General features: G+C 49.9%; 1 protein-coding gene and 2 long non-coding RNA genes across 3 annotated transcripts; 2 read left to right on the top strand and 1 right to left on the bottom strand.

Annotated features, from left to right (window-relative positions):
- Positions 1-13,422: 13,422 nt before the first annotated feature.
- On the bottom strand, positions 13,423-14,846 carry LOC149995116 (uncharacterized). The gene is made up of 3 exons (XR_016507788.1): positions 14,650-14,846; positions 14,306-14,503; positions 13,423-13,598 (listed from the first exon to the last, which is right to left on the bottom strand). It is a non-coding gene; the product is annotated as an uncharacterized LOC149995116 (long non-coding RNA).
- Positions 14,847-64,166: 49,320 nt separating this feature from the next.
- LOC149995115 (myosin-14-like) lies at positions 64,167-127,385 on the top strand. Its single transcript, XM_090259124.1, has 20 exons — positions 64,167-64,262; positions 65,074-65,192; positions 66,404-66,556; positions 66,843-67,016; positions 67,344-67,517; positions 69,105-69,219; positions 73,040-73,227; positions 76,096-76,217; positions 78,593-78,662; positions 78,798-78,958; positions 79,925-80,033; positions 80,907-81,038; positions 81,852-82,058; positions 83,475-83,612; positions 85,535-85,658; positions 86,220-86,391; positions 87,980-88,192; positions 88,721-88,865; positions 123,365-123,473; positions 127,330-127,385. Exons 1-20 carry the CDS (start codon positions 64,169-64,171, stop codon positions 127,383-127,385), a joined length of 2,775 nt encoding a protein of 924 aa, XP_090115250.1. The 5' UTR covers positions 64,167-64,168.
- A 726-nt stretch (positions 127,386-128,111) lies between these two features.
- LOC149995114 (uncharacterized) lies at positions 128,112-130,785 on the top strand. Its single transcript, XR_016507736.1, has 3 exons — positions 128,112-128,416; positions 129,120-129,246; positions 129,968-130,785. It is a non-coding gene; the product is annotated as an uncharacterized LOC149995114 (long non-coding RNA).
- Positions 130,786-143,163: the final 12,378 nt, after the last annotated feature.

Raw genomic sequence — 143,163 nt, 5'->3', positions numbered from 1 at the left:
TGCATAAATTGATAAGGAATATATGGTGTATATCTATGCAATGGAATATTATTCAGCTACAAGAAGGAAGAAAATACTGACATTTGCAACAGCATGGATGAACCCTCAAGGACATTACGCTAAGTGAGATGAGCCAGACAGAGAAAGAAAAATACCGAGTGGCGTCACTAATATGTGGGATCTAAAAACGTCAAACTTGTTGCAACAGAAAGTAGAACAGTGGTTCCCAGGGCCTGGGGGATGGGAAGATTGGGGAGATGTTGGTCAAAGGGCGCAGATTTGTGTGTAGAAGACGAATAGGTTCCGGACACCTAAGGCACAGCATAGTGATGATAATCAATAATATTGTATTATATACTTCAAAGTTGCTAGGAGACTAGATCTTAAATGTTAAATGTTCTCACGACAAGAAAGAAATGATAATTATGTGATGAGATAGAAATGTTAGCTAATGCTGTAGTGGTAATCATATTACAATATAGAAATAGAGCAATGTACACCTTAAACTTATATAATGTTGCATATCAATTATATCTCTAGATAAGGATCCATATTAATACAATTCTATTCCATAAATGTTTAGTGGACACCTACTATGTGCTTGACATTGTATTAAGTAGTACGGGGACCATAAAGATGGGCAAGACCCCAAGCATGTCCATCTGTAACAGGTGTGCCCCCTCCCCGTTAACTGAGGCTCAGGGGAACATGACTTCTAAAGAAGCGTGCCCCATTGAAGCTCATCCTCCAGGTCTCCATGGGCTCACCCAGTTTTTAGCTGCTTCTTGACCTTCACTTAAACCCCATCCTCTTCCTTGGCCTCCGAGGAAAACTTGACACAGTAAATGTGCACCAGCTAAGCATTCGTAAACAAGTTCGGTGCTCTACTGAGGGTTTGTGAGGTCATGGTGGAGAGGTCACGCTCTTCGGCACGTCTGTCTAAAACATTCCTGCCTGACGGGTTCCTCCCAGCCCCAGCCAGGGGGCCTCTCCGCTTTACCCTTAACCCCACAGTGCTCTTCCCAGCTCCTTCCTTTCCCCCTGGGAGGGATTTCTTTCCTTGCACCGGAGCCCTGGGTCCCAGGCAGGCTGGGGGACGCATTCCTCCTCCCACAGCTCACTCGTCATAGCAAGGGTCTCCTCGAGTGAGGAGGGTCCTTAGAGCAGCACTCTGAAAATGCACACATCTATAGGATTTAGTAGGTGTTCTTTTTTATTGTGGTAAATACTATAACATAGCACTCATCATTTTAACCATTTAAAATGTACAATGCAGTGATTTTAGCTCACTCACAATGTTGTACAACCACCATCACTATCTAATTCTAGAAGTTTTCATCACCTCAGAAGGAAACTCATTAATGAGTCTCTCTCCCCATTTTTCCCTCTAGGACTTGCTTTTCTCGCTGACAGGAATCCAGAGACATCCGCTAAGTCCGAAGCTCCCGTCCTTTGACGGAACCGCGATACGGTCACAGCGTCTGCCTGGACCGCGATCGATCCCGCCGGCGCCTGCTCGCTCCTCCCGGGTTTCTGCCGCTGCTCGCTCCTGAAGGCTGAGCTCTCAGGTGAACCCGCGTTGTCAAAGGCTGTATGTATTTTTCAATTTAATAGATATCAGCATATGACTTTCCAAATAAAAAAAAAAAGCAATTATTTTTGTATCAGGTGACATTTTATTTCCTCTTCCAAATACTGCACACCGCTTGTGTAGTTTTGCACATTTTTGAGGTCTCAGTGGCAAATGTTAAGTCTTCATTTCCACGTGTTTGCGCAGATCGGGTCTGGGGAATGAAGCGGACAGGGGGGTTTGCCCCTGGGCTCCGGGTCCCTCTGCTCCCTCTCCTGAGGCAGACGTGGTTGGCAACGACCGTCTGTCCATCTCATTCTCATCGGCTTTGACTGTGGAGGTCCTTCCTGTTCCTGTGTTTTCAATAACTCTTTCATGCAGAGCAGTTTTAGATTTACAGGAAAGTTGTAAAGACAACACGGAGGATCCCCGTGTCCCTTGCACCCAGTCTCCCCTCCATACCGCCTCACGCTGCGTGGCCCATTTGGTGCAATTCATGAACCAACGCTGACTCTCACCAGGAGGGAAACTGCAAACCTTGTCCTTATGTGACTCCTGCTTCTGCCCCAGGCCCCACCCCGGCCCCCGCGGGACACTGAGCTGCCGTGTCCCCCTGGTTTCCTCTCGGCTGCGATGGTGTCTCAGACTTGCTTGCCTTGGAGGACCTTTGTGTTCACTTCAAGAGAGACTAGTTTTCTATCTTTTCCGAAATAACATGGAGACCAGAGAGAGACGGCTTCTGCCTGAAACAAGCGAGAGGCCTTCCTGGAGACTGTGGTGGTGAGCCTGCGGGATGGCTTGGCAGGCGGGGGTGGGACGAGAGCGTCCAGGCAGAAGGGACTGTGTGCGGGAAGGCCTGGGGGCGAGTGTGTGCCAAGCGAGGCGACGGGTCCAGCAGGGGTGGGGCTGGGGGCCGACGAGGAGGCCTTCAGTGCAGTAAGTGGGTCTTTCAGGGCACACGGGCACGGCTGATTTAGAGGGCTCTCCCCCACATCCCCCACTTTCTGCTCATCGTTTTCTTCTGGCGTGGCAAAGGAAGTGGCTAGTCAGGGAGAGAGCCCACTGCTCCGCATGGCCTGAGAGCAGTGTTTTGGTGGAGCGGTGGGGGGGCTTCCTACCCGGATGCACTCTGCTCTTGCCCGCCTCATAATGAAGAACCCACTCTGTTTCTCTCTTGTTTGCAGAGATCTGTGGCCCCTGTGGGGTTAATAAGGGGCACAACTTTTAAACTGTATTAGGGGTTACTTTAAAAAGTCATAAAAATGCACAATTTTACTAACATTATATTGCAGCTGCTAAAAATATCACATGACCATTGGTTAGCTCTGAGCAATAGATATCCCACAGATTAATTTAATCACTGGCAGAAGGCCATGCAGTCAGTCTCCAGACAGGATCAGAATCAAACTGGGGGCTGCTAAATATAGAAATATAAATTTGGGTTTGTTTAGAATCATTTGAAAATTGGAAGAACACATAAGCCAGGACGCAAGCGTGGTGGACTCTTCCCAAGGTGCAGCTCGCAGTCTCCCTTCACCACCTTGTGTTTGGGGCTGTTCTGTACCCCAACCCTGCTCTCAGCATCTCAAAGGAAATATGAGACAAGTCTCCTTGCTTGACAGTCACAGTAGACTTTTGAAGTAGCCCAGGCTGGACATCCCTCTTCTAGATGTAATACAGGTGGATTTCAAAGATGACTGACGTGATCCTTGTGGACCTCACGTTCTTTGACATCAGTTCTTTGCACTTTTTTTCCATCCTGATGTGAGAATGAGTGTCTATAGGTTCTCCTTGGAGTTTCGTCCGGGACCGGGGGAATAACGGGTCTTGTAGGACACCATTGCATGGGGACAGGGCTAAAGGAAAAAGGTTCCGTTGCAATCACTGTACCCTACACATCCCTCTTGTTCCATACTTATTGCAATAAGGTACCTCAATGCAAAAATACACTTACCCAGAGAAGCTTTGCTTAGGTCGGGATTCAGGTGAACATAAATCAGGTGTGGAAAGGAGAGTGGGGCGGCTCACTCATGCTACTGTTTGGGACATTGCCTCTAAAAACCTTGAGGAGGCCCTGGCTGGTGTGGCGCAGGGGTTTCAGTGCTGGCCTGCGAACCAAAGGGTCACCAGTTCGATTCCCAGTCAGGGTACATGCCTGAGTTGGGGGCCAGGTTCCCAGTTGGGGGCATGTGACAGGCAACCACACATTGATATTTCTCTCACTCTCTTTCTCCCTTCCTCCCCCTCTCTCTAAAAATAAAGAAATAAAATATTAAAAAAAAACCCAAAACCCTGAGGAAATCAGGGAGAGGTAAAGGGCTCTTGAGTACACACCAGGACGACTGGCCAGTTTAACCAGTCCAAGTACTTTCAAGGCCTTACAAATCGGTCCTCTGGCTGCCTCTCTCCTATCGCATGTGACTGCTCTCCTCCTGGCCCACGATGCTCCCGTCACACCAGCCCCTTAGCTGTCTTTCAGCTATGCTGGATCCTTCCATCTCCAGGCCTTTGCCTTCCTACCCCGCCCAGGAAGCTCTTCCACCAGATCCTCTCCTGGCCTCCGAATGTCATCTGCTCAGGGAAGCCTTACTGAAGCCACAGAAAAAGTAACTCTTTCATACCCACCCTCTCCCTGCTGTATCCTCTTTGCTTTAACTAATTGCTACTTATTTTAGATCACGTAATATCATAGCAAGCATATCCTCTTCATTTATGATCTGCCTCCCCCACTTCAATGCTTATTACATCAAGAGGCTAAAAAATATTTGTTGAATGAATAATGGGTTACAGTACTGTTCATTCCTTACAGCTGGAAAACTCTGTTCTGCACATTGACCCACGTGTGCATGATAATTCCATTAAAAATTCACTCATTATTTTAGTACACTATCCCTCTTCTTGTATGGTAACCACACTTGTAAATGTGTATTATGGATGGAGACACAAGCTCTGAAGGAGGGCAGTCAAGACCTAGAGAAGAAGGCCACCCAGAGGAAGAAACCCTTGAGCTGGGAACTGTAGAGCAAGAGGAGTTGACTCCGTGAAGGGGAGGGAGATAACACTCCTCATGGTTTCATTTTTTTAAAAATTCTCACCCAAGCATATGTTTACTGATTTTAAACAGAACGGAAGGGGGGGGGGAGAGAGAGAAACGGGGAAAAAAAGGAAATCTTTCCTATTGTGACAGCATGGATGGACCTGGAGAGCATTATGCTGAGTGAAATAAGCCAGTCATTAAAGACAAATACCGTATGATGCCACTGATATGTGGACTCTAATGAACAAAGTAAACGAAATAGAAACAGACTCATAGATACAGAGAACGGACTGAGAACTCTCAGGAAGGAGGCAGGTTGGGAGGCTGGGTTCAAAAGGAGAAGGGATTAATTAAGCAAGAACAAACAAACAGAAGGGCACAGACAACAGAATGGTGATGCCGGAGGGAAGGGGGGGTGGGGAGGCGGAGAAGGGCAAGAGGGGACCCACGGGGGTGAGAGGAGTCCTGACTTCCGGTGGTGAGCACAGAACAGGCAGTGCAGATGAGGTATTATGGAGCTGTGCACTTGAAACCTGTACGGTTTCATTAACCAATGTCATCCCAATAAATTCAATTTTCCTGAAAAAAGGAACAAAAGGGAAAAAGAAAAAAGGAACGTGCGGCATACAAACTTCACATCTGAGATGACGGGATCTTTGTATCTGTCACATTCCAACACATATCTTTTAGACACTGGAAATGTCAACTAGGTCACTCTCTAGGTCCAAAGAACATTCATTTGCCTTTCTGTCGTGGGACAGTTAAGGAAAACGAGCAGACAGTTCAGACTGTCCGAGACGCAGCGCACCGGGCCGGTTCTGAGTAGCAGGCTTCCCAGCTCACACGGCATGCTGAGTTGCAGGTCTGACCCAGACGGAGCCGCGTAAGGGCTGCCTGTGCCTGCCCCGCTTCACTGCTGTTGCCCTGGGAATCAGCACCGTGCCTGGCACACAGAACACGCACACACTTGAATAACGTGAATGAGTCTTAGCATATGTTTGTTTTAGAAATATTTATTCAAAAACAGGTCACAGAATAGTAAAGAAATACATTCAATAGTACTTAAAAGACATCACTACAAAACACATCACTTCATTAAGGTGCAATTAAAATATTCCAAACGGCACATATCTCTATTATTTCAAGCCAGTATAACAGGTTTTACATTTTTTAAACCTAGCTTACTTAAGTCTTTAACAAGTCCAAAGGTTTTTCTCTTTGCGATTATTTGCTTTAGCCCATATCTACATTTTTAGCTTTTCAAGTTAGGGATACTCCATGGACTTGTATGATCGATTTACTACATTGTGGCCTTAATATCCTTACTTTAGTTTTCCAAGTTTTACTTTCCCCAGGTGTAAACTGAAATAACGCTGCTAATCTTGCAAAAGATGCTGCATATTAACGCACATCAGGTACTCAGCATACAACAGATATTCTGTAACTAATGTTTTATAAACCTAAGCACTGCTCATCTGTTCTCGGTAAATTCCTGTGCTATTTATTTCTAGACAGTGTTCCAGCTTGTCAAAATCTTTTAGAATTCTAATTTCCTTACCTATAATTCCCCTACTTCTGTTATCTGTATATTGGGTAAACTTTTCAAAGCCATTAGTAAGAATATTTGAACAGGACAGAAGCCTCATGGTACACTATTAAAGGCTGAAGAGTCAGTTCACGATGTTATTCAAAGCTCTTTGGATACATTTATTAGCAAGAATTAGTTACAAATTCATTTACCTATACTATCATCTAACTGATCACTTTTTATTCATTCATGAAGATTTCAAGGCTTTCTTAACTAAAGACATTCGAAATTGCATACATTCCTTTGATTTACTAATCTTTGGTATATAATGGTAGTTTTATGACCAGTGAAGTCAGCCTAGAAGAAGAAGATACACCGAGATGAGTTTGCAAGTGGAAAGGAAAAATAATATTAAGAACAGCGCTCCAGAAACCAAACCAAGAAATTTATAGTCTACAAAGTGCTAGAGATTGTTTGAGGGGGGGAGGAAGATGGGGAGCTAAGAGCTGAGTGAGTGCTTGCTATTGGCAAGAGACAGAAACGCTAACCCTTCAAAAGAGAAACAACTATTTACATAAACTGGTTACCTAAACAATACGAGGAAAGTTCAACCACCCGTTTCTTAATCTCTGCAGCAGAAACGAACACCTTCCTAAGGGTGGAAGAGGAATTCTATTCACCAATAGGTAAGTCAGTAGTTTTACTTGTTATCTGATGACAGTATGGATACAGGAAAGTGTCCCATTTCTAGCTGTGGAGCAAACTCGATAGCTCAACTCTTCCTCTGCAACAAAACACAGAAATGCTGAAGAAGATGTAAGAAACAATCTATTACATGAAGAGGAGAACTTACAAGAAAGTAAGGGGACATCCTGAGGGCCAAAATGGAAGGAAACTGAAAAGTAAACACATAAGCTGTGAGCTGACTTTCTGGCTCTCCTACCTGGCCTGGCACAATTTGCCCATCTCATCACCAACCTGTGGGTTTCAGCTTGAACAAGCTATAAGGGAACACATGTAACCTAGGCCTTGCAAAAGGCAGCAGGTAGGAATTAAATGCCCCTCCCCCGAAGCCCTCCATAAACAGGAGGCAAATCGCGGATGACCCCTCAGTGAAAGGGAAGTCAAGAGAACACTCTGCCACTAGGACAGGCAGGTGAAGAGGAAAAGTGTCTGTCCTGGCCTGGGGGGGCCTTCACATTCCTCGAGGTCTGGAAACTCTGAAGCTGAGAAATTAAAATAATAGCGGTCCTTTGTCGGTAACAGCCCTGGGAATAGGACGTAAAGAGACACGAAACTTATCCAGAAGGCACTATTCTTCACACGTCACTCAAGAGTAGTACAGAGAAAGCCCTGCTGAAAATGAGCTCCTCTTTCAAAACTACAAAATACCTGCGTAAACAGTCTACCAGATATGAGAACCAACACATACAGACAACAGGAAATTGTTTTAATAGAACCATTAGGGACACTATAAAATGAGCATGTATAAAGTGACCACTGACGTAAAAGGAACTGAAAAGTTAAGAAAACCAACTAGGCACCCTGAAACAACAGGCAGATCTGAAGAATGATACGCAGCTAGAAATTAACAGCAACCCAATGAATAATTTTAGGAGGTTATATGAACAGCTGACAAGCTAATTCATGAACTAGAAAACAGAGAAAAAGGCATCACCCAAAGAGAAGTAATAGGAAACACAGAGAGCTTCAAAGATAAAGAGAAAAGAATGAGTAGGTCCAAGATACATTTTTTAAAACTAGTAACCATACTATATCTGTGTCTCTGAAATGTGTTCTCCACAATATAACAACTCTTTATCCAGTAACCTTGCATGATTTTGCTATTGAAAATCCAAAAATACTTCTTAAACACTAACTTGTTTTCAACATTGCTTATTTTTAAGGTAGTTTGACCATGCTATATAGAGGTGGTTACTATTTTGAAGGGGCTTTCTTCCTTTTACATACGAATATTGAATATCTTTCATTCACACGTAAAATCGGGGAAGCAGGTTGTAAGGAAAGGCCACCTCAAAACCAGCAGGACATTTGCTGTACTCATCCTGGAGGAAAAGCTGCCAGTGACGCTCTTGCTTTCCTGCCGCCTCTGTTTCAGCTGAAGCGTCAAGTTAGAGATTCTACTGAAAATGATACAGCGTGTACTTGAGAAGAAAAACAAATAGCTGTTTAGCCAAGAAACGGAGCATGAATGACAATTATGTCTGAAGGGCGCAAGAAGAGATGTTCCTTGCGACCCTCAAAGCATGTCTAAGTGACCCAAGTGAGAAGTTCACATTTTTTTAAAAAAACACAGTAGCTAGTTTGCTTAGTTAAGGAGTAATACTATATATTCAACGTTATGTGCGTGGGTTCGAGATAAGGCCAGTGTATAATTTCCAAAGCTTGAATTCAAGAGTGATTCATATGCTGAATATCACACGCAAGTTTTCCACCCTGGGAAAGGTCGGCGGAGGTCTTGGGGGTCCATGGCCTCTTGTAGGAGTAAACTGGCTCGTCCACCCACACTGAGCACAGCTCCTTCCTCCACTCCTTTGAGCTTCTCTTGTATTCTCATCAAGAGATCCTCAGGAACTTTGTTGAAACTCTGGCCAATTTCACTAATGACAAGAACACAAAGGCATTAATGAGGCAGATCACTTCAAAGGGCCTCGGGAATAGGAAAATCTGAACAACTGACCGCTCTTCCTAAAACACTGCTCACCGGAGACTGTTTGCGTTCCTGGTCGTCCGCATGCAGAGTGAAGTGGAGCTCAGTTTCATCCCCAGCCCCTGCTGTGAATACAAAGCTTTCGAAGGGTTCATGGTCCAGTCACACAGAGGAGCATACGGGAGGACCTAGAAAGGAGAACATACGTGTTAGAAGAACAAAATGCACCTTGATGGCGTATTTAGCAACAGCAGGAACAGTGTTATAAAACTAGCAGAGGCCAGGCACGTGGTAGGTGACTGGGGGAGGGACACACTCACTGCGCGCACAGGCTTCTTGTTTCTTTGTGGGGGGACCTACAGTGTACGGGGCTCCGGGCTTCTCACCCCATTCTGAATGAATTCCTTCCCGGGCCACTGTTCGGGGCAGTGACATCCCTCCACTCGTGTTTCCTCATGTGGTGAAACTGATCTATTAAAAGGAGATAAGCGCCAGTCACTTTCTTTCTCCTCTCTCCCTGTGCTGGGTGAGGGCGTTTACATTGCAGGCCCAATTCTCACGCACGACGCTAGGCCAGGCTACGAGTGTGACAGCACTGGCAACCCTGCTGACCTCACTCCTGAGTCTTGTTCTCCAAGAGCTTTAATAGCAGCAACCTGACATTTTGATCTCTATCCTATTCCCATTCCCAAGGCTCTTCTGTGGGGTTTTTTTTTCCCCTCTCTTTTTTTCCCCCTCAATTAGTTCCAACTTTGAGTGAAGAGAAAAAGGTCTAACTTATTGAAAGCTCCTCAAAACACAAGATCTAGTGCTGTGGTTGGCATCTTAAGTTATACATGGAGAAACATTTTAATACCAAAATAACTGGTATGGCCAGAGCAAGTGGCTTGACATCACAAATTTTAGTAAGGGAGGTCGTGAGGGATGGATGACCTTGACAATTCAGAACAGCTAACTGCCTCTGCTGTTTATAAGCACCAACATTTTTTAAAACGTATCTTAGCAAGTGCTTACCACACAGGTCTTAATAAAAACTGAAGACTCAATTCTAGGTATGAGGGACGTTGCAGGATACTCCGGCATTATAAAGTTAAGAACGCTTTTTTTACTGATGGCTTTACTGCGTTTCCCAGCAGGTCTTCGGGCTGAGACTGGACAATGTATTTAGCATTACATGTTTAATGCGCTGAATCAGCAGTACCAAATCTGGTGTCTGTTTATGCGGTTCTGAGCGTCCTCCAGGCCCATTAAAAAGTGTGGCGGGACCGACTGTGAATATAAGTGGTTTGTCCACAAGTTCAGGGCCCCTATGTGATTTCAAGTTCAGCAGTGACATGGCTTTAGATTTCAGAGATCCAAACCAGTTTCACCGCCAAAGGAAGGACTCTTTTACTAATCAACTAATGAAAAGGAATGAAGGCCTCAATTATAAAGAGACTCTATGGTCTTCTTGGGTTGGAGTAGAGAAACAACGCAAAGTATTTCCAACCCAAGGATGTGTGTTAGGAATCACATATGCAAACTCTAAAATCAAGAAGGAAGTGATTTAAAAAACATACCGCAGTCTTACCTGTTAGAACAGAAGCGGCTGAGAGAAGACAACGCGGGAAGAGAGGCCGACTAAGCTGGGGCGGGGTGTCTCAGTCCCGGCGCTGTGCGCCTTTTGGGGCTGGACTGTAGGGCGCGGTGAAAGCTGAAGTTCCAAAAGGAAGGCCGGCTCGCTTGGCCGGGATCAGGGATTTGCAAGGTCTTGTCTGGCCGAATACGAGGGCTGGAGCCGCGCCGGCTGGCAGCAGCAGGAGCAGGGGACATCCCGACTACTAGGTTAGAGCAGGAGCTACTTGCCACTAGATGATGGTCAATCTAGTACGGTATGTAAATGTCGGATCCTTACGTCGCCCAGCACCTGAAAGTAATGTAAGATGCTATGTCAACTATACATTAATTAAAATATCTGCAAATATAATGATACAATAGTACAACATATTTCTTTCAGTCACTCATGATGGTAATTATTAGTTTACTTTGACTAGACTCTGCCCCATTAAAAGCTGAGTATAGAGACCTGTGGTGGGAAAGCTACAGGGAACTGCACATTTCTTGTAGCAGACATTCGAGGTGGACCGTAAGCTCCTTTGGGAAGGCATATGAGCCCGACTGTGAGCGCCCGATAGGAGTTTCAGCAGTAAAAAAGAAGAGTTAGCTAGAACAGAGGTATTAAAGGCAAAGGTGGGAGGCTTCCGGAAGAAGTTGGGAAAGACAGTCCATAGGATATACTGGAAGAGGTCCCAAGTTATCTGAAAGAAGGGGAAATGATAATGATTTTCACCCAGGGTCTGGCCCTTAGTACTGGCAAAGCACTGAGATGTAATTCTAGCAATGAATTCTATAACCTATAGAAATCGACTATCCAAATAATCGTGGCGTCAAAAATCATCGTCTTTACCTTACGTTCCATCACTTACCTTCCGAAGATGCCTTCAACACCAGTAATGCCCATCCCATCCACGATATCTCTGGCGAGTCTAAAAGGACTGTTCCGGGAGCAAGAAGGAGTTCACCTGGTTCAAAAGCAACTTCTAAGTGAAAATTACAGTGAGGTTCGGAGGCTCCACAGCTAACTGACTTTCTTCCCAACTGGCACATAAACTTTGCAGAGGCACCAAATGACTCGTCGCCCGATCCCCTCAGTACTACAGCGCACACTAGTTTATTCTCTTTCTGCTCTGCCTGACTTCCTCATCCCTACCACTGTTTAGAAGGTCCACCTCCAATAAAACACACATGGACTACTTCTGGACAGAATTAGAGAAATCTTGATTAAAAGGTGATTTCAAAAATGAAGTAGTTGCAGGTAGAATTTAAAATGCAGAGGACCGATATATAAAGTCATTTTATATTCATAATATCCTTCATCTCTTTCCAAGGTAATTCCATTTTACTCTCTTTCAGTAAACCATTTATGCGGATTATACTGTATAGTTTCTAATTTCCGAAAACTACACCTGCTTAGAAATCTTAAGTTCCACATTCTAATCAAACCTCTTCTCCCGCACACTTATTAAACAGTCTTCAGGCTCATCGAGAGTTTGAGTCTATTGGCCTCGCCTCCTTCTCTGCTCAGCTCAGAGCACAGACGGCACGGCTGACTGCTCTCACTGTACCTGAGAAAGCCATGCCCCGCCGCACCTCTCATTTCAAACTCAAACTTAGACTACTTATGTCTTTTGTATTTAAAATACAGAGGTTTCAGTGACAACCAAAAACGGAGGACTAGCACTGAACTACAGCCCCATTCAGCAGATGCCACACCCCCGACCTGCCGCTGCTCCGTGGCTCAGGCCCTGGCTTAGAAACGAAGACCCCGGGGCTCAGGACCCGACGCAGCTCAGGGTCAGAGCAGGCGATGGTCAGCACGGCTCACGGCGCGTCTGCAGGTGACCTGCCCCTGCTCGGTGGCCGCATTCCATCTGAGGGCCGGGCTGAGCACCGTAAGGTAATTACATGCTTAAAAAAAAAAATTACATTAGATAATGACATAATATACTCCTGCCACATTACTATTTAAAAGGAAATAAAGGGCTTGATGATACTTTTTGTTTGCTTAGAGGAACACAACGAGAAGTCTCATTCTTATCTCAAAGTAGTAAGGATTTAAAGGGGAAGCTCTGATTCTGAACAGAAAAAGCAATATCATTATTAAAGCATGGGGAGAAAGATACTGATAAGTGAGGGCATATAACCAAAAACGACAGCAGCTTATAGCCATCGTACAGACCCAGCAAGAAGAGGGATGGATTACGGGCAAGGCATTCTATGGAGGAAATGGAAGCCTTTTCACTTTTCACTCCAAGGGCACAGTGAGTCGTCCGTCGGCAGCCGTCCGTCTCGAGAGACGATGGTGTAGCTTCTTAAGAGTCTATCTGCACCGCCGAGAATGGCAGTGCAGTCCGACTCGGGAGTGACATGGTATCTGTCTCCTCCCGTGTTGAATCGACATCTTGTGATGATGCTGAAGCTACAGAGCCTGGGCAGGGTAATATGGAGGGTCTGCTGTTGCCCATGCAGCAGACCCCCCCTCTCTTCGCAGCTGAAGGGTCCAAGGGAAAGACGGAGTCGATACAGCTTGGGTTCAGGTGCGCCGCAGGAGTTGCCGGTGTTGACTACAACGTCAAACCGCCTTAGGGACTCCGGCTCCGGATTTTCTGTCGGGGTTTACTCCCTTAGCCTTTCCCCTGAAGAGGTATGCCGCAAGGCAGCGGAGGTTTTTTGGAGTCAGAGTTTTCCTTCTCTGACAGTGAGTAACTAACACCATTCTAAAACACTTTTGACCCTAAAAACTCTCAGCTACTCAGTTAAAGGACTTGCTTCTCTACAATTCTCTGCAACAGACGATTACCCAGAGAAATCAAATAATGAAGTCAGTGCAGTCATTTATTATCAGTCGCACCAAAGGATATCAAGTGGAAAAGTGGACGGGGTTGAAGCTATTAGATAAAAATTAAGTTTTCCATCATGTGTGAATTGTGATCATCAGGACCTTCATATCTGTAATTACTGTACTGCTAGTGATCTTAGAGAGATTAACATATGGATTCCAAAATTAACATATCCCCACAGAAAGTAACATAGCCAGAAGTGAACACTCATTCTTTAGATACATACCACTCTGAGTCTTCCACTGAGTGGCATCAAAGTTTGCTAAGATCATAGAAGCATCACAAAGGGCCTTAATACTTCTGAACAGCTGAGGCCTCCTACTCCGGATGGTACGTATTATTTTGTTTGCAGTCTAGATGCGAACCAAATAATAAAAATCAAAAGAGAAAGCAATGCATGAAAACAAACTAAACTTCAAATTTTCAGTTATAATAAAAAAAGAAATAAAAAAAGTGTATGTACACATGTAGACAACAAAGCACTATAATCCCTCGGATCCAAACAAAACAGTCCCCTTAGGAATGAAGTATATAAAGATGTAATAATTTGGAAATGGCTGTATTTTAAGTCTATTTTTTATTTGTTCAGTGCTTTGAGGAAAAACAATGTGAAATATCATTGGTATCTCCTTTGCATTTATTGAGACTGAATGTAATGTATTCCAATGGGGAGAAATTTATTTTTTCATTTACAAAAGAAATTCACTGTAAAAATTCCAGAAAAGCACAAAGCAGAAGAAGGCCCGGGGGGGGGGGGCGGGAAGCCACCTGTGATCACATCTTTTTAACTGTTTTTCGAATCCCCCGATCTAGCATTTTGGGTACTTGCCAACGGCAACGGCAAAGAAATAGGAAAAGACTGACCAGAATTCTCTCCTCAGAAAACGGCATCATTAAAGCTATCTAAGAAAAACTATGTGTACATGAACCTATGTGAACTAGGAGCACTGAGCCAAGAGCTAGGAGTATAAAGAAGTATACGTGACCCATGACACGGACAGATTTGTGTCAAAGTTTTGAAAGCACAGGGCAGAATATTGGGTTGAAATAGCCAACTTGCCTTCATCAGGCCATTGACTTCAGAAACACCAGAACTTTCAAGCCAGAGGGAACAAGGATGAAATGTCCCCATAGCATGCCCGTCTTCACTTCACAGGCATTGATGTCAGTTTCAAGTGCTTTACATGAGAACCGACACGACCTTCTTGCAGTGCACAAAGAGCACACCCATCCAGCTCCAGCTCTCGTGGAACATTGGCTGCGTATTTTGCATTGAATAATTACAGAAAAACAGAAAAGCCATCAGATGGTATAGCAGTAAAAAATCATACTTGATATATACAACATAAATTAAAAAGGCAGAAAAAGGCGACATTCTAAAGATTATAAAAAAAAGGAACTTACTTTTTTTGGATGTTATTTGTTGTGTTTATTGTTTTACTTTTTGTCTTGAAATGAGTTTGCGCAGCCCTGACGAACCGGTGCGGCGAGTCGGCTGGGCATCGTCCCGCAAAGTGAAAGGTCATCCGTTCGATTCACGGTCAGGTTCAGTCCCCAGGCGGGCTGCATTCCAGATGTTCCCCATGATCCCCAGCCTGGCCCACCTGCACCCAGCCCTCGCTCTCCCTCCCCTGGCCTACCCCACACTATTTCCTGTGATGAACTGGGCCCATCGCTGCTTCCTCCATCATCACTTACAGCCGGTGCCACCACCTTCGGGAAAATGCAGTCATGTATGTCATATTTACAGATTCTAGAGGCATCTAATCACTCAGGTCAAAGGATGTCTCACTCATTATCGGGACTATACAAGACTCCTAGGGCAATGAAGCAGGTTCCACTCGGTGGCATAAAAGTTTGCTAAGATCATAGAAGCATCACAAAGTACCTCAATCCTTCTGACCGGCTGAGGTCTTCTGCTCCCGTCGGTGTGTATTACTTTGCTTGCAGTTTCTCCGTCTCCGGCTGGGGCACGGGCAGGCGCATGCGAACGTGGCTTCTGTCCAAGACTCCGCCGCTGATCCGACAGGCGGGGCCACCGACCCTGCACCGGCCGCCCCGGGCTCTCCGACGGCTCTCCGACGGCCTCTCCTACCTCTGCTGGCGGTAGCGGGATCGGGTCCGGCAGGAGCGGTGCGTGGCAGCGGCTGGAGTGGTAGCGGCGGCGGCGGTCCCAGTGGCAGAGGAGGTAGGAGAGGACGTCGGAGAGCCGGGGGCGGCAGGTGCAGGGTCGGTGGCCACGCCTGTCGGATCAGCGGCGGAGTCTTGGACAGAAGTGGGGACGGCGGCGGAGGTGCTATCGGCGGGAAGGCCAGGAGCGGCGGCGGCGGGAGGGGCGGTGGCCGATAGCACTTCCACCGACGCCACGGGTCCTGCTGCCGTCCCAGCCCCGGAAGCCGCCCCAGCTCCCCCCGCCGCCGCCGGCCCCCCGCCCCCCCCCCCGCCGCCGCCGCCGCCGGGCCCCCGCCCGCCGCCGCCGCCGGCCCCCCGCCCCTCCCCCCCCCCGCCGCCGCCGGGCCCCCGCCGCCGCCGCCGCCGCCGCCGCCGGACCTCGCCCCCCCCCCCCGGCCGCCGCCGCCGCCGGCCCCCCGCCGCCCCCCCGCCGCCGCCGCCGCCGCCGGCCCCCCCCCCCCCCCCCCCGTCCCGCCGCCGTCGCCGGGTCCCAACGCCGCGCCCCGATTCCGACCGCCGCCGCCTCCGGGTCCCGCAGCCGACCCCAGGTCCCAACGCCGCCGCCGCCGGGTCCCGCAGCCGCCCCCCAGGACCCACTGCCACTGCCGCCGGGTCCAAACGTCGCCCACGGGTCCAATCGCCGCCCCCCGGGTCTCATCGCCGCCGCCTCCGGGTCCCGCCGGGTCTCATCGCCGCCGCCGCCGGGTCCAAACTCCGCCGCCCGGGTCCCACCGCCGCCACCGCCGGCCCCCGCCGAGTCTCATCGCCGCCGCCGCCGCCTCCCGTTCGCGCCGGGTCTCATGGACGCCGCCGCCGCCCCCCAGGTCCCACCGCCAACGCCGCCGGGTCCAACCGCCGCCCACGTGTCCCAACGCCGCCGCACCGGGTCTCATCGCCGCCGCATCCCGGGTCCCATCGCCGCCGCCCCCGGGTCTCATCGCCGCCCCCCGGATCCCACCGCCGCCGCCTCCGGGACACACCGCCGTCGCACCGGGTCCCACCGCCGCCGCACCGGGTCCCACCGCCGCCGCCGCCGGGTCCAACCGCCGCCCCCGACGGGTCCCACAGCCCCCGCCGCCGCCGGGTCCCGCCGTGTCACATCGCCGCCGCCGCCGCCTCCAGCCGGGTCTCATCGCCGCCACCGCCGGGTCCCGCCGGGTCTCATTGCCGCCGACGCCGCCTCCGGGTCCCGACGGGTCTCACCGCCGCCGTGTCACGCCGGGTCTCATCGTCGCCGCCGCCGGGTGCCACCGCCGCCGTGTCCGCCGGGTCTCATCGCCGCCGCCGACGTGTCCCACCGCAGCCCCCGCCGGGTACAAAGGCCGCCGCCCGGGTCTCATCGCCGCCGCCGCCGGGTCCCACTGCCGCCCCACGGGTCCCACCGCCGCCCCACGGGTCTCACCGCCGCCACAGGGATCCCACCGCCGCCCACGCCGGGTCCCGCCGCCGCCCCCCAGGTCACACCGCCAACGCCGCCGGGTCCAACCGCCGCCCCCGTGTCCCAACGCCGCCGCCCCGGGTCTCATCTCCGCCGCCGCCCACGCCGGGTCCCGCCGTGTCACATCGCCGCCGCCGCCGACTCCAGCCGGGTCTCATCGCCGCCGACGCCGCCTCCGGGTCCCGACGGGTCTCACCGCCGCCGTGTCACGCCGGGTCTCATCGTCGCCGCCGCCAGGTCCCACCGCCACCGCCGGGTCCCGCCGCCGCCCCCCAGGTCCCACTGCCACCGCCGCCGGGTCCAAACGTCGCCCACGGGTCCCAACGCCGCCGCACCAGGTCTCATCGCCGCCTCCGCCGACGGGTCCAACCGCCGTCCCCCGGGTCCCACCGCCGCCGCCGCCCCCGGGTCCCGCCGGGTCTCATCGCCGCCGCCGCCGCCGGGTCCCACCGCCGCCGCCGCCGCCGGGTCCAAACGCCGCATCCCGGGTCCCATCGCCGCCGCCCCCGGGTCTCATCGCCGCCCCCCGGATCCCACCGCCGCCGCCTCCGGGACACACCGCCGCCGCACCGGGTCCCGCCGCCGCCGCACCGGGTCCAACCGACGCCCCCGACGGGTCCCACAGCCGCCGCCGCCGCCGCCGCCGGGTCCCGCCGTGTCACATCGCCGCCGCCGCCGACTCCAGCCGGGTCTCATCGCCGCCGCCGCCGGGTCCCGCCGCATCTCATCGCAGCCGCCGCCGGGTCCCACTGCCGCCCCCACGGGTCCCACCGCCGCCCCACGGGTCTCACCACCGCCACCGGGATCCCACCGCCGCCCACGCCGGGTCCCGCCGTGTCTCACCGCCGCCGCTGCCGCCGTGTCCGCCGGGTCTCATTGCCGCCGACGCCGCCTCCGGGTCCCGACGGGTCTCACCGCCGCCGTGTCACGCCGGGTCTCATCGTCGCCGCCTCCGGGTCCCGACGGGTCTCACCGCCGCCGTGTCCGCCGGGTCTCCTCGTCGCCGCCGCCGGGTCCCACCGCCGGCCCCCAGGTCACACCGCCAACGCCGCCGCCCCGGGTCTCATCGCCGCCGCCGCCGGGTCCCACCGCCACCGCCGCCGGGTCCCGCCGCCGCCCCCCAGGTCCCACTGCCACCGCCGCCGGGTCCAAACGTCGCCCACGGGTCCCACCGCCGCCGCACCGGGTCTCATCGCCGCCGCCGCCGCCGACGGGTCCAACCGCCGTCCCCCGGGTCCCACCGACGCCGCCGCCGCCCCCGGGTCCCGCCGGGTCTCATCGCCGCCGCCGCCTCCGGGTCGCGACGAGTCTCATCGCCGCCGCCGCCGGGTCCCACCTCCGCCCCCGCCGGGTCCAAACGCCGCCGCCCGGGTCCCACCGCCGCCACCGCCGGGCCCCGCCGGGTCTCACCGCCGCCGCCGCCGCCTCCCGTTCGCGCCGGGTCTCATGGACGCCGCCGCCGGGTCCCACCGCCGCCCCCCAGGTCCCACCGCCAACGCCGCCGGGTCCAACCGCCGCCCCCGTGTCCCAACGCCGCCGCCGCCAGGTCTCATCGCCGCCGCCGCCTCCGGGTCCCGACCGATCCCACCGCCGCCGCCGCCGGGTCCCACCTCCGCCCCGGCCAGGTACAACCGCCGCCGCCGCCGCCGCCAGGTCCCAACGCCGCCCACCGGGTCCACAGCCGCCCCCCGGGACCCACCGCCACCGCCGCCGCCGCCGGGTCCAAACGCCGCATCCCGGGTCCCATCGCCGCCGCCCCCGGGTCTCATCGCCGCCCCCCGGATCCCACCGCCGCCGCCTCCGGGACACACCGCCGTAGCACCGGGTCCCGCCGCCGCCGCACCGGGTCCCACAGCCGCCCCCGACGGGTCCCACAGCCGCCGCCGCCGCCGGGTCCCGCCGTGTCACATCGCCGCCGCCGCCGACTCCAGCCGGGTCTCATCGCCGCCGCCGCCGGGTCCCGCCGCGTCTCATCGCCGCCGCCGCCGGGTCCCACTGCCGCCCCACGGGTCCCACCGCCGCCCCACGGGTCTCACCGCCGCCACCGGGATCCCACCGCCGCCGCCGCCGGGTCCCACCTCCGCCCCCGCCGGGTACAACCGCCGCCGCCGCCGCCACCGCCGGGTCCAACAGCCGACCCCCGGGTCGCCGCCGCCGCCACCGCCGGGTCCAACAGCCGCCCCCCGGGTCCCACCGCCGCCACCGGGATACCACCGCCGCCCCCGCGGGCCCAGCCGTGTCACAACGCCGCCGCCGCCGCCGGGTCCCGCCGGGTCTCATCGCCGCCGCCGCCGCACCGGGTCCCACCGCCGCCTCTCCCGCTCCCGCCGACCCTCCGACGGCCTCTCCTACCTCCGCCGCCACTGGAACCACCGCCGTCGCTGTCGCTGCCGCTCCCGCTCCGGCCTCTGTCACACACCGCCTCGCCACAGCCGCCGCCGCAGCTGTAAGTACTCTGCCTCTGCCGCCGGCGACACCAGCCCACCCAACCCGAAGGTCCCATCCCCGCGACCCCACCTTCCTTGCTCACACAAGTGACCTGCCCTTTGCCCCCACCCCTGGCTCCCATTGGCCGAGGGCTTTGCTCGCTGAAGCTCTGGGCTGCCATTGGCCGACAGGGCCGCCCATCCCGGCCTCGCGCTGCCCCGCTGGCTTTCTCCATCCCCGCGCCCGCCCACCCACCTGCCCGGCCCCGGGAGTGCGTGAGGCTCCGGTACCATTGCTGCGGGCGCCCGGCTGCAGGCGCCCGGCGTCGGGGGCACTGGTGGCGGGCCCAGGAGGCCGCGTCCGTGGGCGGGGCGGAGGTCCCCGGGGGCGCGCGGTGCATCCGGGTACCGTGGTGCGAGGAAAGGCCTGGCTCGCAACCCGGGGGACTGCATTCCAGAGGCAAGGGTAGTTGTTCCTCTCCCTTTCTCCTTCCCTTCGTCTCTCTGTAAAAATAAATGAAAGTCTTTACAAACCAAGTGTGTGCATTTCAAAAGCTTTCCTAGGCAACCCAAGACAAAGTAGACTACCTGAGGCATTTAGTTCACTTTATTCCCTACTTACACTAAAATAAACAGACCAAAGGCAGGCCTGAATAAAAGACTTCATCCTATCAATTATGTTGCTTAACAGAGTTATATTAATTATGACTCTTTCATATTGAATTCCAACACCTATCCCTTTTCATCTCCCATACCAACAAATCAGAAAAGCAAAACACAACAAAGAGATAACACCCATAGAGTCTACAATGAGCTTAGGACTTTTAATACTTTAAAAGTCTTTAGAGACTTTTAAAGAACTTTAAAGACTTTTAATAAAGAACGCAGCAGTTCTGCAGCCTGTCAGGAACAATCTCCAAGAAGAGTATAAAATGGAAATCATTTCTACTAAACAGTAATTGTTTTTAAACAACTCTATTTTGTTAGAACTTTATAAATGGTCGAAGGTTCACAGCAATCAAGCAAACAATGAATTTTTAAAAAGGCTACTGGAAAACGGTAGGAAAGCTTCGTGGCGGTTTTCCTTGCCCTTGTGCCACTCCTTCCCCAGCTTGGCTGTGGGCATGGAAACTGCATCCCCCAGTTCCCAGGGCGGGACCCTGGTCCTTAGGTCTGGAGAAAGCAGAGCAAGACCTCTTTGCTAATGATCGTGTAGGCAGGTCTGTTCTAAAGCTGTCTGAGAGCTCCCTGAAGGCTGGAAAAGCTACGGGCATTGCTGGAAGCCATTAAGCTGGCCAACAACCCGTAGCTGCCGGGACCAAAAGATCCTGGTGGAGGCATAATACCACAGGTGGCAAAATGCCTATGGGTGGAAATTGGGGAGAGAGCTTTTATTGGGAAATTAGAGCACTCAAAATCACCCATATATTTGGGGAATTCAGAAAGCCACATGCATGCGTCGGGGAAGAGGCTTGCTCAAAAATTACCTTGGAAGAAATAAGCTTTCACTTTGGGCTGGTCCCTGGGCTCAGTGCAAACCCGGCTGAGTGCTGAGGGACAGCCCTAACAGCCAATCTTCAAAGACTGAAAAAAAGTTTACTCTCTCATTTTCTGGCTCCTGGTATTCACGGAGATCTCTGTCCAAACACTACCCGAACATACGCTGAGGAGCAGTCTTCAGTGACCACGCATAGCAACAAATACATCCTCTGTAAAAAGAGTTCAGTAAACCCCTGAAAAATGGACTACTATAACCTTCGACCATCACAAAAAAATAAGTCAAACCCTGGACAAGGGGAAGATCTGACTTCCAAAGTTACAGCATAAGAGTAAGACACGCCATTTTCAAGAAGAAAATCACAAGGCATTAGCAAATTTAAAAAGTATGGCCCATTCAGGAATAAATATACTGACTGAAACAATTCCTGAGAAAGTTCAGGAAACAGACTAGTCAAAGACTTTAAACAACTCTTTGAAATACACTGGAAGAGCTTAGAGACCACAAAAAATTAAGACACAGCATACCTAAACTAATGGGATGAAGAAAAAGCACTTGTGAGAAATAATGTGCGCCAGTAAACACCTACACTAAGAAACAAAACAAAAAAACTTGAACTCTGGCTGCGGTGGCTCAGTTGGCTGGAGCATCATCCCATAACTGAAAGGTCATGAGTTTGATTCCTGGTCAAGGCACACACCTAGGTTGTGGGTCCATTTCTTGGTCAATGCACGTACAAAATGTCAACCAATGGATGCTTCTCCCTCTCTCTCCCTTCCTGTCTTTCTCTAAAAAGCAATAAAACAATCATCAAGGGAGGATAGAAAAAAACAGAAAGAAAGAATAAAAGACTTGAAGAACACTATTAAACACTGAAGAAGAAGTAACCTTGACATCTTTCAAATTCTTCCAAAACAGAAAAGAAGGGAACTCTTCCTAACTCATTCGATGAGATCACCAGTTCTTTTTCCTACCAAGGCCAGATAAAGACATGCCCCCCCCCAAATTATAACGGCCAGGATACATTTTAATGAGCATAGATGAAAAACTTCTCAACAAGATACTAACAAACTGAATCTGAAGCATGTACAAAGGTTTATATACCGTGAGCAAGCAGGACTTATCCTAGGAATGCAAAGAAGGTCAGTATAAGAAAATCAATCCATACAATAGACACTAATGGAATGAAATTAATTACTGACCACCTCAATAGACACAGAAAAGGCATTTAACAAAATCTAATGCTCTTTCATGATTGAAAAAATAAAAGTGAGAAAACCATAAGTAGATTAAAAAACACAAACAAAACAAAACACTGAGGAAACCATGAACAGACAGGAACTTCCTCAACATAATAAAGGTGACCTATGAAAACCCCACAGAAAACAACAAAATCAATATTGAAGGGCTGAAAGCTTTCCCACCAGGATCAGGAACAAAACAAAGGTTCCTGTTTTCACCACTGCTATTCATTACTACACTGAACTTCTAGCCAGAGCAAGTAGACAGGGAAGAGAAACAAAAGGCATCCAAATCGGAAAGGAAGAAGTAAAATTATGTCACTGATGGTATGATTCCATATATCTATATCTATATATCGATATATAATATATATATATATATAAAATCTTTCAAAGAATCTACCACAGATCTACCTGTGGCAACAGCAAATGAAATGAGCAAATTTGCAGGTCATAAGATCAACATACAAAAATCTGTGTGTTTCTATACACCAACAGTGACAATCCATGAAGAAAATTAAAGAGCAATTCCATTTCAATGGCATCTCAAAGAACTAAATACTGGAAATAAGCTTAACCAAGGAGATGAAAGTCTTGTACATTGAAAACTATAAAGAATGCAGGAAATCAATTTAAAATGTCCAAATAAATAGAACGGTATTCCGTGTTCATGGGTCAGAAGACAAATGATCGAGATAGCAATACTATGAGGACACATTCGATGCGATTTCAATCACAATGTCATCCCCCTTTTTACATAAATAGAAAAGCTGGTCATCCAATTCACATGGAATTGCAAGGAGCCCAAAATAGCCAAAGCAAAGTCAAAAAACAACAAAATTAAAGGGCTCCCACTTGTGATAAATATGTGCCCAGAATATGTGAAAAACCTTTCAATTAAAACAACAACAACAAGACAAAAACCGCCCATTTAAGTGAGAAAGACGCCTGAAGATTCTGCCCCAAAGAAAACCTGTGCATGCTAATAAGCATAGGAAAAGAAAATCCTCATTCATCACTAGGAAGCTACAAATCCATACCCCAAGGAGATACCAGTGGTTACCTATTAGAAGAGTTGGCATAAAAAACAAATGTTGACACTTGTCAGACCTTTCACGGCACGTGAATAAACAAACTGTGGTACAGCCATGCGACGAAATACAGGTCAACAAGAAAAGGTAACACACTGCTGATTTAAACAGGAATGAATCTTAAATGAATCATTCTGAGTTCTTCTAAAATATCAATTCTAAACAAGTAATTGGGGCCCTGCAGCCCTACCAGAAGCAGAGGCGGATTGAAGGGTGGGCGCAGCGGGCGCGCACCCTGGGCCCCGACTTCTGAAGGGCCCCGCAAAACCCCAACTGGACACTTTCCTCTAATGACACCAAGTTTGCTTTCATTACTACGCTGCATAAAATATGGGAAATGCGGGTTTTTCTTTTCCCTGGCTCTCTCCTTGTTTTTAAGGGGCCCAACCAATATCTACTTCCCCGTCGGGGGCCTCCACCCGCCTTAATCCGCCTCTGACCAGAAGTCAGGAACTGCAGTGCTGAAGAGGGGAGGAGGCCGTCAGGCTGAAGGCCACTCCGGGGAGCAGGGGTCCTGGCCCGGCTGCCAAACCCAAGGGGCACCTTTGGCATCAGCACCTGGGAGACTGTGCTCTACTTTTTTGTCCCTTCAAGTCATACAACATGACATAATGTAAGAGGAGAAAGTCGGCCATCACGGGGACGCAGATCCTTACCATTTGTGCTCCTCTTCTTTGGTTTCTCCCGCTGCCAGCTTCCTCCTTTCCCAGAAAGCCCACAAGGATTCCTCCTTCTTAACAGCCTGCACCGCGCCTTCATTTCCAACCTCCTGTTCTCTATGCAGCCTCTCTGACCCCAGCGAAGATCTGAGAATTATAACTCCCTCTCCTTCATCGTCTGGCCACTGAACGAAGCCTGTGCTGTGACGCTCTCTTGGGTTTCCTGGTTGTCTTTGTTGCGACAGCTCGCAGACAAAAGAGCCTGCGTTGGAGCTCAGAGTTGGGTTGACGGCCCCGTGGTTTTCTGGCAACGCGATGGTGGGGCCCTGACAGCAAGGCTTTTCCCACTAGAGCCAGAGAGGGGTCCCAGAGAGGAGAGCTAGGGAGCTGGGGTGGTGTCCATGGGGATCACCCCGCTGTCAGAGGCTGGCCCGGCAGCCAAGCCTGCAGATGTGCCCGCACCGACTGCCCCAGGGATTGGTAGGCTGGTGGTCTTCTGAGTTGTTGCCGTGTGCCCAGCAGAGGCAGGGCCCCTGGGGGTGGAGGCTGAGAGGGACACCACGGTAGAGGCCACCGTGCTGGTGGTGGTGGTGGTGCCCAGCCCTTGGCTGGAAGCATGGGAGCTCTGCTTGGGTGCAGGTCCGTGGGTGGGCACGACGGCGGGCGCAGCAGCGCCTCCGAGTGTAGGCTTTTTCCCAGCGCTGGCGCCAGGGGTCGTGACCAGGGTGCCCTGGCGAGTTCGCTTGCGCGTGTTCTGTGCGGAGCTTCCCCCAGGGCGCTGGGTGGCCATGCCAGACGGGCCTGGAGCCGATGACGAGGCGGCCAAGGCAGGCCTGGGGCCGGCGTGCGTTCCCGGGGGGGCCCGGGCGATGCTGCCCAGGGCTGGCTGGCCTACAGTGGAGACTGGGGCCTGGGCTGGGCCTGAGGCTGCCCGTTTTCTGCCTCGAGAGCTGGGTGGAGCCCCCGAGGGAAGTGCATAGGGAGCGGGGCTGGTGTCCATGGGGGTCACCCCGCTGTCAGAGGCTGGCCTGGGAGGTGGGCTGGTGTCCATGGGGGTCACCCCGCTGTCAGAGGCTGGCCTGGGAGGTGGGCTGGTGTCCATGGGGGTCACCCCGCTGTCAGAGGCTGGCCTGGGAGGTGGGCTGGTGTCCATGGGGGTCACCCCGCTGTCAGAGGCTGGCCTGGCAGCCAAGCCTGCAGATGTGCAGGCCGAGGGGCTGGCGCTCAGCACAGAGGTGACTGGAGCACCGGCGGACACAGGGGCACTGAGGGCAGGCACAGGCTGCGGGCAGGAAGGCACAGGCTCTGGAGCCCCGCAGCCCGAGAGGGCCCACGCCTCACCAAGCAGAGCCCTGAGGATCCGCCACCGCGCTTCTCGGTCTCTGTCCAAATCTTCTGGGGTCACCCTGTACCCGGGGTCGGGACCTGGTGGCAGGCTTAGAGGGGGCCCTCGCCTGCGCGGGAGCAGGCAGACCTTCCTTTTGCGGCGCCTGGAGGGTGCTGTGTCCCCTCTGGTGGCACCCTGGCCCTGCTCAGGCTGGCTCAGCCTCCGTGGCAGGGCGGCAGCTGAGGAGGGAGCCCCAGGGCGCTGCTGCCTCAGCGTCTTCCCGGCCCTCTGGGGCGGCCCGGCGTGGCAAGGGGCGGCACGCCTCCCCCTCTCCACCGGAGGGCAGCCTCGGGTGGAGCTATAGGAGCTGGTGATGGGGTTCCTCTTCCTGCAAAGGCAGGGGGAGCCCCTCACGGAGGCCTGGGCCTTACCGCGCCTTCCGTCTTCCCGGCCCTGCACCTGGAGGGTGCCCTGCAGGGGCCCAGGCCTGAGCACCGAGGCACGGAGGCCTCCCTGGGCCCCCGGGAGCCTGCAGGTAGGCGGGGCTCCCTCACAGCCCTCAGCCTCACTCTCTAGCACAGTGGGCTGCCCCCCCTCCTCACCTACCTCCTCCCCGTGCCCCCCACAGGCCCACTGGTAAAGGGACCTCAGGATCCCGAGCAAACGCCACAGGCTCTGGGGGATCCTCACACAGACACTCACGAAGGCTGCAACACCACATGTGAGCAGGTGCTGGCGGGCTGGCCCTGCAGGAGGTGGAGGAGCAGGGACAACTGGGTGCCGCTGGCGGACCAAGGGAAACTGGCCACCTGGGGGAGCTCTGAGCTGGCCCCCTGGTCCCCAGGGCGGGGGGTGGGGGCAGAGTGCACTCAGGCAGTTGCCCATTGGGCGCGTCTGGGAGCTCTGGCCGGGAGCACAGAAACCGTCCTCAGCAGCCAGAGAGAGCTCGCCAAGAAGTATCTGTTGGTCTGTTGCCTGGATACACTTGGAACTCCCGGGGGGGGGGGGGGCGCGGGGAGGGGGGGCCACGTGGAGGGCCGGCAGGAGGAAGGCGCGCGCTCCAGCTTGCCCAGATTCTGTGGGAAGGGCGCGCCCAGACGCCTCTTGAGGTCAGTTCGGGGCTTCCCCATCTCGGGCTGGGGGAGGGGCAGGCGCACGCGAACGGCTTCTGCCAATTACGCAGCCACTGCTCCTGCACCGGCCGCCCAGGCCCTCCTATTACAGAAACAGGAGAGTCCAAAAACAAACCGCAGAGTTTGCGGCTGGGAGATAGGCAGCAGGAAGCAGCTTTCAGGATGCCCTTGCATGCCTGGAGCTAGTGGCTGGATACATTGTTGCAAAGATCCGCTTTACTTCCAAGACTCAGGGAGATGGGAGGGATCTTGGACTGTGGGCTGGTATGGAAGAAGCAGACCGAGCCTACTAGGGTTCTGTGAATGGTCAGGACGGTTTGCAACACCCACTGTGAGAGGACGCGGGGAGAGAGAGGAGGCAGGGAGGAAGAGAGAAGCAGCTGCAGACATATTTTGGGCTGGCTCTGGCTCTAGGAGGCTCACTCTAAGGCTGTCTCTGGCCCTCACGCCCTCACTCTCTGGCTCTTGTGGGCTCCCTCCATCTGGCTTGGAGAAGGGATCTCCAGGCGGCTTTAAGAAGACGCTCTTGCCAGACTGCTTTGAGAAGAAGAGGAGATCCATGCGATTTGCAGGAAGAAGGCAGTTTCCAAGGAGGCCGAGAATCCAGGCGGTCCTGCATTGAGAGCTGGAGGGCACCACAGCACAGAAAGGGCCTCCCCAGTCAGAACTGAGTGATTGGCAGCTGCTGGTAAAGCTGAACTGTGCCTGGGAAGTAGGGAAACGGTGTTTCTGACTTTCCTAAGACTGGCCAGGTCTGGGAGGGGGAGGCAGGGCTTTGTGTAAATAAACAATTCTTTTCCTTTTCACCAAACTCTGGTATTCAGAGTTGTAATTCTGGCGGCGGGCAATCGGACCCCTAACTAAACAGCCCGAGCGCAGGTAGGCGGCGGGCCCAGGAGGCCGCGTCCATGGGCCCGCGACGGCCTGGCGGCAGGGACCGCGCGCTCTGTTGGGGGCGCGGGGCACGGGGCGGAGGTGCCCGGGCGCGCGGTGCATCGGAGCACCGTGGTGCGAGGGAAGGCCCGGCCCGCATCCCGGCGCTTGCGGAGCCACCCTGCGTACGCGGCCCGGCTCTGAGGCGGCGGCCGGCCGGGGCATGCCGGGGAGCCCGCGCTGAGCCCGGCCTCCGTCTCCCGAGCCCGCCGTGGATGATGTCGCTGCCCCTCCCTCCGCGGGCCGTCGGGCCTCGCCGCCGCGCCGACCTTGTCGGCGGCCAAGGAGAACCCGTGCAGGAAAGTCCAGGTCAACATCTTCAACAAGAGCAAGTGTCAGAACTGCTTCAAGCCGCGCGAGTCGCATCTGCTCAACGACGAGGACCTGACGCAGGTGAGCGGGCGGGGGGTCCCAGGGCTGCCCCAGAGACGGAGAGCCAGGCCCCGCGCAGTGCAGCCGCCGTCCCGGGCGTCCCCTTCGGGCTGGAAGTTCCCGGGCGCGGGCCACCCCGCTGAGGGTCTGGAGGGCCGGCTGAGGCGGGCAGAGCGCCTCGCCCGGGGTGCCAGCGACCCCCCCGCCCCCCGGTCCTGACGCCCGTGAGACCATAGTCCTGCTGTGGACAAGCGAGCGGACGTTGCCCTGGTTGCCCTGTGCCCGAGGCGGGCGGAGGTGGGGGTGCATCTGAAGGAAATGGAAAAGGAGCAGAAAAAATGTGCGTGAGTCCTTGGGGGAGGGGGCGGGGGGAGGGCGAGAAGTGTATTGATAGACTCGGGACAAAGGGAAGATGCTCAAGTGTGCCGAGAAATAACATCCTTTCCCGTTCCCGTAGCCCTGCCCTGTGATTCGTGCTTCTTGGGTGACTCAGCAACGCCTGGTTTTTCTTAGTAGGAACAAGGCGCTTTAGGAGGTCTTGCTGCCTCACGGCCCCCCCACCCCCCGAGTCTGACTTAGGGCCGCACTTAGACTTGTCCCCCAGCGGGCCCGGGGTGTCCCTCGTGTCAGACCCAGCCTGCCCTTGCTCCGCGTCATCGCCCCTGTCGGGGATTGCAGAGCTGAGGGGTCCTGAGGTCTGGGGGGAGGGCCTTGCTCTTGAACTTCACCTGGGGCTCCTCTTCTGCGCTTGGGGCCCAGCTCTCCAGTCACTTTCGAGGACTGAGGAGCCTGTGGGTCCTGGGGAGAGTCGTTCCCTTCCTGCTCTATCCGCCAGGCGAGGGCTTTAGGGGAGGCCAGTAGCTCCCAAACGTGCATCAGAGTCGCAGCCTGAGGAATCCAGAGCCCTTGGCCGACACCTGGGGCGACGTGGGACATGGGGCGTTTGTGTTGGTGGCAGCTCCCCAAGAAGTGGGGCTGTCGACCCCACTGGCCTTCGGGAGCCAGTGTCCTGGAGTCTCTGGGCCCTGGGAGGGCTTTGGCACATGCTGATTTCTTGGGTTTCCTGATGCAGCCCCGTCTGTGTCCCCGTGGGGTGTGTCCTTGCCCTCTGCCCTGCCTGCATCCTCTTCAGAGATTTTTCTGCCACACCCCTGAATCAGCCCAGGGAGCTCCTTTCACATTCCGGGGAGTGTGGGGGCTGGTTTAGCCGCTGCTGTTCCAGAAGAATCCCTTCGAAGGAAGCCGCTGCTTTCAGGTGCACCCGCCTGGCTGTCTCGAGTGCTCCTTGAGTGCCCACAGGTCGCCAAGGTTTGCAGTTTCCCTCCTGGTGAGAGTCAGCGTTGGTTCATGAATTGCACCAAATGGGCCACGCAGCGTGAGGCGGTATGGAGGGGAGACTGGGTGCAAGGGACACGGGGATCCTCCGTGTTGTCTTTACAACTTTCCTGTAAATCTAAAACTGCTCTGCATGAAAGAGTTATTGAAAACACAGGAACAGGAAGGACCTCCACAGTCAAAGCCGATGAGAATGAGGTGGACAGACGGTCGTTGCCAACCACGTCTGCCTCAGGAGAGGGAGCAGAGGGACCCGGAGCCCAGGGGCAAACCCCCCTGTCCGCTTCATTCCCCAGACCCGATCTGCGCAAACACGTGGAAATGAAGACTTAACATTTGCCACTGAGACCTCAAAAATGTGCAAAACTACACAAGCGGTGTGCAGTATTTGGAAGAGGAAATAAAATGTCACCTGATACAAAAATAATTGCTTTTTTTTTTATTTGGAAAGTCATATGCTGATATCTATTAAATTGAAAAATACATACAGACTTTGACAACGCGGGTTCACCCGAGAGCTCAGCCTTCAGGAGCGAGCAGCGGAAGAAACCCGGGAGGAGCGAGCAGGCGCCGGCGGGATCGATCGCGGTCCAGGCAGACGCTGTGACCGTATCGCGGTTCCGTCAAAGGACGGGAGCTTCGGACTCAGCGGATGTCTCTGGATTCCTGTCAGCGAGAAAAGCAAGTCCTAGAGGGAAAAATGGGGAGAGAGACTCATTAATGAGTTTCCTTCTGAGGTGATGAAAACTTCTAGAATTAGATAGTGATGGTGGTTGTACAACATTGTGAGTGAGCTAAAATCACTGCATTGTACATTTTAAATGGTTAAAATGATGAGTGCTATGTTATAGTATTTACCACAATAAAAAAGAACACCTACTAAATCCTATAGATGTGTGCATTTTCAGAGTGCTGCTCTAAGGACCCTCCTCACTCGAGGAGACCCTTGCTATGACGAGTGAGCTGTGGGAGGAGGAATGCGTCCCCCAGCCTGCCTGGGACCCAGGGCTCCGGTGCAAGGAAAGAAATCCCTCCCAGGGGGAAAGGAAGGAGCTGGGAAGAGCACTGTGGGGTTAAGGGTAAAGCGGAGAGGCCCCCTGGCTGGGGCTGGGAGGAACCCGTCAGGCAGGAATGTTTTAGACAGACGTGCCGAAGAGCGTGCTCTCTCCACCACGACCTCACAAACCCTCAGTAGAGCACCGAACTTGTTTACGAATGCTTAGCTGGTGCACATTTACTGTGTCAAGTTTTCCTCGGAGGCCAAGGAAGAGGATGGGGTTTAAGTGAAGGTCAAGAAGAAGCTAAAAACTGGGTGAGCCCATGGAGACCTGGAGGATGAGCTTCAATGGGGCACGCTTCTTTAGAAGTCATGTTCCCCTGAGCCTCAGTTAACGGGGAGGGGGCACACCTGTTACAGATGGACATGCTTGGGGTCTTGCCCATCTTTATGGTCCCCGTACTACTTAATACAATGTCAAGCACATAGTAGGTGTCCACTAAACATTTATGGAATAGAATTGTATTAATATGGATCCTTATCTAGAGATATAATTGATATGCAACATTATATAAGTTTAAGGTGTACATTGCTCTATTTCTATATTGTAATATGATTACCACTACAGCATTAGCTAACATTTCTATCTCATCACATAATTATCATTTCTTTCTTGTCATGAGAACATTTAACATTTAAGATCTAGTCTCCTAGCAACTTTGAAGTATATAATACAATATTATTGATTATCATCACTATGCTGTGCCTTAGGTGTCCGGAACCTATTCGTCTTCTACACACAAATCTGCACCCTTTGACCAACATCTCCCCAATCTTCCCATCCCCCAGCCCCTGGGAACCACTGTTCTACTTTCTGTTGCAACAAGTTTGACGTTTTTAGATCCCACATATTAGTGACGCCACTCGGTATTTTTCTTTCTCTGTCTGGCTCATCTCACTTAGCGTAATGTCCTTGAGGGTTCATCCATGCTGTTGCAAATGTCAGTATTTTCTTCCTTCTTGTAGCTGAATAATATTCCATTGCATAGATATACACCATATATTCCTTATCAATTTATGCATTAAAGAACACTCAGGTTGCTTCCAAAGAATGCTGCAATGAACATGGGCTACAGATACCTCTTCAAGGTAGTGGTTTTATTTTCTTCAAATATGTCCCCAGAAATGAGTTGCTAATTCATATACCGTAGTCCCTCTCTATATTGTGGTTCACTGTATCGCGAGATTTTTTAAAATATTATTTTTAATTATTTATCGCGGATTTTTTCCTATATCATGGGATTTTGCAGTGGTGTATATATATGCTGTTAAAGTTACATAGGTTTAAGAGTGTAGAATAAATGTAAGGTTCCTACTTCGCGGGGGCGGGGGGGTCTAGAACATAATACCTGCAATAAGGAAGGGAATACTGTAGTTGTATTTTGAATTTTTTGAGCAACTTCAGTAGCATTTTTGACAGTGGCTATATAAATTTACATTCCCACCCTAAAACAAGACTTATCCTTACCAACACTTATCCCCACATCCTTACCACCATTTATTTATTTTCTTTTTGGTGATGGCCATTCTGACAGGTGTGAGGTGACATCTCATTGTGGTCTTGATTTGCACTTTCCTGATAACTCGGGATGTTGAGCATCTTTTCACATACCAGTTAGCCATCTGTATGTCTTCTTTGGAAAAATGTCTGTTCAGATCCTCTGCCTATTCTTTAATTGAAATGTTTGTGTTTGTTGTTATTGTATGTGTTCTTTATATATTTTTGGTTATTAACCCCTTACGCAGTATATGGTTTTCAAGTATTTTTGCCTATTCCATAGGTTGCCTTTTCATTTTGTCGATGGTTTCTTCTGCTGTGCAGAATCTTTTTAGTTTGATGGAGTCACACTTGCTGATTTTTGCTTTGGTTGCTTATGGTTTTGGTGTCATGTCCAAAAAAATCATTGGCAGAATCAGTGTCAAAGAGCTTCTTTCCTCTATGTTTCCTTCTAGGAGTTTTATGGTATCAGATCTTAGTTTAAGCCTTCAATGTGTTTCAAGTTAATTTTTGTGAGTGGTGTAAGACAGGGGTACAATTTCATTTTTGCACATGTGGCTGTCTAGTTTTCCAGCACCATCTGTTGAAGAAACTATTCTTTCCCCGTTGAGTATTCTTGGCTTTAGATAAACATTTTTTAACATTATTTCTAATCAAAACGTGCCGGTAGTGACACAGTTGATGCCTATCCCCAAAGCCCAAAGGACTTTAAAGCCTCCGTTCAGTCTTCCATTGGAGGCTTTGAAGCCGTTTGTCTGTCCATTGCCGTACCAGGCGCTGAGACACCTGATGCGTATCTTCATCTAGTACTACAACCTGTGGGCATTATATTCAGACCACGAACCGAAGTGTGCTGATGAGCTGCCACTGCTCAGGTGGCCAGCAAAAAACCACTGGGCCACTTTCCAGGCCAGATTCCTTTGCCCTTTCGGCGCCTGTGCCCCATCCCTAGTCTTGCTCTCCAGCCCCCACACCTCCAAACAGGAGCCACTGACCACGACACATGAGCAGAGCACACTGCTGGCCTCACACCATCTGGGCCAAGTTTCAGGTCAAGGTAATAGCTTCTGGCATCTGCTTAGCTCTGTACATTTCCCTCAGTTCTTTCATAGGCAGCATTAATTTGGCCTCTCAATAAGCCTAAGAAATGCACAGGGCAGGTTTTATTAGCCCCATGTGATGGATGATCAAATAAGAAGTCAGAAAAGCAGGAAACACAGCAAGCAGTGGGATTCCCTTTGGGACTCTACATCACAGGACTGATTTTATGAGTAAAGTCAACCATTCTGGGAATGAAACCTCCCAGTTGAAACCAATGTGTTCATTCATCTCACCCTTCTTCTGTTCGCTGATCTTTGCATTCCTCCCATCCGGAACAGCGTTTACAGTAATGGTAAGCCTTACATACGTTTTAGAATTAAATGACACATTTTCTTCCCTAAAAGAGGAGCATATGATCAGGTAGTAATGACAAACCAGTAAACAATCAAAATGCAGTGGTGTAACTATAATTATATTCACTAATTCCATCAAAGTAGTATTTGTTAAGTACTTCCTATATGCCAGGAGCTGGGAAGAGACAGGCGGTGGCATGTGGGATTTCAGCAGCATAGACTCGAGTGGCTGCCAGGAACCAAATCCCAGCTCTTGGGTTTTAGTTTTGGAACATGGGCAAATTATTGAACGTCACGGAGCTTCAGGGTCCTCATCTATACAATGGAGAGCACAAAACATTCCTGACAGGGTAGTAGTGAGGATTATATTAGTTCCTATACATAAAAGCTTCAGAATGGTGCCAGGTCTGTTTAATATGCATTAGCTAGTCACCATTACTAGTTATTACGACTAGGAAGCAGTGATGTAAAAGGCAGAGGCTGAAACTAGGAAAAAAGACTCAGAATTTTTCAAATTACAAACTTAGATTAAAATATATTATTTTTAAAATAATCACCACCACAGAAATATACATATGGTCGGTTGATTTTTTTATAAAGGTGCAAATGGAATTTGACGGGGAAATGAGAATTTTCCATAAGTGATGCTGGAACAACTGGACATGCAAAAAAAAAAAAAAATTCAAGCTTTACCTCACACCATACACAAAATTTTACTCTTAATGGACCACAGACCTAAATGAGAAAGTTAACGTTACAGAACTTCATCCCATAATGCTCTCCCACACCCCGGTGCAGTCGGCTCTCCCCTCCCCACTCTCCCCTTGCCTTCTGTCCTCTCGTTTTGCTTTTCTTTAAAGAAGCTATGTGAAATGGAATCGCACAATATTTGGTCTTTGGGTCTGGCTTTTGGGTTAGACTAATGATTTTGATTCACTCGTGTTCTTGCACATGTCTGCAGTTTGTCTGTTTCCACTGCTGAGCGGTATTCCATGGTATAGATACACCACATCGGTTAACCCAGCTACATGCGAACACTTGGGTGATTTGCAGTTTGGGGCCATTCTGCATAAGGCTGCTGTGACAGGTCCTTGAATGGACTTAGGTTTTCTTTCACTTGGGTAAACAGCTGTTCATAGGGTAGGTGAATGTTTATAAGAAACTCCAGGCTCTTTTTCAAAGCAGTCGTACAATTTTGCCCTCCTGCAGCCTTTAAGCCAAACTGGGAGGATGATGAAGATGGGGGGGGATCACTGAGCTAGCCTCAGGCCACCTGAGGAGTCACACATACGGTGTCATCTTGCACAAAAAAGCAACCGTTCCTCCCGAGACAGACCCTGAGGAAGACAGACGCGGAACTGAGGTACAGAGCAAACTAGCGCCCCCATCTGAACCCAAGCCACACACGAGGCCTCACGTTGGCCTCGGCCCCAAACATCTGAAGAACAAGAGAGACAATTTTTTTTTTACCTTCCAAGCTTGCATTCTTTATCCACGTGCTCACCCTTTGGGATACAGAATTGAAAATATTTAAGAAACTGGAGGATGGGACTATTCCGTATGTAGACCAAGGGCCCTCCTCCTGAATTGTTTCCATTTCATGTGAGTATTTGATTCCTATTTGCCTCATTCGCCTAGATTCATTAGGCAGTGACCGAAGTCCCGTGAAATCCAATAGTGCTATGAAAAGCGACAGGAAACCCGAAGAGCATTCTGTGAAAAGGTCTCTCTGCAAGTTCTTCACCGACCACAGCAGCCGTGAGGCCACTCCGCCCCGGGCTCAGGGCCAGAGCGAGGAGAGCGCTGAGCACCAGACAGGGCTGGGCAGGGCCGGAGAAGGAACAGGGCGGGTCACAGGGCTAGCTGGCTGCTGCTCAGGGCTACAGCATGGGGCCAGAACCAGCAGGCAGTCGCAGGGCCAGAGTTGAGACGGGCTCCCCGGGTGTGGGGTGGGGCTTTTCAGACGCCATCCTGCAGAGCTCCCAAGTTCCCACAGAGGACGTGAAGGGGTGGGTCTATGAGACTCTGCGCAACTCTGTCTTCACCCAAAGCATCTCTGACTTTCAGTGGTTTGTATCCTAAGGGTTGTACAAGGCTCATTGCTCTTTTTCTAAGACCAAAAAAAAAACCATCTTCTTACTAAAAACAATTTTAAAATGACTAGTTGAGAGGTAGAGCCCAAATTTTAGCCTCTACAGAGGCAGAGAGAAAACCTACATGTGTTAAGCAGGCTGGCGAATATATAAAAGGGGGTGGTGGGGACTGTGGCCGACTGGAGGGTCTATACGCCCTCCATGGGGCAGCTACCACAGGGCCCCAGTGAGCTGTAGCTCTGAGGGACTGAGGACCCAGTCTTGCCAGACCTGCTGATTTGCAAGAGAACCCAGCCAAACAGATTTTTACATAAAAGCGCTCAATTACTAAAGATCACCAACTAATTCAGTTTATCTTATAATATCATGTAGATCCAAAAAGCATATTAATACCTGGATTGGCCTCTCAATCACTAACTGGCTCTGGTTTGGAAAATACTAGAAATCATAGCAGCTTTTCATTGTTGCGGTGGGGAACTCACACCTTTCTTGAATGTAGAAGAGCTAGTTCTGTCTTTATGTTTTCTGCTAATCATCGTGTCCTCAATGCTTAGCCCGGAGCCTGGCCCTTCACTGCCCAAACCAGCTGTGGAATGACGGGGTGTGTCGTTGTCACCTGGCTCTCTGTTGCACCCACTTAGGCCTCAAATCTCAAACAAATCTCCACTTCTGCTTTGATATTCCAGGTGGCAACCTTGTGGGAGGTAGACCATTCATGGGTGGGCAAACCTGGCACATCTGTATTTTTCTGGGCACTGCTGAATAATCTAAAAAGACAGGCTGTGTACTTAAGCCAGTCCAAAGCTGTGCTCTGCAGTTCCCAGGTCCTTTTAGGGTACAAGAAACTTCGGTTCACGCCAGGAAACCCCCCACCAGCATCATTTCCACTTAGGAAGGATGGAAGCCTCACTGCTCTGAGGAACAACTCCGGGGCAAAAACACTGATGGTCCTGTGGCTGGAGGTCCAAGAGCTGGCATTCCAGAAGATGCCCATGGTAACTGGAAGCAAGTCCTTCCACGCTTCAAAGTCAGGGGTTCGGCCGACTCTGCCGGACTTGCACGGGATATAGCTGAATGATTCTGTGACCCATAGCTCACCTTGACCTACCTAACAGCTAAAAAGAATTGAAGTTGGAAATCAGAGAAAAGTTGTCTTTGTAAGAGTATTTAATGAGCAGTGAGCACCCTTCCCAGCCCTGTGCTGGAGATGTATTCTGTCTTCATCTAAGCCCAGTGACGGGACATCAAGGAACCATATGGAGTCCTTCCCTTGCGTTACCTGGAGTTTGAAGGACACCAAGAACTTTCAACCTCCCTCTAATGGTGCCTCTTCCTAAACAGGAGCTGCTATGGTCTGCGCCAGAGATGTAGACATGTCCTCTTCTGTCCAGGGCAAACGTGCATGAGTGTGTCCAATGAATCAGACATGAGCCACAGGAGAGGAAGGCCCTTTGCAGAACTGCTTAAATTCTGCCCAAGAGATAGATCTGCCCCAGGAGGCCTGATGACCCCAACCAGCGGTGAGTGGCCAGACCTAGATTCCTAAGAGCAGAGGGAGAAAAACAGAACTGGCACTCAGAGAAAATGTAATATTCCCAGTACAGACCCAGAGAAACCCACAAATGTACCCCAATAAGTGAAGTCAGTTTTGCTCATCTACTAACTTGCTGTAGTCCAAAGTAGTCAACACTTGATTCCATGAACACCGGGCACACCAGCCCTTTCCTGTCCCTCACCTCTCCTCCCTCCTCTGTTCAGACCTGGAGGGTCAGAAGCCTCATCTAGTAAGCTGGGGGCAGGACAGGAGGCAGAGAGAAACAAGGTGTAAAACTGAACAGGGAAAACAGGGAAGCCTGTTTTCCATGCTCTGAAGTGTGTCCTTCATTCTGCTGGAGACGCAGCTCTCTGAGGAGGCAGAGATACAGTCTGTTGGGTAATTGCAGAAGATAACCCTGGCAACGGCATGGACAGAGACTGGAGTCTCTTTGGAGGTCACTGCTGTGATTCACGTGAAAGATGAAGGCCTGGATTAGGAGAGCTGTGGCTGGAACGGAAAGAGCGTGGATCTGAAAACCTGTCTGGAGGCAGCATTGTCGGGAACTAGCCACTCTTTGGCTAGAAGGAGTGGAGGAAAGAGAGAAGTCAAGGGTGACACCTTCTTAGAGGCTGGGCAACAGGTAGCTGAATGTGCCAGGAGCCTAGATAGGAAATAGAGGAGGAGGAGGAACTCGGAAGGAAAATAATGAGGTCAGTTTCAAACATGGTGAACCGGAGGTGCTATTGGCAGGACTTTCCTGGGAAGACGCCTGAGAAGCAGCTAGAAGTCTGGTCTTGGAACAGCAGAGAGGTTAAGGCTGGTGAGATGGATGCATCTGTCCCACCTCGGCATCCTCTGCAGGAGTGGCTCCAGCATGAGGCACTCATCCACACTGGAAAAATTCTTCCAATTACTTTTTGGCACATCTTAGAAGCAGAAGAGAAAAATGGATCGCTTTTTTACATTTTCATTACATTCATTCTAAAATTATACTCTCCTGATTTCCAAGGACTTCCAGTGCCTGGTGTTGATATATAACCACGTAACTTCACCCTCTGTATACAATGCTGAATTACTTACGCCTCTCCCAGGGCTCACTCCTGACATGGGATGTCAAACAGAAATAGAACATGCATCTCCTGCATCTGGGCTGAAACCTTACAGAGAAGTCTATGGGCGGCCATAAATAACCCCGCATGTTCCTGGAAAGGAGCTGTGTGTGCGGACAGCGTAGGGTCACTGCAGATTTATGAGCGCGTCCCCCAGGCCGCGGCTCGCACAGCCAGCGCAGGGGCCCGCGGACGGCGGGAGGTCCGAGGCAGCACCACGATGAAAGGACGGCTGGTCCCAGGGCTGTGGGACACCTGGGCACCCCAGGGCCACAGGACACCTTTCCATTTTCTAGCGTTTCTACTGCTACTCTTACAGCCAGGAAAAGACCCTGAGGGTCACTGAATCCTGAGTGTGTTTTCTTACAGCCGTTCGAATCTGTCACCAAGCGCACTAGACAAACTTCTGCTATTGTGGCTACAACGTCTCCCCGCTCTTCCACAAGCGCAAAGGTCGGCCTTAGATGAACTGTGCGTGGGTGGGCACTGCCTTCCCGTCTCTTCTTGCTTTTCTTTCTCATTTCCCACACTCTTGGTTTCCTCTCTCTCTCTCTCTCTCCCCCTCATTATCCTATGAAACTCCTCTTCTTGTGCATAATCTGGAGTAAATGACTTTACCTCTCAAGCCCTTCACTTTCTCACTTGTAACATGAAAGTGTAAGACCAAGTGCTTGTCAAACTTGAATGTGCAAGTGATGCCTCTGAGGATGCTGTTAGAATACAGATTCTGATTTAGTATCAGAACACTGGAGGGGGCCCAAGGCTCCACGTCTCTAACAAACTCAGGTGATTTTCATGCTGTTGACCCGAGAACCTCACTTTAAGTACGAAAACAATCCCGGACGGCAGGGCTCCCTTTCCTTGTACCCGCTGTCCATTGGTAGAGCCTGCGAGGAGAGCCGTGGTGGGAGTGCTGGGGATACTTCAGCCTCCGTGGGGGGAAGTTGAACGTGGTAAAATGCTTTCAAAATAAGCACATCAAATATCTGCCTTCAATGAAAGAGATGATCTCTAAGGACTATTATCATTCCATATTTTAAAACATTTGTGTTTTTCTTCAACATGGAGCATTTCTCAGAAGCTGTTTACATATGAAAGAGTCTAATGAACTCATCAGTGTTGAGGCTGAATTATGGAGGACTTTTTAGAAATAAAGAGAGTGGAAATCATAAAATAAGGGTCAAAACAAGCAATCAAAAAGGATAGACGGTTAACTAACCAAAAGTTGGCTCATAGAAAATGGTCTTAAGATAGCACTTTGGGAAGAATGTTCAAGAGAAAAGAGAAGATGTAAATAAACACTACAGTAAGTAGAAAGGGAAAAATAACTACAGACATAGGAGATGTTTTAATAATTTTAAGGAAATATTATGAGTGAACAAACACCAGAAAACGTCAGAATCCAGAAGCAATGGGTATGTTCTTTTAAAAGTATAAAAATGAAAAAATTTTAATGTGAAAGAATGGAAAACTTATTCAGACAAATAATATTTAAGAAAACGAGAACGTAATAAAAAGCCTTCTCCCCAAACTCACACCCAGACACAAAAGCCAGGCACAGAGGGACTTACAGGTGTGTATTATCAAAACTTCAAACAACAAATAACCCTTATATTATACAAGTTGCCTAATAAGAAATAATAATAAAAAGGTTGTTTACTTGACTTGGGGTGGTGAAGCCATAACACATATACAGATGATGTATTACAGAACTGTATACCTGAAAGCTGTGTACTTTTATCAACCAATGTCACTTCAATAAAGTCAATAAAAAAGTTTAAAAAATAATGTTGAAGAAGGAAAAATGTATAATCTAGATGTCAAAACAAAACTGGGACAATACAAGGAGAGAATATTGTAGGTCCATTTCACTTAGAAATACAAAAAAAAAGTAAAGAAAAGAAATATAAAACACTGACTAACAGAATGTAACATATATTTAAAAATAAGTCATCATAATAGTTCACCCCAGATATTGGAGGATTATTAAACATTATAACATCTATCAATCCACTTCAAAATTTAAAACAGAAAAGTCATGGTTATCTCAATAAATAATGAGAAATCACTTTATTTAAGTCAGCACATTCTTAGTAAAACTTCAGAGGATAGGGATATGAAGTTTATCTTTCAAAAACCTATAGCAAACAAACTACATAATGAAGACATTTTAGAAGGTAGGGAATAAAGCAAAGATACACATTTTAACCACTACTGTTGACCACAGTTTGGAAGGTCTTACCCAATTCACTAAGATTTTTAAAAAAAAGCAAAAGATTGTCCTGACCAGTTTTGGTCAGTTGGTTGGGCATCGTCCCACAAGGTGAACGGCCACCAGTTGGTTTGATTCCCGGTCAGGGCACATGCCTAGGTTGCAGGCCTGGTCCCCAGTCGGGGAGCATGCGAGAGGCAACTGATCGATGTTTCTCTTTCATGTCAATGTTTTTCTGTCTCCCTCTCTTCCTTCTCCTCTTAGAATAAATAAAATCTTTTTAAAGAAGGCCAAAGATTGAAAAAACAGAAAGAGTTGCTATGCTTTGGAGAGACACTGCTCATTTATACAGAAAGCTAAAGGAAATTAAACTAACAAATATTTAAGTTGATGAGTAGATGAATGAATGAATAAATGAATGAATGAATGAGATGGTTCAGCAAGATCCCTAGACAGGAGGTCAACACAGAAACACAGCAGTATTCAAGCAGCACTCCTAGAATGGCAGCTTGGGAAGTTCCACACGCCTCCTCTGTCTTAGTCTGTTCAGGCTGCTGTAACAAAATACGACTGACTGGGTAGCTTTAAAACAACAGAAATTTATTGCTCGTAGTTGGAAAGGCTGAAGTCTAAGATTGTGCTGTCAGCATAGTCATGAGGGACCTCTACCAGGTCCCAGACTTCTTGTTGTACCCTCACATGGTGTGGGGGGCTTGCTGAAGGGTATCTCTGGGGCTCCTTTCATAGAGCAGTCATCTCATCCCCCAGGGCTCCGCCCAGTCACCTCCCAAAGGCCCCACCTACTAACAACACTGTGTTTGGGAGATAAGATTCAGTGTATATAGATTTGGAGGAGACAGATTCAGCTCATAGCACTCTCGCCAGGGGAATAACCATTATCGGTGAAATTTATAAACACAGTAATCTAAAGTCTCTGGGTTTTCCGAACCTGATGAGAGGAAAAGCTATGCAAGTCCAAGAAGCACTGAGAGTTCCAATCAAGAGGAACCCCCAAAAACCCACTCCAAGGCACATCTTAGTTAAAATGGCAACATTCCAAGACAAAGAGAGAATCCTAAAAGCAGCAAGAGAAAAGCAGCAAATAACATACAAGGGAGCTCCGATAAGGCTATCAACTGATTTCTCAACAGAAACATTACAAGCCAGAAGGGAATGGTCAAAAATATTTCAAGCAATGAAAAACAAAGGCCTACAACCAAGAATACTCTACCCAGCAAGGCTCTCATTCAAAATAGAAGGTGAAATAAGGAGTTTCTCAGACAAAGGAAGACTGAAAGAATACATCTCCACCAAACCAGCATTGCAAGAGATGCTAAAGGGACTGTTCTAGGAAAAAACAAGAGAGGAGAGGAACAGAGGTACAAAGGGAAATGAATAAATACACGTCAATAATAACCTTAAATGTAAATGGATTAAATGCTCCAATTAAAAGACATAGGGTAACGGAATGGATAAGAAAACAGGACCCACATATTTGCTGTCTACAAGAAACACACCTCAAAACAAAAGATTTACACAGACTGAAAGTAAAGGGATATAAAAAAATATTCCAAGCAAACGGACCGGAAAAAAAAGCCGGGGTAGCAGTTCTCATATCAGACAAAATGGATTTCAAGGCAAGGACAATAAAAAGAGACAAAGAAGGACATTTCATAATACTTAAAGGAACAATCCATCAAGAAGATATGACTTTGATAAACATATATGCACCCAACATAGGAGCACCCAAATACATAAAGCAAATACTAGAAGACCACAAAAAGGATATCAACAACAACACACTCATAGTAGGGGACTTCAACACTCCATTATCAACAATAGACAGATCATCAAAGCAAAGAAACACCAAGGATATACAGGCATTGAACAACACACTAAACCACATGGATCTAACTGATATATATAGAACTTTTCACCCCAAAGAAGCAAAATATACATTCTTTTCAAGTGCACATGGGACATTTTCAAAGATAGACCACATGATAGGTCACAAAACAAGCCTCAACAAATTCAAGAAAATTGAAATCATATCAAGCATCTTTTCAGATCACAATGCCTTGAAACTAGAAATCAACCTCAGAGGAAAAAATCAAAGACACCCAAACTCATGGAGATTGAATAACATGCTATTAAATAATGAATGGGTTAACAATGACATCAAAGAAGCAATCAAGAAATTTCTAGAAACTAATGATAATGAGCACACAACAACCCAAAACCTGTGGGACACAGCAAAAGCAGTCCTGAGAGGGAAGTTTATAGCAATACAGGCATATCTGAAAAGGCTAGAAGAATCTCAAATAAAAAACCTAACCACAATGCTACAAGAACTAGAACAACAACAACAAACAAAGCCTAGGGCAAGAAGAAGGAATGAAATCATCAAGATCAGAGCAGAACTAAATGACATAGAGACTAAACAAACAATCCAAAAGATCAACGAAACTAGGAGCTGGTTCTTCGAAAAAATCAACAAAATCGACAAGCCTCTAGCCAGTCTAATCAAGAAAAAAAGAGAGAAGACACAAATAAACAAAATCAGAAATGAAAGAGGAGAAATCACGACTGATACCTCAGAAATACAAATGATAGTTAGAAAATACTTCAGACAACTGTATGACAAGAAATTTGACAATCTAGAAGAAATGGACAAATTTCTAGAAACATACAACCTTCCAAAACTGAATCAAGAAGAAGTGGAAAGTCTCAACAGACCAATAACAAAGAAGGAAATTGAAACAGTAATCCAAAATCTCCCGGCACACAAAAGCCCTGGACCGGATGGCTTCACAGGCGAATTCTACAAAACATTCAGGGAAGAACTAACTCCTATCCTCCTCAAACTGTTCCAAAAAATCCAAGAAGAAGGGAAAATCCCAAACTCTTTCTATGAAGCCAGTATTATCCTAATCCCCAAACCAGGTCAAGACACAACAAAGAAAGAAAACTACAGGCCAATATCACTGATGAACATCGATGCTAAAATCCTCAATAAAATATTGGCAAACAGGATCCAGCAACACATCAAAAAGATCATACATCATGATCAAGTGGGCTTCATTCCAGGGATGCAAGGATGGTTTAATATTCGCAAATCAATAAATATAATACATCACCTAAACAGAATGAAAGACAAAAATCACATGATCATATCAATAGATGCAGAAAAAGCATTTGATAAAGTTCAACACCCATTTATGATGAAAACACTCAGCAAAATGGGAATAAAGGGAGCATATCTTAACATAATTAAGGCTATATATGAGAAGCCTGAAGCCAACATCATACCCAATGGACAAAAACTGAAAGCATTCCCCCTGAACTCAGGAACGAGACAAGGTTGTCCACTCTCTCCACTCCTTTTCAACATAGTGTTGGAAGTCCTAGCCACAGCAATCAGATAAGAAAAAGAAATAAAAGGAATCCAAATTGGGAAAGAGGAAGTGAAACTTTCATTATATGCAGATGATATGATAGTATACCTAGAAAATCCTATAAACTCCACTAAAAGACTACTCAATATAATAAGTGAATTTGGCAAAATCGCAGGGTACAAAATAAATATACAGAAATCCAAGGCATTTCTGTACACCAACAATAAAATAGCAGAGACAGAGACAAAAAAGAAAATACCATTTACTATAGCAACAAGAAAAATAAAGTACCTAGGAGTAAACTTAACCAAAGAGATAAAAGACCTGTACTCTGAAAATTACATAACATTGAAGAAAGAAATTAAGGAAGAAACAAATAAATGGAAGCAAATACCATGTTCTTGGATGGGAAGAATCAACATCATCAAAATGGCCATACTACCCAAAGCAATTTACAAATTCAATGCAATCCCTATTAAAATACCAATGACATATTTCACAGACCTAGAACAAATACTCCATAAATTCATATGGAACCAAAAAAGACCCCGAATAGCAAAGGCAATCTTGAGACAGAAGAACACAGCAGGAGGAATCACAACACCAGATATCAAACAATACTACAAAGCCACTGTAATCAAAACAGTATGGTACTGGCATAAGAACAGACATATAGATCAGTGGAACAGAATAGAGAGTCCAGAAATAAACCCAGGCCTCTATGGTCAACTAATCTTTGATAAAGGAGGAAGGAACATAAAATGGAGTGAGAAGAGCCTTTTAACAAATGGTGCTGGGAGAACTGGATAGGGACCTGCAAAAAAATGAAACTAGACCACCAACTTACACCACACACGAGAATAAACTCAAGATGGATCAAACACTTAAATGTAAGCCGTGACACCATAAAAGTCCTAGAGGAAAACATAGGCAAGAAAATATCAGATATCTCACGTAACAATCTCTTCACGGATACATCTCCTAAAGCAAGAGAAATAAAGGAAAAAATAAATAAATGGGATTACATCAAACTGAAGAGTTTCTGCTCAGCAAAAGAAAACAACAGCAAATTGAAAAGGAAACCAACCATATGGGAAAACATATTTGCCAATGACATCACAGACAGGGGACTGATTTCCAAAATATATAAAGAGCTGATACGACTCAACATCAAGAAAACAAACAACCCAATTAAAAAATGGGCAAGGGACCTGAACAAACACTTCTCCGAAGAGGACATACAGAAGGTCCATAGACACATGAAAAAATGCCCAACATCATTAGCCATCAGGGAGATGCAAATAAAAACCACAATGAGATACCACCTTACACCAGTCAGAATGGCCATCATCAACAAATCAACAAGCAACAAGTGCTGGCGAGGATGTGGAGAAACGGGAACCCTACTGCACTGTTGGTGGGAATGCAGACTGGTGCAGCCACTATGGAGAACAGTATGGAATTACCTCAAAAGATTAAAAATGGAACTGCCTTTTGAACCAGCGACTCCACTACTAGGATTATACCCGAAGAATCTTGAAACACCAATTCAAAAGAACTTATGCACCCCTATGTTCATAGCAGCACTGTTTACAATAGCTAAGTGCTGGAAACAACCTAAGTGCCCATCTGTAGATGAGTGGATCAAAAAACTGTGGTACATTTACACAATGGAATACTATGTAGCAGAAAGAAAGAAGGAACTCCTACCATTTGCAACAACATGGATGGAACTAGAGAGAATTATGCTTAGTGAAATAAGCCAGGCAAAGAAAGAAAAATACCATATGATATCACCTAATACAGGAAACTAAAGAACAACACAAACAAAGGAACTAAATAGAACAAAGAGCAGAATAGCAGTCAATAGGGGGGAGGGGAGAGGGAGAGAAGGGGGATAAGTAAGGGAAGGGTTTAATTAAAGAACCTGTATAAAAGACTCATGGACATAGACAACAGGGAGGGATATGATTGCGGGAGAGGGGGGTGGGCTGGGTGGGGGAGAGAAATTGGGGGAAAAGGGGACAACTGTAATTGAAAAACCAAAAAAAATAAAAAATAAAAAAAAAATAATAAAGTCTCTGGGAATTTTTCTAAAGGCATACAGCAAATGGAGAAACATTTGTTCACGAAAACCTACTAAATCTCAGTAAGCCAGTGGTATCTGAGTCACAACCTACTCCTTACCTGGCTCTCTCCACCCTGTCCATCCACCAGCACAGTGTGAAAGAAGTTCTACTGTGGGCAGATGTTGCCGGGAAGACAGGGCTCACTCTCACCCCATTTTCAGTCTAGGGATATAGTTACCCCTTGGGAGGAGCAGCTTGTCAGCAGTTCGTGTCCCCCAAACCCAGAGGTCTGGGCCTCCCCCACACTCATAAGGTGCAAAATCTACCCTAGACATAGCAGGCCAATAATACTTGGCCCAGGTCACCCTGAGCCTAGCTCACTTGTAGGGTGGAGGCTCTGTGGTTGAAGAAGTAAGGCAAGAAAACCAGAGATTGCCACTATGCTCAGAGTTGTGCTCATGGAGCAAGGATACCGCTCCAAGGGCAGTGGGCCATTGTCCCCGGCCCCAGCTCCAGAGCAGCAGTGCAGAAGTTCTGCTCAGTGGGGAGGCAGGCTGTAGGAACGGAGAGCTGAGCTCCATTTATCTCCCTAAAAAGTCTGACTTTACTTGCAACAGAGAGTGGAAAAGTTCAAGCTAAAAAGCATTTTGATAGACAGTAAAGATTTTGTTGTGAGGCAGTTAGAGAAGATGTGTAGCGTTGGAATAGCAGTGAGCAAAATGGTGGATCAGTTAGAAGTTCAGTAAAGAGACTCAAGGAAGACAGGGAGACAGGTCAGAACTGTCGTGGGCTTGAAACAAGCTTCAAAGACTGGCTTCAGCAACTTGCCTCTGCAAAAGGCCTGACTTTAATCTGATCAAATTGTGGAGCAATATACACTCAAAAGCAATGCAGAAAATTCTATGTTGTCATAAATGCCCAGTTTCGGCAAAAAATTTGCAAGATATGCACAGAAATGTGAAAGTGTAATTTATACACAGGAATAAAAGCAGACAAAAGAAACTGCCTTTGAGGACAGCCAGATGTTGACTGGACAGAAACTTAAAAATAATTATTACAAATGTGTTAAACTAACAAAAGGATATAACATTTAAAGAATCAAAGGAAGGTATGATGGCAGTGTCACATTAAATAGAAAATATCAATAGAGGTAGAAATTATTTAAAAGGACCAAATGAAAAGTTTGGAGTTGAAAAGCAAAATAAACAAAACGAAAAATTTACTAGAGGGGCGCAAAAGCAGATTTCAGCTGGCAGAAGACAGAATCAGCCAACAGAGAGAAAAAGAGGAAGAGAAAAATATAAACGGAGCCTCTGAGAAATATGAGCCACCATTATGCTTAATGGTAACATCAGATGAAGGAGAGAGAAGGGACAAGAAAAAGTATCTGAAGAAATGCGACCACCCATCAATCTATATGCTATACAAATACAAAGATATACTATGCAAATAACAAACACAAGAGAGCTGCAGGGGCTATGCTAATAATAAACAAAATGAACTTTTAAAAATGTTACTAGAGATCAAATAAAACATATTATAATAGAAAGGTCAATCCGATCAGAAGATATAACCATTATAAACATATAATGAGTTGGGCAGAGCCTCGGAATACATTCCCCAAAATGTTTTTTATAACATTAGTCTATACATTCAAGAAGCTCACCAAGGTCAGTCCAGAGAAGATAAAACACAAAGAAATTCACCTTCAGATGTATCATAGTCAAAATGTTGAAAGAGAAAATTTTGAAAGCAGCAAAAGAGAAATAATTCCTTGCACACAAGGGAACCCCAATAAGTTTAAAAACTGACTTCCAGTCAGAAACAATGGTGACCACAAAGGAGTGGGATGGCCATATTCAAAGTGCTGAATAAAGAAGCTGTCAGCTAAAAATATTACATCCGGCAAAACTATGTTTCAAAATCAATGGAGAAACTAGGACATTACAAGGCAAACAGAAACTTCTAGCAGACCCAGTGAACAAGAAATTGTGAAGGAAGTTCTTCGAACTATCAGCAAATGGCACCATACAGTAGTTCAATTCACAAGAGAAAACAAAGAGCTCTGATGAAAATAATTTCATATGTAATTACAAAATACCATATTAATGCACATTTGTCCTTTCTTCTCTTAACTGACTTAAAAACAATTACTGATATACAGGATAGGGCAAAAGTACACTTACAGTTCTGAGTACATGAAACACAGAGTTTATTCTCATATTATCACTTACTAATTATTCTATTATTTTCCACACAAACAACTGTAAACCTACTTTTACCCCATCCTGTAGATATCTAAACACATGTGAAGATATAAATTATATATATATATCTAAACATGTATCTATTACATGTTGTATATCTAAACATACATAACACATATATCATACGTGCGTGTTTGTGTTCTTGGACCTCTAATCTACAGAAAGAGCCGTGTACAGCAGGAGGCGGGGACAAAGCTGCACACTTCCCAGTAACAGTGGGCGGGACAAGGGAGCACGGAGAGGACACCAGGTGGCAATTTGAATTCACAGAAAGAAAGAAAACAAAATTCTTAAATAAAGGGATTAATACAACAAACTCCATAAAAGTACTTGCTCTTCTCTATTCTCTCAGCTTCACTAAAATACACAGAACTATAAAAAGTCATAATTATAACAATGTACTGATGGGCATGGGCATGCAGCATAAACATTATACATCTACATATACATGTAACAACAGCACAAAACACAGTGAGTAGGGACTAGAATTGTACAGGTGCAACATTTCTACATTTTGCTGGAACTGAGATACTATAAATCTGAAGTAGAGTCTGGTAAAATCTATAATGGAGACCTAGAGAAGCTACTAAGAAGCTGTCTCAAAAAATATAGATTAAAAAAACCAGTAAAAGAATTAACATAGCACAATAAAAATATCTGCTTAATGAAAAAGAAAGCAGTAAAGAAGAAAGGAAGAAAAATGATATGAGACATGGAAACCAAAATATCAGACATAAACTCTATCAATAAGCGTACCATGTGTGAAAGGATTAAACAGTCCAATTAAAGGAGAGAAAGACTGGATAAAAAACAAGACCTAACTGTATGCTGACTAAAGGAGCTACATTTTAGACCCAAAGGTACAAACAGGTTTAAAGTAAAAAGAGGAAAAAGATATACCGCGCAAAGAGCAACCACAAGAGCACGGCAACGGCTGTACTAATAACAAACATACTTTAAAGCAAAGTGCTACACATTATAATGGAACTTATTATAATGAAAAGGTCAATCCAACAAGAAGATATAACCATTATAAATATATAATGAACCTAACAGAGGATCATAACACATGAAGCAAAAATTGACAACACTAAAAAAAAAAATACACAATTCAACAATAATTATCGGAGACTTCAATATTCCTCTTTCAATAAAGGGGAAAAATGAGAAGATGCGCAAGGATATAGAAGACCTGAAAAACATTATAACCAAACAGACCTAACAGACAGGCACAGAGAGGTGTTCAGCAAGCAGAATACATCTTCTCAAATGCACATTCCCCCGTTCTCAAATGGAAAATTCCCCAGGATAAGCCATTTGGTAGGCCATAAGGCAAGCTACATTAAATTTTAAATAACTGAAGTCCTATAAAGCACATTTCTGACTACTAGGGAATTAAATTAGAAATTAATAACAGAAGGAAAGCTGGAAAATTCTCAAATAACTGAAAAATAAACAACACACTCTTAAATCACCAATGGGTCAAAAACATCATAAGAGAAACTGAAAGCACTTTGAGACAGACGAAAACAGAAACACAGCACACCAAAACTTACGGGATGAACAGCTAAAGCAGAGCTTGGAAGGAAGTTATGACTGTAAATGCTTATGTTAATTTAAATTCTTTCTCTAATTCTCCACCTCGAAAAGCAGAAAAAGAAGAGCAAAGTAAACCCAAAGCGAGCAGAAACAAGGATGTATAAGGATTAGAGTAGAAATAAATAGGAGTAGAAAAAACAATAGAGAAAATCAGTGAAAGCAAAAGATGGTCCTTTGAAAGCTCGACATTCACAAATCTTTAGCCAGATGAACTAAGCATAAAGGAGGGGAAAAAACTTGAACTACTTAAGTCAGAAGTAAAAGAAATAACATCGCCAATGCCATTGCCAAAATAAAAAGAAGTATAAATGAGTACTATGAACAACCATACGCCAACAAATTACGTAATTTAGATGAAATAGGCAAATTTCTATAAAATTGATGCAAGAAGAAACAGTAAATATGAATAGGCCTATCTAAAGAAAAGCTCAGGGATATTAGTGGAATGAACATAAAGTTGGGCCAGGTGGATCAGGCCGACTTTATTAATTTAGGACCACTAAGCAGAGATTCTGGACCTGACGTTGTAGCTCGAGGGGTTAGAAAGCATTCTCAGTTAGTTTGGTCCGTTGGACCAAAAGGGGATGCACACTAAGTGAAGGTGAAACATCGAGGGAAATTAGCCTGTTAGAGTGGGTTTGTCATGTAGGACCTGCCCACCCATGCCAGGAGGACCCAAAGGACGCACTTCTCACAACTGGGAAAAATACATGTGTGAGGGGAGCTCCAGGGTCCTTGAATAGCCCTGGGGCTCCTCTTTTCTGTAGTGAGAAGTTACAGTGAAAGCTGGGGCCACTGAACTGGGATCCTTCATCGCAGGAGGGCTAATTGCGTCTTGGAATGGCAGGGGCCAAATAATGGTCCTCACCGGTCAAAGACAGAGGGTGGCGGAGCCAAACGCATCACCAGGACAATCTCATTCACAGACGCCTTTGGCTCTGGCTAGTGGATCATGGTGCTCCTGGAAGAGAAGCAGATGAGCTGTCTGTTTGGTTCTTTTGAAGATTTTCACTTATTTGTTTTTAAAGAGTGGAGAAAGGAGGGAGAAAGAGAGGGGAAAAAGATGTGAGGGAGATACATCCATCAGTTGTCTCTCACACACACACCCCAGCCAGGGACCTGGCCTGCAACCCAGGCACATGCCCTGACCAGGAATTGAACCAGCAACATTTTGGTTCACAGGATGACACTCAGCCCACTGAACCACACCAGTCAGGGCTAACATGGGCAGTCTATTAAACTCCTACTTAATCTATATAAGCAGAAGAGTCCTAGGTCAAGTAAGCAGAAATATCAATTGAATCACCAACACAAAGAGTCATGGCTCCTTAACTGTGTTCCTCACTGAGCCAGTCGGCAGACCCCTTGAGGAAGGACCCCAGTACACTACCCAAACTGTATACTGTTAATTTTTCTCCTGCCTCTCCCCCAAGGCACCTACAGTCTTTCACCCATGTAACCCTGCCGTGGGGAAAGGAAAATAATCAGACTCGGGAAATTCCTGGCCCCTGCCATTCCAAGACGCAATTGGCCCTCCTGCAATGAAGGATCCCAGTTCGGTGGCCCCAGTTTTCACTGTAACTTCTCACTACAGAAAAGCGGAGCCACAGGGCTATTCAAGGACCCTGGAGCTCCCCTCACACATGTATCTTTCCCACTTGTGACAAGTGTGTGGTCGGCGCGGCTGCTCGGCGAGGCCCGACGGCCCGGTCCGGCGCGCTGCGCGGCGGCCGGCGGCGGCACCATCCACGGCGGGCTCGGGAGACGGAGGCCGGGCTCAGCGCGGGCTCCCCGGCATGCCCCGGCCGGCCGCCGCCTCAGAGCCGGGCCGCGTACGCAGGGTGGCTCCGCAAGCGCCGGGATGCGGGCCGGGCCTTCCCTCGCACCACGGTGCTCCGCTGCACCGCGCGCCCGGGCACCTCCGCCCCGTGCCCCGCGCCCCCCAACAGAGCGCGCGGTCCCTGCCGCCCGGCCGTCGCGGGCCCATGGACGCGGCCTCCTGGGCCCGCTGCCTACCTGCGCTCGGGCCCGCCTCTCAGGTGCCGGGCCGCTTCGGGTCCCTGCGGTCGGGGCGCCACCAGTGTCCGGGCGCCCCGCGGCCGCAGCAGATGCTACTGGAGCCTCTACGCACTCCCGGGGCGGGGCAGTCTGGTGGGCGGGCGCAGGGGAGGAGGAAGCCAGAGGGGCAGTGATCGGCGGCCCTGTCGGCCAATGGCAGCGCCGATCTTCGCCTACCAAAGGAAGCCCTCGGCCAGTGGCAGCCAGGGGCGGGGACAAAGGGCAGGGCGTAAGGTCACTTGCGTACGGTGGGGCGCGGGGATGGGGCCTTCAGGTTGGGTGGGCTGGTGTGGGGCCAGCAGAGTACTCCCAGCAGCGACGGTGGCGGAGGCGGTGGGTCGCAGCGGCCGGAGCGGGAGCGGTGGCGGAGACGGCCCCAGCGGCGGCGGAGGTAGGAGAGGCCGTCGGAGGGGCGGTGGGAGCGGGGTCGGTGGCGCCGCCTGTCGGATCAGCGGCGGCGTCTTTGACAGAAGCGGGGACGGCGGCGGAGGTGCTATCGGCGGGAGGGCCCGGAGCGGCGACGGAGGAGGCGGGAGCGGGGGCGGCGGGAGAGGCGGTGGCTGATAGCACCTCCGCCGATGCCACAGGTCCTGCCGACGCCCCAGCTACCGCCGCCGCTCGCGCCGCCGCCTCCGGCCCCCGTCCCACCGCCGCCGCCCCGGGTCCCACCGCCGCCGCCCCCGGTCCCAGCGGCGGCAGAGGTCGGAGAGGCCGTCTGAGGGTCGGCGGGGGCGGGGGCGGCGGCGATGGATCGGTGGGGCGGTCGCGGTGGGACCCGGGGGTGGCCGCGGTGGGACCCGGAGGGCGGCGGCGGCGGGACCCGGTGGCGGCGGCGGAGGTGCTATCGGCGGGAGGGCCCGGAGCGGCGGCGCTGGGACACGGGGCGGCGGCGCTAGGATGGGGTCGGGGGGCCGCGGCGGCGGGAGTGGGGGCGACGGCGGTGGGACCAGAGCCGGAGGCGGCGGCGCGAGCGGCGGCGGGAGCTGGGGCGGCGGTGTGAGCTGGGGCGGCGGCAGGACCTGGGGCGTCGGCGGTGGTGCTATCGGCCACCGCCGCTCCCGCTCCGGGCCCTCCCGCCGATAGCACCTCCGCCGTCACCCCAGCTCCAGCTCCCGCCGCTCCCGCCGCCGCCGGCCCCGATTCCACTGCCGCAGCCCCCGTTCTCGCCACCGCCGGCCACGGTCCCACAGCCGCCACCCCCGCTCCAGGCGCCGCCGACCCCGGCCCCAGTGGCGGCAGAGGTAGGAGAGGCCGTCGGAGGGGCGGTGGGAGCGGGGACGGCCGGCGGAGGTGTTATCGGTGGCAGCGGCCGGAGCGGCGGCGGCGGCGGCGGAGGCGATGGGAGCGGGGGCGGCCGGAGAGGCGGTGGTCGATAGCACCGCCGCCGCCGCCGCCCCAGCTCCCGCTCCCGGCGCCGCCATCCCCGCTCTCCCACCGCGGACGGCGCCGCTCCGGGCGCTGACACCGACCGCCTCCGCCACCGTCGCTGCTGGGAGTACTCTGCTGGCCCCACACCAGCCCACCCAACCTGAAGGCCCCATCCCCGCGCCCCACCGTAGGCAAGTGACCTTACGCCCTGCCCTTTGTCCCCGCCCCTGGCTGCCACTGGCCGAGGGCTTCCTTTGGTAGGCGAAGATCGGCGCTGCCATTGGCCGACAGGGCCGCCGATCACTGCCCCTCTGGCTTCCTCCTCCCCTGCGCCCGCCCACCAGACTGCCCCGCCCCGGGAGTGCGTAGAGGCTCCAGTAGCATCTGCTGCGGCCGCGGGGCGCCCGGGACACTGGTGGCGCCCCGACCGCAGGGACCCGAAGCGGCCCGGCACCTGAGAGGCGGGCCCGAGCGCAGGTAGGCAGCGGGCCCAGGAGGCCGCGTCCATGGGCCCGCGACGGCCGGGCGGCAGGGACCGCGCGCTCTGTTGGGGGCGCGGGGCACGGGGCGGAGGTGCCCGGGCGCGCGGTGCAGCGGAGCACCGTGGTGCGAGGGAAGGCCCGGCCCGCATCCCGGCGCTTGCGGAGCCACCCTGCGTACGCGGCCCGGCTCTGAGGCGGCGGCCGGCCGGGGCATGCCGGGGAGCCCGCGCTGAGCCCGGCCTCCGTCTCCCGAGCCCGCCGTGGATGGTGCCGCCGCCGGCCGCCGCGCAGCGCGCCGGACCGGGCCGTCGGGCCTCGCCGAGCAGCCGCGCCGACCACACACTTGTCACAAGTGGGAAAGATACATGTGTGAGGGGAGCTCCAGGGTCCTTGAATAGCCCTGTGGCTCCGCTTTTCTGTAGTGAGAAGTTACAGTGAAAACTGGGGCCACCGAACTGGGATCCTTCATTGCAGGAGGGCCAATTGCGTCTTGGAATGGCAGGGGCCAGGAATTTCCCGAGTCTGATTATTTTCCTTTCCCCACGGCAGGGTTACATGGGTGAAAGACTGTAGGTGCCTTGGGGGAGAGGCAGGAGAAAAATTAACAGTATACAGTTTGGGTAGTGTACTGGGGTCCTTCCTCAAGGGGTCTGCCGACTGGCTCAGTGAGGAACACAGTTAAGGAGCCATGACTCTTTGTGTTGGTGATTCAATTGATATTTCTGCTTACTTGACCTAGGACTCTTCTGCTTATATAGATTAAGTAGGAGTTTAATAGACTGCCCATGTTAGCCCTGACTGGTGTGGTTCAGTGGGCTGAGTGTCATCCTGTGAACCAAAATGTTGCTGGTTCAATTCCTGGTCAGGGCATGTGCCTGGGTTGCAGGCCAGGTCCCTGGCTGGGGTGTGTGTGTGAGAGACAACTGATGGATGTATCTCCCTCACATCTTTTTCCCCTCTCTTTCTCCCTCCTTTCTCCACTCTTTAAAAACAAATAAGTGAAAATCTTCAAAAGAACCAAACAGACAGCTCATCTGCTTCTCTTCCAGGAGCACCATGATCCACTAGCCAGAGCCAAAGGCGTCTGTGAATGAGATTGTCCTGGTGATGCGTTTGGCTCCGCCACCCTCTGTCTTTGACCGGTGAGGACCATTATTTGGCCCCTGCCATTCCAAGACGCAATTAGCCCTCCTGCGATGAAGGATCCCAGTTCAGTGGCCCCAGCTTTCACTGTAACTTCTCACTACAGAAAAGAGGAGCCCCAGGGCTATTCAAGGACCCTGGAGCTCCCCTCACACATGTATTTTTCCCAGTTGTGAGAAGTGCGTCCTTTGGGTCCTCCTGGCATGGGTGGGCAGGTCCTACATGACAAACCCACTCTAACAGGCTAATTTCCCTCGATGTTTCACCTTCACTTAGTGTGCATCCCCTTTTGGTCCAACGGACCAAACTAACTGAGAATGCTTTCTAACCCCTCGAGCTACAACGTCAGGTCCAGAATCTCTGCTTAGTGGTCCTAAATTAATAAAGTCGGCCTGATCCACCTGGCCCAACTTTATGTTCATTCCACTAATATCCCTGAGCTTTTCTTTAGATAGGCCTATTCATATTTACTGTTTCTTCTTGCATCAATTTTATAGAAATTTGCCTATTTCATCTAAATTACGTAATTTGTTGGCGTATGGTTGTTCATAGTACTCATTTATACTTCTTTTTATTTTGGCAATGGCATTGGCGATGTTATTTCTTTTACTTCTGACTTAAGTAGTTCAAGTTTTTTCCCCTCCTTTATGCTTAGTTCATCTGGCTAAAGATTTGTGAATGTCGAGCTTTCAAAGGACCATCTTTTGCTTTCACTGATTTTCTCTATTGTTTTTTCTACTCCTATTTATTTCTACTCTAATCCTTATACATCCTTGTTTCTGCTCGCTTTGGGTTTACTTTGCTCTTCTTTTTCTGCTTTTCGAGGTGGAGAATTAGAGAAAGAATTTAAATTAACATAAGCATTTACAGTCATAACTTCCTTCCAAGCTCTGCTTTAGCTGTTCATCCCGTAAGTTTTGGTGTGCTGTGTTTCTGTTTTCGTCTGTCTCAAAGTGCTTTCAGTTTCTCTTATGATGTTTTTGACCCATTGGTGATTTAAGAGTGTGTTGTTTATTTTTCAGTTATTTGAGAATTTTCCAGCTTTCCTTCTGTTATTAATTTCTAATTTAATTCCCTAGTAGTCAGAAATGTGCTTTATAGGACTTCAGTTATTTAAAATTTAATGTAGCTTGCCTTATGGCCTACCAAATGGCTTATCCTGGGGAATTTTCCATTTGAGAACGGGGGAATGTGCATTTGAGAAGATGTATTCTGCTTGCTGAACACCTCTCTGTGCCTGTCTGTTAGGTCTGTTTGGTTTATAATGTTTTTCAGGTCTTCTATATCCTTGCGCATCTTCTCATTTTTCCCCTTTATTGAAAGAGGAATATTGAAGTCTCCGATAATTATTGTTGAATTGTGTATTTTTTTTTTTAGTGTTGTCAATTTTTGCTTCATGTGTTATGATCCTCTGTTAGGTTCATTATATATTTATAATGGTTATATCTTCTTGTTGGATTGACCTTTTCATTATAATAAGTTCCATTATAATGTGTAGCACTTTGCTTTAAAGTATGTTTGTTATTAGTACAGCCGTTGCCGTGCTCTTGTGGTTGCTCTTTGCGCGGTATATCTTTTTCCTCTTTTTACTTTAAACCTGTTTGTACCTTTGGGTCTAAAATGTAGCTCCTTTAGTCAGCATACAGTTAGGTCTTGTTTTTTATCCAGTCTTTCTCTCCTTTAATTGGACTGTTTAATCCTTTCACACATGGTACGCTTATTGATAGAGTTTATGTCTGATATTTTGGTTTCCATGTCTCATATCATTTTTCTTCCTTTCTTCTTTACTGCTTTCTTTTTCATTAAGCAGATATTTTTATTGTGCTATGTTAATTCTTTTACTGGTTTTTTTAATCTATATTTTTTGAGACAGCTTCTTAGTAGCTTCTCTAGGTCTCCATTATAGATTTTACCAGACTCTACTTCAGATTTATAGTATCTCAGTTCCAGCAAAATGTAGAAATGTTGCACCTGTACAATTCTAGTCCCTACTCACTGTGTTTTGTGCTGTTGTTACATGTATATGTAGATGTATAATGTTTATGCTGCATGCCCATGCCCATCAGTACATTGTTATAATTATGACTTTTTATAGTTCTGTGTATTTTAGTGAAGCTGAGAGAATAGAGAAGAGCAAGTACTTTTATGGAGTTTGTTGTATTAATCCCTTTATTTAAGAATTTTGTTTTCTTTCTTTCTGTGAATTCAAATTGCCACCTGGTGTCCTCTCCGTGCTCCCTTGTCCCGCCCACTGTTACTGGGAAGTGTGCAGCTTTGTCCCCGCCTCCTGCTGTACACGGCTCTTTCTGTAGATTAGAGGTCCAAGAACACAAACACGCACGTATGATATATGTGTTATGTATGTTTAGATATACAACATGTAATAGATACATGTTTAGATATATATATATAATTTATATCTTCACATGTGTTTAGATATCTACAGGATGGGGTAAAAGTAGGTTTACAGTTGTTTGTGTGGAAAATAATAGAATAATTAGTAAGTGATAATATGAGAATAAACTCTGTGTTTCATGTACTCAGAACTGTAAGTGTACTTTTGCCCTATCCTGTATATCAGTAATTGTTTTTAAGTCAGTTAAGAGAAGAAAGGACAAATGTGCATTAATATGGTATTTTGTAATTACATATGAAATTATTTTCATCAGAGCTCTTTGTTTTCTCTTGTGAATTGAACTACTGTATGGTGCCATTTGCTGATAGTTCGAAGAACTTCCTTCACAATTTCTTGTTCACTGGGTCTGCTAGAAGTTTCTGTTTGCCTTGTAATGTCCTAGTTTCTCCATTGATTTTGAAACATAGTTTTGCCGGATGTAATATTTTTAGCTGACAGCTTCTTTATTCAGCACTTTGAATATGGCCATCCCACTCCTTTGTGGTCACCATTGTTTCTGACTGGAAGTCAGTTTTTAAACTTATTGGGGTTCCCTTGTGTGCAAGGAATTATTTCTCTTTTGCTGCTTTCAAAATTTTCTCTTTCAACATTTTGACTATGATACATCTGAAGGTGAATTTCTTTGTGTTTTATCTTCTCTGGACTGACCTTGGTGAGCTTCTTGAATGTATAGACTAATGTTATAAAAAACATTTTGGGGAATGTATTCCGAGGCTCTGCCCAACTCATTATATGTTTATAATGGTTATATCTTCTGATCGGATTGACCTTTCTATTATAATATGTTTTATTTGATCTCTAGTAACATTTTTAAAAGTTCATTTTGTTTATTATTAGCATAGCCCCTGCAGCTCTCTTGTGTTTGTTATTTGCATAGTATATCTTTGTATTTGTATAGCATATAGATTGATGGGTGGTCGCATTTCTTCAGATACTTTTTCTTGTCCCTTCTCTCTCCTTCATCTGATGTTACCATTAAGCATAATGGTGGCTCATATTTCTCAGAGGCTCCGTTTATATTTTTCTCTTCCTCTTTTTCTCTCTGTTGGCTGATTCTGTCTTCTGCCAGCTGAAATCTGCTTTTGCGCCCCTCTAGTAAATTTTTCGTTTTGTTTATTTTGCTTTTCAACTCCAAACTTTTCATTTGGTCCTTTTAAATAATTTCTACCTCTATTGATATTTTCTATTTAATGTGACACTGCCATCATACCTTCCTTTGATTCTTTAAATGTTATATCCTTTTGTTAGTTTAACACATTTGTAATAATTATTTTTAAGTTTCTGTCCAGTCAACATCTGGCTGTCCTCAAAGGCAGTTTCTTTTGTCTGCTTTTATTCCTGTGTATAAATTACACTTTCACATTTCTGTGCATATCTTGCAAATTTTTTGCTGAAACTGGGCATTTATGACAACATAGAATTTTCTGCATTGCTTTTGAGTGTATATTGCTCCACAATTTGATCAGATTAAAGTCAGGCCTTTTGCAGAGGCAAGTTGCTGAAGCCAGTCTTTGAAGCTTGTTTCAAGCCCACGACAGTTCTGACCTGTCTCCCTGTCTTCCTTGAGTCTCTTTACTGAACTTCTAACTGATCCACCATTTTGCTCACTGCTATTCCAACGCTACACATCTTCTCTAACTGCCTCACAACAAAATCTTTACTGTCTATCAAAATGCTTTTTAGCTTGAACTTTTCCACTCTCTGTTGCAAGTAAAGTCAGACTTTTTAGGGAGATAAATGGAGCTCAGCTCTCCGTTCCTACAGCCTGCCTCCCCACTGAGCAGAACTTCTGCACTGCTGCTCTGGAGCTGGGGCCGGGGACAGGGCGGCAGGGCAGAGAGCGTTGGGGGCCAGCCCAGGCAGGACCTCCATTGTCCATCTGCCTGCATGGCGCCATAAATGCTACGTCAGAGGCTGAGCCGGAGCCTGACCTCCAGGGAAGCAGGTTTCCCCTCACCTGAGGCAGGAGCAGCTTTGCCAGCCCCAGGCCTCCACAGGCCGGGGCTTGCTTACCATCGGCTGGTCTGAAGTCAGCAGCGAGAGCCAACTGCCAACTCCTCAGGCATCAGGTTCATCTTAGTGCTTGGCACCAGCGCAGGCTCCTAAGCCAACTGTAAAAAGCTATTTTAAAGGCCACGGAGGAGGGGTGGTGAAGGCAGGAGCTATGATGTCAGTGGAGATGGAGAGGAAAAATTAATATTTGTTTGCACACCCAGCTTGCCCTGCAAACTATACCAACTTTTTTTTTAGATAGAATTTACATACCATAGAATTTGCTGTTTGTAAAGTGTACAGTTTAGTTTGTAGTATAGTTATAAGGTTGTGCACTACAATCTCTCTTAATTCCAGGAACTGTGTCCTGTTTTAACAGTGATTTTTTTTTTCTGTACTAGGCCTTACATTTCAAAAGGTATGAAACTGAAAAAGACAAAAAGGTGTATAATCATTCAAGTGTCCCCAGCTCCCAGGAGGCCACATCTGTTATCGGTTTCTTGTGTGTCCTTCAGAGCAAGGCCTGTCCAAGCCCTCAGGCCAGTGACATCCCCTTTTGTTTTCAGGGTATTTTTTAAAAAACTTTTTTATTTTGAATAATTTCAGGTTTACAGAAAAGAATGCAGGAACACACACTCTTCTCCCAGATTCCCCAGTTGCCACATGTGCTTTATCCTCTTTTCTTTCTAATTACTGAGCCGTGTGAAAATAGGGGCGTAGATGAGGTGCCCTTTTGCCTTTTGTATTAGCTTCCTAAAGCGGCTGCCACAAAGGACCATAAACTCAGTGGCTTGAAACAACACACGTTTATTCTCTTAGAGTTCTGAAGTTGAAATTCCAAAATCAGTCTTAGTAGACAAAAATCAGGGTTTTTTTCTGGAGGGTCAGGTGAGAGTCCATTTTCTTGCCTTTTCCAGCTTCCAGAGGCTGCGCGAATTCCTTGGCATGTGGCGCCTTCCTCTGTCTTCAGAGAGAATCGCTAACCTCTGCTCACATGGCTTCTCCCTTTAAAAAAAAAAAGGTTTTATTTATTTTTAGAGGGGAAGGGAAGGAGAAAGAGAGGGGGAGAAACATCAATGTATGGTTGCCTCTCGCACGCCCCCAGCTGGGGACCCGGCCTGCAACCCGGGCATGTGCCCTGACCCAGAATCAAACTGGCACGACCTTTTGCTCTGCCAGACAACACCTAACCCAATGAGCTACACCGGTCAGGGCGGCTCCTCGCTTTTGTAATGACCTTTATGATTACATTCAGCGCCCACCTCGATAATCTAGGCTAGTCTCCCACCTCACAATCCTTAATTTGGTTATGCCAGACAGTCCATTTTGCTCTGCAAGGTGACCCTCACAGGTTCCAGGAATTCAGATGTGGGCATCTTAGCATTATTCAGCTACCACCCCCCGAATCTGTCCGTGTGTATTTCCTAAGAACATTGGTACAGTCACAGCACAGTATTCTCATCAGGAAGTTAACATTGCCACGATTAGTACTATTTTCTAATCCCAAAACCACATTATCCCAATAATGTCTTTTATACAAAAAAAAAGTTTTTCACAGACCATATGCCAATATGGCATATGTGCTTTCTAGCAAAGAAAAAACGTTTTTTTAAGTTATGTGTGTGCTCGCGCGTGCACACACACGCACGCACACACACATACACTTCCCCAGTCCGGGATCACAGGTTGAGTTTAGTCATCACATTTCCGTCTCTATCCGTCTGGCCCCGTTCCTGAGTCTGCCTTTATCGTTCATGACCTTGACACTTTTGAAGATTACAGACCAGTTGTTTTGTCTCAAACTTGGGTGTGTTTCCTCACGATTAGATTCGGTTACACATTTTTGGCAGGAGTATCCCGGGAGGGTACACCCCCCTCACCTCTGCGCCACCCTCTTTCTCTAAGTAAACTGCGTAGCAGGGTAGCGCAGGCACCAAAAATTGCACCATAGACTGTAAGCGTCTAGCTCAGGACCTCGGCCAGGGAACGCCGGGTATAACCGGCCCCTTCCCATCACCGGCACCCCCTGAATGTAACCATTATTCTGGGGTCTGACAACATGGAGTTGTGTCGCCCGTTCTTGAATTTGGTACAGACAGACCCATACCGTATGCATACTGGTGTCTGGCTTTTTCCACGCAACCCTGTGATTGTGAAATTCATCCGAGTTCAGTGAGTGGCCAGCAGGGGGCGGCGAGGCGCTGGCTCCGAGCTGCCCTCGCTTTGTCAAGACTCCCTGAGCAGGAAGTGTTGGTTTGTGCGCTTCTGTGTGTGTGTGCTCTGTGTACGTGTTTACATTAGAATTCTACGTTAAAGGGACGAGGCAAAGGGAACCACAGTCGTTAAGAATATAGACCCCAGAGTCAGGCTGCCCGGGTTCGAATCTCAGGCCTGCCGCTTATGAGCTCGAAGATCCTAGGCAAGTTCATGACCCCATGTGCCTTGGTTTCCCCATCTGTCAAGTGGGGGTTTTACTCAGTTTTCCATCTGTAAAATGCTATTGTAGGACTTGCCTCATTGAGTTCTTATGAAGCTTAAATCAGTTCTTTTGTGTTTGGAACAAGACCTGGCATGGAGAACGTAAAAAAGAAAAAAAAAGAAAAAAATCAGTGTCCGTTTCAATCCGTAAATCGTGAAGACTGCCCTAGAACTGGCGGCTGATGAGGCGCCTGGGTGCTTGCCCCATCTGTAGCACCCCCGTGAAAGCAGCGGACGCAAGCCCAGCCTGGTGTAGGCGTGTTACGCGGTCGACACACGTGCCACGCGCGGCTTGGCGGTGGGAAGCGAGAGGGTTCTGAAATGCTGACCGCATCTGAAGAAAATTCTGAACAAAACCAACACCAGTTTTTCCTCGGATTGCACAGTGGCTCCCGTCCTGGAAAATTCACTGTGTGTAAAAACCAAATCCTTTTGTGTTTACACGTAAAACAGTTGGGATTCGTGTCTGAGCATTAGAGACCATTATTTCACGATGTGACTGTGCAATGGGACGTTTAGGAGTCACACGGGATGTGGACAGTTCTTTGCGGTCCCGAGGAACGTCTGCTTCCTGTCCTCACTCCCGATGACATCCAGGAACACCCCACACGTTGCCTCAGTGACCCCCATCTTTATGTCAACCAAACGCTACACGTTTCTGAGACGTACACTAGGGGGCAGCATTGCCCCCTTCTGACACGCTTTCTAGAAGCTCTGCACAGACAAGGAAATACAGACAGATACTCTTAGACGCATGGATGTGCTGCTCACCTCCTGATGAGCCCACAGTAAGGTGAAAATGTCCTAAGTCGAAAATGCACTTAACACAGTGTGAACGTCATAGCGTAGCCTAGCCAACCTGAAAGGTGCTCAGGGCACCTGCATTAGCCTACAGTTGGGCCCAACCATCTAACACAAAGGCTATTTTGTAATCAAGTCTCGAACACTTCGTGTGATTTATGTAATTGTGGCTTGTTGCCTTCCTGCTGGACAGTGATCTTGAGTTTCATCTCAAGGGTAATTGCTTTCTCACCAGAAGCAGGAGACACAGGCAGGTGTTTGTAGACATGATGGGACAGGAAACCACAAAACACAGTACCCCCAAAATGCAGGCAACACAGCACCCTTAGACTATGGGCTGTTTACCCTTGTGATCAGGTGGCTCACTGGGAGCTGGTTCTTAGGGGAAAAAAAATCAAAATTCAAAATTCGGAGTATGGTCTCTGCTGGAGGTGTATCTCTTTGGCACCATTGTAATTTTTTGTTTTTTAGATTTTATTTATTTATTTTTAGAGAGAGGGGAAGGGAAGGAGAAAGAGGGGGAGAGAAACAACAATGTGTGGTTGCCTCGCGCATGCCCCCAACTGGGGACCCGGCTCGCAACCCAGGCATGTGCCCTGACTGGGAATCGAACTGATGACCCTTTGGTTCACAGGTTGGCGCTCAATCCACTGAGCCACACCAGCTGGGGCACCATGATTGTAAATTTGAAAGATTTTAATTTGAACCATCATACGTTGGGGGACATCTGTACATCCTCATTCATGGTTTCTGTTCTTGGGAATTACCCCCCCACCCACATTTATTTGTAACCCCAATACTCCTGCATTTGTGGTCATTGAGGTCATTCACAGAGCGGGGGGTGGGGGGTGGGGGGGGAGCTTGAGTTACCCAGTGCACACTCACAGGGGTTGCCCAGCCGTCTTGTTTCAGCTCTCGTATTGTACACCAGTGTCCTTTGTGTGGTCGGTGGAGTTTTTCACGTTTTTGTGCTTTTTTTCATTGTGATGGTGAATTCTCTGTCTATAATGCCTTCCAAGCATAGCGCCGAAGTGCAGGGTAGCACTCCTAAGCACAGGGCGGCTGGACTGTGCCTTACGGAGAAAATACGCATGTTAGATGAGCTTCCTTCAGGCGGGCGTTACAGTGCTGCTGGCTATGAGTTCAATGTGAATGAAGCAACAGTGTACCCCCGGGGAGGGGCAGAAGCAGGTGTACAGCTGTGAGTACGCGCAACACGGACTTTATTCTTGTATTGTTTATTAATTATATTATTTTCCATATAAATAACTGTAAACATAATTTTGTCCCGCTCTGTCTATCAATGAGGTGTCTTTAAATGGAAACACACATTGCTCTGGCTGGTGTGGCTCAGTGAATTGAGCCCCGGCCTGCTAACTGAAAGGTTGCCGGTTCAATTCCTGGTCAGGGCACCTGCCTGGGTTGCCGGTCAGGTCCTCAGCTGGGGTCGTGGGAGAGACAGCCAGCTGATGTTTCTCTCCCTCTCTATCTCCCTCCCTTTTCCTCTCTCCAAAGTAAATAAACAAAATATTTTTTAAAAAATAAGCAGAAACACACGTAAAACAAAGTGATGTATTGATCAGTCGATGAAAACGTTGTGGCCAGAGGCTCACAGGAACCAAACCCTGTATGTCCCCTTAGGAGCACTCATTCGCAGTCACTACGTCAGTGTTCTTGGTGACTTTGTGGAACATTTCTGCAGATGACGAGAATCAACTGTCCTTCCTGTTTTCTGCCTTTTGTACACAGAGTACGCCATGAACACCCTTCTGCACCTCGCACCTTTCACTTGATAGTTCAGAAATCCTTCCATATCGCTCATCCATTCTCAAAGTTCTTCTAAGTCTTATCGGCATCATTTCATGAAACAGACAGTGTGAGCAGACACTGAATGGTCATACCGTGAACCTCGAACACAAAATACAGGATTCACTTATCTGTTCATGTGTTTTAAGTCCTGCCCAGTGTCACATGTGAATTTTAAGCTCAGGATGATGCTGTAAACTGACATAGGATTTTTTCTTTTCAATCCTCACCCGAGGATTGAGGGTATGTGTATTGATTTTAGGGAGAGAGAGAATAGAGAGACATCGGTCAGTGGCCTCCCGTACATGCCCCGACCGGGGACCAAACCTAGGCACGGGCCCTGACCGGGAATCGAACCCGCAGCCTTCTGGTGTACAGGACAATGCTCCCACCAACTGCACACCCCAGCCAGGGCTGACATGGGATTTTTAAGCTAGATTTCTGAAGGGACAGTGAAGACCACACACAGTGTCTGGAGCCGTAGTGATCTCTCCACCCCCCCCCCTCTCTGCCGCCCCTTAGCCATGCTGCGGATGGTCTCTGCGGTCCTTCAGTTCGGCAACATCATCCTGAAGAGAGAACGAAACACCGACCAAGCCTCCATGCCAGACAACACAGGTGACACCCCCTGGCCTGCTGCCCAGCCCCGTGACCCTGCATCCCTTGCCCCACAGACAGAGCACCCCCTCCCGGCCGGGCCGCTCTGACTCCCTGCCCTTCGCTGAGTCTTCAGCATTTTCTCACCCTTCTTCTGTTATAAAAATATGTGATCCCTGCTGAAAGTCTGAACAACACCAGCCTGCCAAACAGGGGACAACAGGGTCCCCGGTCGTCCCAGCGCCTTGGAGAGACCTGCCATCAGTGCTGGGCACATCTCCTCCTGGCCTCTGTGCTTGCATATGTGTATATTTTTTCCTTTTCAAAAGCAGGATTATAGTTGATATTCTTTTTTTTTTAATCAAAATGGAAATAGTTCTGCTTCCTAATTATTATAAAATAATATGAGCTGGATGGGGAAAAATCTGACAGACAGAACAGTATAAAGACAGTCCGTTCTTTGATTCAAAGTGAAATACACGTATCATGAAATGCACGCCTCAGTTTAACATGTCATGAGTTTCCAACGTAATGAGGGTGGAACAGCCATTCAAATGGATGAACTCTGCTCCTCTAACCAATCCCCAAGTGCTGGACGTTCAGGTTATTTCCTGGTCATGTCCACTGTAAACAATGCGGTGATGAACATCCCCGTAGTCCAGTTTTGGCTCACCCGGGATTATTTTCGCCCACTGGGGGTCCCAGAGGAGACTTGCGGGCCAGAGGATGCGCACACTGGTAGGACCTGTGCAGCCTCCGGGGGGAAAGGCCGGGCAGCCGCGTCCTGGGACAGAACGCTGACCCCACCCACCTCGATGCCTGTCTTCCTCAGCCGCCCAGAAGCTCTGCCGCCTGCTGGGACTCGGGGTGACGGATTTCTCCCGCGCCCTGCTCACCCCCCGCATCAAAGTTGGCCGGGACTACGTGCAGAAAGCGCAGACCAAAGAGCAGGTGGGCGGTGTGGCGGGGGGTGGGGGGCAGGTATCGGGCTCCCGCCGCCCTCCGACTCCGGCGTCTAGGAAGTGGCTTATGCCGTTTTTCCTCGCTCGCTCACGCAGACTGGTGCTGGCTGCTCAGTTACCGGCTCCGGACTAGGCACCGGGAATAAAAGCAGCAATAGAAACGTGGAACTCAGGCTGTAGTAAGAAAACCTAATAAACGAAGATTAACAGGATGCTTGTAGACAGGGGTCGACAGGGGTGCCGTCTGCCAAGGAGGGGGTTGGGGGGGGGGGTCTGGCAGGCCCTCTCCCAGCAGGTCACGTTCCAGCCAAGACCTAGACCGTTCAAAGTGGAGGGCATAGCCTATGTAAAGGCCCTGGGGTTGAAACAAGCTTGGCGAGATGGGAACACTAAGGAGGTGGGTGAGGCTGCAGGCGGAGAGGTTGGTAGGGGACAGATCACGCAGGGTCTTAGGGGCCACCCTAAGGAGGTGAGTTTTATTCAGGGTGCAGCAGGAGGCCAGCGAGGGTTTAGGCCAGGGAGCGATTTGATTCAGGTTGTTTTTTTATAAAAACCCCCTTGTCTTCTGCATGGAGGGTGGAGTCCCAGGGGCGCAGGTGGAAGCAGGGAGTTGGGAGGAGGCTGCCGCCATAATCCAAGCCAATGACAGTGTGGCTCAGACCAGCGGGCAGGGCTAGGGGTAGAAAGAAGTTAACATGGGCTAGTGGTTTTCAGGATCCAGCTCTTGGGCAGAGGCCTCTGCTGGGCCCCAGGCCGGGTGCTCGAGGCCCTGGGATGAAGAAGACACAATAGGGGAGGCAAGGACCAGAGACTGGAGGTCACACTGGCCGTGATTCTGCTCTCAGGGGAATTACTATTAGGATCCATTTTACAGATGAAGAAGTTGAGGCACAGAGAGGTTTATTCACAGCCTGAGGTAACACAGCCTCTAAGTGGCAGGAGCAGGATTCAAACTCAGGTTGTTGGGTCCAGAGTCCACCCTCTTAACTGTTATGTTAATTGTTCCAGGAAGTGGGGTCAGGAGGGCAGAGGATTAATGAACTAATGAGCCCTGAGGACTTCAGGCAGTGCCTGGAGCACAGTAGGGCTGAGGAATGGAGGGCTGCTGTTAATGTCATCTTGAACCATGGTGGGGGCCCGGACAGGCCGGGCCACTCATGTGCAGGCTGGACCCTCACTATGCATCCCATCTGCATGCAGGCTGACTTCGCCCTCGAAGCCCTGGCCAAGGCCACCTACGAGCGCCTCTTCCGCTGGCTTGTCCTGCGCCTCAACCGGGCTCTGGACCGCAGCCCCCGCCAGGGTGCCTCCTTCCTGGGCATCCTGGACATCGCCGGCTTCGAGATCTTCCAGGTCTGTGCTGTGTGCCCCGCTGGGGCCTGAGGGCGCCATCACGCTGCCCTGTTCCCTCCCTCTGTGCCCCTGCCCTCCTCACCCCCTCCCTCTCAGCCTCTGTCCCCCTCCCTCTGGGTCCCTGCCCCACTTTCTCCAGGTCTCTGTCCCCTTGTCTCTGGGTCCCTGTCCCCCTCTCTCTGGGTCCCTGTGCCCCCCTCTTTGGGTCTCTGTCCCCTGTCTCTGGGTCTCTGCCCACCCCCCCAGGCCCCTGTCCCCTCTCTCACGCATCCCCTCCTCCCTGCAGCTGAACTCCTTCGAGCAGCTGTGCATCAACTACACCAACGAGAAGCTGCAGCAGCTCTTCAACCACACCATGTTCGTGCTGGAGCAGGAGGAGTACCAGCGCGAGGGCATCCCCTGGACCTTCCTCGACTTCGGCCTTGACCTGCAGCCCTGCATCGACCTCATTGAGCGGCCGGTGAGTGAGCCCGTGGCCACTCCCTCCTCGCAGCCCTCGCCATCTCACCCCGCCCCCTCCAGGCCAGGAGCCAGCCCCTCGCCCAGCTGGCCTCAGCCTCCGCATCAGTTACGTGGAGAAAACGATGTAGGTCTGTGTGACCGGTAGCAGATCAGGCCCCGGGACACGCCCGCCACAGGGCCTGGCTCCAACCACGGGGCTAATCCTGGCTGTTACTAACTGTGGTTCTCCGTCCAAGTGTCGCTTACAAACACTAAAAACCAGCCGCAACCTAAGTGTCCAGTATTTGGGGATCTGACCTACTCTCCCCTTCCTGTCAACGGTCAGGCCAACCCCCCTGGACTCCTGGCCCTGCTGGACGAGGAGTGCTGGTTCCCGAAGGCCACGGACAGGTCCTTCGTAGAGAAGGTGGCCCAGGAGCAGGGCGGCCACCCCAAGTTCCAGCGGCCGAGGCATCTGCGGGACCAGGCCGACTTCAGCGTCTTGCACTATGCGGGCAAGGTAGGGGCGGGGCCCGCCTTGGGGCCTGCGGGTGGGAGTGGTGACAACCTGGCTGCAGATGTGGGGAAGGGTGCAGAGGGACGGCAGGGCCACCGGGTGTCCACTGGGACAGGACACAGCCAAGGCAGGGGCCAGGAAAGCCCAAGGAAGAGTGAGAACTATCTGACGAAGTCAACAAAGGCTTCCTCAAGGAGCGGGTATTTGCAGTAGGCTTTGAGGGATGGATAGGAGTTTGCCTGGAGGACAATTATGTGCATTTTATCCACTCATTCAGCAAACCCGTGCCTTCTTTATTTTCTTTTTTTTTTAATTTTTAAAGTATTTATTTATTTATTTTTAGAGAGAGGGGAAGGCAGGGAGAAAGAGAGGGAGAGAAATGTCAGTATGTGGTTGTCTCACTCACCCCCCAACTGGGGACCTGGCCCACAGCCCAGGCCTGTGCCCTGACTGGGAATCGAACCAGCGACCCTTTGGTTTGCAGGCCGGCTCTCAATCCACTGAGCCACACCAGCTGGGGCTAAACCTGTCTTTTGTGCACTCAGCCCTGTGCTGAGCAAAGTTGGGGACCCAGGTCGGACATGGTTTCTGTCCTTACAAAGTTCCTTATCTGGAAGGGAGGCAAATCCAGACAACCGGGATGTAAGGCCAACAAGCGCCTTCATAGGGGCAGCGAAGGGCAGCGTCAAAGCCGACGCCCAGAGGAGGGAGGAACACCGGGGAAGCGTCCCCAGGGGAGCGTAATGCTTGATCTGAAATCTAAACCAAGGGTCGGCAAACCTTTTTTGTAACTGCTTCCCGCTCTGCGGGCCAGACACTGCCTGTCACAGCTACTCAGTTGTGCCGTTGCAGCGTGAGGGAAGCCACGGGTAACACATAAATAGATATACTAACGGGGGCTGCATCCCAATAACCCTTTACTTACAAAAAGAGGTGGCTGTCTTGACTTGGCTTGGGGGCTCTATGGTGTGAACGATGTGTAACGGGTGCCGGAGAGGCCAGGTGAGGGCGCGAGGGACTCTGCGGGCCCAGGGGACGGTGCGCATCACGGCGAGGGGGCAGGAGCCCGGGTGTCCTGCGTGCGGCTCCAAGGTGCCCAAACATTTGCTGAGACCTGCTGGGGCCCAGGCCTGTGCTGACACGAGTCAGAGCCGGGCCCTGGCCTCAGGGAGCCCCTGTCTGGTGGGCGGGGGTTGTGGTCAAGGCCGTGACGGCGGAACTCTCAAAGCAAAACCCTGCATTCTCCCAAGCAGCCGTCCGTGGGAAAGCGCACAGAGAGGGAATCCCCGGCGGCGGGGACAGCTCGGGGGGAAAACCTGAGGTGGAAATGCGGTTGCACGTGTGAGGAGGGACAGTGGAGAAGCCAAGGTGTCTGGAGTAGAATGAAGAAGGGAGAAAGTGGTGATGGACGGGGTCAGCGGTGGGCAGGGAAGGAAAGGGAGAGGAGTCCCGCGGGCGGAGGGTGCAGTTCAAGGTATGGACACGAGGTGGCACCAATGTCCTCCCCCCGTGGTGAAGCCTGGAGCTGGAAAATCAGGGGAGCCCGTGAACCTCCAAGTTCACCACGCTCCAATGCCTGGTTTCATTCAGGTCGACTACAAGGCCAATGAGTGGCTGATGAAAAACATGGACCCTCTGAACGACAACGTTGCCGCCCTGCTGCACCAGAGCACGGATCGGTTAACGGCGGAGATCTGGAAAGATGGTGAGGACTGGCTTTCCCCCGGCCCTGTCCCTGGGGCTCTGGGCATCCCTGCTCCCAACCCACAGTGTGAGCACCTTTGTTTCGGGGGCTGAGTTGTCTGCTCTGACGCAGCACTTCTGCAGGCCAGCCAGTTAGTGTTCCCAGTTAGTGCTGATTGATGGATATCTCAAGCCAGCATCGTATTCAATAATAAAACACTCCTCCTTAAACAAGACAAGGCTGCCCACTGTCAGCACTGCTGTGAAACACTGCTTTGGCAAAACTAGCCTATGCAATCAGACCAGAAAAATAAATAAGCATGTGAGCATTGCAAAGAAAGCGATAACATTATTTGCAGGTGGCATGTGATCCCCTAAAAAGAGATTTGACTGGAAAAGAATTAATGACAAGACAACTCAGAAGGGTGCTGTTTATCAGGTTGGCCAACTTTCAGACTTTTCTTTCTTTGCTCTCTCACAAAGTTCCCCTTAGGGCCCCCAGGAAGAAGAAAGAAACAATGGACTGAGATATAGTTTTGGAGTTGTCTTGCTCCAACAAGACCCATGTGAATTTTTCCCATCAGTCTTTTCAGAATGACACTTCTAAGAGGCATAAGCAGAAAAGCCAAATGCCTTTGTGGTAGAACCCCATACTTTCCAAGCTGCCCCCTATCCTTAGAGGGGGTTTGAGAGATGATTTTATACAGCTGGAAGCACCAACATCTTGTTTTTTTTCTGATTTCAGGTTTCTAGAATCTGTCAGTTTACCTTAATCTTTTGTAAAGATTTTATTTTATTTTTTTCAGAGAGAGGAGAAGGGAGAGAGAAAGAAAGGGAGGGAAACACCAATGTGTGGTTGCCTCTCGTGCGCCCTCAACTGGGGACCTGGCCCGCAACCCAGGCACGTGCCCTGACCAGGAATCAAACCTGCAACCTTTTGGTTTGCAGGCTGATGCTCAGTCCACTGAGCCACACCAGCCAGAGCTTGCCTTACTCTTTGATGGGAGTGAAAAGCATAGTTGTAGATGTGCCAGTCCATGCAACTAGACAAGAGAACAAAATAAGCAAGATGAGTGGTTCCCAAAACCAACTCACAGAGCGAAAGGGCATTGGGTCCCTTGATCTTGTGAGCTGACTTAAGAAAGAAAAGTCTGATATTTGTGTCTCATGGAGTTTACACAGGAGGGATTGAAAAGCAGTGTTTGATGTTTAGCAACAAAACCGGATTCTGCTAGAAGCTCTCCTTCCGAATGAACGTCCCCCCACCCACCCTGCTTGTTTAGAATCTGTGCTTCATTTACATGATGTCCCAGTGACCCCTCACACGTCCCACCCCGCATGTGGCTGACTCAAAGCATTCCAAGAGGGAGAGTGGAAACGGCAAAGCCTCTTGAGTCCTAGACTGGAACGTGGCACAGTGATCCTTCTCCCACAGCCCTCCTGAACGCAGGAGCCCACACTCGAGGCGCTGCAGGTCCCACAGAGGGGTAGGGAGTCGGGGCTAGTTTTGCATCAGTCCCTGTGACAGCTGCCCTGAGCCCAGAGCGGGAAGCCCAGCATCCTGGCAGCCCAGGGGAAAAGGCAGATGAGGACAAGCCTCAGAGAGACCAACGCCACATGCCGGGCAGAAGCCACAAGGTCGTCCTCGAGCTTCCTGGCCGTCAGGGGGAAAAGATACCTAATAGGACATACAGACTCAACCTCGAGGGAGAGAGACCTTTTCCCTCTGGTACTAAGGCTCATGGAGGACATTTGTCCCTTCAGCTGACATTGATGCCCTCAGTGGGTAGGCACAAAGATGAACAGGACAGTCTCCCTGGTTTTAGATGTTTATGGCCAGTATTCAGGCTCTCCCTCCTGCTCTGGCCCGTGCTGTTGACTAATAACCCTCCTCTTTTTTTCCTTCCTGCCACCTCCTGTCCCTCTTCTCATACTGCTCCCTTTGCATCCCCCATCTTTTGCATCTCCCCGCATCTGTCCTCTCCCCACATCTGTCCTCATTCCCCAGAACATGGGGGCTTCCAGCAGTTCTCTTTCCTTGGCTCCTTCCCACCGTCGTCCCCGGGATCTCCAGGGAGGCGCAGCTCTGCCATTTCTCCACCAGGGGGTGGGTGCTACTGTGCATCGATGGGTGAGATTTGCCAGACGAGGCGGGCGGGCCTGTTGGACCGGGAACCTGGTTTTGAACACCCGTCCCCTCTTTTCTCCATGAGGAGGTCTCTCATGCTTCTTCTTCCTCCTTGCCAGCTCTCCCAGCAGTTTCCAGACTCAGTGCTAACTAGACTCTTCTAACTAAACTGCATGCCAAAGTACAATGGGGCTACTACCAGCTGGCATTTATTGAGCACTTACTATGTGCCTTGCATTGTGCGAAGCCCTTTTATGATCATTAACACGTAGAATCCTCTGTATGACCCACTGAGGCAGGTGTTGGTACTAGTACCCCCCTTACACAGTTGAGGAAACTGAAGCACAGAGAGGTTAAGTCGCCAATCCAAGATCACACAGCCACTAAGTGGCAGAGCTGAGATTTGAACCCAGGATTTTGAGTCCCAGAGCCTCAGCTCTTACCTGTTCTATAAGAGCGTAATAAATGGCAGTTATCATTTTGATAATAACTGTAAGGATGGTGGTGGGAGGGAGATGAAACCTGGGGAGGAAAATGCTATATCTGAGCCCCCACCATACACCAGGTCCTGCCTAAGTGCAGATGACCTGGTTGACCCATGATGACCCTCATCACTGGGGACATCAGATTCAGCCCCAGCTGTAGGATCCTGAGAAACCCGGCATGATTTGGTCATCGAATTCTAGAAAAAAGCTTACTGTGAAGGCAGATTGCCTTATTTCACAGATTGCACATAAAAGCCAGACCCTATTGCAGTTTTAAAAATCCTCACCTGAGAACATATTTATGGATTTTAGAACAAGAGGAAGAGAGAGAGAAAGAGAAACATCAATGTGAGAGTGAAACATTGATTGATTGTCTTCCGTACGCACCCCAGATGGGGATCAAACCTGCAACCTTTTGGTGCATGGACTGCAATCCAAACAATTGAGCCACCCAGCCATGGCAGAGACTATTACATTTTTTAAAACATAATTTATTTATTTGTAGAGTGAGGGGAAGGGAGGAGAAAGAGAGGGAGAGAAACATCCATGTGCGGTTGCCTCTTCTGCACCCCCAACTGGGGACCTGGCCCACAACCCAGGCACGTGCCCTGACTGGGAATCGAACCACAGACCCTTTGGTTCATGGGCTGGCGCTCAATCCACTGAGCCACACCAGCCAGCGCTCTATTACATTCTTAATGTGACTCTGTTTCATGTTCCTACAAATGCAGCTGTGCTTGTGATTACCCTTTTCCTTCTCTGTGCCTCGGTTTCCTCATCTGTAAAATGGGAGCGACTCTCACAGGCTTTTAAATCAGCCAGAGTATGTGAAGCGCTTTGAACAGGGCCGGGCAGAGACTGCGCGCTAAGTCAGCATTTGCTATTGTTGTCTTCACCTGTCGGTAAGGAGAACGGAGATCATGTCCTTGAGGAGGAGAGGGGTCAGCGATCAGCCTTCGAGAGGACTCACCCTGCCTGGGTTTAAATCCTGCATCTGCAGTTTCTAAGCTGTGAGGCTTTGGGCGCTGCCTTCCACTTTTCTGAGCCTCAGTTTGCCCCCCAGTACAATGGGGCTGGTACTACCTACCTTACCAGGCTGTGGGAGGCACTTTATATATAAGATGCCAAGCCCTGTAAATAGTAAAGCCCTTAACCTTTGGCCAACTCAGCCCCTCCAAACTGACCACTGAGTCCCTTCTCACCCTTCATCTGATTTCCTCTTCACGCAGTGGAGGGCATCGTGGGGCTGGAGCAAGTGAGCAGCCTCGGGGACGGCCCACCGGGTGGTCGCCCCCGCCGGGGCATGTTCCGGACAGTGGGGCAGCTCTACAAGGAGTCCCTGAGCCGCCTCATGGCCACACTCAGCAATACCAACCCCAGCTTCGTCCGCTGTATCGTCCCCAACCATGAGAAGAGGGTGAGTGACCTGGGCCGGGGAAGGGGAGCTCTGGCAGCTGGACTTGGCTGGAGCCACATCTGGGCCCAGCTCACCGCTGACCAGATGTGTGACCCCGAGGGACTTGCCTCTCTCCCCAAATGAGTGCTCTGTTAGGAAAATTTATTTGTTCATTGGACTTACATTTTATTGAGCACCTACTAAGTGCCAGGTACTAGGGATATATTAGATAGAAGCACAGCCAACCCCTATCCTCACAGTCTAATACAGAACACATATGTTCAACTAATCACCCAAAATGAATGACTGGTTGAATTTGTAGGAGTGGTAAGTACCACGTAAGGTTTTATCTGCTCAGTGAAGTCAGGGAAGGACCCCTGGAGGAGGTGGCAACTGAGCTCTGAAGCATACATGGTATTCTGAGCAGAGAATAGTTTGTGCAAAGGTCCTGTGGTAGGTTAGAGCATGGAAGGCACAAGGGATAGAAAGAAGGCCACTGGGACTGGGGATGTCATGCAGGTTTGGGGAGACCATCTCTGGCCTCCCAGGGCACTGAAAAGTATTTTTGTGGGGAAAATCAAAGAATGGGCCTCGTAGAGAAGGGTCAACATGAGAGGAAAATGAGAGCACGAAGTTAGGGTGCTTGAGGCTTACACTGTCCTTGGAAAATAGCTGTAGTTATTGGGTTGGTGGATCTCTGTATGTGTGTGTCTCTTTCTCAGGTCTACAAACACCATATTTTATCAAATCTAAGACACATGTATTTCTGACACTTTAGCATTTCTGAACTTGGGATATGGCTTATAATCAATAGCTTGTCAGAGTTTAATTGACAGGAGTTTTGCTTTCTCGGTGACATATAAAATAGAAGTGTCTCACTATTGATGGGACTTACAGTTGATAAAATATGACATCCATAGACATCCACTTCTCCAAGAAGCCCTGGTTCTTTCTGGTGGAGAATGGTGCTTAGAGTCTAAGATCTGGGTGCTGGGTGTGCTCAGGGCTATCAGGGTGGCACTCCCAGGACCTCTCAGTAAGCAGAGCTATGTTTTTATACACAAATGTATATACAAGCACACACATAGGTTTACACATGCACACACATAAATGTATACACATGTTTACTTCTGTATTTATTTTTATAACTATCTTTATACTTTGCAAACCATGCGTTCACACTATGTCAAGTTGCAGTCCAATGCCATAGAGTTCATTGTAATTCTTTCCCCTGTACAAATTCGTAACTTTTTTTTAGCCACAGGGGAGACCTCGATCTTATAATATAGTACATATTTACCTGTTTTATTGGTCCCCTTTTATGAAATCAATCTCCTGGCCTTGCTGAGTGCTTACCCACTCAAGCCTGCCAAATATCTTGTCAAAGAGTGGGATGGAGGGAGAGAGTGGGAAAAAAGGAAGGAAGTTCTTATGAGACCGTCTTATTTATTATGTCCAATTTCCAGCTGTTTTCAGCTAATTCCTGCGGGCTCTTTCGGTGGTGAGAGAGTGCCAGCTAAGGCAGCCTAAGCGAAAGTGAGAATGTGTAGATTCACGTAATTGACAATTCCACTGTTGGGTTCAGATACAGCTGGATCCAGGTGCTCAACTGGTGGCATCAGGAACCTTTTTCCTTTGCTTGACACTGCTTTTCTGTGTGTTGCCTTCACTTTGAAGGAACCTCTCTGTGGGTCTCTTTCTCTCTCAGCACCCTCAGGGTGGCAAGGCAGCCCCCAGTGGGTCCAGCCTTCTATCTCCCAGTTCAGCAGCCCTAGGGAAAAGGGCATCTCTTGCCTCACAGCCCCAACAAAAGTCCCAGGGCAGGCTCTCATTGGCCCAGGATGGCTCTGTGCCCACCTCCGAACTGGTTACTCTGATTGGCCAGACCTAGGTCACATGACCATGCATGGAGCCAGGATGAGATTCCACCCGGTCACTCTGGACTGAGATCAGAGGGGAAGGCATGGCTCCCTCCCACAACATTGAAGCCTTATTGCCGGGACAGGGGAGTATTATATAGTCACAGACAAACAGAAACTCCCTTTTGCCAGAACACGAACAACCTGAAGTTAGGTGCTTTTATCTCCTTTTTCACTGCTCAGTCCCCAAAACCTAGAGCAGTGCGTGGCATGTGATGGATATTCGGTAAGTGTTTGATGGATGCATGGATATAAAATAATATGCCTAAATGGCTGTAGAAAAAGATCCAGCCCGGTGGTTTTCCTGAGTTAAATCCCACCACCCAGCGGTTCCAATTCTGCCCTAGGCTAGGGCAGGAGCATTGGGTGTGGGGTTTTGTGTGTGTGTATGGGGGTGGTTTTTGTTGTCTTAATTGTTTTAAGCTTCCCATGGGCCCTAGAGTTTAGCCGGGGTTGGGGACAACTAATCTAGAAGGTTCCATAGGAAACGAGGGATTGTGTTGACTGCTCTGGGGACATGGGCAAGGCAAAAGGTCTCTCTTGGAATGTATCATTTAAATTCGTGTACTGTTTACCATTTTTGCCATTCTTACCAAAAATAGTGATTTATGGGCTTTGTTCACACCACACACCTTGACCGACCATCCTCTGCGCTAAGTCAGCGCTTCCCGCTCCTGTTCTGTTCTACTGCGCACTTACCGTTATTTCTTTCTTTCATTTATTAGTCACTTCTCCGCCTCATTTGCTGTCAGTCTCTCCCACTGGACTGCGAAGTTCCCCAGGGCAGGGATTTCTGCCTGGCACGTAGTAGGTGCTCAGTAAATTATAGGTGGAACCATACGCAATGGCCAACCAGGGCTGACCTGCGAAAACGGCCGTTCCACGTGGTTTCCCCGGACGGCTGTCGTCCCGCGAGTGGCGCCCCCATGCGGGCGCCGCTGACCCTGCGTGTCCGTTCCACCGCCCACAGGCCGGGAAGCTGGAGCCGCGGCTGGTGCTGGATCAGCTGCGCTGTAACGGCGTCCTGGAGGGCATCCGCATCTGTCGCCAAGGCTTCCCCAACCGCATCCTCTTCCAGGAGTTCCGGCAGCGGTGAGCGGGGTCAGGGGCGGCGCGGGGCTCGGGTCTGGAAGACACCCTACCTGCATCCAAAGCCTCTCGCTGCTACTTCTGAGCCGGGACAGCGGGCAAGTTCCTGAGGTTTGCTGAGGCTCAGTCTTCCCCTCTGTGATGCGGGCCAGCAGTCACCCGCTCGTGCGCTCCCGGAGAGAAAGGGCAGGGAGCATCATATTGCGATCAACGTGTTGCAATTGGCATTTCTTAAAAAAAATTGCAGTGGAATAGGCTAGAATAGAAAATATCAACTTAGAAAAAAAAGAAAGCAAATAATATGGTAAATATTACAATAAAAATTACGCTTCACACAAGCTGTATATATCAATGCTGTCCATTAGAAATAGAACATTAGACCTGTATACAATTAAAATTTTTGTAATAGCCATATTTTTTAAAGTAAAAAGAGGTAGGCAAAATTAATGTCGACAACATATTTTATTTAACTCACTACATCTAAGATATGGGGTAAATTGAACATGTAATCAGTATAAAAATTAGTGGTGAGACATTGTGCATACTTTTTTTCCTACCAAGTCTTAGAAATGTGGCGTGCCTTACACTATATTTCCATTGGTCAAAGTGAATTATAGTCCTATCAAGACAATGAAGTTGTGTTAAAGAAAAACATATTTTACACTGCTTCAGTTTTTACATTTAAAGTTCAGTTAGTGAAAAGTAAATACAGTTACAAATCCAGTTCAGCTCTTGCCGGTGTGGCTCAGTTGGTTGGAGTATCGTCTGGTGTGGCTCAGTTGGTTGGAGTGTTGTCCCGTACACCAAAAGGTTGTGGGTTTCATCCCCAATCAGGGCGCTATAGGAGGCAACCAATCAATATTTCTCTCTCTCCCTCTCCCTGTCCCCCTTCCTCTTCCTCTAAAATCAATAAACAGCCCTAGCTCATGTGACTCAGTGAATTGAGCGCTGGCCTGTGAACCAAAGGCTGCCGGCTCGATTCCCAGTCAGGGCACATGCCTGGGTTGTGGGCCAGGTACTCAGTTGGGGGTGCATGAGAGGCAACCACATATTGATGGTTCTCTCCAAAAAGAAAAAAAAAAAGGAAAATCAATAAACATGTTTTTAAAAATTCAGTTCCGTTGCCCAGATGACATTACAAGGGCTTGGCAATCACACATGGCCGGGAGCTGCTGTACTGGACAGTACAGGTCTGTAGTTTGCTACTCAAAGTGTGGTCCCCGGAGCAGCAACACCAGCAGCCAGCAGCTGGTCAATATGCAAATTTCAGACCCCGCCCAGGCTTACTGAACTAGGATCTGTATTTTAACAAGACCCCTGGTGATTGAGAAACCCTGATACACACACACACACACACATACACACACATTCTCAAACACCAGTCTTAAAAATGTATATTATATATGACATATAAATGTGCATATATGTGTTTATAAATGGTATAGATAATATACATTATTTTATAGGAAATATTGAAATCTGGGGAGAGGGCACAGCAGGAGCAAGGCTCTGAGGACAGACCATGTATATGTTTATAAAATGTATTTTTTAAAGATTTTTTTTATTTATTCATTTATTTTAGATGGGGGGGGCAGGGAGAAAGAAGGAGAGGAACATCTAAATGTGTGAGAGACATCCATCAGTTGCATGCCCCCTACTGGGACCTGCAACGCAGGCAGGTGCCCCAACAGAGAATCAGACTGGCGACCTTTTGGCGCGCAGGCCAGCTATCAATCCAGTGAGCCACACTAGCTAGGGCTATAAAATGTTGTTGTTGTTTTGACATTCTGAGTTTCACTCAGAAATTGGAAAGAAATTGATGTAGAGCAGCCCAGGGCCTGACCCATAAGAGATTCAAAACATCAACTGCTGTTTAAAAACATTTTTTAAATTGATTTTTAAAGAGAGAGAGGAAGGGAGAAAGAGAAAGAGAGAAACATTGAGTTGTTCTTCCACTTATTGATGCTTCTTGCATGTGCCCTGACCGGGGATTGAACCTGCAACCTTGATGTATCACGATGCTACTCTAACCAACTGAGCTGCCTGGTCAGAGCTCAGCTGCTGTTTTTGTTATTCTTACATGCCCATTCTGAGACCCTCCGTTATTTTCTGTCTCAGTGAAAAGTGGTGGCGAGGTAATAAACGCTCATAGTCAGCATGAGGTAGGTATCCACGGAGCCGGGTCTGCTATTATCGAAGTTGGCGGCGGTGGTGCTAGTGCTCTTAGCTCAGGGTGTGGCTGAGGTCGAACGTCCACTTTTCTTACTGTTCTCGTTATTGTCATTGGTTATTGCTAGCTGTCACTCTGAGCCCAGTGTCCGGCCATGGTGACAGTTTGCTGTAACTCTCGACTCCCCACCCCTGCCCGTCCCCTGAAGGTATGAGATCCTGACACCCAATGCCATCCCCAAGGGCTTTATGGACGGGAAGCAGGCCTGTGAGAAGATGGTAAGTGTGTGTGTATGTGCGCGCGTGTGTGTGCGCATGTGTGTGTGCGCGCACGCACAACCCCAGGAGGGAGGAGAGGGGCTGGGACCTCCCCTCTCACAGTCCCTTCTTCTTATCATCCCCGATCCCTCACAGATCCAGGCCCTAGAACTGGATCCCAACCTCTACCGTGTGGGACAGAGTAAGATTTTCTTCCGGGCGGGGGTCCTGGCCCAGCTGGAAGAGGAGCGGGACCTGAAGGTCACAGACATCATCGTGTCTTTCCAAGCAGCTGCCCGGGGATTCCTGGCTCGCAAGTGAGGCACCACACTGTCTTCTGGGGTCCCGCTGACTAAGGAGGGGGGCGCACATGCAGGGAGGGGTTGACCAGATGGCCCCAGATGGCCCCAGATGTCAAGGCCTCCAAAATAGTAGAAAGGCTGAGAGGCAAAGGGAGGGAACCACCAGGTGCCCACGCCTCTTGGCTCTAAGGCCCCTGGGGCCCCTGTGAGCTAGGCCCAGTGCAAGGCGACACTAGAGACTCGCAGAGCTAGACTCTGTCACAGGGGGACCAACCCTCCCTGTTTGCCTGGGACTGCAGGTTTCCCAGGATGCATGATTTTCAGTGCTAACAGAGAAAGCCCCAAGTCCACTAGGTCGGGGTGGTCACCCTACTGGCCAGTCCCTCGAGGGACTTCAGTCTGGAGGGGGAGACAACAGAGGCACAAAGCAACATAGTCTGGGGCAAGATGTGCTTTGATGGGGGCCGTACAAGTGCATCAGGAGGCCCCGCAGAACAGGGCGCCCCCCAGGTCACACTTGATGCCCAGGGGGGCCAAGCAGGGTGGGAAAGACTCTCTGGGCTGCAGGAATGCAGGAAGTTTGCAGGAGCATCTCCTTCTTGGAACTGGCCCGGAGGAAGGATCAGCAGATAAAAGACCCCCAAATACAAGGCTGAGGGGCGGGGGCCTTGCTTGGGGTGCTAGGGAGCCTCAGGAGTGGGTGGAGAAAGACCGCTCTGGAGGCTGGGGGCCTGGGGAAGGGGCTAGGTGAGGGTGCAGGTGGTGAAGGTGAGGCTGCGGGGCTGAGGAGGGTCAAGGCCGAGAGGGTCGAGGGCGCAGAACTGATGAACTGTCCACAAGATTTACCAGGAGTAGAACGGTGCTTGAGCACAGTAGGCACTTAATAACAGTTGACGCAGTGAAGGGAGCTCTCTGTTGCTAAGGGGGCAGGGCCTGGGGGGCTGAGCGCCCACTCTCCCACGTGCCCGTCTCCCCGCCCAGGGCCTTCCAGAAGCGGCAGCAGCAGCAGAGCGCGCTCAGGGTGATGCAGCGGAACTGTGCGGCTTACCTCAAGCTGCGACACTGGCAGTGGTGGCGGCTGTTCATCAAGGTGAGGCCGCCTGAGCAGCAAGGAGGTGGGGGCCTTGTGGGCAGGTCTGCTGGGGCAAGTGACCTCCTCTGTTTGGGCCTCAGTTTGCTGCATCTGTAAAATGGGACCAATCAGCCAGACCTTTGTTCATCGGGATTCTTTAGGTAGCAAGTGACCCAAATATCCCATTTCAACCAACATGGAAAAAAGAAGTAGGACAGCTTCAGGTGCAGCTGGATCCAGAAGACCCCTTCAGAGTCAACGATCCACGGGAAGGCCTCACAGAGATCAGAAACACTGTTATACTCATGGTTGCAGTTTATTACGGTGAAAGGACACAGATTAAAATCAGTAAAGAGAAAAGGCACACAGGCCAGAGTTCAGGGGCCCACGCAAGCTTCCGTGTGTCTCTTCCAGTGGCGTCATGTAGACAGCTCCTAACCTTCCAGGCATGACGTGTGACCACACATATGGGATGCTGCCTGCTGGGGAGCCTCACCCAAGCCTCAGTGTCCAGGGTTGTCATTGGATCTGTCACATAGGGGTGGCTGAGCCCCGTGTGGATGACCTCTGTTACTCGGTCTCCAGCCCCTCCAGAGGTCAGCTGATACCATCCCTCAGATAAACCAAGTCATCCATCAGGCAGATATTCAAAGGGCTTAGCGGCTGCCTCTAGGACCCAGGCAAGGGCCCGTCCTTTCTTTGGAATGAGCAGGGTTTGGGCAGCCCAGGCCAGCTGAGCTAACCCTTTTCTGCACCGAAAGGGCCCGAAGAGTGAGGTCGGTTATCCCGCATTCTTTGGGACCCAGGAAACCGGCCGTATGCTCAGTGTGAACGCTTAGCTCCTGGGCCCAGCCGCCTCCCAGCCATTTCACCACCTTGACCTGCCCCTAGGTGAAGCCACTGCTGCAGGTGACACGGCAGGATGAGGTGCTGCAGGCGCGGGCTCAGGAGCTGCAGAAAGTGCAGGAGCTCCAGCAACAGAGCGCCCGCGAGGTGGGCGAGCTCAAGAGCCGCTTGACACAGGTAAGGGGGCGGGGCTGAGGGTGGGGCGGGGCTGGGGTAGAGCCAAATTATAAGGGGCGGGGCTTCCGGCCGAGTCCCAGGTTCCCCGGGCAGGGCTATGGCGAGAAGGGGTAGGATAGGTCAGACCCAAGGTGCACTGGGGCCGAATAGGAGTTGAAACTCTGGTGTGACTGAGCCGTGGTGTGCAGGAGGCAGGACCCTGGGGTGTAGCCAGGGTCTTGGGTAGGGGGCTGGTTCCTGCCAAGCCAAGATGCTCCAGGCGTAGGGCTCCAGGATGGGGCAGAGCACGGGAACAGCTCTGTAGCAGGGTTAGGGTATACAGGTGGTCGGCTTCTCACTGAGAATTTTTCCGTTTGCTTTTCCTAAATCATGTCCTTTGGTTAAATTGCTGGGCGGGCGTAGGAGTGTTAAATGAAATGTAAGATGGTGGAAAGGCCTCTCTGGGAATGTCTGTAGGGTGGACTGGAGAGGGGGAGACTGGAGGCCCTGAGGCTGCGGAGAGTGTCCATTGGGGGAGAACAGGCCTGAGCATGTTGGGGCTATGAGGACAGAGAGGAGGGGACAAGGCAGAGGGAGTCGGGGAAAGAAGGACAGGGCCGGGGACTGACGGAGTAGTGAGGGACAGGGCGGCACCCAGGGCTCTGACTCGGTGACCAGGGGAATGTGGGGTCATCCTGAGATGGGGACCTGGCGGAGGAATGGGTTCCAGGGCTGTACCTCAAAGAGCCAAGCAAGTCAGGGGACAGGAGGGACCTGGTGTCCACTGACTGGGAGCACCGCCTGCTAACCGCTGCCCTCCCACCCCACCCCCAGCTGGAAGAGGAGCGTGCTCGCCTGGCAGAGCAACTTCGAGCAGAGACAGAGCTGTGCGCTGAGGCCGAGGAGACCAGGGGGCGGCTGGCAGCCCGCAAGCAGGAGCTGGAGCTGGTGGTGTCGGAGCTGGAGGCCCGCGTGGGTGAGGAGGAGGAGTGCAGCCGCCAGCTGCAGAACGAGAAGAAGAGGCTGCAGCAACATATACAGGTCTGGTCCCCCTGAACCCATGGGCCACCGCCCCCTCCCTTCTGTCTACCCTGCCTACCTTTGCTTTTCTCCAAACAATGTTGCTTTTGGCCATGAATTTGCAGAGAACAGCTCAAAGTGGGTTAAGCAGAAAGAACACTTTTTTGGTTCAAAGAATGGGAGACTCCAGAATGTGTAAGCTTCAGGCATGGCTGGATCCAGGTGCTGAAGTGACTTCCTCAGTACTCTGCCTCTCCCCATCTCCTGGCTCCATTTGCCTCTGTGCTGCTGCATTCACAGGCAGGCTGCTCTAGCGGGGTTGCCCTTCAAAATCTGGTGTATATTTTACATTTAAGACTCATCTCAATTTAGAGGCTGAGTTTCCATTTGGCAATTCTTATATTTCATAACTTCTGTTGAAAAAGTCGATTTACATACCCAAGTTGTTCCAAACATACTTAAAAGTATCCCACAGATTAACTGGATGTCTTATTTGAAATTTAAAATAAATAAAATAAAATAAAGCAGGACACGTAATTGCTCATTCACACTGCCCACATTTCAGGAGCTCTGGGATGTTTTCGTTGCCTCCTCTTTAGCTGGTGGGGGAGGATGGGATCCTCCCCTTCAGTTACGGAGACAGCCTGACACACCGCACCCGACCCTGGGCAGATGAGATAGACAGCAGTTTACGGGTCACGAATACTCACAAGCAGAATGAAGCAGATACCATGCCCCAGGGAGCCGCCGGGGGGCGCACTCAGGAATAGTGTGAACAACTGTGGCTGTGGGAGGCAGGCTTCGTAGTGACAAGAAGGGGAGGTGACCCTGGTTCCTGCAGGAAGATGCGATGGTTGGTTTGACTCATTCCCAATGGCAAGCCACTGACTTCCCCTCTGCAGGGACAGGCAGGCACGGTGCCTGGTCCCTGCGGTACAGAGGGCTCCTTGGCTCGGGGACCTTGTCCATGGAGCAGAGCGGGTAGGAGGGCTTATGGCCAGGATGCTATAGTTCCCCCCAATTTTACCAGATGTCAAGGCAGCTCATAATGTTGAATCGTAATTTCTGGGTTCACACCTAAGTCTCCACATGCCATAGGGGACAGTGCCCACCTACATGACATGTTTATTTATCATGTTTATGTTGATCTAAATCTTCACGCACGCACGAGAATGTAGTTTCCACAAGGACAACAGTGTTTGTCCTCGGTGCCTAGAACAGTGCCTGGCACACACTAGGCACTCAGTCAATGCCTGTTGAGCTGGTGAGTGGAACAGAAAGACCAGAAAGGGTTTTATCCTCCCCAGCCTTGCCCAGAGTGTGGACCCATCTGAGTCCCGAGCCCCAGGGGTCCGTGGACCGTCACCTCCACCCCATCCTCCCCATCACACCCCGGCCCCAGCCCTGGGGCCTCACTCGCCCTCCTCCCCATGGCAGGAGCTGGAGTCTCACCTCGAGGCAGAGGAGGCTGCCCGGCAGAAGCTTCAGCTGGAGAAGGTGACGACGGAGGCAAAGCTGAAGAAATTTGAGGAAGATCTGCTGCTCCTGGAAGACCAGAACGCCAAGCTGGGCAAGGTCAGTGACCGTGACCCCCCGGGCAGGGGGCGTGGGCATGTTGGTGGGTGTGTGGGTCCCTCTGCCTGTCTGCCCCCAGTTCACCCTGCCACAGGGTCTGTGTCCCTCGCAGTCTGGGCTGTGTTTCCCTTGATCCCTGTCTCTCTCCTTGTCTCCCTCTGTCACATGGTCACTCAAGAAGGTGCTGACTGAGCAATGACTGTGTGACTGTGTGTCGTTACCTGTCACTCTATCACAAGACACCCCAGAGCCGCACAGCTGCAAACAGCCACCGTTTCATTCTATCCCGTCGTTCTGCAGCTCGGCCTGTGGCCCTCTCAGGCGGTCACCTCTCAGGTGGCCGGGGCTGGGTGTCTGGTGTCTCCGTGCCCCTCTGTGTGGCCTGTCTCCCCATGAGAGAGCCTGGATGCCTGGCACAGCTGCTCAGGGCCCCAGGGCAGGGAAGCAGAAGCAGTCAGCATCACCTCCATTGAATTCTGTCCATCAGGTGTTGGCGAACATTTGCTCTGGAAGGCCAGACAGTGAACATCTGCAGGCCACTCCGTGGCTGTCACGGCTGCTCAATTCTGCCATCGTGGCTGAGAGCAGCTCCAGACTGTTCACAATCAGACAGGCATGGCTGTGTCCCCATAAAACTTTACCTGTAGAAACAGGCAGCGGCCTGGGTTTGCCCTGCAGACCGTGCTGTGCAGACCACCAAGCTTAAAGCAGTCACGGATTCGGAGGCAGGGAATTAGACTCCACCCCAGTATGAGGGCATGGTGAAGGGCCTGCCGCCGTCTCGAACCAACCACGGCCAGGGCTGCGTTCGGCACAGGGGACGAAAGCCACCCATGCCCTCCCAGGGGAAAGGGATGCTACATGAGTCACCACAGGAAATAAGCATAATCACACTGTGTGACTTAGTTATAATTACTGTGGCAGGAAAGAACAGAAAACTGTGGAGAGGGGTGGCCTGATCTCTTCTGGGGGTGGTCAGGGTGGCCTCAGGCTTTCTGGAGGACCCATGCCTGAGCAGAGCTCAAGGATGCACAGGAGTTTTCTGGAACCTTCCTGTGGTGCTGTGGCTATTCTATCGTACTCTGTTCCATTTCCTTCTTTAAAAAGAAAAGATTTTATTTATTTAATTTATTTATTTATTTATTTATTTATTTATTTATTTATTTATTTATAGAAAGAGGGGACAGGAGGGGGGAAAGAGAGGGAGAGAAACATCAATGTGTGGTTGCCCCTCGCACACCCCCAACCGGGGACCTGGCCCACAACCCAGGCATGTGCCCTGACTGGGAATCGAACCGGTGATCCTTTGGTTTGCAGGCCAGAGCTCAGTCCACTGAGCCGCACCAGCCAGGGCCCATTTCCTTCTTTTTAAGGGTCGTGCTGACCCACTGCATGGATTTCTAAAACTGCTCTCAGTTTGGAAAGCACTGCTCTGGGCTGGTGCCTCGCAAACGCTCACGAGCACAGACCCGTGCACCTGGGGAGCCTGTGCAGCAGGCCCGGTGTGCGACCGAGACCCGGCTTCTCCAACAAGCTCCCATTTGAGGCTGACGCTGCCGGTCCACGAGCCACACTTGGGGCAGCAGCGAGGGTCCAGCACTCACACACGATGCCGCAGGCGTGGGTTGCAGTGTCGTTTACAAGAGCAAATGATTAGAATCACCCTCTGGGCTCATCCGGGGTTGGTGGTCAGTGAGTGGTGCTGTATTTCCAATAACGCGAGTCTGCACCGCAGTTAACAGGCATGACCGGGCGGGCTGGGATGGGTGTACAGACCCTAGACTAGAACGGAAGGGAGGAAGGGATTGGGGGCAGGAGGATCGGAGGGAATGGAGACAAGCAGACACCCCAAAGAGAACGATGCCTGAGATGGGGGTCAGGCAAGGGCTGCCCCTGACGGCCCCACCTCCCACGGCCCTCAGGAGCGGAAGTTGCTGGAGGAGCGTCTGGCCGAGTTCTCGTCCCAGGCCGCCGAGGAGGAGGAGAAGATCAAGAGCCTCAATAAGCTCCGACTGAAATATGAGGCCACGATGGCAGACATGGAGGGTGAGTGCCCTCCCGCAGTGGGCAGCCGTGGGGGGGCTGTGCATGCTCCCTGGGGACCCCTGGGGCCAGCCTCTGGTGCCACACGGAGCCTCAGTGGTCGTATCTGCTAAATGGGGGTAAGAAGGCTTGAGACAGTGGGTGTCCTCTTAGCTCTTACGTTGTTTCTTTCTCTCGGTGCCATTTCCTTGTCTTGGGTCTCTCCCTCTCTCTGACTGTCCCACTCACTGCTTCAGATGCTTTTTTGGTCCCTCTGCCTCTCTGTCTTTTGCTATGGACTCAGAAGCAGAAGCAGAAGGGATCAAGCGCCGGAGGCCGGTGGCCGGGAAGACAGGGAGGAGAGGGCAGGGCAGAGAGGCAGTAAGCAGGAGCAGAGGCCGTCCTTGGGGGCGAGGAGAAGGGGGCAGTGTCTGAGGGTCTGGCCGGGAAGCTGGAAAGAGGAGGGAGATGCTGAGCCGAGTCTGACACCTGGCAAGTGCCGGGCCGTGGGTCTCCGCGGGAGCTGCCAGGCGTGGGGCATGTGGGTGTGGCGCCCGTGTGCATGGCCCCCACTCCCGTTTCCAGACCGCCTACGGAAGGAGGAGAAGGGCCGCCAGGAGCTGGAGAAGCTGAAGCGGCGGCTGGACGGGGAGAGCTCCGAGCTGCAGGAGCAGATGGTGGAACAGCAGCAGCGCGTGGAGGAGCTGCGGGCCCAGCTGGGCCGCAAGGAGGAGGAGCTGCAGGCCGCCCTGGCCAGGTGCGGGGTCGGGGTGGGAGGTCGGCGGGGTACGGAGCACTGCACCTGGCCTGCCAGCACGGGGGCTCACCCCAGCGAGGCCCTCCCGGGGGCGGGGCCGCTCACTGGCTGTGCACCCGCCACCCCCTCTCTGAGCCTCAGTGTCCCCTGTGTGAACTGGCCTTGACGAGAGCTCCAAGCCCACCTGCTTAAGGGAACGATGAAACTAGGCCCTGGTGTCTAGTAACTTGCATGGTTCTGGGTTCAGAACTGGGGCAAGAAAATGGGATTTCTCCCTCCCCTGCTCAGCCTCCCCTCACCGAGCAGCCCAGGTTCAGCGTGACTTGAGAAGCAGTCAGACCATCTTAGGCACCAGAATCATTATAATGACACATTCATGATTATTGAACACCTCCCATGTCCTAGATGTGGTGCTGGGCTTTTCAAATGCTTTTGATCCACGGCACTTTATGCAAACCGAGACACCCTTGACTGTAGGAAAAATGTGCTTCTTAGAACTGCTGGTCCAGGGAGAGTGTGTGTGTGTGTGTGTAAGGACACGCACCCTGAGTCTGACTTCTGGGTTCAAATCCTGGCTCCTCCCCTTTCTGGTCATGTGACCTCACCCAAATGACATCACCACTGTAGCTTCAGTTTCTTCCTCTATAAAGTGGGGGTTAATGTAGGAATTAAATAAGAAGGTGCTCATAAAATGCTTGGCACACCCTGAGCCCTCAGTAACTGCTGGGTGTGTCTGTTACCACTTTTCATTACTTTATTGCTTTGTTCTTGTTATATTTTTAATAGACTTTATTTTTAGAGAGAGGAGAAGGGAGGGAGGCAGAGTGGGAGAGAAACATTGATGTGAGAGAGAAACATTGATCGGTTGCCTCTCCCACGATCGGGGAAGGAACCTGCAACCCAGGCATGTGCCCTGACTGGGAATTGAACCAGCAACCTTTGCAGGATGATGCCCAACTAAGCCACACCAGTCAGGGCAGACTTTCCTATTCTCGATAAGGGGGATCATACAGCATTCTTATTAATTTTATTGCCATTCTCACGGCAGCCCGTGAAGTAGGGTGTTCATGCCTCTCACAGACCAGGAGCCTGCTGTTTAGAGAGGTTGTCACTTGCCAGGCAGGTGACCCAGCAGCGGATACAAACCCCTGTCAGCGCAACCCCCCGTCAGAGCTGCCCCTCCATTCCACTTCTCTTTGCAAGAGGCTGTGTTCTATAGAGGTTATGGGGCGGGTCTCCGGGATCAGCTCTGCCACTTGCTGACCGTGTGCCATGGGCACATGCTTTCCCTGCTCTGCGCCTCGGTTTCCTCGTCTGGCATAAGCGTTACCATAGAGCAAAGGGCTTGCACATGGCAGGGTCTTACTTAGCAAGTGTCCCTGGGATTAGTTAGTGTTGCTCCACTTTTACAGCTCAGAAATTGAGGCTCTGAATCCTGGAGGCACATGCCCAGGGGCAGAGCTGTGTGTGAACCCAGCACAGGTCCCCCCAAAGAGGCCACATCTGGCCTCTTCGCCCCCAGAAGAGGAGGCCTTCCCTGCCCCTTGCCTGCCTCTGTAACTAACTCCAAGGTCCTGTCTGCCCCCAGGGTAGAGGAGGAGGGCGGGTCACAGGCCCAGCTGCTCAAATCCCTTCGGGAGGCGCAGGTAGGACTGGCCGAGGCCCAGGAAGACCTGGAGGCCGAGCGTGCGGCCAGGGCCAAGGCAGAGAAGCAGCGGCGGGACCTAGGCGAGGAGCTGGAGGCCCTGCAGGGCGAGCTGGAAGATACGCTGGACTCGACCAACGCTCAGCAGGAGCTCCGGTGAGGCCCGGCTGCCCGGCGCCGGCACAGCCTGGGCACGTGCAGGGGCGGGGGAGGGAAGAAGGCCTTGGGTGCGAATTCTCCATCTCTACAGAGGGTTCGTCATTCAACAGTTGTTTACTGAGTACTAGCTCTGGACCAGCTGGGGACAGAGATGAGTCAGACCCAGGCATGGCCCCCAGGAACTCCCAGTCTCGGGGGAGGCAGATTTGGGCAAAGAGCAGACCCGGTCCAGAAGAAAGTGGGCTTTGATGGAGTCATGTAGCATGGTAAGAGAAGGCCCCTAAGCCGCCTCCACGGGAGGAAGTTCAGGAAGTCATCCCTGGGAAGGGGCCTTTTGAACAGGGTTTTGAAAGATGAGTAGGAGTTCACCCCTAAAGCCACATTCCCCCCTCGGCGTACACTGAGGTCCCATTCTTGGACAGATACAATAAACGGAAGCCCAACCAGTTGTTGGGGGGCTCCCCCATAGTCCCTGCCTTCCCCTGTTCTGAAATTCTGTTCCCTGCCCCTGTCCCCCAATCAAAGGTCCAAGAGGGAACAGGAGGTGACGGAGTTGAAGAAGACTCTGGAGGAGGAGACACGCATTCACGAGGTGGCAGTGCAGGAGCTGAGGCAGCGCCACACTCAGGCGCTGGGAGAGCTGGCGGAACAGCTGGAACAGGCCCGGAGGGTGGGTTACGGCAGGAGTGGGGGTGGGGCCCAGGGAGGGAGGGCAGGATGCTGGGTTGGAGGAGGTGTCCTTGGCAGGTTCCAGGCCAGCCCATCTGCCTGGGGTTCCTTCCTCACACATCCACGTCCTCGTTCCATCTTCATTCAGCATTCGCTGGGTGCGCACCAGCCGTGAACAAAACCACCAACGAACCTTTCCCTGCGGAGCTCCTGTTTTAGCAGGAAAGGCAGAGTGTAGACAATGTAAACATATTCATAATTGATACTGGGGTAATGAGTGCTACAGGGAAATGATGAACAGGAAAGGGGGATCAGGTGCTAAGTCAGGGGCTTGTGACTTTAAATAGAGGCCATGGAGGGGCTCTGTGAGAAGTGACATCTGAGTTAAAAAACTGAGGGAGCTGAGGGTTGAGCCATCCCAGCATCAGTGGGGAGGTGAGTTCCAGGCAGGGGGCATAACCAGTGCACAGGCCTTGAGGCAGGAATGTGCCTTGTTGTTTAAGGAATAGTGAGGACTTCCAGCGGGAATAGCCAGTGCAAAGGCCCTGAGGCAAGAACGTGCCTGACCTGGTTGGTGGGGAGAATCATAAATCTTTGCTTGTTTCTCTTCCCTTCAGGTTGGGGCCTTCAGGTTGGGTGGGCTGGTGTGGGGCCAGCAGAGTACTCCCAGCAGCGACGGTGGCGGAGGCGGTCGGTGTCAGCGCCCGGAGCGGCGCCGTCCGCGGTGGGAGAGCGGGGACGGCGGCGGCGCCGGGAGCGGGAGCTGGGGCGGCGGCGGAGGTGCTATCGACCACCGCCTCTCCGGCCGCCCCCGCTCCCATCGCCTCCGCCGCCGCCGCCGCCGCTCCGGCCGCTGCCACCGATAACACCTCCGCCGGCCGTCCCCGCTCCCACCGCCCCTCCGACGGCCTCTCCTACCTCTGCCGCCACTGGGGCCGGGGTCGGCGGCGCCTGGAGCGGGGGTGGCGGCTGTGGGACCGTGGCCGGCGGTGGCGAGAACGGGGGCTGCGGCAGTGGAATCGGGGCCGGCGTCGGCGGGAGCGGCGGGAGCTGGAGCTGGGGTGACGGCGGAGGTGCTATCGGCGGGAGGGCCCGGAGCGGGAGCGGCGGTGGCCGATAGCGCCACCGCCGACGCCCCAGGTCCTGCCGCCGCCCCAGCTCACACCGCCGCCCCAGCTCCCGCCGCCGCTCGCGCCGCCGCCTCCGGCCCTGGTCCCACCGCCGTCGCCCCCACTCCCGCCGCCGCGGCCCCCCGACCCCATCCTAGCGCCGCCACCCCGTGTCCCAGCGCCGCCGCTCCGGGCCCTCCCGCCGATAGCACCTCCGCCGCCGCCACCGGGTCCCGCCGCCGCCGCCCTCCGGGTCCCACCGCGGCCACCCCCGGGTCCCACCGCGACCGCCCCACCGATCCATCGCCGCCGCCCCCGCCGACCCTCAGACGGCCTCTCCGACCTCTGCCGCCGCTGGGACCGGGGGCGGCGGCGGTGGGACCCGGGGCGGCGGCGGTGGGACGGGGGCCGGAGGCGGCGGCGCGAGCGGCGGCGGTAGCTGGGGCGTCGGCAGGACCTGTGACATCGGCGGAGGTGCTATCAGCCACCGCCTCTCCCGCCGCCCCCGCTCCCGCCTCCTCCGCCGCCGCTCCGGGCCCTCCCGCCGATAGCACCTCCGCCGCCGTCCCCGCTTCTGTCAAAGACGCCGCCGCTGATCCGACAGGCGGCGCCACCGACCCCGCTCCCACCGCCCCTCCGACGGCCTCTCCTATCTCCGCCGCCGCTGGGGCCGTCTCCGCCACCGCTCCCGCTCCGGCCGCTGCGACCCACCGCCTCCGCCACCGTCGCTGCTGGGAGTACTCTGCTGGCCCCACACCAGCCCACCCAACCTGAAGGCCCCATCCCCGCGCCCCACCGTAGGCAAGTGACCTTACGCCCTGCCCTTTGTCCCCGCCCCTGGCTGCCACTGGCCGAGGGCTTCCTTTGGTAGGCGAAGATCGGCGCTGCCATTGGCCGACAGGGCCGCCGATCACTGCCCCTCTGGCTTCCTCCTCCCCTGCGCCCGCCCACCAGACTGCCCCGCCCCGGGAGTGCGTAGAGGCTCCAGTAGCATCTGCTGCGGCCGCGGGGCGCCCGGGACACTGGTGGCGCCCCGACCGCAGGGACCCGAAGCGGCCCGGCACCTGAGAGGCGGGCCCGAGCGCAGGTAGGCAGCGGGCCCAGGAGGCCGCGTCCATGGGCCCGCGACGGCCGGGCGGCAGGGACCGCGCGCTCTGTTGGGGGCGCGGGGCACGGGGCGGAGGTGCCCGGGCGCGCGGTGCAGCGGAGCACCGTGGTGCGAGGGAAGGCCCGGCCCGCATCCCGGCGCTTGCGGAGCCACCCTGCGTACGCGGCCCGGCTCTGAGGCGGCGGCCGGCCGGGGCATGCCGGGGAGCCCGCGCTGAGCCCGGCCTCCGTCTCCCGAGCCCGCCGTGGATGGTGCCGCCGCCGGCCGCCGCGCAGCGCGCCGGACCGGGCCGTCGGGCCTCGCCGAGCAGCCGCGCCGACCACACACTTGTCACAAGTGGGAAAGATACATGTGTGAGGGGAGCTCCAGGGTCCTTGAATAGCCCTGTGGCTCCGCTTTTCTGTAGTGAGAAGTTACAGTGAAAACTGGGGCCACCGAACTGGGATCCTTCATTGCAGGAGGGCCAATTGCGTCTTGGAATGGCAGGGGCCAGGAATTTCCCGAGTCTGATTATTTTCCTTTCCCCACGGCAGGGTTACATGGGTGAAAGACTGTAGGTGCCTTGGGGGAGAGGCAGGAGAAAAATTAACAGTATACAGTTTGGGTAGTGTACTGGGGTCCTTCCTCAAGGGGTCTGCCGACTGGCTCACTGAGGAACACAGTTAAGGAGCCATGACTCTTTGTGTTGGTGATTCAATTGATATTTCTGCTTACTTGACCTAGGACTCTTCTGCTTATATAGATTAAGTAGGAGTTTAATAGACTGCCCATGTTAGCCCTGACTGGTGTGGTTCAGTGGGCTGAGTGTCATCCTGTGAACCAAAATGTTGCTGGTTCAATTCCTGGTCAGGGCATGTGCCTGGGTTGCAGGCCAGGTCCCTGGCTGGGGTGTGTGTGTGAGAGACAACTGATGGATGTATCTCCCTCACATCTTTTTCCCCTCTCTTTCTCCCTCCTTTCTCCACTCTTTAAAAACAAATAAATGAAAATCTTCAAAAGAACCAAACAGACAGCTCATCTGCTTCTCTTCCAGGAGCACCATGATCCACTAGCCAGAGCCAAAGGCGTCTGTGAATGAGATTGTCCTGGTGATGCGTTTGGCTCCGCCACCCTCTGTCTTTGACCGGTGAGGACCATTATTTGGCCCCTGCCATTCCAAGACGCAATTAGCCCTCCTGCGATGAAGGATCCCAGTTCAGTGGCCCCAGCTTTCACTGTAACTTCTCACTACAGAAAAGAGGAGCCCCAGGGCTATTCAAGGACCCTGGAGCTCCCCTCACACATGTATTTTTCCCAGTTGTGAGAAGTGCGTCCTTTGGGTCCTCCTGGCATGGGTGGGCAGGTCCTACATGACAAACCCACTCTAACAGGCTAATTTCCCTCGATGTTTCACCTTCACTTAGTGTGCATCCCCTTTTGGTCCAACGGACCAAACTAACTGAGAATGCTTTCTAACCCCTCGAGCTACAACGTCAGGTCCAGAATCTCTGCTTAGTGGTCCTAAATTAATAAAGTCGGCCTGATCCACCTGGCCCAACTTTATGTTCATTCCACTAATATCCCTGAGCTTTTCTTTAGATAGGCCTATTCATATTTACTGTTTCTTCTTGCATCAATTTTATAGAAATTTGCCTATTTCATCTAAATTACGTAATTTGTTGGCGTATGGTTGTTCATAGTACTCATTTATACTTCTTTTTATTTTGGCAATGGCATTGGCGATGTTATTTCTTTTACTTCTGACTTAAGTAGTTCAAGTGTTTTCCCCTCCTTTATGCTTAGTTCATCTGGCTAAAGATTTGTGAATGTCGAGCTTTCAAAGGACCATCTTTTGCTTTCACTGATTTTTCTCTATTGTTTTTTCTACTCCTATTTATTTCTACTCTAATCCTTATACATCCTTGTTTCTGCTCGCTTTGGGTTTACTTTGCTCTTCTTTTTCTGCTTTTCGAGGTGGAGAATTAGAGAAAGAATTTAAATTAACATAAGCATTTACAGTCATAACTTCCTTCCAAGCTCTGCTTTAGCTGTTCATCCCGTAAGTTTTGGTGTGCTGTGTTTCTGTTTTCGTCTGTCTCAAAGTGCTTTCAGTTTCTCTTATGATGTTTTTGACCCATTGGTGATTTAAGAGTGTGTTGTTTATTTTTCAGTTATTTGAGAATTTTCCAGCTTTCCTTCTGTTATTAATTTCTAATTTAATTCCCTAGTAGTCAGAAATGTGCTTTATAGGACTTCAGTTATTTAAAATTCAATGTAGCTTGCTTTACGGCCTACCAAATGGCTTATCCTGGGGAATTTTCCATTTGAGAACGGGGGAATGTGCATTTGAGAAGATGTATTCTGCCTGCTGAACACCTCTCTGTGCCTGTCTGTTAGGTCTGTTTGGTTTATAATGTTTTTCAGGTCTTCTATATCCTTGCGCATCTTCTCATTTTTCCCCTTTATTGAAAGAGGAATATTGAAGTCTCCGATAATTATTGTTGAATTGTGTATTTTTTTTTTAGTGTTGTCAATTTTTGCTTCATGTGTTATGATCCTCTGTTAGGTTCATTATATATTTATAATGGTTATATCTTCTTGTTGGATTGACCTTTTCATTATAATAAGTTCCATTATAATGTGTAGCACTTTGCTTTAAAGTATGTTTGTTATTAGTACAGCCGTTGCCGTGCTCTTGTGGTTGCTCTTTGCGCGGTATATCTTTTTCCTCTGTTTACTTTAAACCTGTTTGTACCTTTGGGTCTAAAATGTAGCTCCTTTAGTCAGCATACAGTTAGGTCTTGTTTTTTATCCAGTCTTTCTCTCCTTTAATTGGACTGTTTAATCCTTTCACACATGGTACGCTTATTGATAGAGTTTATGTCTGATATTTTGGTTTCCATGTCTCATATCATTTTTCTTCCTTTCTTCTTTACTGCTTTCTTTTTCATTAAGCAGATATTTTTATTGTGCTATGTTAATTCTTTTACTGGTTTTTTTAATCTATATTTTTTGAGACAGCTTCTTAGTAGCTTCTCTAGGTCTCCATTATAGATTTTACCAGACTCTACTTCAGATTTATAGTATCTCAGTTCCAGCAAAATGTAGAAATGTTGCACCTGTACAATTCTAGTCCCTACTCACTGTGTTTTGTGCTGTTGTTACATGTATATGTAGATGTATAATGTTTATGCTGCATGCCCATGCCCATCAGTACATTGTTATAATTATGACTTTTTATAGTTCTGTGTATTTTAGTGAAGCTGAGAGAATAGAGAAGAGCAAGTACTTTTATGGAGTTTGTTGTATTAATCCCTTTATTTAAGAATTTTGTTTTCTTTCTTTCTGTGAATTCAAATTGCCACCTGGTGTCCTCTCCGTGCTCCCTTGTCCCGCCCACTGTTACTGGGAAGTGTGCAGCTTTGTCCCCGCCTCCTGCTGTACACGGCTCTTTCTGTAGATTAGAGGTCCAAGAACACAAACACGCACGTATGATATATGTGTTATGTATGTTTAGATATACAACATGTAATAGATACATGGCCCTGGCTGGTTTAGCTCAGTGGATTGAGCGTCGGCCTGCGAGCTAAGTGTCGCTGGTTCGATCTTCCAGTCAGGGCACATCAGAGAAGGAAAACTCTGACTCCAAAAAACCTCCGCTGCCTTGCGGCATACCTCTTCAGGGGAAAGGCTAAGGGAGTAAACCCCGACAGAAAATCCGGAGCCGGAGTCCCTAAGGCGGTTTGACGTTGTAGTCAACACCGGCAACTCCTGCGGCGCACCTGAAGCCAAGCTGTATTGACTCCGTCTTTCCCTTGGATCCTTCAGCTGCGAAGAGAGGGGGGGTCTGCTGCATGGGCAACAGCAGACCCTCCATATCACCCTGCCCAGGCTCTGTAGCTTCAACACGGGAGGAGACAGATACCGTGTCACTCCCGAGTCGGACTGCACAGCCATTCTCGGCGGTGCAGATAGACTCTTAGGAAGCTACACCATCGTCTCTCGAGACGGACGGCTGCCGACGACGAATAGATACATGTTTAGATATATATATATAATTTATATCTTCACATGTGTTTAGATATCTACAGGATGGGGTAAAAGTAGGTTTACAGTTGTTTGTGTGGAAAATAATAGAATAATTAGTAAGTGATAATATGAGAATAAACTCTGTTTCATGTACTCAGAACTGTAAGTGTACTTTTGCCCTATCCTGTATATCAGTAATTGTTTTTAAGTCAGTTAAGAGAAGAAAGGACAAATGTGCATTAATATGGTATTTTGTAATTACATATGAAATTATTTTCATCAGAGCTCTTTGTTTTCTCTTGTGAATTGAACTACTGTATGGTGCCATTTGCTGATAGTTCGAAGAACTTCCTTCACAATTTCTTGTTCACTGGGTCTGCTAGAAGTTTCTGTTTGCCTTGTAATGTCCTAGTTTCTCCATTGATTTTGAAACATAGTTTTGCCGGATGTAATATTTTTAGCTGACAGCTTCTTTATTCAGCACTTTGAATATGGCCATCCCACTCCTTTGTGGTCACCATTGTTTCTGACTGGAAGTCAGTTTTTAAACTTATTGGGGTTCCCTTGTGTGCAAGGAATTATTTCTCTTTTGCTGCTTTCAAAATTTTCTCTTTCAACATTTTGACTATGATACATCTGAAGGTGAATTTCTTTGTGTTTTATCTTCTCTGGACTGACCTTGGTGAGCTTCTTGAATGTATAGACTAATGTTATAAAAAACATTTTGGGGAATGTATTCTGAGGCTCTGCCCAACTCATTATATGTTTATAATGGTTATATCTTCTGATCGGATTGACCTTTCTATTATAATATGTTTTATTTGATCTCTAGTAACATTTTTAAAAGTTCATTTTGTTTATTATTAGCATAGCCCCTGCAGCTCTCTTGTGTTTGTTATTTGCATAGTATATCTTTGTATTTGTATAGCATATAGATTGATGGGTGGTCGCATTTCTTCAGATACTTTTTCTTGTCCCTTCTCTCTCCTTCATCTGATGTTACCATTAAGCATAATGGTGACTCATATTTCTCAGAGGCTCCGTTTATATTTTTCTCTTCCTCTTTTTCTCTCTGTTGGCTGATTCTGTCTTCTGCCAGCTGAAATCTGCTTTTGCGCCCCTCTAGTAAATTTTTCGTTTTGTTTGTTTTGCTTTTCAACTCCAAACTTTTCATTTGGTCCTTTTAAATAATTTCTACCTCTATTGATATTTTCTATTTAATGTGACACTGCCATCATACCTTCCTTTGATTCTTTAAATGTTATATCCTTTTGTTAGTTTAACACATTTGTAATAATTATTTTTAAGTTTCTGTCCAGTCAACATCTGGCTGTCCTCAAAGGCAGTTTCTTTTGTCTGCTTTTATTCCTGTGTATAAATTACACTTTCACATTTCTGTGCATAGCTTGCAAATTTTTTGCCGAAACTGGGCATTTATGACAACATAGAATTTTCTGCATTGCTTTTGAGTGTATATTGCTCCACAATTTGATCAGATTAAAGTCAGGCCTTTTGCAGAGGCAAGTTGCTGAAGCCAGTCTTTGAAGCTTGTTTCAAGCCCACGACAGTTCTGACCTGTCTCCCTGTCTTCCTTGAGTCTCTTTACTGAACTTCTAACTGATCCACCATTTTGCTCACTGCTATTCCAACGCTACACATCTTCTCTAACTGCCTCACAACAAAATCTTTACTGTCTATCAAAATGCTTTTTAGCTTGAACTTTTCCACTCTCTGTTGCAAGTAAAGTCAGACTTTTTAGGGAGATAAGTGGAGCTCAGCTCTCCGTTCCTACAGCCTGCCTCCCCACTGAGCAGAACTTCTGCACTGCTGCTCTGGAGCTGGGGCCGGGGACAATGGCCCACTGCCCTTGGAGCGGTATCCTTGCTCCATGAGCACAACTCTGAGCATAGTGGCAATCTCTGGTTTTCTTGCCTTACTTCTTCAACCACAGAGCCTCCACCCTACAAGTGAGCTAGGCTCAGGGTGACCTGGGCCAAGTATTATTGGCCTGCTATGTCTAGGGTAGATTTTGCACCTTATGAGTGTGGGGGAGGCCCAGACCTCTGGGTTTGGGGGACACGAACTGCTGACAAGCTGCTCCTCCCAAGGGGTAACTATATCCCTAGACTGAAAATGGGGTGAGAGTGAGCCCTGTCTTCCCGGCAACATCTGCCCACAGTAGAACTTCTTTCACACTGTGCTGGTGGATGGACAGGGTGGAGAGAGCCAGGTAAGGAGTAGGTTGTGACTCAGATACCACTGGCTTACTGAGATTTAGTAGGTTTTCGTGAACAAATGTTTCTCCATTTGCTGTATGCCTTTAGAAAAATTCCCAGAGACTTTATTTTTTTTTTATTTTTTATTTTTTTTGGTTTTTCAATTACAGTTGTCCCCTTTTCCCCCAATTTCTCTCCCCCACCCAGCCCACCCCCTCTCCCGCAATCATATCCCTCCCTGTTGTCTATGTCCATGAGTCTTTTATACAGGCTCTTTAATTAAACCCTTCCCTTACTTATCCCCCTTCTCTCCCTCTCCCCTCCCCCCTATTGACTGCTATTCTGCTCTTTGTTCTATTTAGTTCCTTTGTTTGTGTTGTTCTTTAGTTTCCTGTATTAGGTGATATCATATGGTATTTTTCTTTCTTTGCCTGGCTTATTTCACTAAGCATAATTCTCTCTAGTTCCATCCATGTTGTTGCAAATGGTAGGAGTTCCTTCTTTCTTTCTGCTACATAGTATTCCATTGTGTAAATGTACCACAGTTTTTTGATCCACTCATCTACAGATGGGCACTTAGGTTGTTTCCAGCACTTAGCTATTGTAAACAGTGCTGCTATGAACATAGGGGTGCATAAGTTCTTTTGAATTGGTGTTTCAAGATTCTTCGGGTATAATCCTAGTAGTGGAGTCGCTGGTTCAAAAGGCAGTTCCATTTTTAATCTTTTGAGGTAATTCCATACTGTTCTCCATAGTGGCTGCACCAGTCTGCATTCCCACCAACAGTGCAGTAGGGTTCCCGTTTCTCCACATCCTCGCCAGCACTTGTTGCTTGTTGATTTGTTGATGATGGCCATTCTGACTGGTGTAAGGTGGTATCTCATTGTGGTTTTTATTTGCATCTCCCTGATGGCTAATGATGTTGAGCATTTTTTCATGTGTCTATGGACCTTCTGTATGTCCTCTTCGGAGAAGTGTTTGTTCAGGTCCCTTGCCCATTTTTTAATTGGGTTGTTTGTTTTCTTGATGTTGAGTCGTATCAGCTCTTTATATATTTTGGAAATCAGTCCCCTGTCTGTGATGTCATTGGCAAATATGTTTTCCCATATGGTTGGTTTCCTTTTCAATTTGCTGTTGTTTTCTTTTGCTGAGCAGAAACTCTTCAGTTTGATGTAATCCCATTTATTTATTTTTTCCTTTATTTCTCTTGCTTTAGGAGATGTATCCGTGAAGAGATTGTTACGTGAGATATCTGATATTTTCTTGCCTATGTTTTCCTCTAGGACTTTTATGGTGTCACGGCTTACATTTAAGTGTTTGATCCATCTTGAGTTTATTCTCGTGTGTGGTGTAAGTTGGTGGTCTAGTTTCATTTTTTTGCAGGTCCCTATCCAGTTCTCCCAGCACCATTTGTTAAAAGGCTCTTCTCACTCCATTTTATGTTCCTTCCTCCTTTATCAAAGATTAGTTGACCATAGAGGCCTGGGTTTATTTCTGGACTCTCTATTCTGTTCCACTGATCTATATGTCTGTTCTTATGCCAGTACCATACTGTTTTGATTACAGTGGCTTTGTAGTATTGTTTGATATCTGGTGTTGTGATTCCTCCTGCTGTGTTCTTCTGTCTCAAGATTGCCTTTGCTATTCGGGGTCTTTTTTGGTTCCATATGAATTTATGGAGTATTTGTTCTAGGTCTGTGAAATATGTCATTGGTATTTTAATAGGGATTGCATTGAATTTGTAAATTGCTTTGGGTAGTATGGCCATTTTGATGATGTTGATTCTTCCCATCCAAGAACATGGTATTTGCTTCCATTTATTTGTTTCTTCCTTAATTTCTTTCTTCAATGTTATGTAATTTTCAGAGTACAGGTCTTTTATCTCTTTGGTTAAGTTTACTCCTAGGTACTTTATTTTTCTTGTTGCTATAGTAAATGGTATTTTCTTTTTCGTCTCTGTCTCTGCTATTTTATTGTTGGTGTACAGAAATGCCTTGGATTTCTGTATATTTATTTTGTACCCTGCGATTTTGCCAAATTCACTTATTATATTGAGTAGTCTTTTAGTGGAGTTTATAGGATTTTCTAGGTATACTATCATATCATCTGCATATAATGAAAGTTTCACTTCCTCTTTCCCAATTTGGATTCCTTTTATTTCTTTTTCTTGTCTGATTGCTGTGGCTAGGACTTCCAACACTATGTTGAAAAGGAGTGGAGAGAGTGGACAACCTTGTCTCGTTCCTGAGTTCAGGGGGAATGCTTTCAGTTTTTGTCCATTGAGTATGATGTTGGCTTCAGGCTTCTCATATATAGCCTTAATTATGTTAAGATATGCTCCCTTTATTCCCATTTTGCTGAGTGTTTTCATCATAAATGGGTGTTGAACTTTATCAAATGCTTTTTCTGCATCTATTGATATGATCATGTGATTTTTGTCTTTCATTCTGTTTAGGTGATGTATTATATTTATTGATTTGCGAATATTAAACCATCCTTGCATCCCTGGAATGAAGCCCACTTGATCATGATGTATGATCTTTTTGATGTGTTGCTGGATCCTGTTTGCCAATATTTTATTGAGGATTTTAGCATCGATGTTCATCAGTGATATTGGCCTGTAGTTTTCTTTCTTTGTTGTGTCTTGACCTGGTTTGGGGATTAGGATAATACTGGCTTCATAGAAAGAGTTTGGGATTTTCCCTTCTTCTTGGATTTTTTGGAACAGTTTGAGGAGGATAGGAGTTAGTTCTTCCCTGAATGTTTTGTAGAATTCGCCTGTGAAGCCATCCGGTCCAGGGCTTTTGTGTGCCGGGAGATTTTGGATTACTGTTTCAATTTCCTTCTTTGTTATTGGTCTGTTGAGACTTTCCACTTCTTCTTGATTCAGTTTTGGAAGGTTGTATGTTTCTAGAAATTTGTCCATTTCTTCTAGATTGTCAAATTTCTTGTCATACAGTTGTCTGAAGTATTTTCTAACTATCATTTGTATTTCTGAGGTATCAGTCGTGATTTCTCCTCTTTCATTTCTGATTTTGTTTATTTGTGTCTTCTCTCTTTTTTTCTTGATTAGACTGGCTAGAGGCTTGTCGATTTTGTTGATTTTTTCGAAGAACCAGCTCCTAGTTTCGTTGATCTTTTGGATTGTTTGTTTAGTCTCTATGTCATTTAGTTCTGCTCTGATCTTGATGATTTCATTCCTTCTTCTTGCCCTAGGCTTTGTTTGTTGTTGTTGTTCTAGTTCTTGTAGCATTGTGGTTAGGTTTTTTATTTGAGATTCTTCTAGCCTTTTCAGATATGCCTGTATTGCTATAAACTTCCCTCTCAGGACTGCTTTTGCTGTGTCCCACAGGTTTTGGGTTGTTGTGTGCTCATTATCATTAGTTTCTAGAAATTTCTTGATTGCTTCTTTGATGTCATTGTTAACCCATTCATTATTTAATAGCATGTTATTCAATCTCCATGAGTTTGGGTGTCTTTGATTTTTTCCTCTGAGGTTGATTTCTAGTTTCAAGGCATTGTGATCTGAAAAGATGCTTGATATGATTTCAATTTTCTTGAATTTGTTGAGGCTTGTTTTGTGACCTATCATGTGGTCTATCTTTGAAAATGTCCCATGTGCACTTGAAAAGAATGTATATTTTGCTTCTTTGGGGTGAAAAGTTCTATATATATCAGTTAGATCCATGTGGTTTAGTGTGTTGTTCAATGCCTGTATATCCTTGGTGTTTCTTTGCTTTGATGATCTGTCTATTGTTGATAATGGAGTGTTGAAGTCCCCTACTATGAGTGTGTTGTTGTTGATATCCTTTTTGTGGTCTTCTAGTATTTGCTTTATGTATTTGGGTGCTCCTATGTTGGGTGCATATATGTTTATCAAAGTCATATCTTCTTGATGGATTGTTCCTTTAAGTATTATGAAATGTCCTTCTTTGTCTCTTTTTATTGTCCTTGCCTTGAAATCCATTTTGTCTGATATGAGAACTGCTACCCCGGCTTTTTTTTCCGGTCCGTTTGCTTGGAATATTTTTTTATATCCCTTTACTTTCAGTCTGTGTAAATCTTTTGTTTTGAGGTGTGTTTCTTGTAGACAGCAAATATGTGGGTCCTGTTTTCTTATCCATTCCGTTACCCTATGTCTTTTAATTGGAGCATTTAATCCATTTACATTTAAGGTTATTATTGACGTGTATTTATTCATTTCCCTTTGTACCTCTGTTCCTCTCCTCTCTTGTTTTTTCCTAGAACAGTCCCTTTAGCATCTCTTGCAATGCTGGTTTGGTGGAGATGTATTCTTTCAGTCTTCCTTTGTCTGAGAAACTCCTTATTTCACCTTCTATTTTGAATGAGAGCCTTGCTGGGTAGAGTATTCTTGGTTGTAGGCCTTTGTTTTTCATTGCTTGAAATATTTTTGACCATTCCCTTCTGGCTTATAATGTTTCTGTTGAGAAATCAGTTGATAGCCTTATCGGAGCTCCCTTGTATGTTATTTGCTGCTTTTCTCTTGCTGCTTTTAGGATTCTCTCTTTGTCTTGGAATGTTGCCATTTTAACTAAGATGTGCCTTGGAGTGGGTTTTTGGGGGTTCCTCTTGATTGGAACTCTCAGTGCTTCTTGGACTTGCATAGCTTTTCCTCTCATCAGGTTCGGAAAACCCAGAGACTTTAGATTACTGTGTTTATAAATTTCACCGATAATGGTTATTCCCCTGGCGAGAGTGCTATGAGCTGAATCTGTCTCCTCCAAATCTATATACACTGAATCTTATCTCCCAAACACAGTGTTGTTAGTAGGTGGGGCCTTTGGGAGGTGACTGGGCGGAGCCCTGGGGGATGAGATGACTGCTCTATGAAAGGAGCCCCAGAGATACCCTTCAGCAAGCCCCCCACACCATGTGAGGGTACAACAAGAAGTCTGGGACCTGGTAGAGGTCCCTCATGACTATGCTGACAGCACAATCTTAGACTTCAGCCTTTCCAACTACGAGCAATAAATTTCTGTTGTTTTAAAGCTACCCAGTCAGTCGTATTTTGTTACAGCAGCCTGAACAGACTAAGACAGAGGAGGCGTGTGGAACTTCCCAAGCTGCCATTCTAGGAGTGCTGCTTGAATACTGCTGTGTTTCTGTGTTGACCTCCTGTCTAGGGATCTTGCTGAACCATCTCATTCATTCATTCATTTATTCATTCATTCATCTACTCATCAACTTAAATATTTGTTAGTTTAATTTCCTTTAGCTTTCTGTATAAATGAGCAGTGTCTCTCCAAAGCATAGCAACTCTTTCTGTTTTTTCAATCTTTGGCCTTCTTTAAAAAGATTTTATTTATTCTAAGAGGAGAAGGAAGAGAGGGAGACAGAAAAACATTGACATGAAAGAGAAACATCGATCAGTTGCCTCTCGCATGCTCCCCGACTGGGGACCAGGCCTGCAACCTAGGCATGTGCCCTGACCGGGAATCAAACCAACTGGTGGCCGTTCACCTTGTGGGACGATGCCCAACCAACTGACCAAAACTGGTCAGGACAATCTTTTGCTTTTTTTTAAAAATCTTAGTGAATTGGGTAAGACCTTCCAAACTGTGGTCAACAGTAGTGGTTAAAATGTGTATCTTTGCTTTATTCCCTACCTTCTAAAATGTCTTCATTATGTAGTTTGTTTGCTATAGGTTTTTGAAAGATAAACTTCATATCCCTATCCTCTGAAGTTTTACTAAGAATGTGCTGACTTAAATAAAGTGATTTCTCATTATTTATTGAGATAACCATGACTTTTCTGTTTTAAATTTTGAAGTGGATTGATAGATGTTATAATGTTTAATAATCCTCCAATATCTGGGGTGAACTATTATGATGACTTATTTTTAAATATATGTTACATTCTGTTAGTCAGTGTTTTATATTTCTTTTCTTTACTTTTTTTTTGTATTTCTAAGTGAAATGGACCTACAATATTCTCTCCTTGTATTGTCCCAGTTTTGTTTTGACATCTAGATTATACATTTTTCCTTCTTCAACATTATTTTTTAAACTTTTTTATTGACTTTATTGAAGTGACATTGGTTGATAAAAGTACACAGCTTTCAGGTATACAGTTCTGTAATACATCATCTGTATATGTGTTATGGCTTCACCACCCCAAGTCAAGTAAACAACCTTTTTATTATTATTTCTTATTAGGCAACTTGTATAATATAAGGGTTATTTGTTGTTTGAAGTTTTGATAATACACACCTGTAAGTCCCTCTGTGCCTGGCTTTTGTGTCTGGGTGTGAGTTTGGGGAGAAGGCTTTTTATTACGTTCTCGTTTTCTTAAATATTATTTGTCTGAATAAGTTTTCCATTCTTTCACATTAAAATTTTTTCATTTTTATACTTTTAAAACAACATACCCATTGCTTCTGGATTCTGACGTTTTCTGGTGTTTGTTCACTCATAATATTTCCTTAAAATTATTAAAACATCTCCTATGTCTGTAGTTATTTTTCCCTTTCTACTTACTGTAGTGTTTATTTACATCTTCTCTTTTCTCTTGAACATTCTTCCCAAAGTGCTATCTTAAGACCATTTTCTATGAGCCAACTTTTGGTTAGTTAACCGTCTATCCTTTTTGATTGCTTGTTTTGACCCTTATTTTATGATTTCCACTCTCTTTATTTCTAAAAAGTCCTCCATAATTCAGCCTCAACACTGATGAGTTCATTAGACTCTTTCATATGTAAACAGCTTCTGAGAAATGCTCCATGTTGAAGAAAAACACAAATGTTTTAAAATATGGAATGATAATAGTCCTTAGAGATCATCTCTTTCATTGAAGGCAGATATTTGATGTGCTTATTTTGAAAGCATTTTACCACGTTCAACTTCCCCCCACGGAGGCTGAAGTATCCCCAGCACTCCCACCACGGCTCTCCTCGCAGGCTCTACCAATGGACAGCGGGTACAAGGAAAGGGAGCCCTGCCGTCCGGGATTGTTTTCGTACTTAAAGTGAGGTTCTCGGGTCAACAGCATGAAAATCACCTGAGTTTGTTAGAGACGTGGAGCCTTGGGCCCCCTCCAGTGTTCTGATACTAAATCAGAATCTGTATTCTAACAGCATCCTCAGAGGCATCACTTGCACATTCAAGTTTGACAAGCACTTGGTCTTACACTTTCATGTTACAAGTGAGAAAGTGAAGGGCTTGAGAGGTAAAGTCATTTACTCCAGATTATGCACAAGAAGAGGAGTTTCATAGGATAATGAGGGGGAGAGAGAGAGAGAGAGAGGAAACCAAGAGTGTGGGAAATGAGAAAGAAAAGCAAGAAGAGACGGGAAGGCAGTGCCCACCCACGCACAGTTCATCTAAGGCCGACCTTTGCGCTTGTGGAAGAGCGGGGAGACGTTGTAGCCACAATAGCAGAAGTTTGTCTAGTGCGCTTGGTGACAGATTCGAACGGCTGTAAGAAAACACACTCAGGATTCAGTGACCCTCAGGGTCTTTTCCTGGCTGTAAGAGTAGCAGTAGAAACGCTAGAAAATGGAAAGGTGTCCTGTGGCCCTGGGGTGCCCAGGTGTCCCACAGCCCTGGGACCAGCCGTCCTTTCATCGTGGTGCTGCCTCGGACCTCCCGCCGTCCGCGGGCCCCTGCGCTGGCTGTGTGAGCCGCGGCCTGGGGGACGCGCTCATAAATCTGCAGTGACCCTACGCTGTCCGCACACACAGCTCCTTTCCAGGAACATGCGGGGTTATTTATGGCCGCCCATAGACTTCTCTGTAAGGTTTCAGCCCAGATGCAGGAGATGCATGTTCTATTTCTGTTTGACATCCCATGTCAGGAGTGAGCCCTGGGAGAGGCGTAAGTAATTCAGCATTATATACAGAGGGTGAAGTTACGTGGTTATATATCAACACCAGGCACTGGAAGTCCTTGGAAATCAGGAGAGTATAATTTTAGAATGAATGTAATGAAAATGTAAAAAAGCGATCCATTTTTCTCTTCTGCTTCTAAGATGTGCCAAAAAGTAATTGGAAGAATTTTTCCAGTGTGGATGAGTGCCTCATGCTGGAGCCACTCCTGCAGAGGATGCCGAGGTGGGACAGATGCATCCATCTCACCAGCCTTAACCTCTCTGCTGTTCCAAGACCAGACTTCTAGCTGCTTCTCAGGCGTCTTCCCAGGAAAGTCCTGCCAATAGCACCTCCGGTTCACCATGTTTGAAACTGACCTCATTATTTTCCTTCCGAGTTCCTCCTCCTCCTCTATTTCCTATCTAGGCTCCTGGCACATTCAGCTACCTGTTGCCCAGCCTCTAAGAAGGTGTCACCCTTGACTTCTCTCTTTCCTCCACTCCTTCTAGCCAAAGAGTGGCTAGTTCCCGACAATGCTGCCTCCAGACAGGTTTTCAGATCCACGCTCTTTCCGTTCCAGCCACAGCTCTCCTAATCCAGGCCTTCATCTTTCACGTGAATCACAGCAGTGACCTCCAAAGAGACTCCAGTCTCTGTCCATGCCGTTGCCAGGGTTATCTTCTGCAATTACCCAACAGACTGTATCTCTGCCTCCTCAGAGAGCTGCGTCTCCAGCAGAATGAAGGACACACTTCAGAGCATGGAAAACAGGCTTCCCTGTTTTCCCTGTTCAGTTTTACACCTTGTTTCTCTCTGCCTCCTGTCCTGCCCCCAGCTTACTAGATGAGGCTTCTGACCCTCCAGGTCTGAACAGAGGAGGGAGGAGAGGTGAGGGACAGGAAAGGGCTGGTGTGCCCGGTGTTCATGGAATCAAGTGTTGACTACTTTGGACTACAGCAAGTTAGTAGATGAGCAAAACTGACTTCACTTATTGGGGTACATTTGTGGGTTTCTCTGGGTCTGTACTGGGAATATTACATTTTCTCTGAGTGCCAGTTCTGTTTTTCTCCCTCTGCTCTTAGGAATCTAGGTCTGGCCACTCACCGCTGGTTGGGGTCATCAGGCCTCCTGGGGCAGATCTATCTCTTGGGCAGAATTTAAGCAGTTCTGCAAAGGGCCTTCCTCTCCTGTGGCTCATGTCTGATTCATTGGACACACTCATGCACGTTTGCCCTGGACAGAAGAGGACATGTCTACGTCTCTGGCGCAGACCATAGCAGCTCCTGTTTAGGAAGAGGCACCATTAGAGGGAGGTTGAAAGTTCTTGGTGTCCTTCAAACTCCAGGTAACGCAAGGGAAGGACTCCATATGGTTCCTTGATGTCCCGTCACTGGGCTTAGATGAAGACAGAATACATCTCCAGCACAGGGCTGGGAAGGGTGCTCACTGCTCATTAAATACTCTTACAAAGACAACTTTTCTCTGATTTCCAACTTCAATTCTTTTTAGCTGTTAGGTAGGTCAAGGTGAGCTATGGGTCACAGAATCATTCAGCTATATCCCGTGCAAGTCCGGCAGAGTCGGCCGAACCCCTGACTTTGAAGCGTGGAAGGACTTGCTTCCAGTTACCATGGGCATCTTCTGGAATGCCAGCTCTTGGACCTCCAGCCACAGGACCATCAGTGTTTTTGCCCCGGAGTTGTTCCTCAGAGCAGTGAGGCTTCCATCCTTCCTAAGTGGAAATGATGCTGGTGGGGGGTTTCCTGGCGTGAACCGAAGTTTCTTGTACCCTAAAAGGACCTGGGAACTGCAGAGCACAGCTTTGGACTGGCTTAAGTACACAGCCTGTCTTTTTAGATTATTCAGCAGTGCCCAGAAAAATACAGATGTGCCAGGTTTGCCCACCCATGAATGGTCTACCTCCCACAAGGTTGCCACCTGGAATATCAAAGCAGAAGTGGAGATTTGTTTGAGATTTGAGGCCTAAGTGGGTGCAACAGAGAGCCAGGTGACAACGACACACCCCGTCATTCCACAGCTGGTTTGGGCAGTGAAGGGCCAGGCTCCGGGCTAAGCATTGAGGACACGATGATTAGCAGAAAACATAAAGACAGAACTAGCTCTTCTACATTCAAGAAAGGTGTGAGTTCCCCACCGCAACAATGAAAAGCTGCTATGATTTCTAGTATTTTCCAAACCAGAGCCAGTTAGTGATTGAGAGGCCAATCCAGGTATTAATATGCTTTTTGGATCTACATGATATTATAAGATAAACTGAATTAGTTGGTGATCTTTAGTAATTGAGCGCTTTTATGTAAAAATCTGTTTGGCTGGGTTCTCTTGCAAATCAGCAGGTCTGGCAAGACTGGGTCCTCAGTCCCTCAGAGCTACAGCTCACTGGGGCCCTGTGGTAGCTGCCCCATGGAGGGCGTATAGACCCTCCAGTCGGCCACAGTCCCCACCACCCCCTTTTATATATTCGCCAGCCTGCTTAACACATGTAGGTTTTCTCTCTGCCTCTGTAGAGGCTAAAATTTGGGCTCTACCTCTCAACTAGTCATTTTAAAATTGTTTTTAGTAAGAAGATGGTTTTTTTTTTTGGTCTTAGAAAAAGAGCAATGAGCCTTGTACAACCCTTAGGATACAAACCACTGAAAGTCAGAGATGCTTTGGGTGAAGACAGAGTCGCGCAGAGTCTCATAGACCCACCCCTTCACGTCCTCTGTGGGAACTTGGGAGCTCTGCAGGATGGCGTCTGAAAAGCCCCACCCCACACCCGGGGAGCCCGTCTCAACTCTGGCCCTGCGACTGCCTGCTGGTTCTGGCCCCATGCTGTAGCCCTGAGCAGCAGCCAGCTAGCCCTGTGACCCGCCCTGTTCCTTCTCCGGCCCTGCCCAGCCCTGTCTGGTGCTCAGCGCTCTCCTCGCTCTGGCCCTGAGCCCGGGGCGGAGTGGCCTCACGGCTGCTGTGGTCGGTGAAGAACTTGCAGAGAGACCTTTTCACAGAATGCTCTTCGGGTTTCCTGTCGCTTTTCATAGCACTATTGGATTTCACGGGACTTCGGTCACTGCCTAAATGAATCTAGGCGAATGAGGCAAATAGGAATCAAATACTCACATGAAATGGAAACAATTCAGGAGGAGGGCCCTTGGTCTACATACGGAATAGTCCCATCCTCCAGTTTCTTAAATATTTTCAATTCTGTATCCCAAAGGGTGAGCACGTGGATAAAGAATGCAAGCTTGGAAGGTAAAAAAAAAATTGTCTCTCTTGTTCTTCAGATGTTTGGGGCCGAGGCCAACGTGAGGCCTCGTGTGTGGCTTGGGTTCAGATGGGGGCGCTAGTTTGCTCTGTACCTCAGTTCCTCGTCTGTCTTCCTCAGGGTCTGTCTCGGGAGGAACGGTTGCTTTTTTGTGCAAGATGACACCGTATGTGTGACTCCTCAGGTGGCCTGAGGCTAGCTCAGTGATCCCCCCCCCCCATCTTCATCATCCTCCCAGTTTGGCTTAAAGGCTGCAGGAGGGCAAAATTGTACGACTGCTTTGAAAAAGAGCCTGGAGTTTCTTATAAACATTCACCTACCCTATGAACAGCTGTTTACCCAAGTGAAAGAAAACCTAAGTCCATTCAAGGACCTGTCACAGCAGCCTTATGCAGAATGGCCCCAAACTGCAAATCACCCAAGTGTTCGCATGTAGCTGGGTTAACCGATGTGGTGTATCTATACCATGGAATACCGCTCAGCAGTGGAAACAGACAAACTGCAGACATGTGCAAGAACACGAGTGAATCAAAATCATTAGTCTAACACAAAAGCCAGACCCAAAGACCAAATATTGTGCGATTCCATTTCACATAGCTTCTTTAAAGAAAAGCAAAACGAGAGGACAGAAGGCAAGGGGAGAGTGGGGAGGGGAGAGCCGACTGCACCGGGGTATGGGGGAGCATTATGGGATGAAGTTCTGTAACGTTAACTTTCTCATTTAGGTCTGCGGTCCATTAAGAGTAAAATTTTGTGTATGGTGTGAGGTAAAGCTTGAATTTTTTTTTTTTGCATGTCCAGTTGTTCCAGCATCACTTATGGAAAATTCTCATTTCCCCGTCAAATTCCATTTGCACCTTTATAAAAAAATCAACCGACCATATGTATATTTCTGTGGTGGTGATTATTTTAAAAATAATATATTTTAATCTAAGTTTGTAATTTGAAAAATTCTGAGTCTTTTTTCCTAGTTTCAGCCTCTGCCTTTTACATCACTGCTTCCTAGTCGTAATAACTAGTAATGGTGACTAGCTAATGCATATTAAACAGACCTGGCACCATTCTGAAGCTTTTATGTATAGGAACTAATATAATCCTCACTACTACCCTGTCAGGAATGTTTTGTGCTCTCCATTGTATAGATGAGGACCCTGAAGCTCCGTGACGTTCAATAATTTGCCCATGTTCCAAAACTAAAACCCAAGAGCTGGGATTTGGTTCCTGGCAGCCACTCGAGTCTATGCTGCTGAAATCCCACATGCCACCGCCTGTCTCTTCCCAGCTCCTGGCATATAGGAAGTACTTAACAAATACTACTTTGATGGAATTAGTGAATATAATTATAGTTACACCACTGCATTTTGATTGTTTACTGGTTTGTCATTACTACCTGATCATATGCTCCTCTTTTAGGGAAGAAAATGTGTCATTTAATTCTAAAACGTATGTAAGGCTTACCATTACTGTAAACGCTGTTCCGGATGGGAGGAATGCAAAGATCAGCGAACAGAAGAAGGGTGAGATGAATGAACACATTGGTTTCAACTGGGAGGTTTCATTCCCAGAATGGTTGACTTTACTCATAAAATCAGTCCTGTGATGTAGAGTCCCAAAGGGAATCCCACTGCTTGCTGTGTTTCCTGCTTTTCTGACTTCTTATTTGATCATCCATCACATGGGGCTAATAAAACCTGCCCTGTGCATTTCTTAGGCTTATTGAGAGGCCAAATTAATGCTGCCTATGAAAGAACTGAGGGAAATGTACAGAGCTAAGCAGATGCCAGAAGCTATTACCTTGACCTGAAACTTGGCCCAGATGGTGTGAGGCCAGCAGTGTGCTCTGCTCATGTGTCGTGGTCAGTGGCTCCTGTTTGGAGGTGTGGGGGCTGGAGAGCAAGACTAGGGATGGGGCACAGGCGCCGAAAGGGCAAAGGAATCTGGCCTGGAAAGTGGCCCAGTGGTTTTTTGCTGGCCACCTGAGCAGTGGCAGCTCATCAGCACACTTCGGTTCGTGGTCTGAATATAATGCCCACAGGTTGTAGTACTAGATGAAGATACGCATCAGGTGTCTCAGCGCCTGGTACGGCAATGGACAGACAAACGGCTTCAAAGCCTCCAATGGAAGACTGAACGGAGGCTTTAAAGTCCTTTGGGCTTTGGGGATAGGCATCAACTGTGTCACTACCGGCACGTTTTGATTAGAAATAATGTTAAAAAATGTTTATCTAAAGCCAAGAATACTCAACGGGGAAAGAATAGTTTCTTCAACAGATGGTGCTGGAAAACTAGACAGCCACACGTGCAAAAATGAAATTGTACCCCTGTCTTACACCACTCACAAAAATTAACTTGAAACACATTGAAGGCTTAAACTAAGATCTGATACCATAAAACTCCTAGAAGGAAACATAGAGGAAAGAAGCTCTTTGACACTGATTCTGCCAATGATTTTTTTGGACATGACACCAAAACCATAAGCAACCAAAGCAAAAATCAGCAAGTGTGACTCCATCAAACTAAAAAGATTCTGCACAGCAGAAGAAACCATCGACAAAATGAAAAGGCAACCTATGGAATAGGCAAAAATACTTGAAAACCATATACTGCGTAAGGGGTTAATAACCAAAAATATATAAAGAACACATACAATAACAACAAACACAAACATTTCAATTAAAAAATAGGCAGAGGATCTGAACAGACATTTTTCCAAAGAAGACATACAGATGGCTAACTGGTATGTGAAAAGATGCTCAACATCCCGAGTTATCAGGAAAGTGCAAATCAAGACCACAATGAGATGTCACCTCACACCTGTCAGAATGGCCATCACCAAAAAGAAAATAAATAAATGGTGGTAAGGATGTGGGGATAAGTGTTGGTAAGGATAAGTCTTGTTTTAGGGTGGGAATGTAAATTTATATAGCCACTGTCAAAAATGCTACTGAAGTTGCTCAAAAAATTCAAAATACAACTACAGTATTCCCTTCCTTATTGCAGGTATTATGTTCTAGACCCCCCCGCCCCCGCGAAGTAGGAACCTTACATTTATTCTACACTCTTAAACCTATGTAACTTTAACAGCATATATATACACCACTGCAAAATCCCATGATATAGGAAAAAATCCGCGATAAATAATTAAAAATAATATTTTAAAAAATCTCGCGATACAGTGAACCACAATATAGAGAGGGACTACGGTATATGAATTAGCAACTCATTTCTGGGGACATATTTGAAGAAAATAAAACCACTACCTTGAAGAGGTATCTGTAGCCCATGTTCATTGCAGCATTCTTTGGAAGCAACCTGAGTGTTCTTTAATGCATAAATTGATAAGGAATATATGGTGTATATCTATGCAATGGAATATTATTCAGCTACAAGAAGGAAGAAAATACTGACATTTGCAACAGCATGGATGAACCCTCAAGGACATTACGCTAAGTGAGATGAGCCAGACAGAGAAAGAAAAATACCGAGTGGCGTCACTAATATGTGGGATCTAAAAACGTCAAACTTGTTGCAACAGAAAGTAGAACAGTGGTTCCCAGGGGCTGGGGGATGGGAAGATTGGGGAGATGTTGGTCAAAGGGCGCAGATTTGTGTGTAGAAGACGAATAGGTTCCGGACACCTAAGGCACAGCATAGTGATGATAATCAATAATATTGTATTATATACTTCAAAGTTGCTAGGAGACTAGATCTTAAATGTTAAATGTTCTCATGACAAGAAAGAAATGATAATTATGTGATGAGATAGAAATGTTAGCTAATGCTGTAGTGGTAATCATATTACAATATAGAAATAGAGCAATGTACACCTTAAACTTATATAATGTTGCATATCAATTATATCTCTAGATAAGGATCCATATTAATACAATTCTATTCCATAAATGTTTAGTGGACACCTACTATGTGCTTGACATTGTATTAAGTAGTACGGGGACCATAAAGATGGGCAAGACCCCAAGCATGTCCATCTGTAACAGGTGTGCCCCCTCCCCGTTAACTGAGGCTCAGGGGAACATGACTTCTAAAGAAGCGTGCCCCATTGAAGCTCATCCTCCAGGTCTCCATGGGCTCACCCAGTTTTTAGCTTCTTCTTGACCTTCACTTAAACCCCATCCTCTTCCTTGGCCTCCGAGGAAAACTTGACACAGTAAATGTGCACCAGCTAAGCATTCGTAAACAAGTTCGGTGCTCTACTGAGGGTTTGTGAGGTCGTGGTGGAGAGAGCACGCTCTTCGGCACGTCTGTCTAAAACATTCCTGCCTGACGGGTTCCTCCCAGCCCCAGCCAGGGGGCCTCTCCGCTTTACCCTTAACCCCACAGTGCTCTTCCCAGCTCCTTCCTTTCCCCCTGGGAGGGATTTCTTTCCTTGCACCGGAGCCCTGGGTCCCAGGCAGGCTGGGGGACGCATTCCTCCTCCCACAGCTCACTCGTCATAGCAAGGGTCTCCTCGAGTGAGGAGGGTCCTTAGAGCAGCACTCTGAAAATGCACAGATCTATAGGATTTAGTAGGTGTTCTTTTTTATTGTGGTAAATACTATAACATAGCACTCATCATTTTAACCATTTAAAATGTACAATGCAGTGATTTTAGCTCACTCACAATGTTGTACAACCACCATCACTATCTAATTCTAGAAGTTTTCATCACCTCAGAAGGAAACTCATTAATGAGTCTCTCTCCCCATTTTTCCCTCTAGGACTTGCTTTTCTCGCTGACAGGAATCCAGAGACATCCGCTGAGTCCGAAGCTCCCGTCCTTTGACGGAACCGCGATACGGTCACAGCGTCTGCCTGGACCGCGATCGATCCAGCCGGCGCCTGCTCGCTCCTCCCGGGTTTCTGCCGCTGCTCGCTCCTGAAGGCTGAGCTCTCGGGTGAACCCGCGTTGTCAAAGGCTGTATGTATTTTTCAATTTAATAGATATCAGCATATGACTTTCCAAATAAAAAAAAAAGCAATTATTTTTGTATCAGGTGACATTTTATTTCCTCTTCCAAATACTGCACACCGCTTGTGTAGTTTTGCACATTTTTGAGGTCTCAGTGGCAAATGTTAAGTCTTCATTTCCACGTGTTTGCGCAGATCGGGTCTGGGAAATGAAGCGGACAGGGGGGTTTGCCCCTGGGCTCCGGGTCCCTCTGCTCCCTCTCCTGAGGCAGACGTGGTTGGCAACGACCGTCTGTCCACCTCATTCTCATCGGCTTTGACTGTGGCGGTCCTTCCTGTTCCTGTGTTTTCAATAACTCTTTCATGCAGAGCAGTTTTAGATTTACAGGAAAGTTGTAAAGACAACACGGAGGATCCCCGTGTCCCTTGCACCCAGTCTCCCCTCCATACCGCCTCACGCTGCGTGGCCCATTTGGTGCAATTCATGAACCAACGCTGACTCTCACCAGGAGGGAAACTGCAAACCTTGGCGACCTGTGGGCACTCAAGGAGCACTCGAGACAGCCAGGCGGGTGCACCTGAAAGCAGCGGCTTCCTTCGAAGGGGTTCTTCTGGAACAGCAGCGGCTAAACCAGCCCCCACACTCCCCGGAATGTGAAAGGAGCTCCCTGGGCTGATTCAGGGGTGTGGCAGAAAAATCTCTGAAGAGGATGCAGGCAGGGCAGAGGGCAAGGACACACCCCACGGGGACACAGACGGGGCTGCATCAGGAAACCCAAGAAATCAGCATGTGCCAAAGCCCTCCCAGGGCCCAGAGACTCCAGGACACTGGCTCCCGAAGGCCAGTGGGGTCGACAGCCCCACTTCTTGGGGAGCTGCCACCAACACAAACGCCCCATGTCCCACGTCGCCCCAGGTGTCGGCCAAGGGCTCTGGATTCCTCAGGCTGCGACTCTGATGCACGTTTGGGAGCTACTGGCCTCCCCTAAAGCCCTCGCCTGGCGGATAGAGCAGGAAGGGAACGACTCTCCCCAGGACCCACAGGCTCCTCAGTCCTCGAAAGTGACTGGAGAGCTGGGCCCCAAGCGCAGAAGAGGAGCCCCAGGTGAAGTTCAAGAGCAAGGCCCTCCCCCCAGACCTCAGGACCCCTCAGCTCTGCAATCCCCGACAGGGGCGATGACGCGGAGCAAGGGCAGGCTGGGTCTGACACGAGGGACACCCCGGGCCCGCTGGGGGACAAGTCTAAGTGCGGCCCTAAGTCAGACTCGGGGGGTGGGGGGGCCGTGAGGCAGCAAGACCTCCTAAAGCGCCTTGTTCCTACTAAGAAAAACCAGGCGTTGCTGAGTCACCCAAGAAGCACGAATCACAGGGCAGGGCTACGGGAACGGGAAAGGATGTTATTTCTCGGCACACTCGAGCATCTTCCCTTTGTCCCGAGTCTATCAATACACTTCTCGCCCTCCCCCCGCCCCCTCCCCCAAGGACTCACGCACATTTTTTCTGCTCCTTTTCCATTTCCTTCAGATGCACCCCCACCTCCGCCCGCCTCGGGCACAGGGCAACCAGGGCAACGTCCGCTTGCTTGTCCACAGCAGGACTATGGTCTCACGGGCGTCAGGACCGGGGGGCGGGGGGGTCGCTGGCACCCCGGGCGAGGCGCTCTGCCCGCCTCAGCCGGCCCTCCAGACCCTCAGCGGGGTGGCCCGCGCCCGGGAACTTCCAGCCCGAAGGGGACGCCCGGGACGGCGGCTGCACTGCGCGGGGCCTGGCTCTCCGTCTCTGGGGCAGCCCTGGGACCCCCCGCCCGCTCACCTGCGTCAGGTCCTCGTCGTTGAGCAGATGCGACTCGCGCGGCTTGAAGCAGTTCTGACACTTGCTCTTGTTGAAGATGTTGACCTGGACTTTCCTGCACGGGTTCTCCTTGGCCGCCGACAAGGTCGGCGCGGCGGCGAGGCCCGACGGCCCGCGGAGGGAGGGGCAGCGACATCATCCACGGCGGGCTCGGGAGACGGAGGCCGGGCTCAGCGCGGGCTCCCCGGCGTGCCCCGGCCGGCCGCCGCCTCAGAGCCGGGCCGCGTACGCAGGGTGGCTCCGCAAGCGCCGGGATGAGGGCCGGGCCTTCCCTCGCACCACGGTGCTCCGATGCACCGCGCGCCCGGGCACCTCCGCCCCGTGCCCCGCGCCCCCAACAGAGCGCGCGGTCCCTGCCGCCAGGCCGTCGCGGGCCCATGGACGCGGCCTCCTGGGCCCGCCGCCTACCTGCGCTCGGGCTGTTTAGTTAGGGGTCCGATTGCCCGCCGCCAGAATTACAACTCTGAATACCAGAGTTTGGTGAAAAGGAAAAGAATTGTTTATTTACACAAAGCCCTGCCTCCCCCTCCCAGACCTGGCCAGTCTTAGGAAAGTCAGAAACACCGTTTCCCTACTTCCCAGGCACAGTTCAGCTTTACCAGCAGCTGCCAATCACTCAGTTCTGACTGGGGAGGCCCTTTCTGTGCTGTGGTGCCCTCCAGCTCTCAATGCAGGACCGCCTGGATTCTCGGCCTCCTTGGAAACTGCCTTCTTCCTGCAAATCGCATGGATCTCCTCTTCTTCTCAAAGCAGTCTGGCAAGAGCGTCTTCTTAAAGCCGCCTGGAGATCCCTTCTCCAAGCCAGATGGAGGGAGCCCACAAGAGCCAGAGAGTGAGGGCGTGAGGGCCAGAGACAGCCTTAGAGTGAGCCTCCTAGAGCCAGAGCCAGCCCAAAATATGTCTGCAGCTGCTTCTCTCTTCCTCCCTGCCTCCTCTCTCTCCCCGCGTCCTCTCACAGTGGGTGTTGCAAACCGTCCTGACCATTCACAGAACCCTAGTAGGCTCGGTCTGCTTCTTCCATACCAGCCCACAGTCCAAGATCCCTCCCATCTCCCTGAGTCTTGGAAGTAAAGCGGATCTTTGCAACAATGTATCCAGCCACTAGCTCCAGGCATGCAAGGGCATCCTGAAAGCTGCTTCCTGCTGCCTATCTCCCAGCCGCAAACTCTGCGGTTTGTTTTTGGACTCCCCTGTTTCTGTAACAGGAGGGCCTGGGCGGCCGGTGCAGGAGCAGTGGCTGCGTAATTGGCAGAAGCCGTTCGCGTGCGCCTGCCCCTCCCCCAGCCTGAGATGGGGAAGCCCCGAACTGACCTCAAGAGGCGTCTGGGCGCGCCCTTCCCACAGAATCTGGGCAAGCTGGAGCGCGCGCCTTCCTCCTGCCGGCCCTCCACGTGGCCCCCCCTCCCCGCGCCCCCCCCCCCGGGAGTTCCAAGTGTATCCAGGCAACAGACCAACAGATACTTCTTGGCGAGCTCTCTCTGGCTGCTGAGGACGGTTTCTGTGCTCCCGGCCAGAGCTCCCAGACGCGCCCAATGGGCAACTGCCTGAGTGCACTCTGCCCCCACCCCCCGCCCTGGGGACCAGGGGGCCAGCTCAGAGCTCCCCCAGGTGGCCAGTTTCCCTTGGTCCGCCAGCGGCACCCAGTTGTCCCTGCTCCTCCACCTCCTGCAGGGCCAGCCCGCCAGCACCTGCTCACATGCGGTGTTGCAGCCTTCGTGAGTGTCTGTGTGAGGATCCCCCAGAGCCTGTGGCGTTTGCTCGGGATCCTGAGGTCCCTTTACCAGTGGGCCTGTGGGGGGCACGGGGAGGAGGTAGGTGAGGAGGGGGGGCAGCCCACTGTGCTAGAGAGTGAGGCTGAGGGCTGTGAGGGAGCCCCGCCTACCTGCAGGCTCCCGGGGGCCCAGGGAGGCCTCCGTGCCTCGGTGCTCAGGCCTGGGCCCCTGCAGGGCACCCTCCAGGTGCAGGGCCGGGAAGACGGAAGGCGCGGTAAGGCCCAGGCCTCCGTGAGGGGCTCCCCCTGCCTTTGCAGGAAGAGGAACCCCATCACCAGCTCCTATAGCTCCACCCGAGGCTGCCCTCCGGTGGAGAGGGGGAGGCGTGCCGCCCCTTGCCACGCCGGGCCGCCCCAGAGGGCCGGGAAGACGCTGAGGCAGCAGCGCCCTGGGGCTCCCTCCTCAGCTGCCGCCCTGCCACGGAGGCTGAGCCAGCCTGAGCAGGGCCAGGGTGCCACCAGAGGGGACACAGCACCCTCCAGGCGCCGCAAAAGGAAGGTCTGCCTGCTCCCGCGCAGGCGAGGGCCCCCTCTAAGCCTGCCACCAGGTCCCGACCCCGGGTACAGGGTGACCCCAGAAGATTTGGACAGAGACCGAGAAGCGCGGTGGCGGATCCTCAGGGCTCTGCTTGGTGAGGCGTGGGCCCTCTCGGGCTGCGGGGCTCCAGAGCCTGTGCCTTCCTGCCCGCAGCCTGTGCCTGCCCTCAGTGCCCCTGTGTCCGCCGGTGCTCCAGTCACCTCTGTGCTGAGCGCCAGCCCCTCGGCCTGCACATCTGCAGGCTTGGCTGCCAGGCCAGCCTCTGACAGCGGGGTGACTCCCATGGACACCAGCCCACCTCCCAGGCCAGCCTCTGACAGCGGGGTGACCCCCATGGACACCAGCCCACCTCCCAGGCCAGCCTCTGACAGCGGGGTGACCCCCATGGACACCAGCCCACCTCCCAGGCCAGCCTCTGACAGCGGGGTGACCCCCATGGACACCAGCCCCGCTCCCTATGCACTTCCCTCGGGGGCTCCACCCAGCTCTCGAGGCAGAAAACGGGCAGCCTCAGGCCCAGCCCAGGCCCCAGTCTCCACTGTAGGCCAGCCAGCCCTGGGCAGCATCGCCCGGGCCCCCCCGGGAACGCACGCCGGCCCCAGGCCTGCCTTGGCCGCCTCGTCATCGGCTCCAGGCCCGTCTGGCATGGCCACCCAGCGCCCTGGGGGAAGCTCCGCACAGAACACGCGGAAGCGAACTCGCCAGGGCACCCTGGTCACGACCCCTGGCGCCAGCGCTGGGAAAAAGCCTACACTCAGAGGCGCTGCTGCGCCCGCCGTCGTGCCCACCCACGGACCTGCACCCAAGCAGAGCTCCCATGCTTCCAGCCAAGGGCTGGGCACCACCACCACCACCAGCACGGTGGCCTCTACCGTGGTGTCCCTCTCAGCCTCCACCCCCAGGGGCCCTGCCTCTGCTGGGCACACGGCAACAACTCAGAAGACCACCAGCCTACCAGTCCCTGGGGCAGTCGGTGCGGGCACATCTGCAGGCTTGGCTGCCGGGCCAGCCTCTGACAGCGGGGTGATCCCCATGGACACCACCCCAGCTCCCTAGCTCTCCTCTCTGGGACCCCTCTCTGGCTCTAGTGGGAAAAGCCTTGCTGTCAGGGCCCCACCATCGCGTTGCCAGAAAACCACGGGGCCGTCAACCCAACTCTGAGCTCCAACGCAGGCTCTTTTGTCTGCGAGCTGTCGCAACAAAGACAACCAGGAAACCCAAGAGAGCGTCACAGCACAGGCTTCGTTCAGTGGCCAGACGATGAAGGAGAGGGAGTTATAATTCTCAGATCTTCGCTGGGGTCAGAGAGGCTGCATAGAGAACAGGAGGTTGGAAATGAAGGCGCGGTGCAGGCTGTTAAGAAGGAGGAATCCTTGTGGGCTTTCTGGGAAAGGAGGAAGCTGGCAGCGGGAGAAACCAAAGAAGAGGAGCACAAATGGTAAGGATCTGCGTCCCCGTGATGGCCGACTTTCTCCTCTTACATTATGTCATGTTGTATGACTTGAAGGGACAAAAAAGTAGAGCACAGTCTCCCAGGTGCTGATGCCAAAGGTGCCCCTTGGGTTTGGCAGCCGGGCCAGGACCCCTGCTCCCCGGAGTGGCCTTCAGCCTGACGGCCTCCTCCCCTCTTCAGCACTGCAGTTCCTGACTTCTGGTCAGAGGCGGATTAAGGCGGGTGGAGGCCCCCGACGGGGAAGTAGATATTGGTTGGGCCCCTTAAAAACAAGGAGAGAGCCAGGGAAAAGAAAAACCCGCATTTCCCATATTTTATGCAGCGTAGTAATGAAAGCAAACTTGGTGTCATTAGAGGAAAGTGTCCAGTTGGGGTTTTGCGGGGCCCTTCAGAAGTCGGGGCCCAGGGTGCGCGCCCGCTGCGCCCACCCTTCAATCCGCCTCTGCTTCTGGTAGGGCTGCAGGGCCCCAATTACTTGTTTAGAATTGATATTTTAGAAGAACTCAGAATGATTCATTTAAGATTCATTCCTGTTTAAATCAGCAGTGTGTTACCTTTTCTTGTTGACCTGTATTTCGTCGCATGGCTGTACCACAGTTTGTTTATTCACGTGCCGTGAAAGGTCTGACAAGTGTCAACATTTGTTTTTTATGCCAACTCTTCTAATAGGTAACCACTGGTATCTCCTTGGGGTATGGATTTGTAGCTTCCTAGTGATGAATGAGGATTTTCTTTTCCTATGCTTATTAGCATGCACAGGTTTTCTTTGGGGCAGAATCTTCAGGCGTCTTTCTCACTTAAATGGGCGGTTTTTGTCTTGTTGTTGTTGTTTTAATTGAAAGGTTTTTCACATATTCTGGGCACATATTTATCACAAGTGGGAGCCCTTTAATTTTGTTGTTTTTTGACTTTGCTTTGGCTATTTTGGGCTCCTTGCAATTCCATGTGAATTGGATGACCAGCTTTTCTATTTATGTAAAAAGGGGGATGACATTGTGATTGAAATCGCATCGAATGTGTCCTCATAGTATTGCTATCTCGATCATTTGTCTTCTGACCCATGAACACGGAATACCGTTCTATTTATTTGGACATTTTAAATTGATTTCCTGCATTCTTTATAGTTTTCAATGTACAAGACTTTCATCTCCTTGGTTAAGCTTATTTCCAGTATTTAGTTCTTTGAGATGCCATTGAAATGGAATTGCTCTTTAATTTTCTTCATGGATTGTCACTGTTGGTGTATAGAAACACACAGATTTTTGTATGTTGATCTTATGACCTGCAAATTTGCTCATTTCATTTGCTGTTGCCACAGGTAGATCTGTGGTAGATTCTTTGAAAGATTTTATATATATATATATATTATATATCGATATATAGATATAGATATATGGAATCATACCATCAGTGACATAATTTTACTTCTTCCTTTCCGATTTGGATGCCTTTTGTTTCTCTTCCCTGTCTACTTGCTCTGGCTAGAAGTTCAGTGTAGTAATGAATAGCAGTGGTGAAAACAGGAACCTTTGTTTTGTTCCTGATCCTGGTGGGAAAGCTTTCAGCCCTTCAATATTGATTTTGTTGTTTTCTGTGGGGTTTTCATAGGTCACCTTTATTATGTTGAGGAAGTTCCTGTCTGTTCATGGTTTCGTCAGTGTTTTGTTTTGTTTGTGTTTTTTAATCTACTTATGGTTTTCTCACTTTTATTTTTTCAATCATGAAAGAGCATTAGATTTTGTTAAATGCCTTTTCTGTGTCTATTGAGGTGGTCAGTAATTAATTTCATTCCATTAGTGTCTATTGTATGGATTGATTTTCTTATACTGACCTTCTTTGCATTCCTAGGATAAGTCCTGCTTGCTCACGGTATATAAACCTTTGTACATGCTTCAGATTCAGTTTGTTAGTATCTTGTTGAGAAGTTTTTCATCTATGCTCATTAAAATGTATCCTGGCCGTTATAATTTGGGGGGGGGGCATGTCTTTATCTGGCCTTGGTAGGAAAAAGAACTGGTGATCTCATCGAATGAGTTAGGAAGAGTTCCCTTCTTTTCTGTTTTGGAAGAATTTGAAAGATGTCAAGGTTACTTCTTCTTCAGTGTTTAATAGTGTTCTTCAAGTCTTTTGTTCTTTCTTTCTGATTTTTTCTATCCTCCCTTGATGATTGTTTTATTGCTTTTTAGAGAAAGACAGGAAGGGAGAGAGAGGGAGAAGCATCCATTGGTTGACATTTTGTACGTGCATTGACCAAGAAATGGACCCACAACCTAGGTGTGTGCCTTGACCAGGAATCAAACTCATGACCTTTCAGTTATGGGATGATGCTCCAGCCAACTGAGCCACCGCAGCCAGAGTTCAAGTTTTTTTGTTTTGTTTTGTTTTTTTTGTTTCTTAGTGTAGGTGTTTACTGGCGCACATTATTTCTCACAAGTGCTTTTTCTTCATCCCATTAGTTTAGGTATGCTGTGTCTTAATTTTTTGTGGTCTCTAAGCTCTTCCAGTGTATTTCAAAGAGTTGTTTAAAGTCTTTGACTAGTCTGTTTCCTGAACTTTCTCAGGAATTGTTTCAGTCAGTATATTTATTCCTGAATGGGCCATACTTTTTAAATTTGCTAATGCCTTGTGATTTTCTTCTTGAAAATGGCGTGTCTTACTCTTATGCTGTAACTTTGGAAGTCAGATCTTCCCCTTGTCCAGGGTTTGACTTATTTTTTTGTGATGGTCGAAGGTTATAGTAGTCCATTTTTCAGGGGTTTACTGAACTCTTTTTACAGAGGATGTATTTGTTGCTATGCGTGGTCACTGAAGACTGCTCCTCAGCGTATGTTCGGGTAGTGTTTGGACAGAGATCTCCTTGAATACCAGGAGCCAGAAAATGAGAGAGTAAACTTTTTTTCAGTCTTTGAAGATTGGCTGTTAGGGCTGTCCCTCAGCACTCAGCCGGGTTTGCACTGAGCCCAGGGACCAGCCCAAAGTGAAAGCTTATTTCTTCCAAGGTAATTTTTGAGCAAGCCTCTTCCCCGACGCATGCATGTGGCTTTCTGAATTCCCCAAATATATGGGTGATTTTGAGTGCTCTAATTTCCCAATAAAAGCTCTCTCCCCAATTTCCACCCATAGGCATTTTGCCACCTGTGGTATTATGCCTCCACCAGGATCTTTTGGTCCCGGCAGCTACGGGTTGTTGGCCAGCTTAATGGCTTCCAGCAATGCCCGTAGCTTTTCCAGCCTTCAGGGAGCTCTCAGACAGCTTTAGAACAGACCTGCCTACACGATCATTAGCAAAGAGGTCTTGCTCTGCTTTCTCCAGACCTAAGGACCAGGGTCCCGCCCTGGGAACTGGGGGATGCAGTTTCCATGCCCACAGCCAAGCTGGGGAAGGAGTGGCTCAAGGGCAAGGAAAACCGCCACGAAGCTTTCCTACCGTTTTCCAGTAGCCTTTTTAAAAATTCATTGTTTGCTTGATTGCTGTGAACCTTCGACCATTTATAAAGTTCTAACAAAATAGAGTTGTTTAAAAACAATTACTGTTTAGTAGAAATGATTTCCATTTTATACTCTTCTTGGAGATTGTTCCTGACAGGCTGCAGAACTGCTGCGTTCTTTATTAAAAGTCTTTAAAGTTCTTTAAAAGTCTCTAAAGACTTTTAAAGTATTAAAAGTCCTAAGCTCATTGTAGACTCTATGGGTGTTATCTCTTTGTTGTGTTTTGCTTTTCTGATTTGTTGGTATGGGAGATGAAAAGGGATAGGTGTTGGAATTCAATATGAAAGAGTCATAATTAATATAACTCTGTTAAGCAACATAATTGATAGGATGAAGTCTTTTATTCAGGCCTGCCTTTGGTCTGTTTATTTTAGTGTAAGTAGGGAATAAAGTGAACTAAATGCCTCAGGTAGTCTACTTTGTCTTGGGTTGCCTAGGAAAGCTTTTGAAATGCACACACTTGGTTTGTAAAGACTTTCATTTATTTTTACAGAGAGACGAAGGGAAGGAGAAAGGGAGAGGAACAACTACCCTTGCCTCTGGAATGCAGTCCCCCGGGTTGCGAGCCAGGCCTTTCCTCGCACCACGGTACCCGGATGCACCGCGCGCCCCCGGGGACCTCCGCCCCGCCCACGGACGCGGCCTCCTGGGCCCGCCACCAGTGCCCCCGTCGCCGGGCGCCTGCAGCCGGGCGCCCGCAGCAATGGTACCGGAGCCTCACGCACTCCCGGGGCCGGGCAGGTGGGTGGGCGGGCGCGGGGATGGAGAAAGCCAGCGGGGCAGCGCGAGGCCGGGATGGGCGGCCCTGTCGGCCAATGGCAGCCCAGAGCTTCAGCGAGCAAAGCCCTCGGCCAATGGGAGCCAGGGGTGGGGGCAAAGGGCAGGTCACTTGTGTGAGCAAGGAAGGTGGGCCGCGGGGATGAGACCTTCGGGTTGGGTGGGCTGGTGTCGCCGGCGGCAGAGGCAGAGTACTTACAGCTGCGGCGGCGGCTGTGGCGAGGCGGTGTGTGACAGCGGCCGGAGCGGGAGCGGCAGCGACAGCGACGGCGGTGGTTCCAGTGGCGGCGGAGGTAGGAGAGGCCGTCGGAGGGTCGGCGGGAGCGGGAGAGGCGGCGGTGGGACCCGGTGCGGCGGCGGCGGCGATGAGACCCGGCGGGACCCGGCGGCGGCGGCGGCGTTGTGACACGGCTGGGCCCGCGGGGGCGGCGGTGGTATCCCGGTGGCGGCGGTGGGACCCGGGGGGCGGCTGTTGGACCCGGCGGTGGCGGCGGCGGCGACCCGGGGGTCGGCTGTTGGACCCGGCGGTGGCGGCGGCGGCGGCGGTTGTACCCGGCGGGGGCGGAGGTGGGACCCGGCGGCGGCGGCGGTGGGATCCCGGTGGCGGCGGTGAGACCCGTGGGGCGGCGGTGGGACCCGTGGGGCGGCAGTGGGACCCGGCGGCGGCGGCGATGAGACGCGGCGGGACCCGGCGGCGGCGGCGATGAGACCCGGCTGGAGTCGGCGGCGGCGGCGATGTGACACGGCGGGACCCGGCGGCGGCGGCGGCTGTGGGACCCGTCGGGGGCGGCTGTGGGACCCGGTGCGGCGGCGGCGGGACCCGGTGCTACGGCGGTGTGTCCCGGAGGCGGCGGCGGTGGGATCCGGGGGGCGGCGATGAGACCCGGGGGCGGCGGCGATGGGACCCGGGATGCGGCGTTTGGACCCGGCGGCGGCGGCGGTGGCGGTGGGTCCCGGGGGGCGGCTGTGGACCCGGTGGGCGGCGTTGGGACCTGGCGGCGGCGGCGGCGGCGGTTGTACCTGGCCGGGGCGGAGGTGGGACCCGGCGGCGGCGGCGGTGGGATCGGTCGGGACCCGGAGGCGGCGGCGGCGATGAGACCCGGCGGCGGCGGCGTTGGGACACGGGGGCGGCGGTTGGACCCGGCGGCGTTGGCGGTGGGACCTGGGGGGCGGCGGTGGGACCCGGCGGCGGCGTCCATGAGACCCGGCGCGAACGGGAGGCGGCGGCGGCGGCGGTGAGACCCGGCGGGGCCCGGCGGTGGCGGCGGTGGGACCCGGGCGGCGGCGTTTGGACCCGGCGGGGGCGGAGGTGGGACCCGGCGGCGGCGGCGATGAGACTCGTCGCGACCCGGAGGCGGCGGCGGCGATGAGACCCGGCGGGACCCGGGGGCGGCGGCGGCGTCGGTGGGACCCGGGGGACGGCGGTTGGACCCGTCGGCGGCGGCGGCGGCGATGAGACCCGGTGCGGCGGCGGTGGGACCCGTGGGCGACGTTTGGACCCGGCGGCGGTGGCAGTGGGACCTGGGGGGCGGCGGCGGGACCCGGCGGCGGTGGCGGTGGGACCCGGCGGCGGCGGCGATGAGACCCGGGGCGGCGGCGTTGGCGGTGTGACCTGGGGGCCGGCGGTGGGACCCGGCGGCGGCGACGAGGAGACCCGGCGGACACGGCGGCGGTGAGACCCGTCGGGACCCGGAGGCGGCGACGATGAGACCCGGCGTGACACGGCGGCGGTGAGACCCGTCGGGACCCGGAGGCGGCGTCGGCGGCAATGAGACCCGGCGGACACGGCGGCAGCGGCGGCGGTGAGACACGGCGGGACCCGGCGTGGGCGGCGGTGGGATCCCGGTGGCGGTGGTGAGACCCGTGGGGCGGCGGTGGGACCCGTGGGGGCGGCAGTGGGACCCGGCGGCGGCTGCGATGAGATGCGGCGGGACCCGGCGGCGGCGGCGATGAGACCCGGCTGGAGTCGGCGGCGGCGGCGATGTGACACGGCGGGACCCGGCGGCGGCGGCGGCGGCGGCTGTGGGACCCGTCGGGGGCGGCGGTTGGACCCGGTGCGGTGGCGGCGGGACCCGGTGCGGCGGCGGTGTGTCCCGGAGGCGGCGGCGGTGGGATCCGGGGGGCGGCGATGAGACCCGGGGGCGGCGGCGATGGGACCCGGGATGCGGCGTTTGGACCCGGCGGCGGCGGCGGCGGTGGGACCCGGCGGCGGCGGCGGCGATGAGACCCGGCGGGACCCGGGGGCGGCGGCGGCGGTGGGACCCGGGGGACGGCGGTTGGACCCGTCGGCGGAGGCGGCGATGAGACCTGGTGCGGCGGCGTTGGGACCCGTGGGCGACGTTTGGACCCGGCGGCGGTGGCAGTGGGACCTGGGGGGCGGCGGCGGGACCCGGCGGTGGCGGTGGGACCTGGCGGCGGCGACGATGAGACCCGGCGTGACACGGCGGCGGTGAGACCCGTCGGGACCCGGAGGCGGCGTCGGCGGCGATGAGACCCGGCTGGAGTCGGCGGCGGCGGCGATGTGACACGGCGGGACCCGGCGTGGGCGGCGGCGGAGATGAGACCCGGGGCGGCGGCGTTGGGACACGGGGGCGGCGGTTGGACCCGGCGGCGTTGGCGGTGTGACCTGGGGGGCGGCGGCGGGACCCGGCGTGGGCGGCGGTGGGATCCCTGTGGCGGCGGTGAGACCCGTGGGGCGGCGGTGGGACCCGTGGGGCGGCAGTGGGACCCGGCGGCGGCGGCGATGAGACCCGGGCGGCGGCCTTTGTACCCGGCGGGGGCTGCGGTGGGACACGTCGGCGGCGGCGATGAGACCCGGCGGACACGGCGGCGGTGGCACCCGGCGGCGGCGACGATGAGACCCGGCGTGACACGGCGGCGGTGAGACCCGTCGGGACCCGGAGGCGGCGTCGGCGGCAATGAGACCCGGCGGGACCCGGCGGTGGCGGCGATGAGACCCGGCTGGAGGCGGCGGCGGCGGCGATGTGACACGGCGGGACCCGGCGGCGGCAGCGGCTGTGGGACCCGTCGGGGGCGGCGGTTGGACCCGGCGGCGGCGGCGGTGGGACCCGGTGCGGCGGCGGTGGGACCCGGTGCGACGGCGGTGTGTCCCGGAGGCGGCGGCGGTGGGATCCGGGGGGCGGCGATGAGACCCGGGGGCGGCGGCGATGGGACCCGGGATGCGGCGGCGATGAGACCCGGTGCGGCGGCGTTGGGACACGTGGGCGGCGGTTGGACCCGGCGGCGTTGGCGGTGGGACCTGGGGGGCGGCGGCGGCGTCCATGAGACCCGGCGCGAACGGGAGGCGGCGGCGGCGGCGATGAGACCCGGCGGGGCCCGGCGGTGGCGGCGGTGGGACCCGGGCGGCGGAGTTTGGACCCGGCGGCGGCGGCGATGAGACCCGGCGGGACCCGGAGGCGGCGGCGATGAGACCCGGGGGGCGGCGATTGGACCCGTGGGCGACGTTTGGACCCGGCGGCAGTGGCAGTGGGTCCTGGGGGGCGGCTGCGGGACCCGGCGGCGGCGGCGTTGGGACCTGGGGGGCGGCTGCGGGACCCGGAGGCGGCGGCGGTCGGAATCGGGGCGCGGCGTTGGGACCCGGCGACGGCGGCGGGACGGGGGAGGGGGGGCCGGCGGCGGCGGCGGCGGCGGGGGGGCGGCGGGGGGCCGGCGGCGGCGGCGGCGGGGGGGGGGGAGCGGGGTCCGGCGGCGGCGGCGGCGGCGGCGGCGGCGGGGGCCCGGCGGCGGCGGGGGGGGGGGAGGGGCGGGGGGGGGGAGGGGCGGGGGGGCGGCGGCGGCGGCGGGGGGGGGGGGGCGGCGGCGGCGGCGGGGGGGGGGGGGGCGGGCGGGGGCGGCGGGGGGGGGGCGGGGGGCCGGCGGCGGCGGGGGGAGCTGGGGCGGCTTCCGGGGCTGGGACGGCAGCAGGACCCGTGGCGTCGGTGGAAGTGCTATCGGCCACCGCCCCTCCCGCCGCCGCCGCTCCGGGCCTTCCCGCCGATAGCACCTCCGCCGCCGTCCCCACTTCTGTCCAAGACTCCGCCGCTGATCCGACAGGCGTGGCCACCGACCCTGCACCTGCCGCCCCCGGCTCTCCGACGTCCTCTCCTACCTCCTCTGCCACTGGGACCGCCGCCGCCGCTACCACTCCAGCCGCTGCCACGCACCGCTCCTGCCGGACCCGATCCCGCTACCGCCAGCAGAGGTAGGAGAGGCCGTCGGAGAGCCGTCGGAGAGCCCGGGGCGGCCGGTGCAGGGTCGGTGGCCCCGCCTGTCGGATCAGCGGCGGAGTCTTGGACAGAAGCCACGTTCGCATGCGCCTGCCCGTGCCCCAGCCGGAGACGGAGAAACTGCAAGCAAAGTAATACACACCGACGGGAGCAGAAGACCTCAGCCGGTCAGAAGGATTGAGGTACTTTGTGATGCTTCTATGATCTTAGCAAACTTTTATGCCACCGAGTGGAACCTGCTTCATTGCCCTAGGAGTCTTGTATAGTCCCGATAATGAGTGAGACATCCTTTGACCTGAGTGATTAGATGCCTCTAGAATCTGTAAATATGACATACATGACTGCATTTTCCCGAAGGTGGTGGCACCGGCTGTAAGTGATGATGGAGGAAGCAGCGATGGGCCCAGTTCATCACAGGAAATAGTGTGGGGTAGGCCAGGGGAGGGAGAGCGAGGGCTGGGTGCAGGTGGGCCAGGCTGGGGATCATGGGGAACATCTGGAATGCAGCCCGCCTGGGGACTGAACCTGACCGCGAATCGAACGGATGACCTTTCACTTTGCGGGACGATGCCCAGCCGACTCGCCGCACTGGTTCGTCAGGGCTGCGCAAACTCATTTCAAGACAAAAAGTAAAACAATAAACACAACAAATAACATCCAAAAAAAGTAAGTTCCTTTTTTTTATAATCTTTAGAATGTCGCCTTTTTCTGCCTTTTTAATTTATGTTGTATATATCAAGTATGATTTTTTACTGCTATACCATCTGATGGCTTTTCTGTTTTTCTGTAATTATTCAATGCAAAATACGCAGCCAATGTTCCACGAGAGCTGGAGCTGGATGGGTGTGCTCTTTGTGCACTGCAAGAAGGTCGTGTCGGTTCTCATGTAAAGCACTTGAAACTGACATCAATGCCTGTGAAGTGAAGACGGGCATGCTATGGGGACATTTCATCCTTGTTCCCTCTGGCTTGAAAGTTCTGGTGTTTCTGAAGTCAATGGCCTGATGAAGGCAAGTTGGCTATTTCAACCCAATATTCTGCCCTGTGCTTTCAAAACTTTGACACAAATCTGTCCGTGTCATGGGTCACGTATACTTCTTTATACTCCTAGCTCTTGGCTCAGTGCTCCTAGTTCACATAGGTTCATGTACACATAGTTTTTCTTAGATAGCTTTAATGATGCCGTTTTCTGAGGAAAGAATTCTGGTCAGTCTTTTCCTATTTCTTTGCCATTGCCGTTGGCAAGTACCCAAAATGCTAGATCGGGGGATTCGAAAAACAGTTAAAAAGATGTGATCACAGGTGGCTTCCCGCCCCCCCCGGGCCTTCTTCTGCTTTGTGCTTTTCTGGAATTTTTACAGTGAATTTCTTTTGTAAATGAAAAAATAAATTTCTCCCCATTGGAATACATTACATTCAGTCTCAATAAATGCAAAGGAGATACCAATGATATTTCACATTGTTTTTCCTCAAAGCACTGAACAAATAAAAAATAGACTTAAAATACAGCCATTTCCAAATTATTACATCTTTATATACTTCATTCCTAAGGGGACTGTTTTGTTTGGATCCGAGGGATTATAGTGCTTTGTTGTCTACATGTGTACATACACTTTTTTTATTTCTTTTTTTATTATAACTGAAAATTTGAAGTTTAGTTTGTTTTCATGCATTGCTTTCTCTTTTGATTTTTATTATTTGGTTCGCATCTAGACTGCAAACAAAATAATACGTACCATCCGGAGTAGGAGGCCTCAGCTGTTCAGAAGTATTAAGGCCCTTTGTGATGCTTCTATGATCTTAGCAAACTTTGATGCCACTCAGTGGAAGACTCAGAGTGGTATGTATCTAAAGAATGAGTGTTCACTTCTGGCTATGTTACTTTCTGTGGGGATATGTTAATTTTGGAATCCATATGTTAATCTCTCTAAGATCACTAGCAGTACAGTAATTACAGATATGAAGGTCCTGATGATCACAATTCACACATGATGGAAAACTTAATTTTTATCTAATAGCTTCAACCCCGTCCACTTTTCCACTTGATATCCTTTGGTGCGACTGATAATAAATGACTGCACTGACTTCATTATTTGATTTCTCTGGGTAATCGTCTGTTGCAGAGAATTGTAGAGAAGCAAGTCCTTTAACTGAGTAGCTGAGAGTTTTTAGGGTCAAAAGTGTTTTAGAATGGTGTTAGTTACTCACTGTGCCCTTGGAGTGAAAAGTGAAAAGGCTTCCATTTCCTCCATAGAATGCCTTGCCCGTAATCCATCCCTCTTCTTGCTGGGTCTGTACGATGGCTATAAGCTGCTGTCGTTTTTGGTTATATGCCCTCACTTATCAGTATCTTTCTCCCCATGCTTTAATAATGATATTGCTTTTTCTGTTCAGAATCAGAGCTTCCCCTTTAAATCCTTACTACTTTGAGATAAGAATGAGACTTCTCGTTGTGTTCCTCTAAGCAAACAAAAAGTATCATCAAGCCCTTTATTTCCTTTTAAATAGTAATGTGGCAGGAGTATATTATGTCATCATCTAATGTAATTTTTTTTTTTAAGCATGTAATTACCTTACGGTGCTCAGCCCGGCCCTCAGATGGAATGCGGCCACCGAGCAGGGGCAGGTCACCTGCAGACGCGCCGTGAGCCGTGCTGACCATCGCCTGCTCTGACCCTGAGCTGCGTCGGGTCCTGAGCCCCGGGGTCTTCGTTTCTAAGCCAGGGCCTGAGCCACGGAGCAGCGGCAGGTCGGGGGTGTGGCATCTGCTGAATGGGGCTGTAGTTCAGTGCTAGTCCTCCGTTTTTGGTTGTCACTGAAACCTCTGTATTTTAAATACAAAAGACATAAGTAGTCTAAGTTTGAGTTTGAAATGAGAGGTGCGGTGGGGCATGGCTTTCTCAGGTACAGTGAGAGCAGTCAGCCGTGCCGTCTGTGCTCTGAGCTGAGCAGAGAAGGAGGCGAGGCCAATAGACTCAAACTCTCGATGAGCCTGAAGACTGTTTAATAAGTGTGCGGGAGAAGAGGTTTGATTAGAATGTGGAACTTAAGATTTCTAAGCAGGTGTAGTTTTCGGAAATTAGAAACTATACAGTATAATCCGCATAAATGGTTTACTGAAAGAGAGTAAAATGGAATTACCTTGGAAAGAGATGAAGGATATTATGAATATAAAATGACTTTATATATCGGTCCTCTGCATTTTAAATTCTACCTGCAACTACTTCATTTTTGAAATCACCTTTTAATCAAGATTTCTCTAATTCTGTCCAGAAGTAGTTCATGTGTGTTTTATTGGAGGTGGACCTTCTAAACAGTGGTAGGGATGAGGAAGTCAGGCAGAGCAGAAAGAGAATAAACTAGTGTGCGCTGTAGTACTGAGGGGATCGGGCGACGAGTCATTTGGTGCCTCTGCAAAGTTTATGTGCCAGTTGGGAAGAAAGTCAGTTAGCTGTGGAGCCTCCGAACCTCACTGTAATTTTCACTTAGAAGTTGCTTTTGAACCAGGTAAACTCCTTCTTGCTCCCGGAACAGTCCTTTTAGACTCGCCAGAGATATCGTGGATGGGATGGGCATTACTGGTGTTGAAGGCATCTTCGGAAGGTAAGTGATGGAACGTAAGGTAAAGACGATGATTTTTGACGCCACGATTATTTGGATAGTCGATTTCTATAGGTTATAGAATTCATTGCTAGAATTACATCTCAGTGCTTTGCCAGTACTAAGGGCCAGACCCTGGGTGAAAATCATTATCATTTCCCCTTCTTTCAGATAACTTGGGACCTCTTCCAGTATATCCTATGGACTGTCTTTCCCAACTTCTTCCGGAAGCCTCCCACCTTTGCCTTTAATACCTCTGTTCTAGCTAACTCTTCTTTTTTACTGCTGAAACTCCTATCGGGCGCTCACAGTCGGGCTCATATGCCTTCCCAAAGGAGCTTACGGTCCACCTCGAATGTCTGCTACAAGAAATGTGCAGTTCCCTGTAGCTTTCCCACCACAGGTCTCTATACTCAGCTTTTAATGGGGCAGAGTCTAGTCAAAGTAAACTAATAATTACCATCATGAGTGACTGAAAGAAATATGTTGTACTATTGTATCATTATATTTGCAGATATTTTAATTAATGTATAGTTGACATAGCATCTTACATTACTTTCAGGTGCTGGGCGACGTAAGGATCCGACATTTACATACCGTACTAGATTGACCATCATCTAGTGGCAAGTAGCTCCTGCTCTAACCTAGTAGTCGGGATGTCCCCTGCTCCTGCTGCTGCCAGCCGGCGCGGCTCCAGCCCTCGTATTCGGCCAGACAAGACCTTGCAAATCCCTGATCCCGGCCAAGCGAGCCGGCCTTCCTTTTGGAACTTCAGCTTTCACCGCGCCCTACAGTCCAGCCCCAAAAGGCGCACAGCGCCGGGACTGAGACACCCCGCCCCAGCTTAGTCGGCCTCTCTTCCCGCGTTGTCTTCTCTCAGCCGCTTCTGTTCTAACAGGTAAGACTGCGGTATGTTTTTTAAATCACTTCCTTCTTGATTTTAGAGTTTGCATATGTGATTCCTAACACACATCCTTGGGTTGGAAATACTTTGCGTTGTTTCTCTACTCCAACCCAAGAAGACCATAGAGTCTCTTTATAATTGAGGCCTTCATTCCTTTTCATTAGTTGATTAGTAAAAGAGTCCTTCCTTTGGCGGTGAAACTGGTTTGGATCTCTGAAATCTAAAGCCATGTCACTGCTGAACTTGAAATCACATAGGGGCCCTGAACTTGTGGACAAACCACTTATATTCACAGTCGGTCCCGCCACACTTTTTAATGGGCCTGGAGGACGCTCAGAACCGCATAAACAGACACCAGATTTGGTACTGCTGATTCAGCGCATTAAACATGTAATGCTAAATACATTGTCCAGTCTCAGCCCGAAGACCTGCTGGGAAACGCAGTAAAGCCATCAGTAAAAAAAGCGTTCTTAACTTTATAATGCTGGAGTATCCTGCAACGTCCCTCATACCTAGAATTGAGTCTTCAGTTTTTATTAAGACCTGTGTGGTAAGCACTTGCTAAGATACGTTTTAAAAAATGTTGGTGCTTATAAACAGCAGAGGCAGTTAGCTGTTCTGAATTGTCAAGGTCATCCATCCCTCACGACCTCCCTTACTAAAATTTGTGATGTCAAGCCACTTGCTCTGGCCATACCAGTTATTTTGGTATTAAAATGTTTCTCCATGTATAACTTAAGATGCCAACCACAGCACTAGATCTTGTGTTTTGAGGAGCTTTCAATAAGTTAGACCTTTTTCTCTTCACTCAAAGTTGGAACTAATTGAGGGGGAAAAAAAGAGAGGGGAAAAAAAAACCCCACAGAAGAGCCTTGGGAATGGGAATAGGATAGAGATCAAAATGTCAGGTTGCTGCTATTAAAGCTCTTGGAGAACAAGACTCAGGAGTGAGGTCAGCAGGGTTGCCAGTGCTGTCACACTCGTAGCCTGGCCTAGCGTCGTGCGTGAGAATTGGGCCTGCAATGTAAACGCCCTCACCCAGCACAGGGAGAGAGGAGAAAGAAAGTGACTGGCGCTTATCTCCTTTTAATAGATCAGTTTCACCACATGAGGAAACACGAGTGGAGGGATGTCACTGCCCCGAACAGTGGCCCGGGAAGGAATTCATTCAGAATGGGGTGAGAAGCCCGGAGCCCCGTACACTGTAGGTCCCCCCACAAAGAAACAAGAAGCCTGTGCGCGCAGTGAGTGTGTCCCTCCCCCAGTCACCTACCACGTGCCTGGCCTCTGCTAGTTTTATAACACTGTTCCTGCTGTTGCTAAATACGCCATCAAGGTGCATTTTGTTCTTCTAACACGTATGTTCTCCTTTCTAGGTCCTCCCGTATGCTCCTCTGTGTGACTGGACCATGAACCCTTCGAAAGCTTTGTATTCACAGCAGGGGCTGGGGATGAAACTGAGCTCCACTTCACTCTGCATGCGGACGACCAGGAACGCAAACAGTCTCCGGTGAGCAGTGTTTTAGGAAGAGCGGTCAGTTGTTCAGATTTTCCTATTCCCGAGGCCCTTTGAAGTGATCTGCCTCATTAATGCCTTTGTGTTCTTGTCATTAGTGAAATTGGCCAGAGTTTCAACAAAGTTCCTGAGGATCTCTTGATGAGAATACAAGAGAAGCTCAAAGGAGTGGAGGAAGGAGCTGTGCTCAGTGTGGGTGGACGAGCCAGTTTACTCCTACAAGAGGCCATGGACCCCCAAGACCTCCGCCGACCTTTCCCAGGGTGGAAAACTTGCGTGTGATATTCAGCATATGAATCACTCTTGAATTCAAGCTTTGGAAATTATACACTGGCCTTATCTCGAACCCACGCACATAACGTTGAATATATAGTATTACTCCTTAACTAAGCAAACTAGCTACTGTGTTTTTTTAAAAAAATGTGAACTTCTCACTTGGGTCACTTAGACATGCTTTGAGGGTCGCAAGGAACATCTCTTCTTGCGCCCTTCAGACATAATTGTCATTCATGCTCCGTTTCTTGGCTAAACAGCTATTTGTTTTTCTTCTCAAGTACACGCTGTATCATTTTCAGTAGAATCTCTAACTTGACGCTTCAGCTGAAACAGAGGCGGCAGGAAAGCAAGAGCGTCACTGGCAGCTTTTCCTCCAGGATGAGTACAGCAAATGTCCTGCTGGTTTTGAGGTGGCCTTTCCTTACAACCTGCTTCCCCGATTTTACGTGTGAATGAAAGATATTCAATATTCGTATGTAAAAGGAAGAAAGCCCCTTCAAAATAGTAACCACCTCTATATAGCATGGTCAAACTACCTTAAAAATAAGCAATGTTGAAAACAAGTTAGTGTTTAAGAAGTATTTTTGGATTTTCAATAGCAAAATCATGCAAGGTTACTGGATAAAGAGTTGTTATATTGTGGAGAACACATTTCAGAGACACAGATATAGTATGGTTACTAGTTTTAAAAAATGTATCTTGGACCTACTCATTCTTTTCTCTTTATCTTTGAAGCTCTCTGTGTTTCCTATTACTTCTCTTTGGGTGATGCCTTTTTCTCTGTTTTCTAGTTCATGAATTAGCTTGTCAGCTGTTCATATAACCTCCTAAAATTATTCATTGGGTTGCTGTTAATTTCTAGCTGCGTATCATTCTTCAGATCTGCCTGTTGTTTCAGGGTGCCTAGTTGGTTTTCTTAACTTTTCAGTTCCTTTTACGTCAGTGGTCACTTTATACATGCTCATTTTATAGTGTCCCTAATGGTTCTATTAAAACAATTTCCTGTTGTCTGTATGTGTTGGTTCTCATATCTGGTAGACTGTTTACGCAGGTATTTTGTAGTTTTGAAAGAGGAGCTCATTTTCAGCAGGGCTTTCTCTGTACTACTCTTGAGTGACGTGTGAAGAATAGTGCCTTCTGGATAAGTTTCGTGTCTCTTTACGTCCTATTCCCAGGGCTGTTACCGACAAAGGACCGCTATTATTTTAATTTCTCAGCTTCAGAGTTTCCAGACCTCGAGGAATGTGAAGGCCCCCCCAGGCCAGGACAGACACTTTTCCTCTTCACCTGCCTGTCCTAGTGGCAGAGTGTTCTCTTGACTTCCCTTTCACTGAGGGGTCATCCGCGATTTGCCTCCTGTTTATGGAGGGCTTCGGGGGAGGGGCATTTAATTCCTACCTGCTGCCTTTTGCAAGGCCTAGGTTACATGTGTTCCCTTATAGCTTGTTCAAGCTGAAACCCACAGGTTGGTGATGAGATGGGCAAATTGTGCCAGGCCAGGTAGGAGAGCCAGAAAGTCAGCTCACAGCTTATGTGTTTACTTTTCAGTTTCCTTCCATTTTGGCCCTCAGGATGTCCCCTTACTTTCTTGTAAGTTCTCCTCTTCATGTAATAGATTGTTTCTTACATCTTCTTCAGCATTTCTGTGTTTTGTTGCAGAGGAAGAGTTGAGCTATCGAGTTTGCTCCACAGCTAGAAATGGGACACTTTCCTGTATCCATACTGTCATCAGATAACAAGCAAAACTACTGACTTACCTATTGGTGAATAGAATTCCTCTTCCACCCTTAGGAAGGTGTTCGTTTCTGCTGCAGAGATTAAGAAACGGGTGGTTGAACTTTCCTCGTATTGTTTAGGTAACCAGTTTATGTAAATAGTTGTTTCTCTTTTGAAGGGTTAGCGTTTCTGTCTCTTGCCAATAGCAAGCACTCACTCAGCTCTTAGCTCCCCATCTTCCTCCCCCCCTCAAACAATCTCTAGCACTTTGTAGACTATAAATTTCTTGGTTTGGTTTCTGGAGCGCTGTTCTTAATATTATTTTTCCTTTCCACTTGCAAACTCATCTCGGTGTATCTTCTTCTTCTAGGCTGACTTCACTGGTCATAAAACTACCATTATATACCAAAGATTAGTAAATCAAAGGAATGTATGCAATTTCGAATGTCTTTAGTTAAGAAAGCCTTGAAATCTTCATGAATGAATAAAAAGTGATCAGTTAGATGATAGTATAGGTAAATGAATTTGTAACTAATTCTTGCTAATAAATGTATCCAAAGAGCTTTGAATAACATCGTGAACTGACTCTTCAGCCTTTAATAGTGTACCATGAGGCTTCTGTCCTGTTCAAATATTCTTACTAATGGCTTTGAAAAGTTTACCCAATATACAGATAACAGAAGTAGGGGAATTATAGGTAAGGAAATTAGAATTCTAAAAGATTTTGACAAGCTGGAACACTGTCTAGAAATAAATAGCACAGGAATTTACCGAGAACAGATGAGCAGTGCTTAGGTTTATAAAACATTAGTTACAGAATATCTGTTGTATGCTGAGTACCTGATGTGCGTTATATGCAGCATCTTTTGCAAGATTAGCAGCGTTATTTCAGTTTACACCTGGGGAAAGTAAAACTTGGAAAACTAAAGTAAGGATATTAAGGCCACAATGTAGTAAATCGATCATACAAGTCCATGGAGTATCCCTAACTTGAAAAGCTAAAAATGTAGATATGGGCTAAAGCAAATAATCGCAAAGAGAAAAACCTTTGGACTTGTTAAAGACTTAAGTAAGCTAGGTTTAAAAAATGTAAAACCTGTTATACTGGCTTGAAATAATAGAGATATGTGGCGTTTGGAATATTTTAATTGCACCTTAATGAAGTGATGTGTTTTGTAGTGATGTCTTTTAAGTACTATTGAATGTATTTCTTTACTATTCTGTGACCTGTTTTTGAATAAATATTTCTAAAACAAACATATGCTAAGACTCATTCACGTTATTCAAGTGTGTGCGTGTTCTGTGTGCCAGGCACGGTGCTGATTCCCAGGGCAACAGCAGTGAAGCGGGGCAGGCACAGGCAGCCCTTACGCGGCTCCGTCTGGGTCAGACCTGCAACTCAGCGTGCCGTGTGAGCTGGGAAGCCTGCTACTCAGAACCGGCCCGGTGCGCTGCGTCTCGGACAGTCTGAACTGTCTGCTCGTTTTCCTTAACTGTCCCATGACAGAAAGGCAAATGAATGTTCTTTGGACCTAGAGAGTGACCTAGTTGACATTTCCAGTGTCTAAAAGATATGTGTTGGAATGTGACAGATACAAAGATCCCGTCATCTCAGATGTGAAGTTTGTATGCCGCACGTTCCTTTTTTCTTTTTCCCTTTTGTTCCTTTTTTCAGGAAAATTGAATTTATTGGGATGACATTGGTTAATGAAACCGTACAGGTTTCAAGTGCACAGCTCCATAATACCTCATCTGCACTGCCTGTTCTGTGCTCACCACCGGAAGTCAGGACTCCTCTCACCCCCGTGGGTCCCCTCTTGCCCTTCTCCGCCTCCCCACCCCCCCTTCCCTCCGGCATCACCATTCTGTTGTCTGTGCCCTTCTGTTTGTTTGTTCTTGCTTAATTAATCCCTTCTCCTTTTGAACCCAGCCTCCCAACCTGCCTCCTTCCTGAGAGTTCTGTCCGTTCTCTGTATCTATGAGTCTGTTTCTATTTTGTTTGCTTTGTTCATTAGAGTCCACATATCAGTGGCATCATACGGTATTTGTCTTTAATGACTGGCTTATTTCACTCAGCATAATGCTCTCCAGGTCCATCCATGCTGTCACAATAGGAAAGATTTCCTTTTTTTCCCCGTTTCTCTCTCCCCCCCCCCCCTTCCGTTCTGTTTAAAATCAGTAAACATATGCTTGGGTGAGAATTTTTTAAAAAATGAAACCATGAGGAGTGTTATCTCCCTCCCCTTCACGGAGTCAACTCCTCTTGCTCTACAGTTCCCAGCTCAAGGGTTTCTTCCTCTGGGTGGCCTTCTTCTCTAGGTCTTGACTGCCCTCCTTCAGAGCTTGTGTCTCCATCCATAATACACATTTGCAAGTGTGGTTACCATACAATGAGAGGGATAAAGAGTGTACTAAAATAATGAGTGTGAATTCTTAATGGAATTATCATGCACACGTGGGTCAATGTGCAGAACAGAGTTCTCCAGCTGTAAGGAATGAACAGTACTGTAACCCATTATTCATTCAACAAATATTTTTTAGCCTCTTGATGTAATAAGCATTGAAGTGGGGGAGGCAGATAATAAATGAAGAGGATATGCTTGCTATGATATTACGTGATCTAAAATAAGTAGCAATTAGTTATAGCAAAGAGGATACAGCAGGGAGAGGGTGGGTACGAAAGAGTTGCTTTTTTCTGTGGCTTCAGTAAGGCTTCCCTGAGCAGATGACATTCGGAGGCCAGGAGAGGATCTGGTGGAAGAGCTTCCTGGGCGGGGTAGGAAGGCAAAGGCCTGGAGATGGAAGGATCCAGCATAGCTGAAAGACAGCTAAGGGGCTGGTGTGATGGGAGCATCGTGGGCCAGGAGGAGAGCAGTCACATGCGATAGGAGCGAGGCAGCCAGAGGACCGATTTGTAAGGCCTTGAAAGTACTTGGACTGGTTAAACTGGCCAGTCGTCCTGGCGTGTACTCAAGAGCCCTTTACCTCTCCCTGATTTTCTCAGGGTTTTGGGGTTTTTTAAAATATTTTATTTCTTTATTTTTAGAGAGAGGGGCAGGGAGGGAGAAAGAGTGAGAGAAATATCAATGTGTGGTTGCCTGTCACATGCCCCCAACTGGGAACCTGGCCCCCAACTCAGGCATGTACCCTGACTGGGAATCGAACTGGTGACCCTTTGGTTCACAGGCCAGCACTCAAGCCCCTGAGCCACACCAGCCAGGGCCTCCTCAAGGTTTTTAGAGGCAATGTCCCAAACAGTAGCATGAGCGAGCCGCCCCACTCTCCTTTCCACACCTGATTTATGTTCACCTGAATCCCGACCTAAGCAAAGCTTCTCTGGGTAAGTGTATTTTTGCATTGAGGTACCTTATTGCAATAAGTATGGAACAAGAGGGATGTGTAGGGTACAGTGATTGCAACGGAACCTTTTTCCTTTAGCCCTGTCCCCATGCAATGGTGCCCTACAAGACCCGTTATTCCCCCGGTCCCGGACAAAACTCCAAGGAGAACCTTTAGACACTCATTCTCACATCAGGATGGAAAAAAAGTGCAAAGAACTGATGTCAAAGAGCGTGAGGTCTACAAGGATCACGGCAGTCATCTTTGAAATCCACCTGTATTACATCTAGAAGAGGGATGTCCAGCCTGGGCTACTTCAAAAGTCTACTGTGACTGTCAAGCAAGGAGACTTGTCTCATATTTCCTTTGAGATGCTGAGAGCAGGGTTGGGGTACAGAACAGCCCCAAACACAAGGTGGTGAAGGGAGACTGCGAGCTGCACCTTGGGAAGAGTCCACCACGCTTGCATCCTGGCTTATGTGTTCTTCCAATTTTCAAATGATTCTAAACAAACCCAAATTTATATTTCTATATTTAGCAGCCCCCAGTTTGATTCTGATCCTGTCTGGAGACTGACTGCATGGCCTTCTGCCAGTGATTAAATTAGTCTGTGGGATATCTATTGCTCAGAGCTAACCAATGGTCATGTGATATTTTTAGCAGCTGCAATATAATGTTAGTAAAATTGTGCATTTTTATGACTTTTTAAAGTAACCCCTAATACAGTTTAAAAGTTGTGCCCCTTATTAACCCCACAGGGGCCACAGATCTCTGCAAACAAGAGAGAAACAGAGTGGGTCCTTCATTATGAGGCGGGCAAGAGCAGAGTGCATCCGGGTAGGAAGCCCCCACACCCCGCCACCAAAACACTGCTCTCAGGCCATGCGGAGCAGTGGGCTCTCTCCCTGACTAGCCACTTCCTTTGCCACGCCAGAAGAAAACGATGAGCAGAAAGTGGGGGATGTGGGGGAGAGCCCTCTAAATCAGCCGTGCCCGTGTGCCCTGAAAGACCCACTTACTGCACTGAAGGCCTCCTCGTCGGCCCCCAGCCCCACCCCTGCTGGACCCGTCGCCTCGCTTGGCACACACTCGCCCCCAGGCCTTCCCGCACACAGTCCCTTCTGCCTGGACGCTCTCGTCCCACCCCCGCCTGCCAAGCCATCCCGCAGGCTCACCACCACAGTCTCCAGGAAGGCCTCTCGCTTGTTTCAGGCAGAAGCCGTCTCTCTCTGGTCTCCATGTTATTTCGGAAAAGATAGAAAACTAGTCTCTCTTGAAGTGAACACAAAGGTCCTCCAAGGCAAGCAAGTCTGAGAGACCATCGCAGCCAAGAGGAAACCAGGGGGACACGGCAGCTCAGTGTCCCGCGGGGGCCGGGGTGGGGCCTGGGGCAGAAGCAGGAGTCACATAAGGACAAGGTTTGCAGTTTCCCTCCTGGTGAGAGTCAGCGTTGGTTCATGAATTGCACCAAATGGACCAAGCAGCGTGAGGCGGTATGGGGGGAGACTGGGTGCAAGGGACACGGGGATCCTCCGTGTTGTCTTTACAACTTTCCTGTAAATCTAAAACTGCTCTGAATGAAAGAGTTATTGAAAACAGGAAGGACCTCCACAGTCAAAGCCGATGAGAATGAGGTGGACAGACGGTCGTTGCCAACCACGTCTGCCTCAGGAGAGGGAGCAGAGGGACCCGGAGCCCAGGGGCAAACCCCCCTGTCCGCTTCATTCCCCAGACCCGATCTGCGCAAACACGTGGAAATGAAGACTTAACATTTGCCACTGAGACCTCAAAAATGTGCAAAACTACACAAGCGGTGTGCAGTATTTGGAAGAGGAAATAAAATGTCACCTGATACAAAAATAATTGCTTTTTTTTTTTATTTGGAAAGTCATATGCTGATATCTATTAAATTGAAAAATACATACAGCCTTTGACAACGCGGGTTCACCTGAGAGCTCAGCCTTCAGGAGCGAGCAGCGGCAGAAACCCGGGAGGAGCGAGCAGGCGCCGGCGGGATCGATCGCGGTCCAGGCAGACGCTGTGACCGTATCGCGGTTCCGTCAAAGGACGGGAGCTTCGGACTCAGCGGATGTCTCTGGATTCCTGTCAGCGAGAAAAGCAAGTCCTAGAGGGGAAAATGGGGAGAGAGACTCATTAATGAGTTTCCTTCTGAGGTGATGAAAACTTCTAGAATTAGATAGTGATGGTGGTTGTACAACATTGTGAGTGAGCTAAAATCACTGCATTGTACATTTTAAATGGTTAAAATGATGAGTGCTATGTTATAGTATTTACCACAATAAAAAAGAACACCTACTAAATCCTATAGATGTGTGCATTTTCAGAGTGCTGCTCTAAGGACCCTCCTCACTCGAGGAGACCCTTGCTATGACGAGTGTGCTGTGGGAGGAGGAATGCGTCCCCCAGCCTGCCTGGGACCCAGGGCTCCGGTGCAAGGAAAGAAATCCCTCCCAGGGGGAAAGGAAGGAGCTGGGAAGAGCACTGTGGGGTTAAGTGTAAAGCGGAGAGGCCCCCTGGCTGGGGCTGGGAGGAACCCGTCAGGCAGGAATGTTTTAGACAGACGTGCCGAAGAGCGTGCTCTCTCCACCACGACCTCACAAACCCTCAGTAGAGCACCGAACTTGTTTACGAATGCTTAGCTGGTGCACATTTACTGTGTCAAGTTTTCCTCGGAGGCCAAGGAAGAGGATGGGGTTTAAGTGAAGGTCAAGAAGAAGCTAAAAACTGGGTGAGCCCATGGAGACCTGGAGGATGAGCTTCAATGGGGCACGCTTCTTTAGAAGTCATGTTCCCCTGAGCCTCAGTTAACGGGGAGGGGGCACACCTGTTACAGATGGACATGCTTGGGGTCTTGCCCATCTTTATGGTCCCCGTACTACTTAATACAATGTCAAGCACATAGTAGGTGTCCACTAAACATTTATGGAATAGAATTGTATTAATATGGATCCTTATCTAGAGATATAATTGATATGCAACATTATATAAGTTTAAGGTGTACATTGCTCTATTTCTATATTGTAATATGATTACCACTACAGCATTAGCTAACATTTCTATCTCATCACATAATTATCATTTCTTTCTTGTCGTGAGAACATTTAACATTTAAGATCTAGTCTCCTAGCAACTTTGAAGTATATAATACAATATTATTGATTATCATCACTATGCTGTGCCTTAGGTGTCCGGAACCTATTCGTCTTCTACACACAAATCTGCGCCCTTTGACCAACATCTCCCCAATCTTCCCATCCCCCAGGCCCTGGGAACCACTGTTCTACTTTCTGTTGCAACAAGTTTGACGTTTTTAGATCCCACATATTAGTGACGCCACTCGGTATTTTTCTTTCTCTGTCTGGCTCATCTCACTTAGCGTAATGTCCTTGAGGGTTCATCCATGCTGTTGCAAATGTCAGTATTTTCTTCCTTCTTGTAGCTGAATAATATTCCATTGCATAGATATACACCATATATTCCTTATCAATTTATGCATTAAAGAACACTCAGGTTGCTTCCAAAGAATGCTGCAATGAACATGGGCTACAGATACCTCTTCAAGGTAGTGGTTTTATTTTCTTCAAATATGTCCCCAGAAATGAGTTGCTAATTCATATACCGTAGTCCCTCTCTATATTGTGGTTCACTGTATCGCGAGATTTTTTAAAATATTATTTTTAATTATTTATCGCGGATTTTTTCCTATATCATGGGATTTTGCAGTGGTGTATATATATGCTGTTAAAGTTACATAGGTTTAAGAGTGTAGAATAAATGTAAGGTTCCTACTTCGCGGGGGCGGGGGGGTCTAGAACATAATACCTGCAATAAGGAAGGGAATACTGTAGTTGTATTTTGAATTTTTTGAGCAACTTCAGTAGCATTTTTGACAGTGGCTATATAAATTTACATTCCCACCCTAAAACAAGACTTATCCTTACCAACACTTATCCCCACATCCTTACCACCATTTATTTATTTTCTTTTTGGTGATGGCCATTCTGACAGGTGTGAGGTGACATCTCATTGTGGTCTTGATTTGCACTTTCCTGATAACTCGGGATGTTGAGCATCTTTTCACATACCAGTTAGCCATCTGTATGTCTTCTTTGGAAAAATGTCTGTTCAGATCCTCTGCCTATTTTTTAATTGAAATGTTTGTGTTTGTTGTTATTGTATGTGTTCTTTATATATTTTTGGTTATTAACCCCTTACGCAGTATATGGTTTTCAAGTATTTTTGCCTATTCCATAGGTTGCCTTTTCATTTTGTCGATGGTTTCTTCTGCTGTGCAGAATCTTTTTAGTTTGATGGAGTCACACTTGCTGATTTTTGCTTTGGTTGCTTATGGTTTTGGTGTCATGTCCAAAAAAATCATTGGCAGA

The sequence above is a fragment of the Furipterus horrens genome, unplaced genomic scaffold (assembly GCF_987537825.1).
Source record: "Furipterus horrens unplaced genomic scaffold, mFurHor1.1.pri manual_scaffold_13, whole genome shotgun sequence".
In the NCBI taxonomy this organism is placed as follows: Eukaryota; Metazoa; Chordata; class Mammalia; order Chiroptera; family Furipteridae; genus Furipterus; species Furipterus horrens.
The sequence above is the reverse complement of the archived record's forward strand: the minus strand, read 5'-3'. Positions and strand labels throughout refer to the sequence as shown.

What these genes read in the sequence shown, in the direction of transcription:
- LOC149995115 (XM_090259124.1), top strand. Translation starts at nt 64,169, where the DNA reads ATGCTGCGGATGGTCTCTGCGGTCCTTCAGTTCGGCAACATCATCCTG. An exon ending in TCGACCTCATTGAGCGGCCG is followed by an intron (nt 67,017 to 67,343) that starts GTGAGTGAGCCC and finishes GTCAACGGTCAG; the next exon opens with GCCAACCCCCCTGGACTCCT. An exon ending in TCCCCAACCATGAGAAGAGG is followed by an intron (nt 73,228 to 76,095) that starts GTGAGTGACCTG and finishes CACCGCCCACAG; the next exon opens with GCCGGGAAGCTGGAGCCGCG.